Source organism: Ziziphus jujuba, chromosome 6, assembly GCF_031755915.1.
Source record: "Ziziphus jujuba cultivar Dongzao chromosome 6, ASM3175591v1".
NCBI lineage: Eukaryota > Viridiplantae > Streptophyta > Magnoliopsida > Rosales > Rhamnaceae > Ziziphus > Ziziphus jujuba.
The window spans coordinates 12,403,141-12,545,237 of NC_083384.1; the positions used below are offsets into that span (position 1 = coordinate 12,403,141).

A 142,097-nucleotide genomic window follows, 5' to 3' on the forward strand; every position below is an offset into this window, starting at 1 on the left:
TTCTTTTCTTTTTTCAAAAAAAAGGAGAGAAAATTAATTCCCTAAAGAACTATGCAAGGATATTCGGAATAAAAGCCAACAAATGAACTTTTATGCTCAAGTAATTTCATTTGAGTACCATAGTATAAAAAAGTTGCACTTTCATTTAAAATTTTAAATTCAAAATCTTAAATTTCAATTTGTTATGTTTTGATATAAAGGTGTTTGACAAATGGTGATTAATGATTTGAGAGTATAAAAGTAATTTTCTTTTTTAAAAAAAAATAAGAGGTTTAATTTGTAACAAGTTAAAATTAAAAGGTTTAAATTATAAATTGTATTTTAATATTAATTAAATATAACAGACGTTAATTATTGTAACAAAAAAATTAATTATATTAAAATATAATAAATTGAAACTCAAAAGTTTAAACTATACTTTTTTAAATTTTTAAATTTAAAGTTCTAAAATACACTTTTTCTAAATTAAATTATGCTGAAATGCATACAACTAATCTTGAATGTATATTATTTCTTCATTTCACAATGCTTATTGTTATTATTATTATTATTATTAGTTTTGATAAACTAGAGAATGGGAAGTTTAACTTCAACTTAATAAGTTATTTTTTAAGCCAAAAAAAAAAAAAACCTAAGTTATTTGTGGTGATGATCATCACCACGTAACATGCTAATTAATTAGCATTTAGATTTTCTTTTTCAATGGTCTTTTAGTATTTACAAATTACATTGCTCCCTTCTTTTCTTTTTCTTTTAAATCTAAATAATTATATATCGGCCATAAAAAAAAAAAAAGTAAGAAGTACGTCGATTATTAATTTTATTTGTCTTTATCTATCCGTACATTGTGGACTATTTACTGGCCTACTGTTCCTTTACTTGGCCCATGTGCGTTTGCAGTGGAATAAATAAATAGTGTCCTTTATATAATATAATTAAGTCGGGATCCACGATTTTCACATTAAAATATTAAAATATATTTCAACTGCATCTTTCAGTTTCAGTTTTGCACGACGCACCAGAGGTAGGTGGATATGGATCGGGTTGGTTTGGTTTTGGATTGAAATACAATCCAATCCATATATATTGATTTTTTTAATTTATAATTTAAATTAAATTATTAAAATATTAAATTCAAATCAAATTAAATTATTTATGATCGGTTTAGTTTAGATTGGTTGATCGGTTTGAAATTTACTAATTTATTAATATATAATACAAATAAAAAATTTTCTAAATATAAAATATAAATAATAAATTATAATTATCCAAACATAAAATACAATTAAAATAATACAACATAGTGTACAATGGATAATAAAAAAGAAAATGTAGCAAATGATACACATCATGTACTTATTAAGTAGCAAACATTAATGTCATCATCTCATTTCTATAAAATCAAATTAAAATTGTTAAAACAAATAATGTAAAATAATACATTCGTCAAAATTCATTCACTCAAGAATCAATGCATAATTCATTTTTTTTTTAACCTTAAAACTTTGTTAAATCATAAGTCAATCAACGTTGATAGGTTCACTAATTTTAGTTGATTCCGTAAGCTCTACAAATATCAAAATAATAAAATTAGTAATAAATTATATTTAAACATTTATATATATATATATATATATATATATTATGGTGATGGTGATGGACGGCAACAAAGGTAAATGTTTAGTTTAGGATTACAACTTACAATTTGATTTGGAGGATATGGGGATGAAAAAGAAAAAAAAAAAAATATATATATATATATTAAAAATCAATATATAAAAATGGAAAAAAAATCTAAAATTAATATATAAAAATGGAAAAAAAATACTAAAATTAATATATAAAAATAAAAAAAATAAAAAATATATAATTTTTTAGTTATATAATATATTATTTGGATTGGATTGGATTTATATTTTCAATCCATAACCAATCCAATCCATACAATTTATAATATTTTGAACCCAATCCAATGTAATTGATGTAAAAATTCAATACAAACCGTTAAAAATGGATTGAATTGGACGGGTTGAACATGTTGGATTGGATTTTGCCCATCCCTACCCAGAGGTCATAAAGAAACTCCTTTGTATTATATTAACATTGTCAATCAACAAAAATTATGAAGTTCAGTCTTCTTGACTGAGCATATGATTTTTCTAATATTTTATTTTACAGAAAATTAATTTTTATTTCTACATCAGAACAGTTGGACCTAACAAATGGACCCAAGTGTATAAATAAAAGAGAGAGTAGTAAATCATGAACAATTGATTCTTACAAAGTAGAAAAATCTTAGAATTTAGGTTTGTGAAAAAGGTCCAAAGATGGAGCATCAACAACCTCATGTAGTTGTTCATCCATTACCAGTGCAAGGCCATATTAAACCATTGCTATGCCTTGCTCAGCTACTTAGTGAAGACGGGCTTTATGTCTCTTTTGTCATTACCCATTACACTCACAAGCGCTTAGTAAACCTCTCTGCTCTCACCACTCAATTCCCAAATCTCCATTTTGAACCCTTCTCCGATGGCCTGCCCGACGACCATCCTCGCTGCCTCAATTTCGACTTCTTCGTCGACATCAAAACGAAAACCAAACCATTTTTCAAAGATCTACTACTCTCCCTTGACACCAAGTCGGAGAAGGGTCTGTCCCCTCCGGTCACTTGTGTCATAAATGATGGATATCTGTCTTATCCTCTTGATGTTGCCGAGGAGTTGAAGATTCCTTTGTTCACTTTCATTGCGCATGGTGCTTGTTTCTTGTTGACTTATTATAGTATCCCAAAGCTCATTGAAGAGGGTCATATACCTTTTTCAGGTAATTGGATTATATATACACTGGTAATTTCCGCATCAAAATTGTTTGATATATATATATATGTGTATTGTTGAAATCATTCTCAATTTGTTTTAGGTTTGGGAGAGATGGTAGCTTAAGTTGCTATCTGAGCATCGGTACCGTCTCATGTGTAAATGTTAGTGCCCACGTTTGAATTTTTACATTTAAGCCCATTAATGGATTATATATTTACTAATTTATACATCAAAATTGTTAGAAACACGTTTTAGCTTGATATACATATTGTTCTATTGACTTTTATGAAATATAGCTTTTTTAATATGGTATTAATGCATTTGTGACATTCTTCTGTTCGAATTTTTGTGCCCACATTTGAATGTTCACATGTAAATCCAATAGCATGGCCATGTGTATGGATGAGTTTAAATGTAAACGGAATGTTGAAATATGTACAAGCGTTTTTGTTTTGTTTTGTTTTTTGTTTTTTTTTTTTTTTTTTTTTTTTTTTTTTTTGTTTTGGGTCGAAATGTGTTAGCTTGACATATATATATTTTTATCCATTTCTTATTAGTGATAGCTTTTATTTCTTATTAGCTGTAGCATTTAGGTTAGATGTACAACCTAACAAAAGATATATGTGTGTGTATGTATATATATATATATGTAGCATTTAGGTTAGATGTACAACCTAACAAAAGATATATGTGTGTGTATGTATATATATATATATATATTCTATTGCTTTTGCGTAGGAAGTTCATCTATTTTTCTTAAAAATTCTGTCATCAATTTGTGAACAAAATAATTTCCTTTCTCAGATGACAACATGAATCTTGAAATTAATGGTATTGCTGGACTAGAAGGCGTTCTTCGGCGCAAAAATCTACCACCAGCTTGTATGATGAAAGAAGTAACCTCCCCTTTGTTTAGGCAGTATCTCGATGAAACCCTCGCAATGAATCGAGCTTCGGGTCTCATAATCAACACCTTCGATGACCTTGAAGTTCAATGCCTCCCTCACCTAGCCAACAACTTTAGCAAAGTTTATTCAATCGGACCTCTTCATGTATTCTTAAATTCGAAAATCGGAAATCGATCCCATTTGATAGCTTCTCATGCTTCTCTTTGGAAAGTAGAGCAGAATTGCATTGCCTGGTTAGATTCACAGTGTAACACCCCGTCCCGAATCGCACCGGAATCCGTGCACGTTGACCGAGGTTGACCGTTGACCGTTGATCGAAGGGGTCAAAGTTGACTTTTTGACTCGGTGGGAATTTCGAGATGACTAGGGCACCGTGGCGAAGTGCACGATGCCACGAGTTCGTAGACTGGTAGCACGTCGAAAACGGAGCTACGGTTTGAAAGTTATGGACGAAACAAGTTGCGGTCCAAACTGTCCAAGGGGTGCCGGAGTTGACTTTTTGTTTATGGGGAATTGAGCTTTGACTCATGCATGGTTGTGAAGTGCTCGTCGATACGAGTTCACAGACTAGTGGCACGCTCAAAACGGACATCCGGTTAAAAAGTTATGGACGTTTGAAGTTTACCGGATACCGTATTATTTTAATATTTTTTTTTGGGTTGGTGAACAGTGAAATGCCACGTGTCAGTTTCTGATTGGTCCACGTGGCATGAACAGTGTCATGCAGGGGTTTTATTTGTTAAAACACTCGGGGAAGAGAGAGAAAGAGAGAGAAGAGAGAGAAAGAGAGAGAGGAGAGAGAAAGAGCCACCGCCGGCCACCGGATTTTGTCACTGTTCCGGCCGAGTTACTGTACACGCGCCGGACAGAAAGCTTGCCCACCTCATTTCCGGCAAAACCTCCAAATTTCACGGCGAACGGCCGCCGGACGCGCCCGGATCGGACGTCCGAAGTTTGGCGGCGATTTTTCCCCTCCACCGCCGGCCACCGCGAATCGGCACTATTCCGGCCGATAAACAGTACACGCGCCTGACAGCCTTGATCCTCTCCTCAAGTCCGGCCTACCCACCAAAAATCACGACCATCGGACCACCGACGCGCCGGGATCGGAGCGTTTTCCGGCGAGGGGTCAAAAATCTTCAAACGGTGATTTCTCCGCCGTCCGACCTCCGTTTTGCTCACCGTCGGTCCCGTTGGATTGCTCTCCTCACGATCTACAAATCTGCAAAATTTCACAGCAAACGGCCACCGTCGGAAATTACTGTTCCGGCGACGGTTGCCGGTGACGTGGCGGCCCGCCGGAAATCACTGTTCCGGCGAGTACCCCCGAAAATTCCGGCCAGCTCCAGTCCGCAGTGTTCGACCTCCTGAACCCAAATCCGACTTCCGTTTCCACCAATTCGCGACGGTTTGGGAGAATTGCAAAGCCGAAACCCGAAAAGCTTCCCGATAAAATTCCGACCCCGTCGGGTACGATCATCGGAAATTAAGACCGGATCTGTGATTAGCATCACTCGAGCTTCGATTCGGTATATAATTCGTAAATTTTAGTTATCGTTTGGTGTTCGCTCCTCGGGTACCCATTTGGGGATTACCCGAATAAAATATTAATATTTGTGGTTTTGGTACTGTGGATGTTTTAGGTGCACGTGCAAGTAGCGGAGTCGATCCTGCGGAGGATCTTGATTGAGATACGTGCACAAGGTGAGTGACCCACCTTCAAATTAATTTTGGGGAATTTAATTGATGAATATATTATGTGTGAATTAAATATTTGGAATTTAATTTCTATGTGCCAAATATTTATTGGATTTATTGTAGAATTATTTATGAATTTATTGGATTTAAGAAAATGCGAATTCTACAAATTTATGCCGTGTGGAATTATTTTATGGTTTTGAGGATTTTGAAATTGGTGTGGTTTTAATGGTAAATTGGGCACGATTTGAATTTCAAATATTTCAAGGAAAATATTTGGTTATGTTGGTGATTTCAATTTTTATAAAATATGCCCATGAAATATTATGAGATTTGATTATGAGATTTTGAGAATTATTTATGCTTGGAAAAAATGTGGATATTTGAATTGATGGATTTGGGAGTTGGTGGATTTGAAAATCATGGGATTTATGGTATTAATTATAAGAAAATTGTGGAGAATTTCCCGGTTCAAGCGGATGGATTATGCCCGCTATGTTTATGAAAAATGTGAAATTTGTTTTATAATTTAAATTGTGGATTTTATGATTTTTAGATGCACCGTGCACGTACTGGTGTTCTGATTATGTGATATGGTATATGTGATATGGATATTGTGCACACGGATATGATTAGCGCGCAGGTGGGTGTGAGTAGCGCGCAGGTGATATTATGAGGGTGTCCTGTGGATGCCATCGGAGAGGGTGGCCACCCCCCATTGGCCGGGACACCAGGTTAGCAGCGGCGCAGTGGGACGCCACGCGACCGTATGCCGGTTTCTTTCTATAACCTCCTGTCTGGCGGTACCTTGGGACGCTGGGTACTGTTGGCGCCACTGGTATATAGTGGGTGCATCAAATGATTTTCAGAACTGTGTTTTAAAAATAAAATGTTTGGAAACTGAATTGGAATTAAAAATATAAGTGTTACCGCTTCTGGTATTTAATTGATGTCTTGGTTTTCGGGGAATATGGATAAAGGGTTTTGTGAAATTGTTTTAAAAGGGGAACCTTTCCAACTGAGAGAATTGTAAGGGTTTTGAGAGAAAATATTATTTCCAAATAATTATTATTTATATACCTATTACCGTGGTATGATAGTGTAGAGTAGTAGGGTCGCTCACTGAGATGATTAGCATCTCACACTCTTAAATTCCGTTCCTCTAGGTACCAGGTTGTCGGTGTTCACTCGGAGCGGACTTGATCTTCCTCGCTGTATTTGTTCGCGCAGTACCTTGTTCTTCTTTTACTGTAGTTGTAATATTTCGTTCACTTTTGCTGTATTCTGTATTTTGTAGTACTTCATAAAGCTCTGTATACTGTATGGGACACTTATGTATTTGTATTGCACTGGATTACTGTATTTTTATTTTGGAGTGCTGAAATTTGTGGAACCAGTTCGTCGTACTGTGGGAGGAATAAGGGAACAATTATAGAAGTGTGTTTTCAGTGCAGGAAATTTTGTGGTAAGTCCATCCCTTAGGGGAGGTTCTGCCGGATCTTCCACAGAAGGGTCCGGTAGGGTTTCCCTGGGATCAGGGCTTGTCTAGGGTTCCGGTGGGGAACTTTGGACGGGTCCTGACAGTTGGTATCAGAGCATAGGTTCTTGTAATCCTAAGGGACTGTGCATTGCTGTACAGCCCATCCGTAAATTCCTTCCTTTTGTAATCGTGCTTAAGTGTCCCTGTTTCTAAACTCTTGTTTGTTTCTTCAGTTTAATCGACTACGATGAGTCGGCGGGACACACGTAGAACTCGGGAACGCTCGGCTGAGAGTTCCGGGAGTCGATCAAGCCTTAGAGATCTGGTCTCTCAGCTAACTAGAGCCTTAGGAGGTTCAAGCTCTAGTAACCGATCCGTGGATCAGGCTCGACGTTTAGGAGCCGTGGAGTTCGATGGAAGCCAAGGCCCAGCTGCAGCCTTGAAGTGGCTATCCAGCATGGAGAAAATCTTGGAAGAGGGGATGCAGTGCCCCGATGAGGATATGGTGAGGATTTCTGGGTTCATGTTAGAGGGAGACGCCCGGAAGTGGTGGCAAATGGAGAAGACCCGCAGAAGGCATACGTGGGACCAGTTCAAGATTGCCTTCTCTACTGAGTTCTGTCCTCCTGCCTACCGTGAGGCGAGAAGGAGAGAGTTCGAGGGACTGCGCCAGGGAAACATGACGGTGACAGAGTACGAGAGGAGGTTCCGGGAGCTGTCAGAGTTCTGCATGCACTTGATTCCCGACGATCACGCGAAGAAGGTGAGGTTCATAGACGGGTTGAACGAGAGCATCGGCTACACCCTTTCTGGGTCAGTACACCCCACCTATCAGTCCGCCAGGGATGCAGCGCTCGAGCTAGAGAGACAGGCGGAGATACACAGACCCTCGAGGCGCAGACCGTTCGAAGGTTCGTATAGCGGGGTACCTCGACAGGGGGCATCTAAGAAGAGTCATAGTTCAGGCTCAGACAGTGGTGGGTTCAGCCCTCGAGGCAGATTTCAGAGGAGAGGCGGCTATCGTATGCCCCAACCAGCGCGCCATTCCATCAGCGGCGGCACGAGCTCATATCAGCACTCTGGGTTTAGCCCCAAGCCATTCTGCAGACGTTGCAATAGAGCACACCATGGGATTTGCCAGTTTGAGGGTGTGTGCTTTCAGTGTGGACAGGCGGGACATATTAAGAGAAATTGCCCTTATGGAGAGGCGGGAGTGTTAGGGGCGAGCCCACCATCACATCAGGCCAGTGGATCGCGGGGTCAGAGTTCCCGAGGGAGTTATGCAGTAGGAGGTTCATCGGGATCAGTCCCACAGCCTGTTGGACCGAGCAGGGGTAGAGGACGGAGGCCCCAGCAGACAGGGCAGGGTCGAGTGTTTGCGATGACCCAGCAGGAGGCCCTAGCTACACCGGACGTCGTGGCAGGTACGTTGAATATATTTGGTAATGATGCATTAGTACTTATAGACCCGGGAGCAACACATTCATTTATCTCCAAGGAATTCGTCACTCGGGTCGGTATGACCCCTACTTCTTTAGAATGTCTAGTAGAGATAGCCACTCCTGCAGGAGAATCCTTGTGGCCTAGCCAGTTAATCAAGGAATGTTTCTTCTGCATCGAAGATCAAGTGATGGAGGCGGACTTGATCCTGTTGGATCTGTCCGGACTTGATGTAATTTTGGGCATGGATTGGTTGGCAAGGAACCATGCATCTGTAGATTGTTTCAGCAAGGAAGTTACATTCAGGAGGCCAGGGTTGCCAGAAGTAGTATTCCGTGGAGGAGTTGGAAGGCCCTTACCGAGGTTGATATCTACCCTTACCGCCAAGAAGCTACTGAATAAAGGTTGCCAGGGGTATTTGGCTCATGTGATAGATACCCGAGTAAGTGGGGTCAGGTTGGAAGACATGCCCGTTGTGAGGGATTTCCCGGACGTGTTTCCTGAGGAGTTACCAGGATTGCCTCCGGAAAGGGAAGTTGACTTTCCCATTGAATTGATTCCAGGCACCGTGCCTATTTCTCTACCACCGTATCGGATGGCTCCAGCGGAGTTAAGGGAGCTAAAGGTCCAGTTGCAAGATTTGGTAGATAAGGGGTTTATTAGACCAAGTATATCGCCGTGGGGAGCCCCAGTTTTGTTTGTAAAGAAAAAGGATGGTAGTCTAAGGCTGTGTATAGACTACCGACAACTTAATAAGGTCACCATTCCTAATCGCTATCCGTTGCCAAGGATAGATGATCTATTCGACCAACTCCAAGGTGCCAAGGTGTTCTCCAAGATCGACTTGAGGTCGGGATACCATCAGTTAAGGATCCGAGAGTCGGACATTCCTAAGACTGCCTTTAGGACGAGGTACGGACATTATGAATTCCTAGTGATGTCGTTCGGACTCACCAATGCCCCAGCAGCTTTCATGGACTTGATGAATAGGGTGTTTCGTCCGTACTTGGATCATTTTGTCATTGTATTTATCGATGACATTCTGATCTATTCAAGGAGCCAAGAAGAGCACGTGAGGCATTTGAAGAGAGTGCTCCAAACTCTAAGACAGCATCAGCTATATGCTAAATTCGACAAGTGTGAATTCTGGTTGAATCAAGTGGGTTTTCTCGGACATATCGTGTCGGCAGAAGGTATCTATGTGGACCCTGATAAGGTAAAGGCAGTGTTGAGTTGGGAGCGCCCTACCACTGTGAGGGAGGTACGAAGTTTTCTTGGATTAGCGGGTTACTACCGTCGTTTTATTGAAGGGTTTTCAAGGACTGCCGGGCCGCTTCATAGATTGACCCGAAAGAATGTTGAATTTAGTTGGACGGACAGGTGTGAACAGAGTTTTCAGGAGTTGAAGCAAAAGTTGACATCCGCACCTGTTTTAACTTTACCTGATGGGAATGAAGGTTTTGAAGTTTATTGTGATGCATCCCATCAAGGGTTGGGTTGCGTGCTAATGCAGAATCAAAGGGTGGTAGCGTATGCATCTCGGAAATTGAAGCAGCACGAACAGAATTACCCTACGCACGACTTAGAATTGGCGGCGGTAGTCTTTGCTCTAAAGAAGTGGAGGCACTACTTGTATGGGGCCACGTGCCAAATCTATACCGACCACAAGAGCCTCAAGTATATTTTCACTCAGAAGGAGTTAAATATGAGGCAAAGGCGATGGATGGAGTGGAGCCCTCGTGTATAAAGGACGACTTTGCGTTCCGGATATCCCAGGACTCAAGAAGGAGATTTTGGAGGAGGCGCATAGCTCGATGTATGCGATGCATCCTGGGAGTACCAAGATGTATCGGACGCTTGTTAAGTATTATTGGTGGATTGGTATGAAGAGAGAAGTGGCAGACTTTGTATCAAAGTGTTTGATTTGTCAACAAGTGAAAGCAGAAAGACAGAAGCCTTCGGGACTACTCCAACCTTTACCGATTCCCGTGTGGAAGTGGGAAGAACTCAACATGGACTTCGTATTCAAGCTTCCTTCCACACCTAGAAGGTACGACGGCATTTGGGTAATCATTGATCGTCTCACCAAGTCGGCACACTTCCTACCGGTACGAGAACGTTTTTCGCCCGAGAAGTTAGCCCAGTTGTTCGTGCAACGCATTGTAAGTCTTCATGGAGTACCGTTAGCCATCGTCTCCGATCGAGATCCGCGCTTTACTTCACGACTATGGCGGAAGTTGGCTGATGCACTAGGAGCAAGACTTAACTACAGCACCGCTTTTCACCCACAATCTGATGGACAAGCAGAGCGCACAATCCAGACATTAGAAGACATGCTAAGGTCTTGCATTATGCAATTTAGCGGTAGCTGGGATGAACAACTGCCACTGATAGAGTTTGTCTACAACAACAGTTATCAAGCGAGTACTGGAATGTCCCCGTATGAAGCTTTATATGGGAGGCAGTGTCGGACACCTTTGTGTTGGAGTGAGGTAGGAGAAGAGAGGTTCCTTGCAACAACTAATGCGGTCGGATCTGAGTATTTAAGGATGACCTTGGACAAGGTGAAGATCGTTAGGGATCGATTGAAGGTTGCCCAAGATAGACAGAAGAGTTACGCCGATGTGCGTAGAAAGGATTTGGAATTCGAGGTAGGAGATTGGGTATTCCTAAAACTATCTCCATGGAAAGGAGTAGTACGTTTTGGACGACGAGGTAAGTTGGGTCCTCGTTATATTGGGCCTTACGAGGTTACGAAGAGGATTGGCCCGGTGGCGTATAGGTTGGTGTTACCGGAAGAGCTAGCTCGAGTACACAACGTGTTTCATGTGTCGATGCTACGGAAGTATATTGCAGACCCTTCGCACGTACTCGAGAGTCCGGATATAGAGATAAGGGAAGATCTTTCGTATGTGGAGCAGCCAGTACAGATTTTGGATCGCGAGGAACGCACGCTACGCAACAAGACTATTCCTCTAGTTAAGGTCTTATGGCGGAACCACTTGGTCGAGGAAGCAACGTGGGAACCCGAAGCACAGATGCGTGAGCAGTACCCGTATCTGTTCCAGTGACGTGCGAAAATTTCGAGGACGAAATTTTTGTAAGGGGGGAAGGCTGTAACACCCCGTCCCGAATCGCACCGGAATCCGTGCACGTTGACCGAGGTTGACCGTTGACCGTTGACCGAAGGGGTCAAAGTTGACTTTTTGACTCGGTGGGAATTTCGAGATGACTAGGGCACCGTGGCGAAGTGCACGATGCCACGAGTTCGTAGACTGGTAGCACGTCGAAAACGGAGCTACGGTTTGAAAGTTATGGACGAAACAAGTTGCGGTCCAAACTGTCCAAGGGGTGCCGGAGTTGACTTTTTGTTTATGGGGAATTGAGCTTTGACTCATGCATGGTTGTGAAGTGCTCGTCGATACGAGTTCACAGACTAGCGGCACGCTCAAAACGGACATCCGGTTAAAAAGTTATGGACGTTTGAAGTTTACCGGATACCGTATTATTTTAATATTTTTTTTTGGGTCGGTGAACAGTGAAATGCCACGTGTCAGTTTCTGATTGGTCCACGTGGCATGAACAGTGTCATGCAGGGGTTTTATTTGTTAAAACACTCGGGGAAGAGAGAGAAAGAGAGAGAAGAGAGAGAAAGAGAGAGAGGAGAGAGAAAGAGCCACCGCCGGCCACCGGATTTTGTCACTGTTCCGGCCGAGTTACTGTACACGCGCCGGACAGAAAGCTTGCCCACCTCATTTCCGGCAAAACCTCCAAATTTCACGGCGAACGGCCGCCGGACGCGCCCGGATCGGACGTCCGAAGTTTGGCGGCGATTTTTCCCCTCCACCGCCGGCCACCGCGAATCGGCACTATTCCGGCCGATAAACAGTACACGCGCCTGACAGCCTTGATCCTCTCCTCAAGTCCGGCCTACCCACCAAAAATCACGACCATCGGACCACCGACGCGCCGGGATCGGAGCGTTTTCCGGCGAGGGGTCAAAAATCTTCAAACGGTGATTTCTCCGCCGTCCGACCTCCGTTTTGCTCACCGTCGGTCCCGTTGGATTGCTCTCCTCACGATCTACAAATCTGCAAAATTTCACAGCAAACGGCCACCGTCGGAAATTACTGTTCCGGCGACGGTTGCCGGTGACGTGGCGGCCCGCCGGAAATCACTGTTCCGGCGAGTACCCCGAAAATTCCGGCCAGCTCCAGTCCGCAGTGTTCGACCTCCTGAACCCAAATCCGACTTCCGTTTCCACCAATTCGCGACGGTTTGGGAGAATTGCAAAGCCGAAACCCGAAAAGCTTCCCGATAAAATTCCGACCCCGTCGGGTACGATCATCGGAAATTAAGACCGGATCTGTGATTAGCATCACTCGAGCTTCGATTCGGTATATAATTCGTAAATTTTAGTTATCGTTTGGTGTTCGCTCCTCGGGTACCCATTTGGGGATTACCCGAATAAAATATTAATATTTGTGGTTTTGGTACTGTGGATGTTTTAGGTGCACGTGCAAGTAGCGGAGTCGATCCTGCGGAGGATCTTGATTGAGATACGTGCACAAGGTGAGTGACCCACCTTCAAATTAATTTTGGGGAATTTAATTGATGAATATATTATGTGTGAATTAAATATTTGGAATTTAATTTCTATGTGCCAAATATTTATTGGATTTATTGTAGAATTATTTATGAATTTATTGGATTTAAGAAAATGCGAATTCTACAAATTTATGCCGTGTGGAATTATTTTATGGTTTTGAGGATTTTGAAATTGGTGTGGTTTTAATGGTAAATTGGGCACGATTTGAATTTCAAATATTTCAAGGAAAATATTTGGTTATGTTGGTGATTTCAATTTTTATAAAATATGCCCATGAAATATTATGAGATTTGATTATGAGATTTTGAGAATTATTTATGCTTGGAAAAAATGTGGATATTTGAATTGATGGATTTGGGAGTTGGTGGATTTGAAAATCATGGGATTTATGGTATTAATTATAAGGAAATTGTGGAGAATTTCCCGGTTCAAGCGGATGGATTATGCCCGCTATGTTTATGAAAAATGTGAAATTTGTTTTATAATTTAAATTGTGGATTTTATGATTTTTAGATGCACCGTGCACGTACTGGTGTTCTGATTATGTGATATGGTATATGTGATATGGATATTGTGCACACGGATATGATTAGCGCGCAGGTGGGTGTGAGTAGCGCGCAGGTGATATTATGAGGGTGTCCTGTGGATGCCATCGGAGAGGGTGGCCACCCCCCATTGGCCGGGACACCAGGTTAGCAGCGGCGCAGTGGGACGCCACGCGACCGTATGCCGGTTTCTTTCTATAACCTCCTGTCTGGCGGTACCTTGGGACGCTGGGTACTGTTGGCGCCACTGGTATATAGTGGGTGCATCAAATGATTTTCAGAACTGTGTTTTAAAAATAAAATGTTTGGAAACTGAATTGGAATTAAAAATATAAGTGTTACCGCTTCTGGTATTTAATTGATGTCTTGGTTTTCGGGGAATATGGATAAAGGGTTTTGTGAAATTGTTTTAAAAGGGGAACCTTTCCAACTGAGAGAATTGTAAGGGTTTTGAGAGAAAATATTATTTCCAAATAATTATTATTTATATACCTATTACCGTGGTATGATAGTGTAGAGTAGTAGGGTCGCTCACTGAGATGATTAGCATCTCACACTCTTAAATTCCGTTCCTCTAGGTACCAGGTTGTCGGTGTTCACTCGGAGCGGACTTGATCTTCCTCGCTGTATTTGTTCGCGCAGTACCTTGTTCTTCTTTTACTGTAGTTGTAATATTTCGTTCACTTTTGCTGTATTCTGTATTTTGTAGTACTTCATAAAGCTCTGTATACTGTATGGGACACTTATGTATTTGTATTGCACTGGATTACTGTATTTTTATTTTGGAGTGCTGAAATTTGTGGAACCAGTTCGTCGTACTGTGGGAGGAATAAGGGAACAATTATAGAAGTGTGTTTTCAGTGCAGGAAATTTTGTGGTAAGTCCATCCCTTAGGGGAGGTTCTGCCGGATCTTCCACAGAAGGGTCCGGTAGGGTTTCCCTGGGATCAGGGCTTGTCTAGGGTTCCGGTGGGGAACTTTGGACGGGTCCTGACACACAGCCATTGAAATCCGTTGTTTATGTAAGTTTTGGTACTTTGGCTAAAAGGTCAATTTCTCAATTGCTTGAATTTTGGCATGGTTTGGTAAATAGTGGACACCCGTTCTTGTGGGTGATACACCCAGATGTTGTATTGGATGAGGAAAGAGAGAATGTGATGCCTGAAGAGCTTCAAAAGGGTCCTAAAGATAATGGGTGTATAGTAGATTGGGCCCCACAAGAAGAGGTGTTGGCCCACAAAGCTGTTGGTGGGTTTGTCACACATTGTGGTTGGAACTCCACTTTAGAGAGTATTATGGCTAGAATTCCATTGATCTGTTGGCCATACACAAACGACCAGAATATCAATGCTACTCTTGTTAGCAAAGTTTGGAGAATTGGGGTTGAATTGGAAGGGTGCGATAGGCAAACCATAAAGTCGGCGATAAGGGCAGTGATGAATGGTAGAAAGGAAGAATTTCAAAATTCGATTGATAAAATTGCAAAATGTGGATTGAATGGTATTGGACATGGTGGATCTTCCAATCAGAATTTGGAATTCCTGGTCGAAGATATCAAAAAGATTAAGAGTTTGGAGTAGGAATTGTTATTTTGTCGTTGAATTAATGTGGTATTTGCTTTGTATTATGTGGGTGTAGACATATCAATTAAGCCAAGCAACCGTATTTGAGCCATCATTGTTTTTTTGAAATAAAAAATTAATTTTAAAAATTTTAATTTTCAGTCAATTTTCAACTCATTTTCAAGTGATAATTAATGTTCATATACGCATGTGTGTGTGTGTGTGTGTGTGTAGAGGATAAATTAGGTCCTGAGCATTTCTAACAATTCTGTCCATTTAAATTTACGTGGCAATCAATTTTAATGTTTATACAGTATAAGTTCTAAATAAACAATGCCTTTTGAAATTTCCTTTTTAATAAGTTCTGTTTAGAATTCGGTAACATATGTTATATTTTTAGTGGTTGTTATTTTATTTTATTATATTTGTTTTTTTATTTTAAGTGGTTACTTATTTTTCGCACTCCCCGAGATCTCTCTGTTGGATTCCTCTAGATTTTTCTCGCAATTGATTTTCTTCATTCAGAAAATTGCGATTTTTCTTTTATAGATTTTTGGCACGGAGCATGACTATGAGTTTATTATATTGTTATCCTTGCACTTTGATTGCCCATGAAGAAAATGCACGGAGAAAATTTTCTTTCAGGTGCTCTTTCTCTATATATATATATTTTTCTTTGAGATTTGTTTTTTGATCTCTGAATTGAAAAGTTTGAATATCTTATTTTGTTTGTTAATTTAGATATGAATTATTGGGTCAATGATGCTAACAAAATTTGCGTTATCTATCTGAAATTTTCCGTAGTGGAATTTGAAGATAACAAAATCTGCATTATCTATGTGCAATTTCCTATATTAGAATTTGAAAACTTTTGGGATTTGATTCTCATTCACCTTTTTTTTTTTTTTTAGTAATTTTTTTATGTGATTGATTTGTAAAAGATTGACTATTTGCTGGAAGTTGTTTGGTAGAAAAGAAAATATGAACCATTTTCTTTGACAGAGGAAGAAAGTTGGCGTTTTAAAAGAAAAGGAGAGGGGAGAGAGGTTAAATTGCTGAATAACAAAATTATCAGATTCTCTACAAATAAAAGATTTGTTAGACAGTTTTTATTTTCTTTTTTATTATATTAGCTTGACAAAGCTTTTTCATAATCATTAGAATTTTTTTTTAAATTATTCTAATTGATGTGATAAATTTTTTTAGCGATAGAAAGAGTAATAAACATGCTATTAAAAATCTTCTAAATTTAAATCAAATATGTTGTATGATAATTGTTTTCCTTACTACGCGAAAATAGCGATTTAGCGACGCAAAAAAAAAAGTAAAATGAAATATACAGAGACGCATTTATACCACGTCGCTTAATGCTCTGTCGTTAAAAATATTAGATAAATAGCGACGTATGATAAAAGGTCGCTAAAAATGGAGAAACAGCGACGCTGTAAAACATATGTCGCTAAATATAGATGAAACAGCGACATTATATATAGGTCGCTAAATGTTAGGATTTTTAGCGACATTTAAAATACTATGTCTCTGTTTTGGCAAATATATGCGTCGCTAAATGTTAGACTTTTAGCGACAAGTTTAATTGTACGTCGCTGTTGAGGAAATTAATATGTCGCTATATATATTGATGTTTAACCTTTAGCGACCTTTATTTCGCGTCGCTAAATATTATAGTCGCTAAAAGTTGAATTGGCGACATTTATGTTATGCGTCGCTAAATGTGTCATGCGTCGCCCTTTTTGCTTTTTTTATATTTTTATATTTTTTAATTTGTTAGGATTTAGTTTATTTTATTTTATTATATTTATTTTTTATAATTGTGTGAAAATTGATTAGAAATTATCAATACCAAAAAATTAAAATAATAAAAATACCAAAATAACTAAAATTATCTTGACCGAAAGTAATTGGAATACAAAAAGTGCATAAAAAATATTTTCATAACAAAATAATTATCAAATAAATTAAATATTATTTCATGAACTAGTTTTTGAATTGGTAACTATTGAACTATTGTACATACGAAAGCAAAAGCAATATTAATTAAATCTCCATGAATGCATACTCGTTGAGATGAAAGTTGACATCCTCTTGTTGAATATATTACACCCTCATAGTACTGCATGAAAAAATTAATAAAATTATAAACACTTATGCAAAATAAAAAATATTAATTATTAAAAAGTAATTTAATAGATGATATAGAGAATATTACCGTTGTTTCTTAGGAAAGCAAATAAAAAAATTAATTAAATGTCATAAATATTACTTCGACCATAAGTTAATAAATTTACTTACCAATTTATTTAGAAAGTAGTTTTACTTACCATGGAGATCTCCATGAATTGCATACTCATTGCGATGGATTGTGAGCTGTCGTAGTATTGCCAAGAACATCTTCTTCAACCAATTCTTCTTCAACAAAAGTATGATATTGTGTGGAGTTAAAACAACAGACCATCTCGAATCAAAACAATGTTAAGCAATATTACAAACAAAATATCTACAAAAGCAAGATTAAGAAATTTTAACGAAACTAATTTATGGTTAATATGAAAAAAAATTAAAAAAATAAAAAACTCAACCCACTACATGCAACTGCCAACAACAAAGAAAAAAGAAACTCATCTACACGATGGAGACGAAAAAAGAAGAAACCCAACTCACAACGAGGGTGACACAGAGAAACTCGGCTTTCTGACGGCAATGTAGGCAAATGACAAATGAAATCTGAAATATCTCACTCTTCAAGTCCCTCTTAGGTTGTTTCCAAATCTAATATTTATTAGATAGAGTATTTGATGTAGTTTTGAAAATAAAAGAGATTCAAAAGCCCGCGTACAAATTTCAAAACGCGCCAAAATTTTCAGAACAATGGCAAAAAATGCGTAAATTTTCAAAACGTGCCAAGATTCAAAAGCCCGCATACAAATTTGCAAGTCTTTTAAATTGTTTTTTTTTAAATGAGGGAACAAGAGACGTAATAACCCTCTGATTACGTCGCTTGCTATTGTTGTTCTCTAATTATTTTGTTTCTTAAACATAGTTTATTTTCTGTTTAAAATTGTAAATTTTTAAATTGTAGATTTATTTTTTCAAAAAATGGAACAAAATAAAACAAAAAATAATAGGCGACGCAATTTGCTACGACTGCGTCGCCTGTTCCATTTTTTCCTTTTATTTTGTTATTTCATTTTTTTTCTTTTTTCATTAGCAAATAAATACTAAAAATAATTCTAAAAAGTATGAAGCAAATATCTGTTATTCTGTTATTTCATTATTCACATATATGTGTATATACGAAACACAAATATCTAAAGATCTAAGATAGGGTATACCAAATATAGAGTACTAATACAACAAGGACTTATTGATCAATTTATCTAAATAAGTATATTAAATGAGCTATACTTTTAGTCATGTGTTTGTGCTTCAATGATAGTTTATTTGATTTTACAAGATACATTCCTACAAATATGTAAGTCTTTAAATTGTATTTTGGCTTTTTAAAAAAATAGAAAAAAAAAGGAAAAGGCGATGCAATGTCGCCTGTTGCATTAAGTGATTATTTTTATTATCGTTCTTTAATTATTTTATTTCTCAAACACATTTTATTTTGTATCTAAACTTGCAAGTATGTAAATTGTTTTTTTTTTTACAAAAAAATTGAACAAATTAAAAAAAAAAAATTGAACAGGTGACGCAATTACTCCTAATTGTGTCGCCTGTTTCCTATAATATTTATATTTATTGTTGTTCTCTTTTTATTTTGTTTCTTAAGAAAAAATTATTTTCTATTTCAATTTGCAAGTATGTAAACTATATTTTTGTTTTAAAAGAAAAAAAAGGGGAACGAATAAAAAAAAAAATGTAATAGGCGACGCACTATTAAAACATTGCGTCGCCTATTCCCTTTTAAATAACAAAAATACTATTTCAAATAATTGAAATTCAATAAGAAAATAATTTGTACTTAAAAAACAAAAAACTAAATAAATAATTAATATATTTAATTCATATTTTTATTAACTCTTTATTAAAATTTTCAAAATAATTAAATTTTTCACAATATTTTTATTTCCTATCTATTAAATATGTATTAACTATTTATTAAATTATTAATTTTAAAATAATAAAATTATTATATAAGTTAATATTTCATTTATTTGAAAGATTAGTTTCCTATGCCTATATTTATTTGAAATTTATTTTCCATCAATTATTTTGTATGAATTTATCTATCAAATAATCTTAATTTGATAAAACCAAAAAGCAACTTTCAAATTGGAGGAAAAACAAAAACAAACGTCACTAAAGCAGGAATAGGCGACGCATTTCTGTGAGACTATTTCCAGATGCGTCGCTAAAAGTAATAATAGGAGACTGTTTTTAAAAATGCGTCGCTAAATTCACTAAACAGCGACGCATTTCTGTGAGAGTAGTTTCCAGATTCGTCGCTAAATGTAATAATAGGCGACTGTTTTTAAAAATGCGTCGCTAAATGCTTTTTTAAATATAAAAAAGTTTTTAAAATAATTTTTCATTACCTTTTGAACATAAAAAAGATTTTTAAATAATTTTTCAAACCTTTAATGACACAATTATTGAGTAAAAATTTCTTAAAAATAATTATTAATGACACAAATTATTTATTTATTTGTATTCAAGATCATTTTTTTCCCTAAATGTCAATTAATATTGAAAACACAAATAAATTTGCAAGCTAATTGAAATGTGAATTTCATAAAAAAAACCTTCATATGGGGCGACGCAGAGGACCAAACCCACGTCGCCCCATATCAATATTTTTTTTTTTTTTTTTTGTTTAGATACATGATCATGTTTTTTTTCCTAAATGTCCAATGATATTGCAAACACTAACTAAATTTGCAAGTTAATTGAAATGTGAATTTGATATAAAAAACTTCATATGGGGCGACGCAGACGACTAAATCCACGTCGCCCCATATCAAATTTTTTTTTTTTTTTTTTATGTACATGATAATTTTTTTCCCCTAAATGTCCAATGATATTGCAAACACTAAATAAATTTGGAGGTTGATTGAAATGCGAATTTCCATATAAAAATCATCATATTTTTTGCCCTTTTCCCTATCTTAGTGGGCAACTCATGTAATTAACGTGGGTCGCCGGATACATTTTTCCTTTTTTTATAAACAAAAACACAAAATGAAGAGAAACGAGTAATTTATTTGGATTTCAAATTGTAATATCAACTAAACAAATATTGAAACACACTCAAATAACTAATATCAACCAAACTACCTAATAAGTTTTTAGTCATATTGAACGACGCTGAAAAGCAACGTCGCTTAGTATTGTTTGTAGCGACACTAACTGAGTTTTTGTTTCGTACTGTCGCTAATTGTTTGTCGCTAGATCTCTGTTTTTTGGAATATAGCAACGTTATGTGAGGTATGTCGCTAATATTATTATTGAGCGACACGTTATCTCGCATTCTTTATTACGTCGCAATATGGGTGTCGCTACATCTCAATTGTGTTGTATGTAGCGACTACGAGTGAGGTTCATCGCTATTATTATTATTCAGCGACGTGTTATCGCGTATTTTTGTATTAAGTCGCCATGTTACTGTCGCTAAATCGCTATTTTCGCGTAGTGTTTAACATATTGCTATATATATATATATATAGTAATTATTTATTTGTATATGCATATTATTTATTTAGAGGGTCATCGGTCTACGACTTGGAATAAGTTTCTGCATCTTTGGTTGGAAAAAAAAACCAAGAATTTGATCTCCGTCAAATGAGATCATGGAACGGTCGGTATCGACATAATTTTGCACTACCCATGTGGCCTTCTTTTGATTGTTTCATGTGGCACCTTCTTCTCCGTAGCTTCTGATTTCAGCTGCCAAATAAAAATAAATGAATAAAGATTTGGAATTATTTATTAGGGTATTATTCTATTAATTAATTAATTTAATTTATTAATTTCAAAGTAGATGGATCACAAATTTAGGTCAGCTATACAGGTAAATAAATAAGTAAATCAGCAGAGACCTTATTCAACAATGATAATATAAAAATTACCACTCAAGTTTCTGTTTGCTCTCTAAACTAGTTTTTTAAAAGCAATTTTTCTTAGAAAACTTTGGAATAATATCAATTTACTCCATTTTTATTTATTTATTTTTCATTAAATGAAATTGACCGATTAACAATCAAATTGATTGATTTTATAAATAAAATATTTCTAATTTTTTTTCTGAAAACAAAATTGTCAGAAAAGATTGAATAAAAAAAAAATATTCTCCATATTATTTTTCAACCATTATTAAGTTTGTTTTTTTGAAAAAAATGATTTAGATATATTAAACAATCAATGGATACTAGCCAATCAACTTTGGTAAATTCTAATGAAAAATTTGAGGAGGGAGCGTATTGACATCATGCTAAATGTATATAAAGAGGGAAACTGCTTTTACAAAAGAAAATTAGGGGCAGATTGAAATTTGAACGAAAATTCAGGAGGACATTTTCCTCCATATGTGAGGTCCTAGGTTCAAGCAACGATTTAAAAAAAAAAAAAATGCCAAAGAAACTAACCAAGATTTACCATTAAAATAATAATAATAAAAAAGCACCCGAACCAAGATAATATTTCAAAGGTTTGAAGGGGAAGGCCCTAAAAAATATTTTTTTTCTTCTGCAATATAAAAAATAAAAGTATTAACAGGGACGTTAGCATGGTTTTTTGATTAAAATTCTAATAGAGTGGCAGATCTAAGCTATTTTTAAAAAGTTCATAAATAGAAATAAACAAATTAACATAAAAATTATGATAAAAATTCGACTTATTTATTGATTGAGTCTAATTAAAAAAACTTATAAGGTTATATTGTAAATAGAAATTTAAAATAAATAGTTAATTTGTTTAAAAAATATATTATAGAATTACTATTCAAGTCAAATGGATAAGTCAACTCAAATAGATAAGTTATATGGCCTAAAAAGTTTTGAATTTGAAGCTAAATATATGTAGTATCATACCTTGATGGAGTCATGCCAAACCTACTCTGCCTTATTTTGATAAAGTTTATATGTGAGTCAACAAACACACTAGAAAGCAATATTTTAAGACGTAAAAGCAGCCTTTCATCTATTTTGAAACGAAATGTAAATCTCAATAGTAAAAGTTTTTTCATTTATAAATATTATTACCATTTATAATTTGGAAGCAGAAAAATCTTCTACCATTAAAACTATTTCACATCAAACAAATATAAATTATATGGATGTAAAGGGTTTATTTATTTATTACTCTATTTTATTTCACCAATACAACAATTGTTCATACGGATGCTCAAACAAGTACATTTCAAATTCATGATAAAGACCTTAACTACCAAATATTTTTTCAACAGAAAATATAAGAAGGGTAAATTGAAACAACAGGTCGCACATTTTATTTCAGAACTCTTTAAACTTTGATTTCCTTGATGCCTTTGATGTCTTTAATAAGCTTTTCTAAGTTGAGGCTGGAAGATCCACCTTTGCTAATGCAATTCTTAGCCCATTGTGCTGCTTTATCAACTGATTCCTGAAATTCCTCCCTCCTACTTTCCATTAGCTCTTTTATAGTTGTCTTTATGGTCAACCTATCCCAATCTCCAAGCTCAAGTCCAATTTTCCAAACTTTAGTAACACATTGACAATTAATAAAATGGTCGCCCGAATAAGGCCAGCAAATCATTGGAACTCCAGCCACAATACTTTCCAAAATTGAGTTCCAGCCACTTTGGTTCAAAAATCCACCTAAAGCTTTGTGAGCCATAACCTCTTCTTGCGGGGCCCAATCTACTACATAACCTCTTTCTTTTTGACCCTTTTCAAGCTCCTTTGGAATCACTTCCTCATCTAATATAGCACCTGGTCTTATTACCCACAAAAATGGGTGACCACTATCAACCAGTCCATGCCAAAATTCCTTTAGCTGAGAAATTGAGGATTTGGTTATGCTTCCAAAACTCACATAGACAACGGATTTTAACGGCTGTGAATCCAACCATTTTATGCAATTTTGTTCCACATCCCAGAGAGAACCGAGTGATGCAATCGACTGAGCTCGAGGTCCAATTTGAGATTGCAAAAGAGCATTGATAGGTGCAACTGTGTAGAGCTTGCTACATTTGGTAGCAACATTTTGGACGCTATCAATTTCCAATTCGTCAAAGGTGTTGAGTATAAGACCTGAAGTTTTAGTAACGGCAAGAGTTTCTTCAACAAAGAAATTAATCATATTGTGGTCTATTTCTTTTAGAGCGCAAAATTCCGGTAAATCTTTACGCCTTAATAGGCCTTCGAGTCCAGGAATACCATGAATTCTATAATTCATGTTGTCATCTGAAAAAAATAATAATTTTTATTGTTACAACAAATTCTAAATTAAAGTGTAGAAAAATAAACCCATAACTTTATAGATGCGAATATAATACAATATTTATATATTTTGTATTTAAAAAATTATTAAAAAATAAAATAGTTATGTCTTACTAATAATTAGTTGAATTCAGTAAAAGTAACTTTAAAATGCTAAAAACAAAGAGCAGTCCAACAAGTATGAGCAAAAAATAATAATAATAATAATAATAATAATAATAGTATATTATTCCCAATGGCCAACTAAATTTGGGAAGTGGAACTGAAAGATATATGTACTTACAAACATACATATACAGGTAAATGCATGCATGCGTGAAAATTACCAAAAAAGGGAATCTGCCCCTCCTCAACGAGCTTGGGGATATTGAAAAATGCCCATAAGAAACGAGCACTAGTACCATAGAATGAAAATATAGGAATCCCCAGCTCATCCGCTACTTCAATGGGAAAAGACATAACTCCATCTCCAATAATACAAGTGACTGGTGGGCACAAACCATTCTCGGACTTTTTGTTGAGGGAGACAATATGCTCTTTGAAGTTTGGCTTAGTTTTGGTCTTCATCCCCTCGAAGAAATCCTGAAAAAGGGTTCGAGGGTGATCGTCGGGAAGGCCATCGGAGATGGACTCGAAATGAAGGTTTGGAAAATGGGTTGTGAGGGCTTGGAGGTTGGCTAAGCGCTTGTGGTTTTGGTGGGTGTTAACAAAGGTGACATAAAGGCCAGCTTCGCTTAGAAGCTCTCCAAGGGTTAACAAAACCTTTATGTGGCCTTGCAATATGAAGGGAAACATCACGACATGAGCTTGCTCCATTTTCACCTTAGAGCCTTCCATCTCAAACTTCAATCTTAACTTCTCTTAGTTATACAACAGCAACTCCAAATATATATATATATATATATTGTTGAAATAGTGATATCGGGGGTCTAGAAATCAAAATTGCCCAACATATAAATAAATTATTTTTTCTGGTTGATCTGCAAATCTCATCGTTTGGGTCACCATAAGAATAAATATCTTTTAAGTTTCCATATTATTTATTATTTGCTCGTGTCACACGCTAGCTAATATTTAGAATTTTTTTTTGGGTCTTGCCGTTTAGACTAATTAATTTGCCGAAAATTTAGGATACATTTTACTAATTTAATTTGTCGTTATTTTCTTGGCCCATGTGTGCCCTTGTATTGTTCACAATAATTTTAAGACACGTGAGCTTGCTCCTCCATCTTCATCTCGGTCTTAGGGCCTTTCATCTCAAATTAACTTTGTGATATATATATATATTCACTGTCATGAATGTTACCAAAAAATTATTCACTGTCATGACTATTAGAATATGTACCCAATTTATATATTCTAAAGTAAATTACATTTATTTCTTAGTATATATATATATATATATATATATATATATAATTATTTCTTAATTTATTTGGTTAATTGCTTTTAGTTACATTAAGAGCCAGTAGTAATGTAGACCATAGACAGAGAAACCATGGGGAAAGACTAGGAACAAATTGCAATGCATTTGTCTCTTGCGTGGGTCTCAGAATACAAAATTGAGTGAAGGTCAGCAGAATGTTGAAATTGTAAATATAATATATACATATACATATACATGTAGAGTAAGGTTATTGTACAAAGAATCCACATACGGATCATGAATATTGATAATATTTTTGAAAAAATTATTGTCAATACTCATATATAAAAAAAATATTGACAAAGATTTTTTCAAAAACATAATAATACTTAAATGATATTTTTCAAATATAAAAAAGAAAAAAAATACGACTTATATACTTTTGAACAATATAAAATATATATATATATATAGATGACTTGTAATTGTATATGTAAATTTATATAAATACAAAAGTGATCTCTTGCGAATTACCCTAGTTAGGAATGCTATTTTGGATGAAATTAGGCATTACATAATGAACGACAATCTTTCATAACCATTAGATTTGCATAATTTATTAGATTTGACAGTTCTAGATGTCTGTTCTCCACCAAATGGTGGACCATTTTTCCCACATTAAAATTTTTGTTATCCCAGTTATTCTAAGTAACATTATTATGTAGACAATAGTAATGGATCCTACATTGATTAATTCATTTAGCATTAGATATCAATCCTTGAAAAGTAATTATTTTTTAATACTAAAAACTTGGAATGAAACAGTGAATTTAAAAGGTAAATATTTAAATTTATATGAATAATGTGAGTTTCATTTTATTATCTATATTAACATATCTCTTACGGGGTGTTTGGGAAGTGTCAAAGTTAAGAGGAAAATTGATTCTCGGGATTTAGTTTCCTGAGAATTATTTTTTCTCTTAATCTGTTTGGTGAGTAATGGGAAAGTTGAGATTGATAAGTAATTAAATTTAATATTGTATAATAAATTAAGGATAAATATGTATTTTAAAAAAAAATTAAAACTATTTTCTCTGGGATTCTCAAAATGACACCTATATAGATGGGAACAACTTTCCCACATATTTTCCTACATTGGTGAGTAATGGGAAAGTTGAGATTGATAAGTAATTAAATTTAATATTGTATAATAAATTAAGGATAAATATGTATTTTAAAAAAAAATTAAAACTATTTTTTCTGGAATTCTCAAAATGACACCTATATAGATGGGAACAACTTTCCCACATATTTTCCTACATTGGTGGGAATCTAATTCCCTGGATCTATACTTTTCCACTTCACAGTAAGTATCTAAATAAAAGAAAGTTATCACGTTTCTAAGGGAATTAGATTCCCACTAACTTTATCTTTACCCAAACATGCCATTAAATTAATCTCGAAGATGAAGAAAAATCCCAGAAAAGCATTATATATTATATATATATATATATATTTTTTTTTTCTTGGGTAAGCTCCTAGTTTAGGTGCATATTGAAAAATAGTGTGGAACTCGAGACTCTTCACCTGTTCCCTTTTTTTGTTTTTTTTTTTTTTGGGTAATAAGATTCTTCACTTGTTAAAAATTAAGAAATGTCTTGTTGAATGTTGACCACGATGTGGATGCTAGTGAACAATAACCAGTGGGTCAACATTATTATGTTCCTTGTTATTAATCCGTTTGGTATGTAAGATAAAACCAAATTATTATTTTGGACCGGACAGGATGAAATTAGATAAAATCAATCCAGTTTTCTGTTTGGTGTTAATTGGATTTTTTTTTATAATATTTAATAAAAATAAATTTAATATGTTAACTTTTTAAATTAGGAAAAATAATTTAAATTAGATAAGTTCTTTATATAATAATTTTTTAAAAAAGTTTATCTGATTAAATTATTATATTATTAATATTATTTATCAAAATTTTATATGTGAGATCCCATATCGGTTGGAAAGGGGAATGGAACATGCCTTATAAGAGGGTATGGATACATTTCCCTTGAGAGGCCTTCCTGACAGGGAATGTAAAACCGTGAGGGGTAGGATTGGGCTCACCACCTAGCTTCCAAAGCGGACAATATCTTGGTTGGGCCTGGGAGGCCCAGGCCAGTGGAAGTGATAGGTGAAGGGATGAGACCCCTAACCACTAAGAGGCCTTTTAAAACCGTACGGGCTGGACCCAAAGCGGACAATATCTCATACAGATGGACTGGACTGTTACAGTTGGTATCAGAGCCAGACCCGGATCGGTATGCCAGCGAGGATGCTGGGCCCCCAGGGGGATGGATTTTGAGATCCCACATCGGTTGGAAAAAGAAACGAAGCATGCCTTATAAGAGGGTATGGATACCTTTCCCTTGAGAGGCCTTCCTGACAGGGAACGTAAAACCGTGAGGGGTAGGATTGGGCTCACCACCTAGCTTTCAAAACGGACAATATCTCGGTTGGGCCTGGGAGGTCCAGGCCTGATGTGATTCCGCCCGAGCCTGCTCAACCGATAACCCGCTGGGGTGCTGACTCGACACGGATGAATACTAGGCCAATCACAAGAGCTCAAATTAAGAGATTTAAGGGCAACCTGGGAGTATTTATATAGAGGGTAATCAATCTCAACAGATCTTGTTCATACTTGAAGATACAAAACCTATTCGAAGCATCCAAGTGGTGGAAGCTGATACGGACCCAGGTGATGGTTCTGATACATTTTTGGAGTCTGGGAAGCATGAAATGGTTCCAATGCTTTATGGGTTCAATACATATGCCTAAGAGGTCATGGAATCAAGTTAAAACAGCCTCAAATGCAATCAAAAAGGGCTTGTACGGACAGCATCAACAATTTGGCCGAATTTGCTATATTGCTTGCTGGCTTTACTGTATTTTACTGTATTAGCCTTTTCTTATTTTTCCAAGCATGGGCAACGTGTGAGACTTCATATTCAGCTTATTTGGCATCCTACAAAGCATCTAGAAGCTGATTTGGAGCTCAAAGAGGTCAAAGATTAATCAAAGTCAACTTGATCAAAAGGCTAGCATTTTTAGTTTCCTAATTTGTTTTTAATTTTTGTTTTAGGAAACTACCATTACTTTTTAGTTTTTATTTATTTTTTTTCTGGAAGAATAAGTTTAGGAAAGTTATTATTTTATTATTTTCATTTTAAATTAATTAATTCCTAATTCAAAATAAAGGAATTAATTAATCCAAATTAGATTAGGAAAGGAGTAAGAATTTCGGCCACCATAGGAAACTACTTTGTATGGCCGGTTTTCCCTTTGTTTTTAGGGTTTTATTTCGTGGCTTTGTAGCCTATTTAAAAGGCTTATTTTTCAATATGAATACAACTTTGATTTGATAGAGAAAATACTTGTGAGATTAATTATCTCTTTGTTCTTTGAGAACACCTAAAACACCATTAGAGAATTGGTTATTTTAGCTTGACTTATCAATAGGTTTTCAATCCCCTATTGTGGCGTCTACATTATACCAAGGTTTCTAACCACAGGTTGGTTAGGGGTTGAGGTCCATTCCATTAGAACTTGAACTTAATTAAAGATCCGGGCTAATATAATACGGATTTTGGAGCAGGTCGTCCTAGGTTCGTACCCGGTAGATCAAGTTTGTAGGCATTGTCGTTTATCCACTCCAAAACTTGAAAAAGTCCATCCATAGGCGGCATGAGCTATGACTTTCTTTGCTTAGGAAACCTTTCCTTTCGTAAGTGCAACCAAACCAATTTTCCTGGGTTAAACACTATTACAACAAAATCTAGAAATACATGCTCATTATGGTAAAAATTACACTTTTTAAAGTTAGCAAACAATATTTCCCAAATTTTCAAATTGCCACTAAGTAAAGCTCTCAACAATGCAGATAAAGTTCTATGCAATAAAGACATCTTTAAATAAGTATCTTTAAAATTCATGGTCAGCAATGATTTCTTATTCATAATTACTTTATTAACATCACCAAAGCTAAGATAAAAATTTATATTTTTCCATTCTTGTCTTCCTTTTCCTTTCCCACTCACGGCCATCTCACCTTCCTCACTCTTAGCTTTTGCACAAAATTTCTCACTCTTGGTTTTAATAAAATTTTTCCACACAACCTGAGTATTAGAAGACTTACCTTGGACCGCAAGCTCACCTTTTCCCTTTTGATTGGATGGTAGTCCACTTGGAATTTCATTTGGGATGACATCTCCAAATTCCTTCAAAAGAAAAATCATTGAACTTGGCAATTTAAGTTCTTCAAAGTTAGTTTGATCATTAAACTAATTTTCTTTATAAATCATGACCAGCAAAGGTTTCTTACACTCAATAACCTTATTAATATCCCCTAAACTCAAATAAAAGTTGCTGCTTGACCTTTCTTTTCTTTCTTTTTCTTTTTCTCTCTCGGATTGGTGCAAACCTTCGGATTTCCCTTCCTTCTCCAAGCTCTCGGGTTTGCCACTTTCTTTCCCCTCTCTTTCGGTTTTTCTTTGATCTTTCCACTCAATATGAGTCTTAGAAACCTTACCTTGATCAGCAACCTCATTCTTACCTTCTTGAAAGGATGGTGAAGCCGTTGGTGCCATACTTGCTTTTTCCTTGAGCTTTTCGGCTTCTCTCCTTTGTTGCATTTGTAATTGGTCTTTGTAAACCTCTTTAGGAGATAATGGTTCCAGCTTGACCTTCTTCCCTTTAAACCTGAAAACAATACTATTTTCTCGACCAAAATGAGTAGCATCTTTATCAAATTGCCATGGCCTACCTAATAGTATATGTCCAGCAATCATGGGTACAATATCACATAAAACTAAATCCTCATATCTACCTATACTAAATTTTACTTTGGCTTGTTTATTTACTTTCATCTCACCACTATCATTAAGCCATTGTAATCTATATGGTTCAGGATGTTTTATTGTTTTTAAGCCCAATTTATCAACTACAAGGTTACTTATTACATTAGTACAACTCCCACTATCTACAATCATACTACAAATTTTAGCTTATATTTCACAACGAGTGTGGAAGATGTTCTCTCGTTGAATTTCATCCTTATCTTTGTATGCAGCAAGTACTCTCCTAGAAAGCAAGTTTAATTCAGCATTGGATGCTTGCAAGGTTTCGGGTTCATCCTCCAAGTCCTCCTCTTGCTTGGCTTCATCCTTACTTTCTTCACTTTCCGATTTTAGCTCATCATTGCCCTTTAACACCATGATTATTCTATTTGGGCATTGGCTAGCAATGTGTCCTCCTCCCTGGCACTTGAAACACGCAACATCATGAGTCCTAGAAGGTTTAGGATCTAATTTTACCTCATTCTTTGGTGCTTGGACAGATTTGATTCTAGTCTCCTTCCTTGGCCAGTTTGAACTTTCTTCTTTGACTTTCGGCTTTGGCTTGCTTTCATAGATGGGGTTGTTCCTCCAGCCACTTGAATTGGACCTTCCACTGTTGGAAACACCTCCAAACCATGATCTTACACCCCTCCTCTTGAATTGATGCTCTAATTTAATAGCCACATGCAACATCTCCTCCAATTCCACATATTGTTGCAATTCTAGTTGATTGGCTATTTCACGATTCAAACCACCAAGAAACCTTGCCATGGTTGCTTCCCTATCTTCATTCAAGTTCAATCTCATCATAAGCATCTCCATCTCCTTGTAATAATCCTCCACGGATCCATGTCCTTGAGATAAAGATTGAAGTCTTTGATGCAGCAACCTATGATAGTGTGATGGTACGAATCGCTTCCGCATGGCTCCTTTCATTTGTCGCCATGTAGTAATCAAGTCATCACCAACTCTCCTTCGGGTGTTTTGCTCATTGGTCCACCATTGGAGTGCATAATGGCCAAACTCCATTGCTGCCAATTTCACCTTCTTAGCCTCTGAATAATTATGGCGGTCAAATATCATCTCCATCTTTTCTTCCCACTCCAAATATGCTTCGGGGTCACTTTTTCCCATGAATGGTTGGATGTTGATCTTGATATTGCTAAGATTGTCATCTGTTTCTTCCCTCCTATATCTTCTACGGCCAGATCTATCTTGGACAGCAAAAATATCGTCCATACCTTCCTCAAAGTCTCCACCGAATGGCTCCTCATCAAATTCCTCTCTCGGTCTCTCGCGACCTCCTCGTCCTCGGCCTCGTCCTCCATGGAATTCTTGCCTATTTCTTGTGTTTGGAATTCCTTGGGAAACTTCTAGCCTTCCCATCCTTTGATTCACATGCTCAACTTGAGCACTAACCCGCTGTATTGACTCCAAAACAGCTCTCATGTCCACTTGGTCTCCGCTCCCGGTAGCTCGGGCATCGCCATGGAATGCTACAGACTCCTCCTCATTGATCCTCAAGGGTGGCTCTCCTCTCCTCAATCTTGATTCTGTCATGTTAGTATAATAATGCAATAGAAATAAAATAGGACCTTACAATTTCACTCCCTTACGTGTTTCACTCAAATGAGGACTCGACACTCGTGTTTGCACACTTATTTCGGCTTTTTTTTTCCCTCTTTTAAGCACAACACTCTTGCCTTTTTTCACTCAATGAATTATCTCAAAGTTATAATTAAAACACCCACAAAACAGCAATTAGATCACTAGTATGTTTTAATTAAACTTATCAACAAACAGCAAGCAAAAGGTAGGCAATACCGAAAGAATCAAACAAATCCTAAATTTTCAGCTTTCTAGATAAGAAAACACATAAAATAATGGGAAAACATTGGAATTTTTGAAAAATGCACCAGATGGTAGTAGATTATGAGTTCAAGAATAAAATTCCAGAAAAAGAAATTCAAATACGAACAAGAATCAAATTGAACAAAAATATAGAATAGTTGTTGGTTGTTGTTCTTTGTAATTCAAGTTTTTGTATCAAATCCCTTAACTAATTTTAATCCAAATAATTTAGCACTCAAACTCAAATATCCAGCAGCAAAAATAACTCTCCAGAAACTCCAAATATGGAATAAATAATCAACAAACCAGCAGCACCAACAAATTTCCAGCAAACAAATCAAACTCCAACAAACTGAAATATTTTTCTTTTTTTTTTCTTTTTTTTTTATTCGGCGTTACCTCTTCTTTTTTTTTTTCACTCACAGAACATAAACAACTGCAGTAGCAAAAATAATTACCAAAATTGCAATTCCAACTCCAAAACAAACACCAAACCCGTGACCTCCAAATAAACACAAATGTGCAGTTTTTTTTTTTTTTTTTTTAAATGTTGCCGCAAACTCTTTTTTTTTTCTTTTTTTTTTAAATATATGAATGCAAATATTTAAGACTAAAACAGCAAAGAGAAATCAACAAAAACCAAATTAAAAGAACAATGATGAAAGACAACCAACAACCTAAGAAACAAAAAGTATGGTAAAACTAGGAAATCCTAATTCAACTAGGAATGAATTTTTTTTTTTTTTTAAATGATGCAGAACGTGTATGGGATGGATGCAACCTTAACCTAATGCTAAAATTGTAGAATAACACAAAAACAAATAAAGCAAATAAAGATAGATCAAACCTGAACAAAATTTAGCTCTGATACCAAATGATACGAACCTAGGACGACCTGCTCCTAAACCCGTATTATATTAGCCTGGATCTTAATTAAGTTCAAGTTCTAATGGATTGGACCTCAAACCCTAACCAACCTATGGTAAGAAACCTTGGTATAATGTAGACACTACAATAGGGGATGGAAAACCTATTGATAAGTCAAGCTAAAACAACCAATTCTCTAATGGTGTTTTAGGTGTTCTCAAAGAATAAAGAGATAATTAATGTAACACCCCGTCCCAAATCGCACCGGAATCCGTGCACGTTGACCGAGGTTGACTGTTGACCGTTGACCAAAGGGGTCAAAAGTTGACTTTTTGACTCGGTGGGAATTTCGAGTTGACCAGGATACCGTGGCGAAGTGCACGATGCCACGAGTTCGTAGACTGGTAGCACGTCGAAAACGGAGCTACGGTTTGAAAGTTATGGACAAAACAAGTTGCGGTCCAAACTGTCCAAGGGGTGCCGGAGTTGACTTTTTGTTTATGGGGAATTGAGCTTTGACTCATGCATGGTTGTGAAGTGCTCGTCGATACGAGTTCACAGACTAGCGGCACGCTCAAAACGGACATCCGGTTAAAAAGTTATGGACGTTTGAAGTTTACCGGATACCGTATTATTTTAATATTTTTTTTTTGGGTCGGTGAACAGTGAAACGCCACGTGTCAGTTTCTGATTGGTCCACGTGGCATGAACAGTGTCACGCAGGGTTTTAATTTTGAAAAACTCTCGGGGAAGAGAGAGAAAGAGAGAGAAGAGAGAGAAAGAGAGAGAGGAGAGAGAAAGAGAGAGAGAGAGCCACCGCCGGCCACCGGATTTTGCCACTGTTCCGGCCGAGTTACTGTACACGCGCTGGACAGAAAGCTTGCCCACCTCATTTCCGGCAAAACCTCCAAGTTTCACGGTGAACGGCCGCCGGACGCGCCCGGATCGGACGTCCGAAGTTTGGCGGCGATTTTTCCCCTCCACTGCCGGCCACCGCGAATCGGCACTGTTCCGGCCATTTTCCGGCCACACGCGCCTGACAGCCTTGATCCTCTCCTCAAGTCCGGCCTACCCACCAAAAATCACGGCCATCGGACCACCGACGCGCCGGGATCGGAGCGTTTTCCGGTGAGGGGTCGAAAATCTTCAAACGGTGATTTCTCCGCCGTCCGACCTCCGTTTTGCTCACCGTCGGTCCCGTTGGATTGCTCTCCTCACGATCTACAAATCTGCAAAATTTCACAGCAAACGGCCACCGTCGGAAAATACTGTTCCGGTGACCGTTGCCGGTGACGTGGCGGCCCGCCGGAAAATACTGTTCCGGCGAGTACCCGAAAATTCCGGCCAGCTCCAGTCTGCAGTGTTCGACCTCCTGAACCCAAATCCGACCTCCGTTTCCGCCAATTCGCGACGGTTTGGGAGAATTGCGGAGCCGAAACCCAGAAAGCTTCCCGATAAAATTCCGACCCCGTCGGGTACGATCATCGGAAAGTAAGACCGAATCCGTGATCCTCATCACGCGAGCTTCGATTCGGTATATAACTCGTAACCCTTAGATGTCGCTTGGTGTTCGCTCCCCGGGTATCCATTTGGGAATTACCCGAATAAAATATTAATATTTTTGGTTTGTGCACTGTGGTTGTTTAGGTGCACGCGCGAGTAGTGGAGTGGATCCCGAGGAGGATCTTAGTTGATTTGCGCTCTCCAGGTGAGTGACCCACCTTCAAAAATTATTTTGGGCAATTAATTATATTTAATTGGTATTTAATTTAGTATTTAAATTATGCTCATGTGGTGTGGTTTAATTATGGTTTTAATGCGGTTTAATTTAATTTATTTGTTATGCATGAGCAAGGTATGTTTCGGTATTAATTTCACGTGGTTTCAAATGTGATTTCTCGGGCATAATTAGGTTAAATATTTTATGAAAATATTTGGTTAAATTTTATAAATTATGCCCGCGGTATTTTTATGGTTGCATTTCGTATTTCGAGAAATTGTGGTTTGTTGTTATCGCTGTTTCGTACCGGGTGATTGGATAAAATATGTGGGATGGTGTTTTGTGAAATTTTGGTATACTTCCCACGGTGGTTTTTGGAAAAACGGTACGGTTGGTTGTTTATGTTTATTTTTAGACGCACTCATACAGTATTGGTGTTCTGGTGTATGGTGTATGGACACGTGGTTTAGCACGCGGTTATTACATGGTTTAGCGTGCGGCTATTACTTCACCCGTGAGTTGCCATTGGACCGTGGGCAGGCAAGGTTATTGTTGCGCACAGCCGCCCCCCTCCTTGGCCGGGTGATGGTTTTTAGCAGTCGGTACTGTCGGGACGCCGAAGTGACCACTGCAGGTTTCTCTCTTTAACCTCCCGCCAGTCGGTGCTCGGGACGCTGGGTATCGGAGGGCATCACCGGTATATGGTGTGGTGCGTCAGGTGTAATTGTCGGTGTACTTGCAAATAATGGTTTAAACCCCAAAGGTGTTCAAAATTTATTTATTATAATTTATTATATTTTTATTATATATTTGGGGTATGTATTTATTTAATTGTTGTTGTTAAATTATTTAATCCCTTGGTTTTTGGGAGGTATGCACATTGGGTTTTGCGAAAAGGTTTTAAAAAGGGAACATTTCAAACGGAGCGATTGGTGAGAGTTTTGAGGGAAATCATTATTTTCCAAAGGTTATTATTATTTATTATTAATTGTTGGTATTTGTTCCACTCCTTAATTATTATTATTTTATTATTATTATCAAAAGGTGTTCAGTAGTTCGGGTTACTCACGGAGATAATTAGCATCTCACACTCTTAAATTCCGTTCCCTTAGGTGCAAGTGGTGGTAGACGTTCTTCCGGAGCGAACCAAGTTTTCCGCTGCTGTTGTGTTTCGAGAAGTTTCTTTGTACTCTTTCATTTCAGTGTATTATTTCTTTTCAGCCTTGTTGTATTTCTGTTGTTTAGCACTTCTTAAAGCTCTGTATACTATTGGAATACTTCTGTTTTATTTATGCACTGGACTGTTGTTGCTTTGAGAAGTGCTGGAATTTGTGGAATCAGTTTGTAGTTGTGGGAGGAATAAGGGGATGTTTTTAGAAGTGTGTTTTCAGTGCAGGTAATTTGTGGTAAGTAAATCCCTTAGGGGAGGCTCTGTCGGATTTTCCTTTGGAGGGTCCGGTAGGGTTTCCCTGGGATCAGGGCTGTCTAGGGTTCCGGGGAAGGAATTCTGGACGGGTCCTGACAATTAATCTCACAAATATTTTCTTAATCAAATCAAAGTTGTATTCTTATTGAAAAATAAGCCTTTAAATAGGCTACAAAGCCATGAAATAAAACCCTAGAACATAAAGAAAACCGGCCACCACACATAAAGAGACCTAGTTGGCTGAAACTATACTTCTTTTCCTAATCTAAGTTTGATTAATTAATTCCTTTATATTAAATTAGGAATTAATTAATTTACAATGGAAAGAAAAAAATAAAAACCTTCCTAAAGTTATTTGTCCAGACAATAAATAAATAAAAGCCAAAAAGTAATGGTAGTTTCCTAAAACAAAAAGTAAAAACAAATTAGGAAACTAAAAATGCTAGCCTTTTGATCAAGTTGACTTTGATTAATCTTTGACCTCTTTGAGCTTCAAATCAGCTTCTAGATTCTTTTTAGGATGCCAAATAAGCTGAAAATGAAGTCCCACACGTTGCCCATGCTTGGAAAAATAAGAAAAGGCTAATACACTAAAATACAGTAAAGTCAGCAAGCAATACAGCAAATTCGGCCAAATTGTTGATGCTGTCCGTACAAGCCCTTTTTGATTGCATTTGAGGCTGTTTTAACTTGATTCCATGACCTCTTAGGCATATGTATTGAACCCATAAAGCATTGGATGCTTAGAATAGGCTTTGTATCTTCAAGTATGGACAAGCTCTGTTGAGATTGATTACCCCCTGTATAAATACTCCCAGGTTGTCCTTAAATCTCTTAATTTGAGCTCTTATGATTGGCCTAGTCTTCATCCGTGTCGAGTCAGTACCCCAGCGAGTTATTGGTTGAGCAGGCTCGGGCGGAATCACATCATTTGGTATCAGAGGTACAAGAACAATGATGAACAATGATGCAGCAAGAACTCTCCTAGAAAGCAAGTTTAATTCAGCATTGGATGCTTGCAAGGTTTCGGGTTCATCCTCCAAGTCCTCCTCCTCTGGCTTGGCTTCATTCTCACTTTCTTCACTTTCCGATTCTAGCTCATCATTGCCCTTTAACACCATGATTCTTCTATTCGGGCATTGGCTAGCAATGTGTCCTTGTCCCTGGCACTTAAAACACACAACATCATGAGTTCTAGAAGGTTTAGGATATAATTTTACCTCATTCTTTGGTGCTTGGACAGATTCGGTTCTAGTCTCCTTCTTTGGCCAATTTGAACTTTCTTCTTTGACTTTCGGCTTTGGCTGGATTGTCATAGATGGTATTAGAGCCAGTACCCGGATCGGTGTGCCAGCGAGGACGCTGGGCTCCAAGGGGAGGATTGTGAAGTTTCACATCGGTTGAAAAGGGAAACGAAGCATGACTTATAAGAGTGTGGATACCTTTCCCTTGTAGAGGCGTTTTGACAAAACCGTACGGGCTGGGCCCAAAACGGACAATATCGCATGCGGGTGGACTGAGCCATTACAGATCGTATCAGAGCTAAATTTTGTTCAGGTTTGATCTATCTTTATTTGCTTTATTATTTTTTTTTGTGTGTTATTCTGCAATTTTAGCATTAGGTTAAGGTTGCATCTGTCCCATACACGTTCAGCATATCTTTAAAAAAACAAAAAAAAAAAAAATTCATTCCTAGTTGAATTAGGATTTCCTAGTTTTACCATATTTTTTTGTTTCCTAGTTTGTTGGTTGTTTTTCATCATTGTTCTTGTTGATTTTGGTTTTTGTTGATTTTTCTTTGCTGTTTTAGTCCTAAATATTTGCATTCATCTATTAAAAAAAAAAAAAAAAAGAGTTTGCGGCAACATTTAAAAAAAAAAAAAAACTGCATATATGTGTTTACTTGGAGGTCACGGGTTTGGTGTTTGTTTTGGAGTTGGAATTGCAATTTTGGTAATTTTTCTTGCTACTGCAGTTGTTTATGTTCTGTGAGTGAAAAAAAAAAAAAAGAAGGTAAAGCCGAATAAAAAAAAAAATGAAGAAAAAAAAATATTTCGGTTTGTTGGAGTTTGATTTGTTTGCTGGAAATTTGTTGGAACTGCTGGTTTTTTATTATTTATTCAATATTTGAGTTGCTGGAGAATTATTTTTGCTGCTGGATATTTGGATTTTGGATGCTTAAATTATTTGGATTAAAATTAGATAAAGGAATTGATACAAAACTTGAATTACAAGAACAACAACCAACACTTTTCTATATTTTTGTTCTCTTTGATTCTTATTCGTATTTGAATTTCTTTTCCTGCAATTTTATTCTTGAACTCATAATCTACTACCATCTGGTGCAGTTTTCAAAAATTCCAACGTTTTCCCATTATTTTGTGTTTTCTTGTCTAGAAAGCCGAAAAATTAGGATTTGTTGGATTCTTTCGGCATTGCCTACTTTTTGCTTACTGTTTGTTGATAAGTTTAATTAAAACATACTAGTGATCTAATTGCTGTATTTAAGTGTGTTTAACTAGAACTTTGAGATAATTCTTGGAGTGGAAAAAGGCAAGAGAGTGCGAGCTTAAAAGAGGGTAAAAGCCGAAACAAGTGTGCAAACACGAGTGTCGAGTCCTTATTTGAGTGAAACACGTAAGGGAGTGAAATTGGTAAGGTCCTATTTTATTTTTATTGCATTATTATACTAACATGACAGAACCAAGAATGAGGAGAGGGGAGCCACCCTTGAGGACCAATGAGGAGGAGTCCGTAGCATTCCATGGCGATGCCCGAGCTACCGGGAATGGAGACCAAGTGGACATGAGAGCTGTTTTGGAGTCAATACAGCGGGTTAGTGCTCAAGTTGAGCATGTGAATCAAAGGATGGGAAGGCTAGAAGTTTCCCAAGGAATTCTGAACACAAGAAATAAGCAAGAATTCCATGGAGGATGAGGCCAAGGAAGAGGAGGTCGCGAGAGATCGAGAGAGGAATTTGATGAGGAGCCATTCGGTGGAGACTTTGAGGAAGGTATGGACGAAACTTTTGCTGTCCAAGATAGAGCTGGCCATGGAAGATATAGGAGGGAAGAAACAGATGACAATCTTAGCAATATCAAGATCAACATCCCACCATTCATGGGAAAAAGTGATCCCGAAGCATATTTGGAGTGGGAAGAAAAGATGGAGATGATATTTGACCGCTATAATTATTCGGAGGCTAAGAAGGTGAAATTGGCAGCAATGGAGTTTGGCCATTATGCACTCCAATGGTGGACCAATGAGCAAAACACTCGAAGGAGAGTTGGTGATGACTTGATTACTACATGGCGACAAATGAAAGGAGCCATGCGGAAGCGATTCGTACCATCACACTATCATAGGTTGCTGCATCAAAGATTTCAATCTTTATCTCAAGGACATGGATTCATGGAGGATTATTACAAGGAGATGGAGATGCTTATGATGAGATTGAACTTGAATGAAGATAGGGAAGCAACCATGGCAAGATTTCTTGGTGGATTGAATCGTGAAATAGCCAATCAACTAGAATTGCAACAATATGTGGAATTGGAGGAGATGTTGCATGTGGCTATTAAATTAGAGCATCAATTCAAGAGGAGGAGTGTAAGATCATGGTTTGGAGGTGTTTCCAATAGTGGAAGGTTCAATTCAAGTGGCTGGAGGAACAATCCCATCTATGAAAGCAAGCTAAAGCCGAAAGTCAAAGAAGAAAGTTCAAATTGGCCAAGGAAGGAGACTAGAACCGAATCTGTCCAAGCACCAAAGAATGAGGTAAAATTAGATCCTAAACCTTCTAGAACTCATGATGTTGTGTGTTTTAAGTGTGGAATCACATCAAGGCCAGTGGGACTGGCAGGTGAAGGGATGAGACCCCTAACCACTAAGAAGCTTTTTAAAACCGTGCGGGCTGGGCCCAAAACGGACAATATCTCATGCGGGTGGATTGGGCTGTTACAGTATATGCTAGACATCAATAAAATTTACCATATACACGTGTTATATTGCTAAGAAAAATAAATTAAATAAAAAACTAAGGAAAAAACAAATATAAAGGAAAGAAGAAAAATAAATAACTTAGAAGAAAATACAAAGATACAAATAAACAAAGAAATAAAAAATAAAACATAAAAGAAAGAAAGAAAAAGAAAAATAAAAGAAAAAAATGAAATTAAAAACTGTTGTAAAAAAAAAGAAAAAAAGAAAAAAAAAGACAATAAGCTGTTTGAAGTTTGGCTTAGTTTTCATCTTCATCCCCTTGAAGAATTAAGTCCTGAACAAGAGTTCGAGGATGATCATCGGGAAGGCCACTGGACATGGACTCAAAATGAAGGTTTGGAAAATGGGTTGTGAGGTCTTGGATGTTGACTAAGTGATTGTGGCTTTGGTAGGTGTTAACAAGGGTGACATAAAGGCCAGCTTCACTTAGAAGCTTTGTGAGGCCTAACAAAACCTTTATGTGGCTTTGTAATTTGAAGGGATCATCATTACATGACCTTGCTCCATTTTCACCTTGGAGCCTTCCATCTCAAACTTCAATTTTAACTTCTGCTAGCTCGTTATACAACAACATGCAACTCCATATATATGTATATATATGGAAAATACTTGCCTTAATAGCGACGGAGGCATATAGAGAGAGAACTAACGTCATTAGATCTCCCAATGTATCCTAGGAACTAATCTCCAAACCAAGTTTTTATATGTGATTTTTAAGATGTTTTTTTATTTTTTTAATTATTATATAATTTCTCTATTAGAAAATAATCAAATCCCCCAAATTTAGTTTATTAACGTCTTTTAATTTTTTAATTTCTCTGTTCGAAAGGAAAAATATTATTTGTCACCATCATTAGTATAATTTATATGCTAAATGACAAATTAAATGATTACCATTAAAGAGTTTACTATTAGATTTTTAGAATAAAAATAACAGAATTAACTGTTTTAATTAAAATTTATCATATAAGATGGTAATTGTCTCCTATAATGAGAAATAACAAAACTCATTTGAAAAAAGTCAACTCTTCATTTTTATTGAACACTCCACCTTCATTAGTGGATTTGTCACTGCATTTGGTATGTGGTTTATGTTTAAATCTTGTTAAGAGATCACCAATTCTAAGATTGGTATTGCCTAAGTTAGCTAAACTTATAAATTATTTCAAACTTTGAGACCAATCGCTTTCAAAAAGTCTCGGTGTTATAAGAATAACTATTATTACATTTAAATCATTCCCTAATCTATATCCGAATGATGTGAGATTATACACTAAGTAATCTGGCAGTACTTTTCACCCGCCTACACTAGTTGTCATAATCCACTCCTCTTAGGTCCAGAGTCCTCATTAGCACTCTTCTAGTCAAGTACAAACTCTGATACCATTTGTAATACCTCGCTAGTGGAGGCATGGTATGACATATTTGTTCTTTCTCCTCCATCATCATCTTTTTTTTTTTAGCCTATCATTGTTATTCATTCTTTATTATTTTTTTTTATTCTTCATTATCTAAGGAACATTATATGGAAGCCAAACCGATGGATCAACCAAACAAAACCGATCAAGATTGGTTTTGTTGAGCTTTGGTTTTACTCATTCCATACGTTTAATTTAGTATGAAGCAACACCAAATTGACTAGTTTGCTTTGATTTGTATTTTGATTAAAAAAATCACCTAATTGAGGCCCGCTCTTTTTTTTTTTTTTTTTAAGTCAATTTAGTTAAAAAGTAAAATTTTGCAACATAATTAAAGTGTTGAGTGGTAAGTGATATATTTTGAAACTTCCAAGGCTTGAATAGGGATCAATGATGTTCTCCATAAAAACAATATTAATTTGGTCAAATGAAGCTAACTTAATTTATATGCCAAAGGTGTAAAATAAGTAATGGTTCAAAATTATATATATATATATATATATATATATGTATGTATGTATATACACCCCAACCATGTTATAGTTCAAAGAGTAAACCGATGTTCCATATATATACATACCCCCACCATTTTTTATTTTTTTTTTTGTGTTTTTTTATTTTTTTTTTGTTGAATAGGGGGGGAGTTTTATAAACCAAAAAAGGAGCAAGCAACCAAGGAAAAGAAAACTTGCCAAATGATGAGGAGCTAGCACTAAGGCCTCTCTCCTAATCCATCTTAACAATGAAAGAATGACACATAGAACTAAGCAAGAAACACCAATCTTTACAAAAGGAAATAACCCATTGGTAGAGAATATGAGCAAGGGGATTGCCAAAAATTCTGGAGACCGAAGAGAAAGAAACACAACCAAAAGAAAAAGATAATAACTTAATGTTAGATGATCAAGCTTCAACAGACCAATGCAGCTTGGCAGATCCTTTAGCATTTAACTTATCGATAATAGTTTTTGCGTCACTCTCACAAATAACGAAATTCCATCCTTCATCCCTTGCCATCAACAAGGCATTATAAACAGCATAGAGCTCACTCAATCGAGAGATGTTTCGGCTTATATTCCTAGTAATGTAATTTTCATTACAGATGGACAAATTTTCTTATCCACCGATCTATTCCTTTTGTATTAATTATTGTTATTATATGATGTGTAATATGGATTTTGTTTTATTGTTTATTTCATCGTGAATCCAAGTTAATATATGTATGTTCTGATGAATTGGATTTACTTTTTGATATATAATTCTTTCTTTACTTTTCTTATTTTTATTTAATTTTTTTTTTCCAATTCCTTGCAATCAGATGAGCAGCAACATTTGATTCTCTGTGAGTGAACTCACAGCTAACATTTTAAAGAGAACTCAGATGCTCCTGCACCTTTATGATCACAAAACAGTCCTCATTAATTGGATTGGGATCTCCATTAACCAACTCCACAGCCTTTCTTGAATCACACACAACAATAGAAAGGAAGAGAACCCCCCATTTTTTTTGCACTAAAATAGTACTATAGATAATAATAAATAGATAGTGATGAAAATATCAATATCGATGGAAATGTCAAGGGTATGATTTTGTGGAAATGTAGATATTAATGGAAATATCGATAAAGTTACGAAAACTATAAATTTTTAATTTAGAATACAAATTTTGACACATAAGATAATTAATATAGTAAAATAATATAAAAAATATAATAATTAGAATACAATAATAATAAAAATAATCCATAAATATTACAAATTATTAGACGTGATAAAATATAATGTTAATTAGTATCAAAATATAGAATAATTTAACAGATAATACTTTGCAATTAACAATATTATTAAAAAGTCGTTTATAATTAAAGACAAACTTTGAAAGCCCATAAACATTGACTTTCTGCACTTTTATTCACAATTATCATCAAATAATAGATAATCTAATTATAAAACAAAACAAAATAATCTAGTTTTAAAAAATAAAAAAATCAATAACAAAAAAAAAAATAAAAAAATTCTTGTCTTCCAGATCCTTCCTCTTCTCTCTATCCCCCTTTCGGTCATCCTCTTCTCTCTATCCTTCCGATCTCTTTCCCTTCTAGACATCCTCTTCTCTCTTTCCCTTCTGGTCTTCCTCTTTTCTCTTTCCTTTCAAGTCATAAGCACACCAGATCTTCCTCTTCCAATCACAAACACACCTGATCGCAGATCAGATGATAGAGGGCCGGCCAAGATTTCCATTGACAATTTCCACAGACAATCGGTTTCTCCCTTTTATTTCCATTGTTAACCACTAAAAAATCGAAACTCTCATCGATTTCTGATGACTCAGGCGACATCTTTCAACTCCGGCGATATTTCTCTGGTACCTCTTACAGAAACTTCTCCCCACCACCCCTATTAGTGTCGCTGGTGATCGACACACGACATTGTCACCAACGTATCATCTGTCTCGGTGATTGTTGCTTCCCTGTGTATAGAAAGACAGAACCATGTACAAATTAAGACAATAGCAATAAGTTCTTTTTTTTTTTTCTTTTTTTTTGGGGATCAATAAGTTGTGGGTCTTGTAAGTTGAATTATTATCATTATTATTTTTGGTTTAGGGTTGGAAGTTCAAATTAACTGCCAGTTGAATGATGAAACTAACGAGAAAATCTTACATAACGCGGTGGTACCAACTCAGCTGGTACCTCTCCAAATTATTTTACATGTAGACAACATTTGCCACATCACATGGCCAAGTCATCTTTCTAATTTATTTATTGCTTTTTTATTCCTTGAGAAAGTAAATATTTTGGTTTTCATGGCGTACCATCAGTCTCGTCCCTTATGCACAAATCGCTTATCCCCTTTCTGCAACAAAAATGACTCTATCATAACACTATAATCCACACATGAAAAAATAGAAACTCCGAAACAATCTCTCTCATCTCATCAACTCTTTTTGCATCATACGGCTACATAAATCCATTAATTTCCAAATTATTTTAGTTTGATGAGGAACCAATGTATCCAAAAGTCTACAACTCAGTTATTTTTTAAAATGGCTCAATGAAATTATCTAAATCAACCCAAAATCATAAAAATACGATAAGTCACAATCTTTTTAAAACAAAGCAAGATTTGGATATTGGCTTAACCGAGATTTGGGTATTTTCCAAATCGATCAAAACTGATAATAATTTTCTCAATCAATTATGTTCAACTAAGATATAAACCTAGATCTAAAGTATCTTTAATTCATTTTGTATCTTTAAATGTTATGGATTGTTTTTTTTTTTTTTTAAAAAGGTTAATTTGTGAAACAGCCTAACGTTGTTAACGAAAATAACAGTGATCTCAGGAATTTTTTTTTTTTTAAAAAAATAGAAATATTATAATAGTGATTCTGCTTGATGATGTTTGTGAAAAAGTCTAGTGTTGTTGATGAACGAAGTTGGTTTATGGTTCGAGACTCTGGTAAAGGTAGCAGAAGAGAAATGGATAAATATTGGGAGGTGGCTTTAAGCTAGGGATGGGCAAAATCCAATCCAACCCATTTAAACTGACTAATCCAATCAATTTTTAGCAGTTTTGATTTGATTTTTACATAAATTGGATTGGATTGGGTTTAAAATACCATAAATTGTTTGGATTGGATTGGTTATTGGGTTGGAAATATAAACCTAGTCCAATCCAACCCAAATTATGTATTTTCTATATATTTTTATTTTTAATATGTTTGTTCAACATATCACCAATTTACAAATGAAAATTGAAACCCTAAACATGCCTTGTTGCCGTTACCACCACCATAAATTGAATTATGTATTGACTCTTGAGTATTTGAATTTTAATGAATATATTATTTTACTTTATTTATTTTAACAATTTTAATTTAATTTTGTAGAAGTGAGATGATGACTATCAATGCTTGCTACTGAATGAAGTACATAATGTATATCAATTGCTATATTTTCTTTTTTTATCTTACATTGAAGAATTTTTTTTTTTAAATATTGATAAGTGTTACTGGATATTATAGATTGCAATATTATATTTTATTCTATATTAAATTATTTAATTGTGTTTTATATTTAGATAACTACAATTTATTTTTTATATTTTATGCTTGAAAGACTTTTAATTTGTATTATATATTTATAAACCAATAAAATTCAAATTAATTAACTAATCCCAGCCAAACCAATAATTTTAATTAAATTTTCTATTAGATAAATTAAATAATATAAATTATATTGTATTTTAGTTAAAAACCAAATCAATCCAATCCAATCCATATTTATAAGTACTTTGTTCATTTTCTGAATATGGAAAAGTCATGGTCAAAGAAGAAAAAAAAAATTGAATAATATAGATTATATTATATTTTAATTAAAACCGAATCAATTCAACCTATATCCATATTCATAGTTACTTTCAACTTTTGTTCATTTTCTGAAGACGGAGAAGCCACGGTCGTGGAAGAAGAAAGGTCTTTGGGAAGGCGCAAAAACCAAAAGCGCGGTTTAACATATTTAACTTTTCAATAAATAAAAAATTAAGTCAGAAAGGTGAGCTTGTGGTGATCTGCAAATTACTTACACATGTACCGCAGTGTTACACAAGTTTTTCTCGAAACGGACAATTGCATCACATGGGCCTGCTGACTAGCTGCGGCAATTTATATCACCAGACAGCACGGCTCGAATTCTGAGACGATTTTTTGTTGCAACTTTTTTTTTGGCCCCTGTAGGATCAGTGATATAACGATATTAAACCATTAAATAAAGCTGTAATTAATATTTAATCCAAAATTTAAAATTCTAGATCGGATCTAGCTGCCACATACTCGTTTTTTATTGATTAAAGTCAGGGAAAGAATTTTTGTATATACATACATATATATATATATATAAAGAATCAAAAGCCTGTAACTAGCTTTTAGCATCACCCTGTTTCAGTCTCGTAACTAGTTCCTTCTCCCGTGACATATCAGTATAGCTCTTTGGGCTATTTGCCCCCTTTTTCACAACCCAAAAAAAAAAAAAAAAAAAAGGAAAAATCGAAAGCTTGGATGCAATAGTTTATTCCCATCATCAATAATAATAATAAAGTTCGACAATTTTATTCAATTTCAAACTCACAGTACCAAATATTATTCAAAGAAAACATAAGAAAGCTAAATTTACCACCAGAAATTGAGCATTCTACCATGCAAGAAAAACCTAAGCTGTTGCTTTGATCTTCCTGATGTCTTCAACTAGCTTGTCCAAGTTTTGGCTTGAAGATCCACCTTTGCTAATGCTATCCTCAGCCAACTTTGCAACTTTATCCATTGATATTTGGAAATCATCCTTTTTAGTTTCCATGACTGAGATTATTGCTTTTTCCACGGTTGACCTATCCCAAGCTTCCAACTCAACTCCAATTTTCCAAACCTTGTTAACACATTGGGTATTAATATAATGGTCGCCCATGTAAGGCCAACAAATCATGGGAATTTTGGCTACAATACTCTCTAAAACAGAACCCCATCCACTATGTGTCAAAAATGCACCTACAGCATGGTGGGCCAGGACCTGTTCTTGTGGAGCCCACTCAACTATGTAACCTCTTTCTGTTGGACCTGGTAAAAGGTCTTCTGGGATTCCTTCATTACCCTCTTCACCTATGATAGCCCCTGGTCTTATAACCCACAAAAATGGTTTACCACTGTTGACCAACCCATGCCAAAATTCCATTAGCTGGGAAAGTGAAGTTTGTGTTATGCTACCAAAACTCACATAGAGAACAGATTTTGGTTGCTGTGAATCCAGCCATTCCAAGCATTTCTCCTCTACGCTGTAGAGAGAACCGCGAGATGCTATCGACCGAGCTCGATCTCCGAGTTTAGAATTTATGTGAGCATGTAGAGGTCCAACTGTGTAAAGATTGTTACAAGCGCTAGAGACATGGTGGATGCATGAATCTTCCAGTTCGTCAAAAGTGTTGAGAATAAGACCTGAAGTTTTTGTCATGGCAATAGTCTCCCCGACAAAGAACTTTATAATAGGGTGGTGTGGATCTGGTAAAATGCAAAATTCCGGTAAGTCTTTGCGCCGGAAAATGCCTTCCAGTCCAGGAACTCCATTGATACTGTGATACAAGTTGCCATCTGGAAAGAGAGTCCTTCTGTCAGAATTTTCATTTTTGAAGAATAATTTTACGTATGTAAATTTACAAGGACATAACATTTTTGCCTTCATAGCTCAATGGTATAACATTTCTGTCTCCAGAGCTTAATAGCACTAACTAATGCTTTTCAAGGGTATAATTGGAATCCAAGTTCCAAAATACAGATGTGAGATAGGTATAGGCTAACCTTAATCATCAATTAATGGTTTTTTATTATTATTATTATTCATTTTTATATATATATATATATATACATATATTTATATTGAGAACGGAAATATATGAATTTGCATGGTTATCCGATAAAACAACACTTTTTACTAATTTACCAAAAAAAAAAAAAAAAAAAAACCAACACTTTTTACTAGTGGGGTAGCTGTATCGCAAAAACAACTAATGCGGTTTGACATAAACTAATAGAAATAAATTATTTAGTTATTGATTGCGTTAACGTCACTCATCAATCAATGTGGTTATTGATTGTATTAAATTAATTAGTTTTTTACATAAACTTATTTAAATTGATTGAAACTAATCAGTCTCTAACAGACATCTCCGACCTTATGTTGAGAACAAATTAATGTGAAAAATAAAAATAAAACTCTCAGACTCCAAAAAAACTCAAAACAGCAGATGTACATATACGCTCCTACTCATATCGGATCCACGTCCTGTGCAGTAATTAAGTATGTAGTAAGGATGTAACCACATCGGACCGAAGCTTCTCTCCTCGTGCTCTCGTAGTAACTTAATTACCTACTTTCACTCATCAAATTTTTTCATAGATACTAGTTTTTTTTTTTTTTTTTTTTTTTTTTTTTTTAAATTTTTTTTATTCAAAATATTCCAAAAAATGTAGTATAAGCTAGATCTGAGTCATACCTGAAAAAGGAAGTTGACCTTCTTCAATGAGCTTTGGGATATTAAGGTATCCCCACAAGAAACGAGCACTGTGAACACAGAATGAAAATATAGGAATACCCAACTCCTCTGCAACTCCAACAGCAAAAGGCAAAACTCCATCTGCAATAATACAAGTAACCGGTGGTGAAGAACCAGTCAAGGATTTTCTTCCAAGGGAAAGAAGGAGCTCTTTGAAATGTGGTGTGGTTTCTCTCTTCATCCCCTCAAAGTATTCAGTCAAAAGGGCTCGTGGATGGTCTTCAGGAAGTCCATCGGAAATGCATTCAAAGTGAATATTTGGGAAATGTGTAGTGATGGTTTCGAGGTTTGTAAATCGTTTATGGCTTTGTGTGGTGTTGACGAAAGAGACATAGAGACCAGCTTCACTAAGAAGTTGTGCAAGGCATAACAAGGGTTTGACATGACCTTGAAGTGGTAAAGGAACCATAACCACATGAGGTTGTTGCTTCTTCTCCATCTTTGCAAAAACTAATCTTCAATAGAGATCTCAACCTCAAAGCTTTTCCCCCAAATATATATATATATATATATATATTATTTTACTCCCAACTGTAAGATTTATAAAAACTTTAGCACGCACCACTTTTTATAAACCATATTTAGTATTTTACCATACATTTATTTTTGCACATGGGCATGCGACAATGCAGACAAAGACAAAACCCTTTTCCTTTTTACTGTTTAAAATTATCTTTTAAAAAATATATTTTTTGATAATATCATAGATATTATATTGTAATTTTTTACTATGTATTATTGTGGATCAAACTACCAAAATAATAACAAAGCTTATCAAAATTTAAATTTCAATTTTTGAACCTACAATATAAAAGCAGAGTGATTTTCTTTTACTAACCTAACATCAACCATCCTCGCTGGTATCTTTTTCTTTTTTGTTTACAACCAACCACCCTCGGTGGTATCTTTTTCTTTTTTGTTTTATATACTGTCAATGTTGAATTAGTAAAGATCATCGTACTTGTATAAGAAAAAAAAAAAAAAAAAGATCACCACACTATTACCGAAAAAATGAAAATTAGAGATCACCGAAAGTGATTGGTTCATATATATATATATATATATATTTAGTACGTGGTAAGTACGTGGTAGGTGCACGCATTTATATACATTTAATACTTGGTAGGTGCGTGCATTCATATATAGTTAATAATTGATAGGGCATGCATACATACATATATATACATATATATATATCTATATATATATAATACGTGGTAGGTGCATATAGGCTTTCACATTTTTTTTAATACGTTAATTGCTAAAGGTATTAAAATATCTATTAAAATTATTTATTAAAAATACATGTCAATATATTATTATTAATAGATTTATATAACCTGTAGATTCATCTTTTTCTCTTTTATTTTCATGAATGAAATAATATTCCGATTAAAGTAACTTGACTATTTAATTTATTATTGATTTCTAAATTATATATATATATATATATATTTCGTAATTTAGCTAGAGGAATCACTGGAGCGATGAGTTTCTTTCTTGGGTCTTGAAATTTGAAATAAGTTGTAATTAATTCTCTATGGTGTTTTTATTCCAGAAAAACAAAAGTTCTCTAATTTGTCTTTTTATAATAATTATTTTTATTTTTAGCTTCTTCTTTTTTTTTTTCTATGTAGTTGTGTATATAACTTGTTTATTTCAAATATTAAGGCGAACTAGTTTATAATTTGTCAGAAATTTTAAATAATTATAAACTTGAATAAATAAAAAAAACTAAAATATAAAAATTCAACGATACAAATTGAAAATATGCTTAATTTGGTGTTTATATTTTTTTTTCTCTCTTAAATTTATAATTAACTTATATGCTTAATGAATTCTAAAAGACACTTGAAATAAACATATTACAAATGATTAAGAAAAAAATAAAAATTAAAAGCAAATCTTGTTAAAAAGTACTGTGATATTGGAGAAAACATTATATGTAATGGATTATGCCATATCATCTAAATCATATATAATCATTACATGCAATGCAAATTCAACCATATATAGTTATGTAACTAAATTTTACATGTGATAAATAAAATATGTAGATTTATCACAAAATATGTAGATTCTGCATAAATATTGTTACTAATTCGACGACAAGTTGATTATTATATAACATTATTTATTCAACAGTTGCTTATAAAAGTTTTTCATGATATTAATTGGGAAACCAAAAAGAAAACAGAAGGAAAAAGTTATAGCCATGGAAAGGAAAAAAAATGCAAAAAGGAAAATAATAATAAATAAATAAATGAAGACCAAGGAAAAGATAGAGCAAGTGTTTTTTTTTTCTTTTTTTTTGTTTTTTAGGGGGTGGGGGTTTTTTAGCACAATCCGTTATTTGATTTTGATTGATTATACCATAAATAATTTAGTATTTTTAAATTTGATTCGCAAGAAAAATATATATAGATTAGATATATTAAAATTTTATTGCCCAAAAAAAAAGTTATATTGTAATTTTTTAATAAAAAAAGATATATTATAAATAATGTAAAATATTATTATACTGACAGCGTGAGCCACGAGAGGAATCGACTCCCTCGAATTTTTAATTTTTTAATTTTTTTGACACTTTGTAGACCAGAATCCCTTCTAAGTTAGCTTGTTGGGAGTGAATGTTATAATTAAAATTAATTGAATAATAAAAGGGCAGCTGAGGGGAAAGGACATAGGGGACAAGGAAATGAACAAAATTGTTACGTTTAAGGGCTGGTTATACTTATATGAGTAAAAATTCTACATTTATATTATATTGGAAAAAAATTTACAAATATTATTATATTTTAAGGTTAAATTCTCCAAACCATATTGGTTGTTATAAGTTGATCTCCTTTTTTTTCTTTTTTTTTTTTGACAATTAGTTTCCAAACTTGTTAGAATGTTGCACCCTTCATTCATATGTATAATTCCGTCAAAAATTCACTGTTAGTAGTGCACATGAGTTTCTAATCGAGGATAAATTTTGTCTTTTTCGCATGCCTTTCTCTCTTATCTAATTGATGTTTTTGCTTCATGGCTTTGAGGTTAATTTGTTTCAAAATTTTATGTCTCTTTCCTCTTTTTTGTTTTTGGTTACTTGTCTTTAGATTTTCTTGAAATTCTATGCTGTTGACTTTTCAAGGGCCTTACCCAGCTTCACTTTCATGCATCTGCCCCTGCATTCTGCCCCTCTATTAGGGACCATCTGAGGAATTAATGCTTTGTTTGGGTTTTGATGTGGTTTTACGGCTTACCCCATTGAGCTTGGTTACCGAAGCTGCGATGTGGCTCTGCATTGCAAGAGTTATGGTTTCTGATTTGTTCTTTTGCAGAAATTCCATAAAAATACTTTATATATATATATATATAGGAGGATTCTATGATCAGGACTGTTCAGATGAAATTGCGTGCTAATCAGGAGCAAAGCTTAAGAAAAGCCGACGTTTTTAGAAAAACCGATGTTTTTTTTCTTGTATAGTGTCGGCTTTTCACTTGGTTTTTTCTCCGAGTGAAAAACCGATGGTTTTTTCTTGTATAGCATCGTTTTTTCTCTGATCAGTATGTGATTCCATCCGGACAGTTTTAAGTGGAGAAGAACTTATATATATATATATATATATAGAGAGGAATAAAGGAAATTCAGAAGAAAACTAAATTAAAGTTTCATAGGCATAAATAGTTTCCTTTTTAATTTTTTTTATTTTTCATTTTTAGAAAATAAATAATTTTTGTGTTTGGGCATCGTTAATCACCTTTCAAGTTTCAATTCCCTTCCCTTCTTCACTGTGTGTTCAGTGAACTTAAATTCCCTTCTTCACTGTGTGTTCAGTGAACTTAAAAAGTGAATTTTGCTAAAAATGAAAATGAATTGTGTTTGTCAGTTTTCACTATGGTTGTTTTAATGGTGGACGTGGACAATAATGAGGTTTGGGGGGGTGGTGTGGAATCCCATTTTTCTTTTTCATGAATATTCTTGGGTCAAATAATACTTTTTGGTCTTCTAGTTTTCCCTATATTTCAGTCTAATCTTCATTTTCAAAGAGATTTTCAGCTTTCGTAATTTATTTCAACATAGTAACCTACATCTAAAGTTCTAAACTAAAAAAAAAAAAAAAATTAAAAATGAAGGGCAATGGCGAATTAAAAGGTACAAAAATTAAATAGTTGAAACCAAATTTTTAAAAATTAATTATTACATAAACGTATCGGAACTGGATCTTCTTCTCCTTCTTACTTATATTTTTTCTCCTTTAGTTGGAAAGGTGAATTGCGGCATTATTACCGTGCATGGACAAAAAGATATACTTGGCTTTGACATGGAAAAGCTAGACCTTAAAATCATTCAGTTTTAGCTGAGTAAGACTCTGGCCATGTCTAGAGCTTCATCTCACATACTCAACACCATGGATGAATCTGAAGCTTCTAATTTTCTCCATCGCATAACCAACCATTTTAGCAAAGTCTATACAGTTGGACCTCTTCATGCTATTCTTAGTTCTTGTACGGGAGGACCAACTCAGTTATTGGCTTCTACCAATTTTCCTTGGAATGCTAATTAAAACTGTGTTGATTGGTTACTTTCACAACCATTGAAATCTGTTCTTTTAACATCATCTTTTGAAGTGTGGTCAAAATCTCGAACTCTAAGCGTTCGGAAATTTTAAAAGGGGAAATTTGGCCCAACACCCATCAAAAGAAGGAGTTAACGATATTTATCCTTTTCTTTTTCAGTTTTTTTTTATTTACCCTCTACTTTCTATTTTACTCTCAATCAAACTAAAAATTACTTATTTTCCTTTTCTCCTTCCGAAAAGCCTTCAATCTCTGCACCTCTGCCCTTTTTTTTTTTCTTTTTCTTTTTTTCCCCTTCTTCTTCCAACAAAATACACACACTTCTATTGAAAAAAAAAAAAAATCCTGCTCCACCTGTGCTTTCCATTTATTTTCGATTTCTATTTTATATTTTTTTTATCTATGCATAAAAAAAAAAAAAAGGGCATGAATACCGATCGAAGAAGAGTCCCCTGTAACTCTCAATATCTCTCAATATTACAGTAGCAATAATGGAGGACATTAACATCAACACCAACCATAACTCATATTCCAAATCCCATTCCAAACCCAAACTCACGCTTTCCTCTTCTTCTTCTTCTTCTTCTGCATGGCCTCCTCCTTCTTCATCTTCATATTCATCTTGTTTCTTCTTCCTACTCTCACCCCTTCGCACGCTCTCTTCTCCGATTGCATCACTTTAATCTGTGGAATATTTGGTTTGTGCAACCCCAGACCCATGTCTGCTAGCTTCTGTTTTTGTGTTTTTTAGAGAATTTATGAATTAAGGGTATAATTGGTATATTCAAAAAGAGATGGGTAGATAAAAAAAAAATTTGAGAGTAGTGGACATATTTCATTAGAGTCCTTTAAACAGGGATATTGGGCCAAATTTTCCATTTCAAAAGGGCTCTTCAACATTGCATGGTCAACTATTTTTAGGGGAATTTGGCCTAATACTCTTGGTTTAAAGGCTTTAATGAAAACTACCCACCCGTTTCCAACTTTTTTTGTTTTGCCCTTCTATTTTCAAATATCCCCACATTACCCTTTGCAAATGTGAAAAGGAAGAATGAAGATGTAAGGTTACGCCATTTTTCCCCTAAACGGAGCACGAAGAAGAAGAGGAAGACAAAGTGAGAGAGAATGGCGAAGCATTTTGGGACAATCGGAGTTCTTCAGGAGGAGAAGCGAATGGAGGAAGCATCCAAGGCTCAACAATCAGCTCTGCCATGCCCTTCTCGGTCTTAGCCTCAGAGTCGACGAGCAGGTCTACAACAAACTCCTCCTTCCTCTTCTTCTTCTGCTTCTTCTTCTTCTCACCACTCTTCCCATTCCTCTGCTTCTCACTAAATCACTGAGACAACTAAAACAATAACCTCATTAGGTGACGATGATCATTCAGCTCTCTTAAATCTTCTTTTACTTTTTATTCCGTTCAGTTTTTGGGGTCTACTTTTATTTTTGTTTTTATTAGCTGTTCTAGAAATTTTGTTGATTATTACAATTGAAAATATTAAGTTAATGGATCTTATACATGGGACATAGTAATTATTAGTTACTGAACTTGTTTTTAGAATGCTATTATTTTTGGGTTTTATTATTTGGGGCCAAAATCATATGCATTTTAATTGTTTGTTGATATGTTTTATTGGGTTGCGTGTGTGTGGTAGAAATTATATAATGCTTTTGCTCATGCAAATGAAGAGAAAATTTTAGTAGTGAAGCTATTCCATAACCTATTCTGTTAAAGTCTTGGATGTGTCTATATGCTCAGATCTTCCTAAGATCTTATTATTGGCTATTTCCTATACATCAGTTACGAATTTCAATCTCTAGTTTCTCTAATCTAAGAAAATTTTATCATATATAAATACATGATATGTTGATATACTTTTAATTGGTATTTTAGGATGATGGATCTGTTATATGTATATTTTCTCTTTCTGGAAGTAATGCCCAAGATGGACATTTAGCTGCTGGTCGTAATGGTGTAAAGCGCCTCAGAACTATAAGTTCTCATCTGTTTCTCTTTGATGTGGTTAGTATTTTTCTTGAGAAAGTTCTTATTCTCTTTGGTTTCTTGGATTGGTTTAAATATTCTTCTATTTGCAATTTTCAATATTTTGGTTGCTATTTTTTTGAATGTAGATATTAGCGGATTGATGCATTATGGATTTTCTTGTCACATACAACTATCAAAATCAAAGAGGGAATTGATATGAAAGATTCTCACATCCCTGAAATTTGAAATCCAATAATCTGATAAAATTTAAGTGTAATATTTTTGTAACGAAATGTTTAAATTTTTGATTTTATCAAGCATTAACTCAACATGGTTGTTTTTTTCAGAGTCCATAGATTTTGTTTGATAGTATGCCTATTTTTCTAAAGCTGTAATACATGTTTTGTTTCCCTGTCTAGCTACTTTATCCTTCTGTTACTAGCCTTTTGTAAAGGAATTTTTCTGCGATACCTACTAGTATAAAAAGGTCACGTTTGTTCTTTTCAGGTCAAACAACCAAATATTTTATCGTTCCTTTATGGTATGGAGACTAAAAATTTTCGTGGTAATACGACAAAGGTTGCTATCTATATTGTCATGGAGCCTGTTGTTCCACTATTAGAAAAGATCAAGGAACTAACTTTGGAAGGTACATAAAGGTATAAACAATCTCGTCTTCCTGGTTGATATTGGTTGTTTGATTGGATTAATCTGATTGCATGATACACGTAATTCTTCTTGTGCTAAAAATGTTTAAGGTAATGGTGATAGCATATGAAGAATCTTAGAGAATTTAAAACTACTCTTTGACTTTTTCTTTTGAAAATGGGAAATCTAAAGGGGAATTTAGCCCAATACCCACAAAAATAGAGGGCTAATGATATTTACCCCTTCTTCGTCAAGGTTTTTTTATCTACCCCTTGCTTCCTATTTTGCCCCTACTAAAACAAAAAATTACTTTACCTTTCCTTTTCTCATTCTTAAAGCCAATAATTCCGGGTTCCTGCACCTCTGCTTTCCTTTCTTTCTTCTTACCTGAGAAAACCCACAAATAATCCCATTAAAAATCCTGCTCGACCTCTTTTTTCCTTTCCCCCATGAAAAATCAAATTTACACCTTTTTGATTTTTTCTATGTGAATTCTTAGCTAATATTGCTGTATCGGTGGCCTTGATATGTAATTGGTGCTTTGTAGGGTAATTTGCAAGTTGCAAATTTATATGCTGGTACCGACAGTGTAGAGCTCAAAGGCATGAAATAATTGTTGAATTGAATTATTTCTTAAGGCATTGTATCTGCAAGTTGCAAGTGTATATTCTTTTCTCAAAGAAGCCGTTCCTGGCGTTTTTAGAATCCACCGGCTACTCTCAAGAAGATGTGCTCCTTCAGAAGCCCAAAGTTGGGGTATGTATAGCTTCAAATCATTCTTAATTAGAATGCTTAAATCACCCTTGAATCAGGCTTTCTGATCTAGATTCAGATGTGGGTTAATATCAGTTACTGAGTAGTTTAATGCTTGCAGCTCCTGAAGCCTACTTTCACAATTATATGTGATAAAGATTCAAAATACTTCCTTTTATTGATTTGTGGAACCCATAGCATCAAAGATACACTAACAACAGCTAATGGTGTAGTGGTACCTTTCCTCTCTTTTATTTTGCATGATGGTGGGATAAGCAATTTGGTTCTGGTTTTTGCATATTGTGGGATGGTTGTTGCTGCTCGTTGGATTGCTAAGCTCAACACTTCATCCTTGCTTAAAGCTCTCAATGCCTATCCTGACTACAAAGTTAAGGTAAACAACATCTATTTTATCTAAGAAATGAGTTAATTTCTTATTCAATTGCATATGATCTTGTTTCTCATTATGATAGTATAGGAATGTTGTCTGAAATTTCACATGCTTGGGCTTGATTGGGTTGCCCCCTTTATAAAAGGTTACATGAGTGTAGAAAGATATATATATTGTCACTTAGCACACAATACTTGCTTTGTAATGCATTCATGTAAGGTTTTGTTTGAAAACTCATTGTTTTAAGGTTTTATGTCATATGTTCTAAGTTGTCACATAGAAAAATACATTTAGATGGCTGCATAAAAAGTTTCTATGGGCTATATGTAAATGAAACTAGTTCTGTATATTGACTTCCTTTAAATGTTCTAGGCTTCTAGGATCACTTAGTGTACAAAGGACACCAAATATTCTTGTACAAAAGAGAACAAATATCTGCTACAAATTTGTGGGGTGCATTTCAAGGCCAAGGATATGGAGAATTTAATGACATTAGATCCATTACTATTATGGTCGATTATATTGTTCCAACAGTTCTTCAACAACTTGGCATGCTGAAATACAGTTCAAAGCTTGCCAAATTGATTGTGGCTAATAATGAAATAGATTCAGGCAGTGACGAGGAAGTTAAGCTATGGACTTGCTCCATATATGCTGTGGAGAGGATGAAGGAGTTGATCAGTAAAAAATCAGGGAAGCAGGTGTTGAGCAATTTAGTACTTGTATATTTCCTTTTGGTATTTCAATGATTTTCACTCTTTTTGTTTAGATCAATCTATGTCCTTCTATTTTTTTTCTTTTCCTTTTTTTTTTCCCAGTAGTATATATAATCTTTCTATTTGTTTTCTCAGTGTTTTCCCATTATTTTTATTTATTTATTTATTTATCTAGTTGTTTAAATCATGTGACTTTTGTATTCAGGTGCTTAGTGTGGAGTTAGACCTTTGGCTTTGGTCTTTTGGCATTCAATTTCCATCTCTGCAACACCACTGAACACTTTCAACATATTACTGAGCTCACCATATCCGATGGTGTCCTTCTTAATTTATGCTTCTAACTGTAAGATTATAGGAACTAGCATAGTAAGTTTTGGGGTGAAGTCATTAGAAAGATGTGTCTATAAATTCCTCGCATCTATTGTTCTGTTTGCATGGTTGTAGCTTTTCTTAATTTTGAGAAGTACTACTAATATTAGCCTTGAGTTGATGAACCAAAAACTTATTGTTTTAAAAATTGAACATTTGATATGTTGCTATTACCTATTTTGAGATATCTGTCACTTGTATTTTTCTATTCGCTGTAAAAAAATTAGTGGCTTTGTAATGTCGCAGTAGGTGTCATAGCTTTTCATGTTATTTTTAATTTATGTTTAACAACTCTATAAGTACCTTGAACCTCTAGATTATATTTCATTGTTTGCCCTTTAAAGATGACAAAATAGAATTGCTAAAACTTTTAAAACATCTTCAGCAGGTGTCTGTTTATAGGCTTTAGATTCACTAAACATTTGATATTATACAGAATTACATGTAGTAGCAACGAAATTAATTATTTTTGTACGTGGATTGGATTAATATACATTAATTCAAATAACAAAGTAAAAAAAAAAAAGCATTGGAAGAAGTGAAAAAATGACAAATTAACTTCATTATCGACGGGCAATCGGTACTACCGATGGAAAAAGTCGGTAATCCAATTAATTATTTTACTACTTGATGGAAAATTTACCGATGGATCAACGGTAATTGTCAATTGTTAATTTTTTCAATTGAACTCACCACAATTCAATACAACCTTTGATAATGTGTATTTACACCAAGAATATGCTAAATGGAATTTTATTTCATTATAAAAATGAAGGTAAATACAATTGACAAATTTTTTGACTCCCACAAATCCCCTAATGTGTGTTTTGTACAACAACATGCAAAATATACATTTATCAATGATCCTAAACAGCAAAATCCCCATAAAATTTGGAAAAAGTTCTAAAATTGCCAAAAAAATTTGATTACCGTCAGGCCTTCTGTAATTACCGATGAAACCTTCGATAATTTTTCTAGCAAGGACAATTTGATTACCAATGGTTTACGAAGTATTGGAGTTTAACTTCGGCGGATCTGCAGTGCGGTTTACGAAGTGGGAATTCGCACTCATTAGTGGCTTAAAGTTTTGTAGGTACACCTCGATGTATGATATGCAAATTTCCAAAGGAAATGAGCTGTGCACGAGGTTGCTAGATGACAGGAGTGACTTGAAACCGCCCGAACTGGAACGACTATTCAAGGATACACTTTTTGTGGATGATTGGGATGCTATAAGAATTGCGTTACTATGTTTCTTAGTTCATGGTGTATTCGGAATGGATCCGAAGGTTCAAATAAATAAAAAATTCATTGATTTGGTTGCTGATCTCAACGTATTTAATTCCTACCCTTGGGGCATTCTGAGCTACAAGGAGACGATCAACTCATTCCACAATGCATTCCAGCAACGAGGACGAGGACGTGCAGTAAAGAATAAATCACAGTATTATGACCTAAAAGGTTTTCCATTGTTGTTTCAGGTACGGTAATATATTTAATACATGTAGCGTTAACTTAAAAATTATATTTAATAACCTATAATTTATATTTTGTAGCTGTGGGGGTTTGAAGCAATCCCTGATTTTGGTAACCAATTTGCCGACCGGTTGGAAACCCGTTGTCCGAGGATCCTTGGATGGCATACTCCAAGGCAACTGAACCATTTTGCTGTCCATAATTGGTTCACCTCAAATAGCAATGTAAGGCAAATTTTTTTTAGACTACATGGTACGACTACATTCAAGTTACATTACCATAGTCAGTTTCCAAATTTACTTTTTTTTCCTTTCTTCATTTCATGTAGTATGTTGTGCACTGGAGGTTAGATGCTACCGATGAGGAGAAGACTATGGATTACTGGCAAACAATAGCAGTTGACATACATGAAGTTTGCTACACGTCACCTCCACTTGTAGCACCAATAGTTGGCGCTAAAGATGTTGGCGCTAAAGATGTTAGTGCTAAAGATGCGTCCAAAGCTGAGGAGCATTCTAGTGGCCCTCCAGATGCTAATTTCAGGGTATGCAATTGTTACTTGCACGCAAATTTGTATTTCATATGTTGTACTAATATATGTTGACTTATGTTTTGGATATTGATATTGATTAGCTTGCTTGCTTGGAGGCAAAATTTGATGAATTAAATAAAGAGATGGTAGTGTTAAGGAAGATGCTTAGTTCTGTTATTGACCAACAAAAGCATCAGGTATCATTTAGACAACTTAGTATACTTTACTTTAGTGCTTCAGCATTATTAAATTATATATTGTAATTCAGCAATTATTTGTTGTTAGAGTTTGGGAACTGCAAAAATAACCATTGTGTTTTGCAGGCCGAGCATCATATGCACAGCCATTCACCGTCATCTTCGGTTAGACCATCATCCCCTGTGGCACCATCTTTTGGAGAGCAAGCCGAAGAATTTGATGCATCCATAGACGGTTCCAATGGTAGGAAGGAGGATGATGATTGTACTATACCGTTTGAGCCTATCGTACCTGGAGGACCCTATGTGGAGGATTCCTGGGCTTTGGTGCCATATCGGCCTTTGCATTTCGGGTGGGATATTGGTGCTTCAGCTGACAGTCCACATCATGACCAATCAGCTGAGATTGAGGTGGAAGATCGGACGCATAACGTTGGTGATACAAGCCGATTCGGTCGAGTTTACCACCAGTCACATCACGTCATCTCTCCTTACACCGACCTGTGTAAAAAGAAGGTCAAATTTAATCTTAATCCACCTATTGATACATCAAAGGAGAGGGCGTTCGATGAGTGGTATAGGGTGGCACCGAAGGAAGCAACCGTGTGTACATCTTATATGACGGTGGGAAAGAAATGTTTGACTGAGCTACTTACCTCTGAAGGATGGTTGAATTCCGATGTAAGTTATATGCTTTATGTTCATGTAAAATCATTGTGTTCCTACGTTAGGAATGATGTTTTATTTATCACCTCGCACTTGTTACTTATTTTCTTTAATGTGGTTTTGCAGCATATTGACACTATTTTGTATTTCATACGAAAAAGGCGGTTTGATAATGAGAAGATGTTCACCAACACCTGTGCCATATTAGACGTGTTATTTTGGGTAAGATGATGGGATGTTACTGCGTTGCTTAATGTTATATTGATGATATTTTATATTGTATATATTTCATTATTTGGCAGTCATCCATCAAAGGGCGTTATCCCATATGGAAGGCATCTCGTAGCACATATTCATGTGATGCGACCCTTTGTAGCTATGTGCGTGGGAAGTCACCCAAACCTAGCGTGTCGTGGCAGATATGTGATTATGTAAGTCCCTACATATATTGAAAAAAATTCTCACTAAGTTTCCCATTTTGTGGATAATGAGGTTATGTTCTAATTTGCAGGTGTACATCCCTGTCAACAATGGAGGCGCGTATTGGTTGGCAGCATGTGTAGACTTGAAGGCCCGACATATTGATTTATACGATCCAAATATGGAAAATAAATATGTCCAGAATAGAGAGTTGAAGAATGCGGAATGCCTTACGTATATGCTGCCTTACCTATTGAGGGATGGGGGATATTACGAGAAGAATCCGGACGTGCCTCCCACTTTAGATCCATTCACGATGACCATGATCAAAGATGCACCCCACCAAGATAATGGGTATGAATGTGTTGTCATTTCAAACAACTTGTATTGCTGCTGTTTTATTGTGGTTACGTGTGAATACACGTGGTTGGTTTTCATTAATGCTATTCTGCAGGGGTGATTGTGGTGTCTACACTCTGAAATTTATTGAATACATGAGTAGTGAGGAGAATCCTTCATTTGGTCCGCAAGACATTATGTTTTTTAGAAAAAAATATGCTGTTGATTTGTACTTTAATAAACTTTCAACGTAGATCGTATGTTTAATGTTATGACACTCTATACTAATGTTATCTTAATATGCTGAACCTATCTTTACTAATGACAACCGTTGAAAAAAAAAAGAAAAAAAAAACCCTCGGTTGTGGTAAAAATTAAAGCAAAGATGATTACCGATGGTGCATCGATAATTCCCGATTCACCATCGGTAATTACAGAAACGCTTTTGGTAATATGAATTAACATTTTTTTTCCTCCAAATACTCAGCTAATGGAGTGTTTCCGGCAATAACATGCAAATTATACATTCATCAATGCCCCCAAATGTTCCGAAAACGTTCTCCTATTAGCACAAATATTTAATTACCGAAGGTTTCGTCGGTAATTACCGAAATCCTATGGTAATCACATTTTACCAATTTTTTGGGCCCCACAAGTCCCATAACGTGTGTTGAATGCAAAAATATGGCAAATATGGATTCTAAAATTATACTAAGTAGAGAAAATCCCAAAATTTCATAAAAGTGTCTCAAATTTTGCTAAAAAATTGGATGACTGTATTCCCTCGGTAATTCCCGTGGAAACCGTCGGTAACCAACACATACCCTCTGGAAAAATTACTGACGGTTTCATCAGTAATTACCGAGGTTGTATAGTCCATCACATTTTCCAAGTTTGTTGGGCCCCACAAGTCCCATAACGTGTGTTGAATGCGAAAACATGCAAAATAGGGATTCTAAAATTATACTAAGGAGAGAAAATCCCAAAATTTCATAAAAGTATCTCAAATTTTGCCAAAAAATTGGATGACTGTATTCCCTCGGTAATTCTCGAGGAAACTGTCGGTAACCAACACATACCCTCTGGAAAAATTACCGACGGTTTCGTCGGTAATTACCGAGGGTGTACAGTCCATCACATTTTCCAAGTTTGTTGAGCCCCACAAGTCCAATAATGTGTGTTGAATGCAAAAACATGCAAAATAGGGATTCTAAAATTATACTAAGGAGAGAAAATCCCAAAATTTCATAAAAGTGTCTCAAATTTTACCAAAAAATTGGATGACCGTATTCCCTCGGTAATTCCCGAGGAAACTGTCGGTAACCAACACATACCCTCTGGAAAAATTACCGACGGTTTCGTCGGTAATTACCGAGGGTGTACAGTCCATCACATTTTACAAGTTTGTTGGGCCCCATAAGTCTCATAACGTGTGTTGAATGCAAAAACATGCAAAATAGGGATTCTAAAATGATACTAAGGAGAGAAAATCCCAAAATTTCATAAAAGTGTCTCAAATTTTGCCAAAAAATTGGATGACTGTATTGCCTCAGTAATTCCCGAGGAAACCGTCGGTAACCAACACATACCCTCTGGAAAAATTACCGACGGTTTCGTCGGTAATTACCGAGGGTGTACAGTCCATAACATTTTACCAATTTTTTGGGCCCCACAAGTCCCATAACATGTGTTGAATGCAAAAACATGGCAAATAGAGATTCTAAAATTATGTTAAATAGAGAAAATCCCAAAATTTCATAAAAGTGTATCAAATTTTGCAAAAAATGTGGATGACTGTTGACCCTCGGTAATTCCCGAGGAAATCGTCGGTAACCAACACATACCCTCTGGAAAAATTACCGACGGTTTCATTGGTAATTCCCGAGTATGTACAGTCCATAACATTTTACCAATTTTTTGGGCCCCACAAGTCCCATAACGTGTGTTGAATGCAAAAACATGCAAAATAGGGATTCTAAAATTATATTAAGGAGAGAAAATCCCAAAATTTTATAAAAGTGTCTCAAATTTTGCAAAAAAACTGGATGACTGTTCACCCTCGGTAATTCCCGAGGAAATTGTCGGTGACCAACAAATAGCCTCTGGAAAAATTACCGACGGTTTCGTCGGTAATTCTCGAGGGTATACAGTCCATAACATTTTACCAATTTTTTGGGCCCCATAAGTCCCATAACGTGTGTTGAATGCGAAAACATGCAAAATAGGGATTCTAAAATTATACTAAGTAGAGAAAATCCCAAAATTTCATAAAAGTGTCTCAAATTTTGCAAAAAAATTGGATGACTGTTCACCCTCGATAATTCCCAAAGAAATCGTTGGTAACCAACACATACCCTCTGGAAAAATTACCGACGGTTTCGTCGGTAATTACCGAAGGTGTACAGTCCATCACATTTTACAAGTTTTTTGGGCCCCACAAGTCCCATAACGTGTGTTAAATGCGAAAACATGCAAAATATGGATTCTAAAATTATGCTAAGGAGAGAAAATCCCAAAATTTCCTAAACGTGTCTCAAATTTTGCAAAAAAATATGATGACTGTTCACCCTCGGTAAATACAGACGAAACCGTCGATAATTTTTCCAGAGGGTATGTGGTTGGTTACCGACGGTTTCCTCGGGAATTACCGAGGGGGTACAGTCATCCAATTTTTTTGTAAAATTTGAGGCACGTTTATGAAATTTTAGGATTTTCTCTCCTTAGCATAATTTTAGAATCCCTATTTTGCATGTTTTTGCATTCAACACACGTTATGGGACTCGTGGGGCCCAAAAAACATGTAAAATGTGATGGACTGTACACCCTCGGTAATTACCGACGAAACCATCGGTACTTTTTCCAGAGGGTATGTGTTGGTTACCGACGATTTCCTCGGGAATTACCGAGGGAATACAGTCATCCAATTTTTTTGCAAAATTTGAGAACTTTTTATGCAATTTTGGGATTTTCTCTCCTTAGGATAATTTTAGAATCCATATTTTTCATTTTTTTGCATTCAACACACGTTATGGGACTTGTGGGGCCCAAAAAAATTGGTAAAATATGATTGACTGTACACCCTCGGTAATTACCGACAAAACCGTCGGTAATTTTTCCAGAGGGTATGTGTTGGTTATCGACGATTGCCTCGGGAATTACCGAGGGTGAACAGTCATCCAAATTTTTTGCAAAATTTGATACACTTTTATGAAATTTTGGGATTTTCTCTACTTAGCATAATTTTAGAATCCCTATTTGCCATGTTTTTGCATTCAACACACGTTATGGGACTTGTGGGGTCCAAAAAATTGGTAAAATGTTATGGGCTGTACACCCTCGGGAATTACCGATGAAATCGTTGGTAATTTTTCCAGAGGGTATTTGTTGGTTACCGACGATTTCCTCGGGAATTACCGAGGGTGAACAGTCATCCTATTTTTTTAGAAAATTTGAGAATTTTTTAAGCAATTTTGGGATTTTCTCTCCTTAGGATAATTTTAGAATCCATATTTTTCATTTTTTTGCATTCAACACACCTTAGGGGACTTGTGGGGCCCAAAAAATTGGTAAAATGTGATTGCCATAGGGTTTCGGTAATTACCGACGAAACCTTCGGTAATATTTGAATCAAAAACAAATTGAACGTTTTCATTTTTTAATGCCGTTTGATCACTTACTTTGCCAGAATTTATCATTAATAATGCTACATTTAGCATGTTATTGGTTGGAACACACATGATTGAAGTTGCCGAATGGAATTGTTGTGAGTCTTTTACGACGGTGTACAAATGTCAATTACCGATGATGCATTGGTCATTACCATTGGGCAGTAATATCATCCATGCAATAGTAAGAAACATACAAACAACTGAACCAAAAACTGAAGACGAAATGATATGTTATCAAAACAATATGACAGATGAATTTGACAATAAAAGAACACATAAAGCCAACGTCTATTACGCCAAAACACACGTTACGCGGTTGACCAACTAATTGCATTCCTGACTACATTTCATACACACGCATACCACATAACATGGCCTCATTGTCTGAATATAGCATCATGCGATTGATGGGCGTTCGTTTCAGTGGTGCTGTTGGTTGTTAATGCTATCAAGAGGTACGGCGGCGGAGCATGATCGGCTGTTGTGACCAACCTGTTTGCACCTCCCGCATCTATATTGATGACACTCCTCTCCTTGAGATTGAATCCTCTTCTTTCTCGGTCTTCCTGACTGTTTGCCAATTTGAGGTGGAAGTACAACCTGGTTTATGACATCATCTGGAGCATGCCACTAACTTTTATCTCCAAGTGGATATATGGTTTCCGAATATGCATCACGGAGTGAGTCAACTGAGTAATGCACCGAGCAAAGGAAATATGGAGAGATATGTCGATGCTTACATGCTGCAATTGCATGGACACAAGGAAATCCATCAATGTCAAATTCCTTGCATGAGCACGTCTTGTGGGATCCATAACATTTGTAAAATGTGATTACCACTGGGGTTTCGGTAATTACCGATGACACCTACGGTAATTTTTCCAGAGAGTATATATTAGTTACCGAAGGTTTCATCGGGAATTATCGAAGGTCTACAGTCATCGTATTTTTTTGGCCAATTTGAGAAATTTTTCAGAGATTTTGGGATTTTCTCTCCTTAAGATCATTTTATAATCCATATGTTGCATGTTTTTTCATTTAACACACGTAAGGGGACTTTTGGGGCCCAAAAATTGGTAAAATGTGATTGCCATAGGGGTTTCGGTAATTACCCACGAAACTTTGGTAATTTTTGAAGCAAAAACAAATTAAATGTTGTCATTTTTTAATGCCGTTTGATCGCTTACTTTGTTAGAATTTATCATTAATAATGCTACATTTAGCATGTTATTGGTTGGAACACATATGATTGAAGTTGTCGGATGGAATTGTGGTGATTCTTTTACGACGGTGTACAAAGAAACTTAGTTGGCCAATTTGTCAGAAGATTGCACTGGGGACCGCAAGAGGATTGGCTTATTTGCATTATGGGGCTCAACCTGGAATTATCCACAGAGACATAAAAGCTAGACATTTGCATTATGGGGCTCAACCTGGAATTATCCATAGAACTTCTCTTTTTATTCCCTCCATAGAAAGTGTCTGCGTAACCATATAACATAGAAAAAGATACGCAGTAACTTTACGACCTCACACTTGTTGGAGAATTTAAGTATAAGCTAATAAAACACTTCCAAAGATTATAAAAATAAAAAACCACCACAGGCTTCAAGACGTATCATTCTAGTACTAGCCAATACTCAGATTGAAAATCAGATAAGACATAGCATCAACATACAAAAATAGTGCTACTGATCCTCTGATTTGCAGGTCCAACCAACAAATAGTACACGGAAAAATCGACTAAGATGTGTCAACAATGATGAAATAAAATGACAATGCATAATAACCAGCATGGCAGGTGAACCATACCTATAAAAAGGTAAGCAGCACTGTTCCAAGCCCAAAGAGACTCCAACCAATTCCAGAAATCACCCACATCAATGCTGCTAAAACCTTCAAATGCACCTTTGGAAACCATAAATGTTGCTGGTGGAAATCCCATAAATCCCAAAACAAGATTACGAGATACTCTTGAAAAGTTTCTCAAACTCGGAACTCTAAGATCAAGCTTCAAGGGATGAGGCAGTAAACATATTGGGACAATAAGTAAAACCCAAATTTCTGCTGTAGCAAAGTTAATGACTAACATGAGACATAAACCAATGAAGGCAACTGAGATAGTCACTGATTTCAACATAATCAGCTGCTGGAATACCAAATTTCCATTGGGGGTTTAAGGATCTAGCCACTTGTCCTGCTGATTAGAATTATTCTCTCAAAATCTTTAGCCATTTGGAGTCAAGTACAGACCACATCTTGTCCACCTTTGCCCACAACCCTTGCCTATGTACAGCTAAATAGTTCACAATATTGATGAGGTCAAGGTTTGGCATCTACCCATTTGATGCCTCGGCATAGATGCTAAGGCTGTCCTCAGATTGTTCCTTTTTATCCACAACCTTAATGACAAAGGCTGCAGCCATAGTCCCAGCATGTCGAAATTCATCGTATATCTTCCTTTCAGCAATTGGGCTCTCTTCCACTTCATGCACATTATCGATTTCAAGACATATTTCCACATCTGCTGTGCGCAATCTGGTAAATAGTGGTGTGTGATATTCTCTTAGCCATGCAGCAACTGCTGCATATTCTCCATGCTGGGAATCAGCACCCAGCCAAATAAGATCCTTGGCCAGCCAAGTGACACGGGTGAGCAAGGAAAATACCGAGTATGCAATGCCCAAAGACAAAGCCTCGCCCTGATTAATTTTCGATGAATTGTAAGGTGTTACAAGGACAATTGCTTCCTTCCCATCACCACGTGGTGCTCTTATTATTCCAACATTGGTACTGAACAACTGATATTCTGTTCAGTTTTTCCAGAATCTGGACCAGAAAAAAAATGCAGTGGACAAAACTGAACAGCCTGAGGCCAGAACTTGTGATAGTTAACTTCGGCACCCAAGTCTGACATATACTGTGCTATCAGTCTTTACCTCTCTCTGAATCAAAAGATTTAAGAGAGAACCAAGTAAGAACACACTTGCATAGGATTTCTTCTTTCCCTAGGTTATCTACATTATTAAGTCAAGCTAAGGGAAGCAATAAAAACGCATTTGCAACAGAGAACACAAAAAATATCCCAGGAAATAGGAGAGGTCCCATAGTGCAAAGTGCATATAATTTCCTGCAACTGTTTTTCTAAATGTCTTGAGAAAGTTGAATAACAACGTATTAGAATCTCTAATGCACTAAGTTACAGCAATAACACCTTTAATATACATCAGCAACACAGAGAAAGAATTAAAAAGAAACATTAAATTTGTTTAACCAAATTTCCAAAGCATGTAAAGAGAAACACAGTTTAACTCACATCAAATCCCCTAGATACATGAGCTTGGCTACGACAAGTTGATCTAGATACTTAGAAAACCAAGCTAACTTCAATCTTATTGTTCAACAATCTTAGAGGTGGGTACCCTTATATATATATATATATATATATATATGCATGTCCAGTAATAATCATATAAAGATTTAGAAAATTTGCTAACATAGTATAGAGGATTATTCAGTGCTAGAGCTATAAAACTATTTTAAAGTAATTTTCTAAAAAAAGGAACTAGCATTGTTTCATACTGAAGATGCAAAATTGAAGCGGTTAAATTAGAATTCACAGAATTAAACCGAATAAGGAAGCACATACATTCCTGCACCTCGAGATTTGGAATTGAGAGCAATTACGTCCTTCACCCATTTATTTGCCTCCGATACATCCTGACTGGAGAGCATGGGATTCCCAGAACCTGTTCAAGTTAACATTAAAAATAATTCGAAACAATCACCACAGTTAAGCAAACTTTAACTACACTTTGATTTTTATTTTATGGTTTTTACAAGGAATTGAAATTGACCTGGCATGAGGGCATTTTCGGATATGTAAGTGTTCTTGGCAAGAACCGGAAGCAGCAAAAGAGGCAAAACTCCAGCAGTGCAGCAAACAATGCTGAAAGCACCCAAAAAGGAGAAGGAAAAATCCCACGTCTAATTAGAATATTTCCAGCACCATATTAAAAATTGGATCTCAGTCGATTAAGAAAACCAACAACATACAAATAATAAAGAAGAAAGAGTACCTGAAGAGGAGGCTCTGTGAGAGAGGAGCAGGCTCTGGGTTTTTTGGGGGAAGTGTGAGGAAGGAGAAGAGAAGAGCCGACTCTAGGAAGGAGAAGATAGGAGCCGGCTCTGGGGTTTTTTGGAGAAGGGTGAGGAAGGAGAAGAGAAGAAAAGCACTTCGAAGGAAGTGAAAGAATGACAGGCAAAAAGTAAAATTTGATATCAAGGGTACTTTAGGAATATTTAAAAAGAAGAGGGCAAAACAAAAATAAATCATGAATCGGTGGCATATATCGTTAACCTCCTTTCAAAAGGGGTAATGGACTAAATTCCCCCTATTTTTATGGGTATAAGAAAATCGATGGTGTGATTATTGATGAATTTCAATTAGGCCCAAAAGAAGAGGGTATATAGTGGACTGAACTCTACAGTGATCAAGTTTCGGCCCATAGCTGTAGGTTGGTTTTTGACCCATAGTGTCTGGAACTCTATTTTGGAGAGTACTGTGGCTAGAGTTATAGAGTTACTCTAACATGTTGGCCTTGTTTAGGGGACCAATATTTTAATGCTGAATATGTTATTAAATTGTGGAAAATTGAAATTTAATTGGATGCAAGAAATTAGTCAACGATACCAAAAAACATTAAAGACATTGATGGGAACTAAAAAGGAAGAGCTCCAAAGGTCAGTAGATAGTAGTAAAATTGGCTGAAGATAGAATTAATTAACGAAGGTGGATATTCCTACAATAATTTACAAATCTGTGTTGAAGATATAAAAAATTTAAAGAGTCTGTCGTTGAAATTAAATAATATTACACGTGGGTGGCAATTTAGCTTTCGTTTCTGTAAAAAATGTGTATTTTGTCGATTTATTGCTTTAAGTAAAGGTATCAAATTTAAAGACTAACTTCCCTAGCTATACTTTGATATATATATATCGGTAATTTTTTTCATATGAGGGAATTTTAAATTGAACAGTTGATGTTAATGGTTTTGAATTTAATAACTATAATTTTTAACATTTATGTGGTCCGCATTATATTGATTAAGTTTGAGAAAATTTTAAATTTGAATTGTCTGTATTAATGATTTTGAATCCAATAACATTTTAACATTTTTGTGATCCGCATTATATTGGTTAGGTTCGACCTGATTATGGAAAAGACGCTGTATAATTACAGAAATTCTCTTCCCGCTCAACGCCACGGCTGCTGCTCACACCACCAATTAAAAAATTGTCGGCAAAAGAAAAGTATTACCAAAAAAAAAAAAAAAAAAGGCTCCAATGGCTGGAAGGCTTCCCTTCGTGTTTTTCTGTATACAATTTTTTTGTTTTTTTTTTTTTTTTCACTCTGGTCCAGTTCTGTTCTTTAAAAAAAAAAAAAAGTTAATATAATATGTTTGGAATTTGTTTGTGGCAATGGAATTTGTTTAGAATAGGGCAAGAGGAAGATTTTTTAATATAATCTTTCTTCTGTGTTTTTATCTTTGCATTTTCTTCTCTGTCGCTCTCTCTCTGTTTTTTCCTTTTTTTTTTTTTTGTGGGTTCCTTCACATGATCTACTTGCAATTCTATTAATGCTTGTTGCAGCTTTTGACATTCTCAAAGCAGACTGTTAGAGTTAGTGACCCGAATTCTTGTTGACCCGACCCGAAAAGCTCGCGGTGCGACCCATTTGGTGAAACTAATTTTTGGAGAAAAATTTGGGGCTCTGTGGTGGAAGCGGAGGTCTCGGGCCGATAGGTATGGACCTGTTCAATTTTAGGGTTTCTTCCGTACTATATATATGTATATATATATTTTTTGTTCAGCCGTTTTTGGGGGTTTTAGGGTATTGCGAAATTTGGCTCACCTTTGTACCAATCTTTTCGATATTGGATTTGCTTCTCCCTGCCCGTGGTTTTTCCCGTCAAGGGTTTCCACGTAAATTGTGTGTTTGTTCTTCGTTTTCTTTGTTTCCGTTGCTATTTGTTTTTCTCTCAATTCCGTAACAAGTGGTATCAGAGCCGCGTCGATCTATTTGGGAATTTTTTTTTCTTCGATCATGGCAACAAAGTTCGACATTGAGAAATTTGAGCGCAACATGAGTTTCTCCATGTGGCAAGTCAAGATGAAGGCGATTTTGACACAGAACGGTTTACACAAGGCGTTGGTTGGCAAGGAGCAGATGCCGTCTTCATGGGATGCCGAAAAGAAAGCCGAGGTTGATGAGCGTGCCCTATCCACCATTCAGCTATGCTTGTCCAATGAAGTTTTGAGGGAGGTCCTTGATCAGAAGACAACAAAGGACTTATGGGACAAGTTGGAATCTTTGTACATCACAAAGAATCTCACAACGAAACTGATTGCGAAGCACCGTCTATACACCATTTCTATGGTTGAAGGTACATCTATTAAAACTCACATAGATGATTTTTCTACTATTTTGTTGGATCTGGCGAACATGGACATTAAATATGATGATGAATATCAGGCCCTAATGCTACTGCGTTCCTTACCTCCATCGTATAAAAATTTTAGGGAGACTTTGATTTACAGTAATAAAACCCTAAAATTGGAGGACGTGAAAGCTTCTTTATATTCTAAGGAGTTGTTTGATAAGGAGTTGACCAGCATTTCGGATAACAATAATTTTGGGAGTTCCGGAGGAGAGGGTTTGATTGTTAGAGGTAGAACATCATCTAGAGATCAAAATAACAATGATGGTAGTCGGCCAAGATCGAAGTCAAGGTTCAGAAACCTTATTTGTCACTACTGTAAGAAAAAGGGGCACATCAAAACTGAATGTCGTAAGCTTCAGAATAAAAATAATGAAAAGAGTAAGGAACATGCCGAAGCCAGTGTCGCACATGAGGAAATTGAAGATGGAGATGTTTATTCAGTGACTGAGGATAGTTCGGGCAAGCAGGGATGGATTTTGGATTCAGCCTGTTCGTTTCACATCTGTCTCCATAGGGATTGGTTCTCTTCTTATGTTCCGGTGGATAAAGGTGTTGTGCTGATGGGAGATGATCATCCTTGCTGTGTCATCGGCATTGGAACTGTAAGGGTGAAGATGCATGATGGAATTATCAGAACACTATCTGAGGTACGTCACGTTCCAGATATGTCTAAAAATTTAATTTCTTTATCTGCTTTGGACAAGTCTGGTTGTTCTTTTTCTGGTGGAGGTGGAGTTTTGAGGGTTCTGAAGGGTGCTTTGGTGGTGATGAAAGCTAGCCTGATTGATACATTATACAGGCTACAGGGTTCTGTGGTAATGGGGTCGGCTGCTGTTTCAGTGTCCATGTCAGATTCGGATGTTACTCGTTTGTGGCATATGAGATTGGGCCATATGAGTGAGAAAGGTTTGGCAATGTTGAGCAAATGGAGTTTGCTTGGTGATCGGAGTATCTTGAAGTTGGAGTTTTGTGAACATTGTGTGTTTGGGAAGCAGAAGAGAGTTAGCTTCAGTACTGGAATTCACAAAACCAAAGGTACTCTAGACTACATTCATTCAGATCTTTGGGGACCCGCACGTACTGCTTCTAAGGGTGGTGGCAGATATATGTTGACCTTCATTGATGATTTCTCCAGGAAGGTCTGGGTATATTTTTTGAAGCACAAGAATGACGTATTTGCTATCTTCAAGCAATGGAAAGCCTTGGTAGAGAAGCAGACGGAAAGAAGGGTGAAGCACCTTCGAACAGATAATGGATTGGAGTTCTGTGATAGTGTTTTCAATGAGTTTTGTAGAAACGAAGGGATTGTTAGACATCTCACAGTTAGAGGAACTCCGCAGCAAAATGGTGTGGCTGAGTGGATGAACAGAACTCTTATGGAGAAAGTCCGATGCATGCTGTCGAATTCTGGGTTAGCACAGGAATTTTGGGCAGAAGCAGCTGCTACAGCTTGCTACTTGGTGAATCGTTCTCCATCGGCAGCAATCGATTGCAAGACTCCTGAAGAGGTATGGTCTGGAAAACCTGCTAATTATTTAGATTTGAAGGTGTTTGGATGCCTTGCCTATGTTCATGTTAATGATGGTAAGCTTGAGCCTAGATCGAAGAAGGGCATATTTCTTGGTTACCCGCAGGGTGTAAAAGGATACAGAGTCTGACTTCCTGATCCAAAGTCATCTAAGGTTGTGATTAGCAGGGATGTTGTGTTTGATGAGATGGCAATGCTGCATCCGAAAAAGGAGCTCGTTGTTTCAGACAGTATGCCAAAGCAGGTGGAGTTTAGGGTGGATGAAGTAAGTACTTCACAGAATGGTTCAGTTTCAGGCCCATTTGAGACACCCACTCATGTGGAAGAAGAGAGAAGTGAGGAGGTGCAGGAGCATTCGATTGCCAAGGATAGACCTCGCAGGGAGATCAAGAAGCCCTCTAGTTTAGCTGACTATGTCACTTTTGCTTGTGTTGCAGCACAGGAGATCGAGAGTCCCAGTGATCCTTGCAACTATTATGAAGCCATTTCATGTGAGGATTCTGCAAAGTGGTTAATTGCTATGCAGGAAGAGGTGGATTCGCTTCATAAGAACCACACTTGGGAGTTGGCATTACCTCCAGAGGGTAAGAAGATTGTGGGATGCAAGTGGGTCTACAAAAAGAAAGAAGGCATTCCTGGTGTTGAAGATGCGAGGTACAAAGCACGTCTAGTAGTGAAGGGGTATTCACAGGTACAGGGAGTTGATTTTAATGATATATTTTCCCCTGTCATTAAACATACTTCTATTCGTGCTTTGTTAGCGCTAGTTGCTATGCATGATTTAGAGTTGGAGCAACTAGATGTGAAGACCGCTTTCTTGCATGGTGAGCTTGAGGAGACAATTTATATGCAACAACCCGAAGGTTTCGAGGTTGAAGGAAAAGAGGATCATGTGTGTTTGTTGAAAAGGTCCTTGTATGGTTTGAAGCAATCTCTTCGTCAGTGGTACAAGCGGTTTGATGGGTTTATGGTTAGCCATGGCTATTCTAGAAGCCAATATGATAGCTGTGTGTATTTTAGGAAGTTGGAAGATGGCTCATTTATCTATTTGTTGCTTTATGTTGATGATATGCTCATAGTGGCCAAGAAGAAATCCGATATCAACAGATTGAAAGCAGAATTGAGTGGTGAATTTGAGATGAAAGATTTGGGAGCGGCAAAGAAGATTCTTGGTATGGAGATTGAGAGAGATAGATCTGCAGGTAAACTTTTCTTGACTCAAAGATCTTTTGTTGAGAAAGTTCTGGAGCGTTTTGGAATGAAGAACGCTGAACCTGTAAGTACTCCATTAGCTACTCATTTTAGATTGTCTGCTGATATGTCACCACAGTCGGATAGAGATATTGAGTATATGTCACATGTTCCTTATTCTAGTGCTATTGGTAGTTTGATGTATGCTATGGTGTGTACCCGTCCTGACATTGCACATGCTGTTAGTGTTGTGAGCCGGTATATGGCTAATCCTGGCAAACAACACTGGCAAGCTGTTAAGTGGATTCTAAGGTACTTGAGAGGCACTACTAACACTTGTTTAGAGTTTTGTGGAAGTAAGGAGGGTGTAAATGGATATGTTGATGCAGATTTTGCTGGGGACCTTGATAGAAGGAGGTCCACTACTGGTTATGTATTTACTCTTGGAGATACTTCTATCAGTTGGAAGTCTGTTTTGCAAGCAACAGTTGCACTATCAACTACAGAAGCTGAATATATGGCTATAGCTGAAGCGGTGAAAGAAGCTATTTGGTTAAGGGCGTTGATAGGTGAGTTGAGCTCTGAGCAGGAGAGTACGGTCATCAATTGTGATAGTCAGAGTGCTATCTATCTCACTAAGGATCAGATGTTTCACGAGAGGACAAAACATATAGATGTTCGGTATCATTTTGTACGTGATGTTATTGCTCGTGGAGATATTGTTGTCAGCAAGGTGAGTACTCATGATAATCCTGCTGACATGATGACCAAGGCACTTCCGGTAGCCAAGTTTGAGCATTGCTTGGACTTGGTTGGTGTTTGTTGTTGAGCTTTGCCTTTAGGGGCTTTTGTGGAAGAGGATGGCAACTTTTATCGAAGATTGGAGTTTTGTATGTCTTTTCATTCCTTATATGGAATTCGTGTCAAGGTGCAGATTGTTAGAGTTAGTGACCCGAATTCTTGTTGACCCGACCCGAAAAGCTCGCGGTGCGACCCATTTGGTGAAACTAATTTTTGGAGAAAAATTTGGGGCTCTGTGGTGGAAGCGGAGGTCTCGGGCCGATAGGTATGGACCTATTCAATTTTAGGGTTTCTTCCGTACTATATATATGTATATATATATTTTTTGTTCAGCCGTTTTTGGGGGTTTTAAGGTATTGCGAAATTTGGCTCATCTTTGTACCAATCTTTTCGATATTGGATTTGCTTCTCCCTGCCCGTAGTTTTTTCCGTCAAGGATTTCTACGTAAATTGTGTGTTTGTTCTTCGTTTTCTTTGTTTCCGTTGCTATTTGTTTTTCTCCCAATTCCGTAACACAGACATTACAGCTCCTTGCCACCCTTTAGCTATCTCTCTCTCTGTCACTATTTTTTCTTTGCTTTCCCACATCTTCTCTTTCTGACTATCCGTTTCTTGTTTTTTCCTTATAAAAAACAACCCTTTGTTCTGCTTTGCTCTGTGAAAATCCTGTGTATATAAGTATGTATAGAAGGGAGAGAGCAGTAGACGAAGAAGCATTCCCACGAAGTAGAAGAACCCCATCTTTTTCTTCTTCCCTACTTGATGCTATTTACCATTCCAGTGGTGAACTCGGACTCAAATGTTCATTTTTGCCAGAGCTCTTGGATGGCATGAGGGGTTTAATTCCGAGGAACACCTTGGCATATCAAATCACAAACGCTCAGTCCAAAAAACTAATGGTTTCAGCTCTTTGTGAGACCAAAACCAGGTGTTTATAGTTCAAAGCCGATGTAAAAGCGTTGGCTTTTATAAATTTTTTTAATTTTTTTTGTTTTCTTAATTTATTTTATATTTTTACAAATATATTTAAAATAATAAAATTTAAACTTAATAAAAAAATGTAAATACTAATTGAAAATTATAAATTTAAAAAATAACAAAAAAAGTTAGGAAGGTCAAAACCAATGGTTTTTGTAAATTTTTTAATTTTTTAATTATTTTTTAAATTTTTTTATTATTTTTTTAAGTATCCTTTAAATTATAAAATTTAATTTTAATAAAAAAAATTAATTGAGAAATTGAAAATTATAAAATTAAAAGTTGACCCAAAAAAAAAAAATTGGAGACCAAAAATAGACGCTTTTACATTGGCTCTTACAATGTAGAAGCGCTCAAATTTTTTTTTTATTATTTTTTAATTTTATAATTTTTTATTATGTTTGTAAAAAAATTTGAAAAAAATACAAAGCCGACTCTTTTACAGGTTTTCTGCGTGGGCGTTTCTCACTCTTTTTTCTTTTTTTTATTTTTTTTATTTTACTCTGCTTTTTGACTCTGGATCAAGCAATCTGCATAACAAGAAATCAAAAGCGGACAGTTGGTCAGAAGATGAACTTGATTTCCTTTGGATTGGTGTTCGTAGGCATGGGAGGGGTAATTGGGATGCGATGCTTAGAGACCCCAGGTTAAAGTTTTCAAAGGACAAAACTCCAGAAGATTTGTCAGCCAGGTGGGAGGAAGAGCAACTCAAGATCATAGAGGGAACAGTTTTTCTGTACCAAAACCAAGCAGGTCGTCGAGGTCTACCAAATCCTCCTTGTTTCCAGCCATATCTGATGGAATGCTGGCCAAGGCTCCCCATGGAAGTAGACTTGTTACTCCGCCTAAGTTTCAAAGTCACATGACCGACATGAAATTGGGTTTTGGTGATCTTTCATCCTCACTGTCACCTTTTGAAACATTAGATAAATTGGGTTTAGAAAATGAGCAATTTACTCCTGTTCCAACTTGGTTTCATGAAAAATATCGGGCAAATATTTCTGGAGATTCTGGTGTCACAAACGCTCATACCGTCCAAGAGCTCTGGCAAAAACAACCATTAATAGAATTGCAAGTATATCATGTGAAGGAACCCACAAAAAAAAAGAAAAAAAGAAAAAACAGAGAGAGAGAGTGACAGAGAAGAAAATGCAAAGAAAATAACACAGAAGAAAGATTATATTTAAAAATCTTCCTCTTGCCCTCTTCCAAACAAATTCCATTGCCACAAACAAATTCCAAACATATTATATTAACAATTTTTTTTTTTTTTTAAAGAACAAAACTGGACCAGAGTGAAAAAAAAGAAAAAAAATATTGTATACAGAAAAACACGAAGGGAAGCCTCCAGCCATTGGAGCTTTTTTTTTTTTTTATAATGCATTTCTTTTGGTGGGAATCCTTTAATTGATGATGTGAGCGGGAGCCATGGCATCGGACGGAAAGAAAATTTCGACAATTTTTCTCACGTGAGAAAATTTTAAATTTGAGCCGTTTATGCTAATAATTTTGAATCTATAGTTATAATTTTTAGCATATTTTTTATCCGTATCATATTGATCAAATCCAAACTGACCATAAAAATTCTATATATACATATATATATATATATATATATAATTTTATTTTATTTTATTTTTTTTCACTTTCTTTTGCTATCTCAAACATCGTATCTTTCAAGCGTCTACTCCTATCTTTAATTTCTGAAGAGGCTTTTCTTCTTCTTTATTTATTTATTTATTTATTATTATTTTTTTATGGTGTATATGGCCTATGTTTTTGCTTTCTGGAAAACCATTTGTTAATTAATTTTATTAAATTCCGTAACAACAATATAAAAAGCAACAAAAAGGAAAAAAATTAATTAGTATAAAATGTATTAGTTATTGGGAAGCAGATCAGCCTCCGAACCTTTATAATTTAGTACAAAAGCCAAGTAATTCAAGACAAAACAAGACATAGAAAAAAACTCTAGTGTCATAGGAAAAAAAAAAAAACTTTGCAGACAAATCAATAGGTGTTGCTGACCAATTAATTAAGTGCATAAGTTGTTTATTATAAATAAGAACGAAATTATTAGGAATATAGATATATAAATATATTATTTCTATCTTTCAGGGGTGGAGCTACGGCTAATCATGAGAAGGAGCAACCTCACGCGGTTATGATTTCCGTACTATCACAAGGCCACGTTAAGCCATTGTTGTTCTTGGCTGAGCTTCTAAGCGAAGGTGGTTTTTACGTCACCTTCATCAACACCCACCATAACCACAAGCGCTTTTCCAACCTCCACGCTCTCTCTACCCACTTCCATAATCTCCATTTCGACTCCATTTCCGACGGCTATCCCGATGATCACCCTCGCTTTTCCTTCGATTTCAACTTCTCCGGTATTAATTCCTCAACCAAGCCACATTTCAAAGAGCTTCCCCTTTCTTATTTCAAAAACTCCGATCGTGATCCGTTCCGGCCTCCTGTCACCTTTCCGATCGACGTAGCCGAGGAGTTGGGGATTCCTATATTCTCTTTCCGTGCTAACATGCTCATGGTCATGATGATGATCATGAGCAAGAGCTTTCTTTAGATTCCACGCTTGGATTCGAACTCAGATGCAATGATTTGCCCGGTTTCGACAAGGACAATTTAAACAACCATGTAGTTAACTTTTTGGTTTCTGAAAGTCTGGCATTTTCTCGAGCTTCAGCTCTAATACTCGACACCGTTGATGATCTCGAAGCTTCATGTTTCCCTCACATAACCCCCTACGTTAGCAGAGTCCTAATACTGTGGGACCTCTTCATGCTCTCTTAAATTCTCGAATTGGAAATGGGTCCCAATCAATGGCATCGCATGGTTCCCTTTAGAGTGCTAACCCAAACTGTATGACGTGGCTAGATTCACAGCCGTAGAGATCGCTTCTTTATGTAAGTTTCGGGAGAGCATCGTGCAAACCTCGCGTTCTCAAACGCTAGAATTTTTGCACGGTTTGGTCAATAGTGGTCAACCATTCTTCTGGGTAGTACGGAAAGATGTTTTTTGGGATCATGAGGAAACCAAGGGTGTGATCGTTGAAGAAATAAAAATGTGAATAACAGAAGGAAGAAGGCGTATTGTGGATTGGGCACCACAGGAACAGGTCTTGGCCCATAAAGCTGTTGGTGGGTTTTTGACACGTGGTGGTTGGAACTCGCTTAGGGAGAGTATTGTGGGGTGGCTAGAGTTACCGCGATATGTTGGCCTCAATTTGGAGACCAATTTACTAATGACGAATGTATTGTGAAATTGTGGAGAATTAGAATTGGAGTTGAACTTGATGCAAGAGATAGGTCAACTATAGAAAAAAAAAAAAAAACTATAAAAACATTCATGGGAAGTCAAAGGAAGAGTTCCAAAATTCGGTGGATATAATTGCAAGATGGGTAGAGGACAGTATTTGTGAAGGTGGGTCTTCGTTTAGCAACATAGAAATGCCTGTCAAAGACATCAAAAAAATCAAAATCTAGAGCTAGCTGTTAAGAGATTGACATCTGCTTTGGATCAGCAAAGTCACATTTTTTTTTTTTTTTAGTTACCCTTGCAAGACATAATAATAATGAAAAAAAAAAAGGGGGAAAAAAAAAAAACCTAGGATGTTGATACTGTTCTTGTGTTAGTAAAATAAAGTTAATTGCTCAATTTAAACCATTAGCTTTAAAAAGTAATAATATAAGTTTTTAATTTTTTATTGTAAAGTGGTTAAATCTACAATTTAGCTAAACAATTGATACCAGTTTTTGTTCATATGATTTTTTTTTTCTCTTTCCTTGCCGATTTTATTGCTTTAAATCCATTATAGAAACAAATTTTTAGATGAAATTATCATTAATTTGTTTGACCAATTAAAAATTTGACTAATCTATAATAAATTAAAAGATTAAAAATGTAAATTGTTATTTATAAAAATTGATGACTTAAATGGTAAAATTTTAAATCAAAGATACTAAATGCAATTTACCAACAAAATACAAACAAATTGAATACCATTCGATGCGTGGAGGATTGCTAAAGGATCCACCCACACCAAGAGAATGAGGCATTGATGATGATGCCAAAAATTTACAAATAATATTAGAATTATTAAATAAGTATATCAAAACGTGTGATACTTATCATTGTATCAGTATTCAATTAATTTATTTTTATTCAATTATAAATTCACTTATTCAAAATTATAATAACATTATAATCAATAACATAATAACATATATCTTTTGTACGCATCTTAATATATTAATTTATTAATTTGATATCTTAGCAATACTCAAAATTTTCAAGAAGAAATTGATCAATTTTATTTTATTTATTTATTTTTCTAACCAAATTGATTAAATTAATGAGAAAATGGCAATCCTGGGCATTTTATTATTTATTATTTATTATTATATGAAGTAGGAAATTGACCGACACCAAAGTTTTGACTTATATCTATATAAGCTCCGGCGACTCCAGAATTCTAGCACCAATACAGTGTTCAAGCCCTGTGGCCCCGATCACCGTTGGAACTGCGTTATCGGACTGTACCATCGCCTTCATCACCTATAATCGGTTTCTCCCCTGTCGTTCGTTATCTTACTCAGTCTCTCTCAAACCGTCTTCGCAGCCTTAAGCCCTTATTAATTTTGGTTTTTAATTTAGTTTGGTTGCTCAGAAAGGCTAGGAAATGTAATGGAATCTAATGGTAAGCTTACTTATCTGACCTTTCATGTATCATTTTTCTGTCTCGCCTAAAATAAAAGCTCTATTATTATTTCTTTTGTTCCCCAAAAAAAAAAAAAATAATAATAATAATAATTAGATATAAGAATAAACTGCTATTAAATTATTTTTGAGGCGTTTAACCTCTGATACATGAAGCTTCTTTGTTATCAAGTGTTTGAAAATTGTAATACCCACCACGTGTTTGGAAAAATGCTTCAACTAGAGCCAGTTTAAATTATGATTGTATGTTTGTGCCCGATTATTGTGACGATTGTGATGCGATTTTCATACGTGGGTTAAATATTATTTTTTCAAAATTTCGTGCAAAAATTTCTTGAAGGTAGAAAAATGCTCGAAATTTCATTGAAGTGTTCCGGCTTATTAAGGAGGTGGATACAATATTAGCAGCCATTTTGCGTTATCAGATATTATGTTTTGGCATTTTCTTGTTTTAGTTAAGGTGTTTTAGTTGCTTAGATGGTTTTCGTAATTACTTAAACCTTTATAGAGCATCCTTTTATTATTGTCTTAATAAGTAGCTGGCCCCTTTTCTAATGGTTTTACTGAAATGGCACTTCGCTCTTTTCAAGTTGATTGTATCTCTATTAGTCGGTAGTTATTACTTCTGGAATTTGATATCTAATTATGTTTTCCTCTTGATTTACCAGAATAAATGAGTCATCTTTGACAATATACGTTGTATACATATCATGTCAGTGATGCATGTCGCAACTTAAGTGGATGATGTTTGTATTTCAGTTTTTTTCACACACAAAAGAATTGAAACTGCAAAGCTTCTTCCACTGAAAGAAGATTTAGTAGTAAGTTCTAAACCTCTCATAAGTCGACCGCAAGTTTCTATATTCTTCTTTTGAGCTGCCATTAATTTGAACGATAATTGTTGTAGAAATCATTGTTGTTGAATCATTTCCTTCCTTGCACTTAAAATTTTAGCGATCTTTTCTTAATTATTTCTTTTGGTGTCGTTGTTAAACATGAATACCCTGCCTTCTTGCTAAACAAAGACAACTTTTACGGAGAGATAGAACACAAAAATAATTCAAGATACGGCATATTGTTTGGTCAACAACAGACGCTGCTTTTTGGAAAATTTAATCAGTGCGTGGAAATCGTGTGAATGTTTTTCTATTATAAGAACCCTAGGTAGAACAGAGATGGAGATGAGAATGGTGGATGAGGAGCAACAACCTCACGTGGTTATTCTTCCCCACTTAACACAAGGCCATATTAAGCCCTTATTATGCTTAGCTCAGCTTCTCAGCCAATCTGGTCTTTATATAACCTTTGTTAATGCTCACCATAACCACAAGCGCTTCGCAAATCTTCAAGCTCTCTCCACCCACTTCCCAAATCTCCACTTTGACTCCATCTCCGATGGCCTACCAGACGATCACCCGCGTTCTCGCTTAGATTTTGACTATATCTCTGGGATAAGTGAGGCAACTAAACCCCATTTCAAAGAGCTACTTCTCTCCTATCGGAGGAACTACGTCGACCATTCTGTTTTCCGCCCTCCTCCTCCGGTTACCTGTATCATAGCAGATGGAGTTGTGTCTTTTCCAATTGATGTAGCAGAGGAGTTGGGGATTCCTATATTCTCATTCTGTGCTTATACTGCTCGTTACTTATTGGAGTATTTCACCATCGCAAAGATCATTCAAAAAGGTGATTATCAACTTTTTTCTCTGTTAGATATACATATTAAACTCATTTTCTTTGTATCAGCTTTAACTTTTTGGAACATGATAATTTAACTCGCTTTTTCAGATAACGACAAGAAAGATGAATTAATTAATGCCATGCCTGGAGTTGACCTGGGGCACGAGGATTTACCAGGTTTTGACATGGAAAATCTAGACCATCCTCGGGTTCAGCTTCGGGTCCGTGAAACTCTTGCCATGAAAAGAGCTTCAGGTCTGATACTCAATACCATTGATGAGTTTGAAGCTTCATGTCTACCCCACACAAAAAGCCATTTCCCCAAAGTTTATACGGTGGCACCTCTTCATGCTCTCTTAAATTCTCGACTAGGAGATCGATCCCAGGTCATGGCATCCGACGGTTCTCTTTGGAATGCTGATAAAAATTGTATGACGTGGCTAGATTCACAGCCGTTGAGATCGGTTCTCTATGTAAGCTTTGGGAGCGTGGTGAAAATCTCTCATTCCCATCTGGTTGAATTTTTACATGCACTGGTTGAAAGTGGGCACCCATTCTTGTGGGTCATACGTCCAGATGTTTTGTTGGATAAGGACATGGACAGTGTGATCCGTAAAGAGTTTCAAGTGGGACCTACAAGAAAAGGATACATTGTGGATTGGGCTCCACAGGAACAGGTCTTGGCCCACAATGCTGTAGGTGGGTTTTTGACCCACTCTGGTTGGAACTCAATTATGGAGAGCATTGTGGCTAGAGTTCCTGTGATTTGTTGGCCTCAATTCGGAGACCAATTTGTTAATAAGGAATATATTGTCAAATTGTGGAAAATTGGAGTTGAATTGGATGCACATGCACGAGATGGGTCAACTATAGAAGCAACAATAAAAACATTTATGGGATATCAAAGGGATGAGTTCAGAATGTCGGTGGATAAAATTGCAGAATTGGCTCAGGATAGTATTAGTCAAGGCGGATCTTCTTACTACAACTTAGAAATGTTGGTCAAAGATATCAAGAAAATGAAAATGTACAATTTGTAGAGTTTGATGTTGAACATGATTTTCTAGGAGCTATCTCCTAATTTACAGGGAGGTACGATGGTATACTAAGTGTTTGAGATTGCCTTATCGTCAACCATTTTGTTCTCAAAGCTAGCTTTTTCCTAGTTCTCAAAATTAGTTGTAAGATGATATAGATTCTTGTGAAATCGAAAATTTTAAATTTTATCAAACACCTAATTAGTTTTTTATTTTTTGACAAACAATTTTTGAGCTGCAAAAGCAATCCAAAATGGTCCGCGAGATTGTCTTGAGACTTGAAATTAACAACTGGTTTCCTAGGTTGATATATGGTCCACTTTGTCTCTATATGTTTTTAGTAATATCCATCTTAGATGGTTAATGCATTTTAAAATGCCAATCCTTAGAGGATTTGCTATCTTTCTAACAACTTTATTTTCCCTAGGTTTGCTAGTTTTTAGAAATCAATTTATTTATTTGAAATACTAACAAAATAATTATTATTATTATTATCATCCAGGGTAGATGAAAGACAAACAAAGTTGATCGCAATAGTATGCTTTTTACACCCATATCTTTTATCATATTGCATTTTTTTTTAAATTTTTTGTTAAAATATTTATCATATTGCATGATATATTAAATCGAATGCAATGGAAATTAACTAAATATATATATTTCATTATATTTATATCTTTAATAAAAGATAATAGAACTTTTGACTTATATGTATAGAGAGCTAGACTGATCATGAAAGCCCAGCTGTTCCTCTACCTTTCTCTTGCTATCATTCTAAAAACATTTTGCTTCCAAGGCTTCGTTTGCTTCTAGAAATCAATTTTTACAATTTGAAACCAATACATTTAATTATTCAACAAAGTAAGCATAAGAAAAAAATTTACAATTATTAAATACTGCATACGCTATCTACCTATAACAAAACAATACAAGACGGCAAATCGTTTTGGTCAACACCGGCAATGTACAAGATGATGATGCCCAACTTATTATTGTAACTCACCGGTAATATAAAATATAAAGTATATATTAATATACCAAATTAATATTACGAAAATGAAAAAAAATAATAATATACCAATCAACCTCTACTGTCTGGACGATAGTGAAAAGCATCCGTTGACAAAAACAATACTGTGAGGCTGCTTTAACATTAATTACAAGAAAATCATGAGAAAAAAACAAGGGATATTAATTTAATCAGTTGGTGGAATTATATAAGTGATCGATTTTTGTTTTCCAAAAAGAAGAAAGAGATAAGAATAATGGCGGATCAGGAGCAGCAAGTACAGCCTTCTCACGTGGTTATGCTCCCCTACATAGCGCAAGGCCATATAAAGCCCTTGTTATGCTTAGCTCAGCTTCTCAGCCAATCTGGTCTTTATATAACCTTCCTCAATACCCACCATAACCACAAACGCTTTGCAAACCTCCAAGCTCTCTCCAAAAACTTCCCTAATCTCCACTTTGACTCTATCTCCGATGGCCTGCCGGACGATCACCCTCGTCCTTCCTTTGATCTCGACTACTTCCTCGGGATCAACGTGGCTACTAAACCACATTTCAAAGACCTACTCCTCTCATATCGGAGCAACTCCTCCCATCATTCTGTTTGCCGGCCTCCTCCTCCGGTAACCTGTATCATAGCTGACGGAGTTCTGTCTTTTCCGGTTGAGGTCGCAGAGGAATTGGAGATTCCTATATTCTCATTCTGTTCTCATACTGCTCGTTACCTCTGGGAGTATTATACTATAGCGAAGCTCATTGGAAAAGGTTATTATCAACTTTTTCTTGCTTAAACTCGTCTATTTTCAAAAGTTCAAGCCATTAGAAAGTGAATTTCATACATATAATTAACATTGACATTGGAAAGTTCCTTTTTTTTTCTCTTTCAGAAAACAACGAGGAAGAAGAAATCAACCCAATGCCAGGATTCGATCTAGGATGTGAAGATTTACCGGGTTTTGACATGGAAATTCTAGACCAGTCACCTTCACTACAGGTCTTGATCGATGGCAGCCTCGCAATGCAACGAACTTCAGGTCTTATAATCAACACCATCGATGATCTGGAAGCTTCAAGCCTCCCCCATATAGTCCCTCGTTTTCGCAAAGTCTACACGGTCGCACCTCTTCATGCTCTCTTAAATTCTAGACTTGGGGATCGATCCCATGTCATCGCATCGGACGGTTCTCTTTGGAATGCTGACCAAGACTGCATGACGTGGCTAGATTCACAGCCTTTGAGATCGGTTCTCTACGTAAGCTTTGGGAGCTTGGTCAAACTCTCGCATTCCCAACTAGTTGAATTTTTACATGGACTGGTCCTAAGTGGGTACCCATTCCTGTGGGTCATACGTCAAGATGTTTTGTTTGATGATGATACGGATGGTGTGATCGAGAAAGAGTATCAAGTGGGACCAAAAGAAAAGGGATACATTGTAGATTGGGCTCCACAAGAACAGGTATTGACCCACCATGCTGTTGGTGGGTTTTTGACTCATTGTGGTTGGAACTCAATTTTGGAGAGTATTATGGCTAGAGTACCTTTGATCTGTTGGCCTAATTGGGGAGATCAGTGTATTAATAGTGCATGCGTTGTGAAATTGTGGAGAATTGGGGTTCAATTGGATGCTATAGATGGGTCTTCTATACAATCAACGATAAACACATTGATGGGAAATAGAAGAGATGAGTTTCAGAGGTCTGTGGATAGGATTGCAAAATTGGCTGAAGATGGTATCAGTGAAGGTGGAGCTTCCCACAAGAACATTGAAACTTTAGTCAATGACATTAAGAAAATAAAAATATAGATTTAGTTTATTTAATTAAACTATGCTTTGGTTTCTGGTCCCAATTTATCTTTCTTGTCAAAACAGTTATTGATAAGTTTATTTGAAACGAATATGAATAATGGTATTTGAATTGTAATCTGAATTTGTTATCTATACAGTTGATGTTTGTTGAATTACAACTAAATTTAGAGATTTTTTTGTAACGATTTTTGTTTTTGGAATATTTGTTTCCTAAAACTATCTTTTTATATTTTTAAAAAGGTTAGTAATATTTTAATATTTTATAATTTGGAGAAGTTATACTTCTGGTTTTTAAATTTAAAATGTTTCAATTGAAGACTTCAAATTTCAATTTGTTTCATTGTGATTCACTTAAAATTTTCACAAACTACAATTAACACTTTGAGGGTATTAAAAGATATATATATATATATATATATGATGGCACCATTAATCACTATTAGCCAAAAAAAATTAAAATTGGACCAAAATGTAAAATATTGAAATTTGAGAATTAAAATTGTAACAGTTTGAGATGGAAGTGTAACTTTTCCAAACTTGAATTTAATAAAGTGTAATCAACCTTTTAAAAATTAAAAACAAGAAAATCTATTTGGTAAAGTAGATAAAGTAGACAACGATCTCCAAGTTATTCTGATCGAACACATTCAGGCCTCTGTGGACCAAAGGTGTCAATTAACAAAGTAAGTGGACATGCCACAAACTTTTTGACATAAAGAAGTAGATAAAGTAGCTTTTAAAATGTTTATTGGACTATTTCTAGTTTCACCATAAAAAAGAAAACAAAGGAGATTTCTGATATATATGGAATAGAAAACGAAATAAGCTACCCTTTCCAAACTAATAAGTTAGGGCTCTTAATTTATATTAATGCTTCTCAAGGGAACTCCTCTAATTAAGTTTTCTGCTAAGTGCATGTTAATGAAATTTTTGTTGAATCATTTTTCAAAAATAACCATGAAAACATTACAATTATTGCTATTAAAGTATCTTAAATTAAATTCATAGGCATATAATGGTAAGTCCGAGTTGAAATTCTCCATTTTATCAAAATTGAAAGATCTTTTCATGTAAAAGAAAGATTCTCACTTCGATATAAGCATCATCCATGCACCATAAACTCGAGTGGCGAATCATATCCACCTTTACAATTTGTCTGTTAGGACCCGTTTTGCATGGGGCATGCATGCCTACGTGGTCAATTGGTGGCTGTGGTTGTCACGGTTGTGGTAGTGGTTATTATGTTATTACCCATGTTCTTGTTGTTTAGTTATTTGGTTGTAGTGGCGAATTAGTGGATAATATGTGGGAACCGTAGTATCCTAGCCTTTTAATATTCGAGATATGTTTTTATGATGATTACGACTGAAGTTATAATTTTCCACTTCTCTTTCTCTTTCTACTTCTTCTCTCTGTTTTGCTTTGTTCTTTGTTGCCCGAAACAGAGGACTAATTCTTTCTTAAACAAAGGCCTCTATCATTGTCCTATATATTTCAACATTTTTATCTATTGGGTGTCATCTTTCAACAAACTTCCTTCTAGTTGTTTTCTTTGTCACGAAAGATGTCAATCTCAAGTAGCATCTTTAGTATCCAAAATGATCCATAATTTAATCTTCAAGCTAATTGGGAGCCATTCAAAGACTTCAATTGGACCGGAGGAACTCTAACTGTCCCACACCTGTCCTTTTCAAACGAAACAATCTTCGCTGTCTTGAATGCTAAGATTGATTGGTAGGAGACATCGGAAACTTACATCTTCAAGACAGATCTTCCCGGATTCAAGATAGAACAAGTAAAGGTGGAAGTAGAGGATCATACGGTTCTCCATATAAGCTGTGAGAAAAGCATAAATAAGAAAGAGATAAACTATAAGTGGTATCAAGTGGAAACGAAGATTAATGACAAGATCTTGAAGCGTTTCAAATTGCCTGAGAACGTCAAGGTCGATACCATAAAGGCTTCCATGGATAATAATGGAGTGCTTACTATCACCATTCCGAAAGACAAGTTGAACAAGTAGTAATCTCCTACCGAACAAACCCATCCATAATATTATTTCCGGGTATGAATAAACTTTGATTTTCATTAATCATGGAATTGTTACTTTAGCAAATTAATATATAATTAAATACAAAAAAGCAGTTACTATATATGTTGTAAAGTAATTATTTGGATTATGGAAATGATATATAATTACTTAATTTAAGTAAGCAAAATTCCATATTTTCATAAGTGTATAAAATGTGTTAATAACTCAATTTCCATTCACCCCTCACAAGTTTGAAATTTTAAGAATATTGGTATGAATTGTGGTTTAATATGGTATCAAGAGCACTCACTGTAAGTTTTCAAAATTAAATGCTCTTCCACTTGCTGGACCTGACCTGTTAAAGGGTATGCATTGCCTTCTAACCCGCACGTGAACAAAGGTGTCAAAGTAACATTATTCCTATCTACCTCTCACAAATTCGTTATTTTTATCTTAAAATCTCATGTGCTTTTTAAGAGTATCACTACATGTCCCCCAACGGTGAAAATTTTAGTGTTTGTTATTTATTTAAAATAAATTTTTGGAGTTAATTTAAATATTAGTTTAAATTAGAATAAAATATATACAATATTCCTTAACTAAAAAAATGACTAATATTTTTATGTACGGGGGACCAAAAATATTGATCTTTTAAGTACAAGGGTTGGTCCAATTGATAAAAATAGGCGTCCCATTTCCTTGTCGACAAGTATGTGATTTTTGTGGAAAGCAATCTAGAAGGTTTTTTTAAAGAACATCTAAATGAACAAGGTCATATATGGAGGTGTGCCCTTATCATGGCCACGGGGTGGACTAATCAATAGTAATATATATATATATTCATGATCTAATGGAGTATCTAATTTACTTTTATCGTCAATTATCGAAAAGTACGATTGGGAAAGTATATATAGTAATATTAATTATTTTTTTATTTTTTAATAATTAAAACCTAGTAATAAAATGTAAACTCAACAAATGTCAATTAAATTTTATGGTGTTTAAATAACATTGCTATTTCTTTAGAAAAAAAAAAAAGAAAATTTTATGCATTTTCTTTTTTACCATAATTTAGTTTTGTATCACATCAACATTTGGTATTATAAAATGGATTAGATCACCAATTAGATTAAAACTATAAATATATATTGATCATTTAAAATAAAAAATTGTAATATATTAAAATTAAAAGAATATATATATAATTAGTCTTTCGTCACGATTTAGATTTTTTTATCATAACCTTACTTATTAATTATTGAATCTCTTCAACAATTGAAATTTAAAAATATATTTACAATTTTATACAAATCTATTTTAATTTTAATAACTCTAATGAAATATTAAAATCTCAAAAGAACGAATAAGTTTTGTAAAATTTATATAAATTTCAAATGCATATTTGAATTTCAAACTTAAAAAAATTCAAACCAAGAATAATCCTAATGAAAAATCTATAAACAGACTATATATAAATATATTATATTATCAAAACTTTAAAAACAAAAAGCTTAATATTCTTATTTAGAACGAAAGAAAGAAAAAAGAAAAAAAAATGGTTTGAAATTGCAATATTATATAAAAATGTACACACGTGGCCATTAGTTGTTTGGCGGTGAGCGTGAGTATGAAGGTGCTTTAGATTTGATAGCTGGGTTTCGTCCAGGAATAGCTTGGAAAAGAGTCATCGCACATTTGTGAACTGCCTGAAATCTGTTTCCTACGCGCATTTCCATCTTTCATTTCTTTACGGCTCTTTCACTCGTAACTGATAACTATAGATTCAAAGTCTTAGTGCTTAAACAGTCTTTATTTGGTTAAAAACAGGAAAGACTTTTTCTTTTTATTTTTTCTCCTTTTTTTAAACAAAATGGGTTTAGTTTGATGGGAGTTAATTTATAAACAACTCAATCAAGTATATTTTGATGATATTATACTAAGGTCTCTAACAATATATATATATATATTTTGATGATAGTAACGTTTAATTAATCTATATTTCAATGCCATATTATTAAATCTACCTTTTATATGATTAAATATCTCACCCTTTTTTTTTTTTTTTTTAACTCTAGAATTATTAAAACTAGGCACGAAATAAGTTGTTGTTTTTTTGTTTTTCTTTTGTTTTTTGTTTTTTCTCTTTTTTTTCTTTTTTCGGGTGCTGAGAGATATAAAAGAAACTGTTTGTTATGGATATGCAAATTAGATATTGAAAGTCCAAAAAAATCCATAGTTCATATCAGCTGAGATTCATCCTTGATACGTTCTTTTATTTGAAATTAGAAGAGAGAAAAATGTTTCCATACGAAAAAGAAAAAAAGCCCTTTATTTATTTTTAACACAAAATTAAAGATATTAATTCTCAGAAAAAAAAAAGGGAAGGGTTAAATTAATATAGATGCTAAAGAGTCCTATTAAAACACCAGCAATTCCTAATTATTTTCAAAAACCAGACGGAAAGTCATTGACACTCCCTACAAAGAGCCTGAAACAGAATAATCTCTCTTTCTTTTAAACTATCTGTTTCCTTCTTTGGTGGTTTGGCTTTACCTATATATAACAATTAATTACAAAAACCCCACCTTTCACTACTACTATTCTCCCAAATAAAAAGCATAAGAAAAGAAAAAAAGATAAAAACCATGGCAACAACATCAACGACGTCGTCGCATCACGACTTGGGAGGTTGGTCGGAAACACCGTTCAACCACACTGGAAACATGCATTTCCGAAGGAGGAAAATATTTATGCACATGACCTTCTTCTGGGGCCACAACACTGAGGTTCTCTTCCAAGGTTGGCCCGGTACCAGGTCTTCCATGTACGCCTTGTCGTTAGTGTTCGTCTTTTTTCTAGCTTTTGTCGTCGAGTGTCTCTCTAACTGCCACCTCATCAAACCAGGGACCAGTAACGCCGTCGCTGGAACGTTGCGTACGGCAATGTATACCCTGCGTTCCGGACTGTCTTATTTGGTCATGCTCGCCGTCATGTCGTTTAACGGCGGCGTATTTCTCGCCGCGGTTGGTGGCCACGCTGTTGGGTTTATTGTTTTTGGGACTCGTGCCTCGATGAAATCATCGGGTGGTGGGTCCGGTTCGGATAAACGGACGGATCTTCCTCCCATGGAGTGCTAGATGCGGTTGCTTGGTTGATTTGATTTCTGTTTCGCAATTCCAAAATGCTTGGGATTTTGAAAAGATTTATTTGGCATTTTAAGCTGCTTCTTCGTTTTATTTTTATTTTTGTTAGTATCTGTTTGAATAAAATGGAATTTGAGAAATAAGCATTTGTTTCACTGGATTTGGAAATTGCGAAAAAGTAGAGATTATTATTATTTTTCTTTTTTCTTTTTTCTTTTTTTTCTTTTTTTTTTCCGCTAATCAATATTATCTCTAGTAATTTAAAATGTCTATAAAAAAAAAATATTCAAAATGTTTTAATGTCCACACTATGTACTCGTAGAGGCCCAAACTATTCCACAATATGCATGAGGCCTAAACTGGAAAAAAAAAAAAAAAAATCTAATATACTAACATTAGGTAATAAACCCACTAATAATATTACCATATAACTTTACCAAAACTAATAATAATAATAATATCACTATATAACTAATAAAAGACTAATTATAAGGACTTAATCAATAATAGCATCGGCCTTTTAAGGACGGCAAAATAACCCGCATAACCTGATCCTTGCAAAGATCCGTCCTTAACGAAGTGGGCATTCCCCAATTAAATGGGGAGTGTGGTAGGGATCAAAATCTAATGCAGTAATTCTTTCCAACTTTCACATTCCATGAAAGTAAAAGAAAGTTGAATTATATAAAATATACATTTACAAAACTCTAGTAATCCTTTTATTATTAATAATATTGTTATTATTTTGGTAATTAACACTCTAGCAACCAAGTGGGACAACAAACTCTATATATGCATATGAATTTAAAACCCAATTTACTCTTGTATTTTAAAAGGACAAATATCCATATCCCATAGATTATTTCACAAAAACAAATAAAATAAAGAAAAATAACAATAAGCAAAGCAAAAGACGACTAATTATGTCGTCCTCGAATAAAAAAAAGACAGCTAAGTTTGACAAAAAAGAGGAAGATATAAGGGAAGGGTCTAAAGCTTGGCATAAAATAAGAATGCCCATCTATACTTCAAAACCTTGACATTAACTCCCAACGTCCTTGATTCCATCTCATCTCTATTTATTTTTAACAATCGCAAACAAAAATTCCTAAATGCATGCCCAAATCCGAAGCATTAAAAATCCAAGTCCCACCGAAGTCAATAACTAGCCGATGGTATTGGACATGAACCATGTCCATGACATGGATATGCATATGGATATGGATATGCACAACAGCTTCTACTGGGGCAAAGATGCCATAATCCTTTTCTCCGGATGGCCCAACCGGAGCCTTGGCATGTATATATTAGCCATCTTTGTCGTGTTTTTTATGGCATTCGCCGCCGAGCTTTTGTCGGCCGGTGAGAGCATCATCAAACCACATAGGAATCCAATGGAGGCAGGATTGAGTCTCGCCATTGTCCACACTATTCGTATGGGTTTGGCTTACTTGGTGATGCTTGCTCTCATGTCCTTCAATTTTGGAATTTTTATAGCAGCTTTGGTTGGTCATGCTATTGGATTCTTCATCTTCAAAGCCAGTGCTATTGCCCGAGCAGCCGACCGTAAGGAACTAGAATTTTTATCAACTTGATTTACAATTTTTCTTTGTTAGTTTCTTTGTGGTATAATACATATACAAGGATAACAATATTTTATTAAGTAATGTTGGATGGTTATTGCTTGACATCGAGTTTTTTATTGGTAAGAAACTGCAAATGATATGTAAAGGAAGAGTTTCTTACCGATTAAAAAATCAATATCGTGCAATATAAACTATCTGTTGATGCTCAAAAGAATAAAATTTTATATAAGGAACTATAATTACAATGGACCTTCATGTCCATTGTAAGGTCATGGACCTCTGTGTATGTTAATTCAGCCTAGGGCTAACCTTGATCATCTCAATTTTACTCATGCTGAAATTAATGATCCAGTAGTAGTATTAGACTAGTTCTCAGTATTTCATAAAGCAATTAATTGATTATATCAAAATCAAATATACATTATAATTAACCACTTGCAGATTCTGAACAAACAAAAATAAATTATATCTTTTATTTTCCATATGAATTATATAAATATTAGGATATGAGACATTGTTTAAAAATAAATGATTATAAATTATGAGTCGACTTATTCTATTCTTTGATATCATTTTATTACTTTTGATTAATATATCAGTAACAATTATATTATTATACGTCTCATGATAACAATTGTAAAGCAACGAACATTTTATTTTTTATATAGGAACAGGGATATCAAAGTATGAGCCTTTGTTATAGAAAATAGTGGTTTGCTGTATAGGTGCACTAATTAACAATTAAGTGATATTTAACATGCAAGAAAAGTGCTGATTAACACTTAAATTAGTAAGTATATGGATGTAAATTAATAGTTATTTCATGAATTTTTCTTTGGATAAGTTTGCAAGACATGATATCGTACTCTAATTCCATTCATGAAAGGCTCCATCCGTGGGATTAAGATCTCTGCGGTTATACACATTGGCTTCAATAATGGATATACTACACTCACATCTGAAAAGAAAACATATATATTAGCTTCTTCAAATTATAATAAAATCGATTAAAAAAAATTAATAAAAATAGACAAAATTATAATACAAAATAAATAAATTGTTATACCTACAACGCCACTAACGTGGAGGTGCGTTTGGTTCTTGTCACACATTATAAAGTAAAAAGTTTGCGTGCATATATACAAACACATTTTGTTCACTAGCGCTCTCACATTCAGGGTTTGATGTGACATAGCAATATCCCCATTAACTTTTTTTGGTAAATAATATCCCCATTAACTTGGGAACTACCTTTGAACATATGGTTTCATCCAAAGAATCATTTGTCAATACGCATGGAATACCTTTCTATCATCGAAAAATAAAAGGAAAAATCAAAATGCGCATGCTATAGATATCTTGTTTAACCCCAACCGAAAAATTAAAAAAATAAAATCCTAATTTATATTATATGTAGTTGAAACTGGCATAAATTTAATAAATAAAGTATGATACGTATGCATTCATCATGCATTTTGTCGAAGGGTGAATCGGAATTTTCTGCTCAATGTGCCCAGACGATACACCTTAGAGTATTCTATTATTATTATTATATTGAAATTGGAGCCATTGCAATTCAACTGAGGATCATTGCTCCAAAAGTAGTGGTTATTATGGCTATCTTTTCAAAGACAAATTAACTTTTTATTTTAAAAACTATATTAATATGCATATTTTAATTATGGGTTAATTATATTTTAATACCTAATAAAGTTTGCACATTGGATTTTCAAATTTAAAATATTTCATACTAAATTGTTATTTGTTTCATATTAATTTAATCTTCAAATTGATTCCCAAACTAATAGAAAGTTTAAAAATTAAGAAAAATTAATTAGTTTTTTGACAAACAATGTGGGAAATTTTTTTTTGATTCATTAGTTAATGAAAAACTTTTTTTTTTTTCAATCTGTAAACTTTTTATTAATCAATTTGGAAATTAGTTTGAAATAAATTGGATTAAAACAAAACAAAGTATAAATTGAAAATCCAATATGAAATGTAGTAATTTTGAAAATCCAATATATAATTTCATAAAATATAAATGCAATTAACTTTTTAATTGCTGACTCTCTGAAATGAAGAATACGAGAAAACGAATAGTTTGTAGGTGATGCTTTAGTATTAGCTAAAGGAATGGCACTATATTGTTTTTTTTTTTTTTAAATAATTTTCTGCTAAGATGACAACGTAAGGCTAAATTAAACATGCATATAAACAATAGCATGAAAGGACTGTTCTATTGATTTCTTCCACAAAACAACTCGTTCAAATATCGATGCTACTGATGGGCGTCAATAATCAAACACGCTTCCCATATAACAAGCTTCTTCATATCAATTCCATTCTCTAAATAAACAAATTAATAAATAAAAATGAAAATGAAAAGCAATTTCCTCTGTATATTCCACTTTCCAGGGCACACAGCCTCTTCCTTCCCATGGTACTTTATTACTATTAACTTTTTTGTTTTTTAAAAAGTAAGAAATTTAGTAAATATATTATATACCCAAAAAAAAAAAAAAATTGAAGAAACAGACCGGAACCATGAAAGTGATTAAAAATAAATAAATACTCCAACCTATCAAAAACTTGTTTTACTCTTCACCCCTCGTCATTACCTCAAGACGTGTTGGTTTCCAGCTCCTCTCTTTCATATTATATACAAAACAACAAAAACAATAATAAAAAGCTATGTCCACTAAGTTCATTCATCCCCAATCCTCCATTTAGCTAGCTGATCAATCTCCAATCTCTCTATCACTCTCTCTCTCTCTCTTTCTCTAATGGATGTTCCTCCAGAGGGACATCAACAAGGCGACATGCCGATGAACACCCCCATCTCTCCATCAGTGCCCAAGGGCGACCTGAGTAACACAGACAACATGAACATGATGACCACGAGCTTCTACTGGGGCAAAGACGTCATCGTTTTGTTCTCCGGCTGGCCAGGCGAGCACGTCGGCATGTACATCTTGGCTCTGCTCTTCGTGTTTCTGATTGCGATCGCCGCCGAGATTTTCTCGGTATCGCCGACCGTCAAAGCCGGAACGAGTCCGGTGGTTGTCGGAACCATCCAGACCGGCGTTTATGTGTTCCGAATCGGTTTTCTTTACTTGGTCATGCTCTCTGTCATGTCCTTCAACGCCGGTATCTTCTTGGCCGCTGTGGCTGGCCACTCTGTCGGATTCTTCCTTGTCAAGTTTCGTGCTTGTGCACTAGCCAACAGGACCAACAACGTTCCCAAAGTTTGAAATTTCATTGTCTATGTGTTTTGTTTTCAGTGTGCTTAATTTATCTCACAATCAAAAAATAATAATAATTTATCTCACATCACCGTGCGTTGTGATGTCTAGCTATTATGGTGTGTGAAAGAGTGCTCTTTGTCTTTGTTTGTAGTTCTCACTTGTGGGATCATCTTGGTTCGTATTTCTGTTGAATGTAATATACTGTAGAGAAAAAGAAAATTGCACTATTGTCTTATGTGACTTCCAAGTTTTTATTTTATTATTTTTCTACTTGACCCAGTTGGGGCGATTAAATCGAGTACCTTTTTTTTTATTTTTTATTTTTAATAATTTGCTAATTTATTTGGAAAATAACAAAAATCTTTCTCCGAAGTCGACTTTAGTCATAAATAATACGTCTACTTCGTCAGCGCGTAAAAAACTTTTTTCCGTTTACTTGCAACCAAACAAAAAATAATAAAAATGACAGATGCTCCACTCGGCTGGATTATTTCGATGTTCAATACCATCAGAGCTCAAAAACTAGAACTTAACAGTCATAATAATAAATAGAAAAAAAAAAAATTATCAAATAGAAATGAAAAGACTAAAATAAGAACATTCTTTATTCCATCTCTTTGAACTTTCTATTTCTTTCTTTCACAATTTCAGGAGTCCTATTTTGGGTAATCCTATAATTATGAAATGAACCAAAAGTTTACTCTGCATAATATGAATTACATACCTGCCATTAGTATTTATTTTTTAAAAACTCAACAATGATCACATTCACTTTTTCCTCTAATCAGAGTGACCACGTCCATTTGGTTATAGCATGCAGAATTCCCTCTTAACAAGTATTGCCCGGACTCCAAAATTAGACGCTACCTCACAAAATGGTACATCTTCGTAACCCGAGAGCTGAAAATATTCTACTACCAGTAGGCCAGAAGAGGGAGAACCAACCCCTTTGACGTGCACCATCCACAGCTTCTTGAGATTCATCTGAACTGCTGCCATCTGAATCCTCCTTCTCCGCATTCTTCTTCTCTTCACCTACATTCTGATCTTCTTTTTCTTCAGTTCGAGCTTCTGCAATTTCCCCTGGCTTCTTGTCAAAAAGTCCCTTAAATTGTTTCCGTTGTTTTGTCTCAATCTCCTGCTTATGAAATAGGACGTATAAAATAATGATTTAAGACATAAATCACTTTACTTCATTAGAAAAATTGATGCCACTTTACACCCACCTGCTTCTTCTGCTTTAGTTTAAGAAGAGCAGCTGTTGCATCAGGTTCTGACGACTTGTCAAGTTTTATCATCTAACAAGATCCATAAGCAGCTTCAGAAACAGTGATGACAATCCCAATTCTCACATTTATAAATAACTGAACTAGAAGAAATACCATTTTGAAATCACTATTTGCTTCCTCGAAATCTCCAGATGCCATATAGGCCATACCACGTCGGTACAGAGCCTTGACATGTCCAGGATTAGCATCTATAACCTATTTGGTTCAACCAGAAACAATAATCAACACCCGAAGTCAAGGAATTAACCATGGGCTATGGCCTGCGATGTCTATTAAATTTACCTCTTAAACATGCACCACACTACAAGAGCCCCACATACTACAAGCACAATGTAGTGTCTTTATTAAGAAGGGAATACTTTCCTACCTATTAATTCAGATAATATTGTAGTTCAATTCATTGCTTGTCAACTAACTGTTTAACTATGGGGCTTCAACGTGAAAAAAGTAAAATAATAATATAAAATAATCAATAGCAGTGAAAATAACAATGATAACTACAGGTGTACATAAAGAAAAAGAAAAAAAAAAAATATATATATATATATATATAATATCCTTTTCAGAGCCCCCAGGAACCTGAGGCATTACTTTATATTCCACTTTCAAGAACAAGTCAATAAATTGAAGACAAGGGATTGCTAGAAGAGAACGAGGTGGTCCATCTGAGATATATCCTTGCCGTACCTATTGAAGAGATTTGCTTATGAAACAGACAACTATAAAAATTTGAAGTCACAAGAATTACCTTATTGCATGTTTCAATGGATTTTTTGCACTCCCCCATCTTCAGGTAGCATGCAGCCACATTCAGATACAACAAATTCTTCAAACAATAAAAAATAAAGATAATTTCAATCCTAAATAGATTGCAACAAGTTGGAGAAAGCTAAAGATATCGAATTATAAGAGTCAAACAATCAAAGAACAGCCACCCCTCCTTCAGTAGTCTAAAAGAAAGTTTGAAAAGATAACATAAACAAGACTTACACGAGTATTTGCGAATACTTTCCCTTCCTCATCATCTTGTGGATTAACATGATTAAATTCCCGAAGTACCTGTTTGCAAATACCACACAACACAGGTGACAAATTGAAAGCACAATGGAGCATTTGCAAGAAAGTTATTAGAAAACAATTAAACAAAAAATCGACACACAAAAAAGTTTCTGATTTCTCAGATGAATAAAATTATAAACACAGAATTGGAGCATAGTATCAATTCATAGGATTTTTCTTTCAAGGAAAAGGAAAAGTTATGACTAACTGTTTTAACTTTAAACAGCATCTAAATGCCAGTGCATGCAGCAAATGAAAAGCATTGGTTATATTAAGCATAACCGCTGTTACAATTGAAATTCTAAGAGCCAACTCAATTTTATATCATCACATGGCCAACTAAGTAATGAAATTGGCCCTGAAACAGCAGTTGCTTATATTATCATTTTGCACTGATCTAAATGTGTATGGCATAAGTGGAAGTTTTTCATCCAATAGAAAAAACATTGATAAAACAACACAATTGAAGTCTAATCTCAAAACAAACGATATAAATTGAGCCACAAGGAAAAATAGAATACCTTATCATACTTTGCCTTTGCAAGTTCATATTTTCCCTCTTTGAAAAGCCTGTTCCCCTAGAAATGAAAATGGTATCATATTTTTAACTTCTAAAGTTCCAAAGCTCAACCACCCTCACCACAGAGGTAAAATAACAATAAAAACTACACAAGTGAACATGTTAGACATGTTCATATGTACATGTGCACATACAAGATTAATACTATAAGATACCATGTCTAAGGATCCACTAGCTGCTATATGGCCAAATGTGGCAAAAAATAGTAGGTATGTTAATGCATACCGTGTTTCTAATCTGCTCTGCATCATCCATTATACTTTGAAAGTTCATTCCAGTCCAATCCTGTAATACGGACTAACATATAAGAACTACATCCAACATCTAAAAACCTTCTCAATATTTTGGTTGGTGAAAAGGAATGAAGGATCCACATCGGCAAGATGAATATCGATTTTTATTCTAATTACCAGATAAAGTCCAAACACTTTAGGCTATATCATTTGAAAATTTGCTCATGATAAGCCTACCTCCTTACAACAATTTGAAGGTAAAATAAGCTTTTACTTTCAAAGACATTTTGAAGGTAAAACACTAAAATGTTCCAACATAAAATACCAGCCATGGGAGCAGTTTCAGTAGGTGTTCAAAATTAGCAAAACCAGTATTTCAAAAGGCAAGATGATAGCTTGAAATTTTTTAGTTATTTATTTTGTCTAAAGGATGAGATAGATTTCTCATAGCCAAATAAAATCTTTAATGAGAATTCAACAATTAAAGATAATATTATATAAAATACACCTGTAAACCAAAACAATCTATTGAAAAAATAAGCAGATTTTTAAGAAGACATTAGATAATTAAAAAACCTTCAGATGGACAAGTTTCTTTTCTTTGTTGGGGATACATACAAAACTCTTTGCAAAGTTACATTAATGCTCCAGCAAGTTACCTTTGGCATCTCAAAACCAAGAAGCTCAATTTCCCACATAATATGGGCACCTTCAGGAACATTAGATGGCCTAACAATATTGGAAGAATACCAGTAACCATTTCAGTATGAAACAACATGAGACAAACAGAAAATTCAAAATATAAAATGGGACAATAACAACAATATATACATTCTTTTATTACTGTGGATATATATTTTAAGGAAAACTAGATTTGAGAAAGCAACCTAGGAAACTTGTCATATGCATAATCAGGAGGGCATGTGACAAGTGCTATCTCCCCAGGAAGCATTAAACGAACACACATTTCAAACCCCTCGGGCACCTGTCAGCCAAAATAATGGTCTCACAGAAAGAATCGAATAATCAGAACTTAAATCAGAAACAACATTTCAACATAATTTGCATGAACTTAAGTCTGCAAACTAGCCATTTTACACAGTGCTATTTCATGTTGGTCTAATCTCTAATTCATTAAAGAGTACAAAAACTGAATATAAAAAAAAAAATAAAGCTAAAAAATCTAAACTATTTCTTGAATTCTTCTGGAGATTGTAAAAAACTCACAAGGCCTTCTCCAGAACTGAACTCCAGTGGCTGACCCTTGTTATCAGTTCTTGTATCATAGAAGACCCTCTTTTCTTCATTTAGAAGCATGCCTTTGTAATGCACACGGAGTAGACTGTCATGGAGAGGGCAATCCATAGGAAAATCACCTAATTATTCACCATATTATGAAGATATTATATTTGATACATAAGTGTAACAAACATAACAATAATATGGACCAGAGAAGTACAACCAGGAAAACAAGGGAAGGTAAATTGAAAGAAAAAGAAACTCCAAATCCAGACCTTTTCCATCATGAATACGGCGTTTTATAAGTCTCCCATCACCAAGCATGTCCCTCACCTGGCAATGAGTAACCAGAAAGTTTAGTTGAAGATGTATAATCAAAGAGTTAAATTATGAACTTTGACTACCACACAAATCTATGAATAAAAGAAAAATAGAAGGCAAAAAGACAAGATGTTAACTACAAGTATAAAGTGGGAAAAAATAAAAAAGGTATTGATAGCCAAGGGACCTAGACAGTTGCTGAACAGAGTACATAGCATTCAAAAGAAAAAACATTACAAGATGCATTTTCCTCATATCTTCAATTTTTCATCTTCTGGTCATTTATCGTTTGCAATGACAATATTGGAAGAAATGCTGCAGTTAAAACAATTTTAAACTATCCTTAGAATTATTGGAATTCTGGGAAAAATTATTATGAATGTGAATCAGCATAATGATCCACTATAAAGTAGTTATCATCTTATCGATGCATGAGCACCTACCCTGGTAGCATCGAGTTGTCCAACTGAATGGTAACAAGTTGCAACCAAGTGTATGCTGGCACTATTTAATGTTTATAGATGAATTAGGAAATGGTGCACAAATATATGGTATCAATTACTGAAATCATCACTAGGATCAAACGGAAAGGGACACTTAATCAACACACTATGAGCCATAAAAGAATTATTTTAGAAAGGTCATACCTGACATATTCCACATAATTTGTAGACTAATTAAAATGCAACACTAACAAGACAACCATTTAATATACCTACTGAACAAATTGGAGAACATCAACAGAGAAACAAGTTGAAATGTTGGCAAATTAAATTGTCCAAAAGCTCAAGAATACCATATGTTTGGCAGACAAAGTTCTTGCATATGCATGGATAAATAAGCAACCATGATTTGCAAAAGAAAAAGGTCTGCACACCTGAATAAAATGGACAAGCTCCACATCAAAGTGAATTTCGTCAACATCTTCTACCCCAGGCATAAAAGGCGACTTAGTCAAGTACTGACTGGTAACAAATATCACCGCTTTTTCCCCCCGTGTCATGGTTCCAATTCCCATCTCAAGACCTTTAGGTACCTATCGAAAGAATGTAAGTGATGAACACAGCATAATTTGTTGCCAGAGTTTCTTAAATTAAGAATATTATCCAGTATTTCTAGTGATAAAACGAAATGTATATAGTGAGCGCAATACATTCTTACGGAAATTCAAATATCAAAGTAAATGAAGAAACGATGCAACAAATAAATTGAAGAATTAAAAATAGATAAAAAAAAAGAAAAAAAAAAAAAGGAAACTATTACAGACCTCTGACTTTCCAAAGGTAAAGAAAAAAGGTTCTCCTTGAGTATGAGAAATAATCACTTTCCCATCACATGTCTTTGCAGAAATCCTGAAATTAGTGATATTACTTTCTTAGAAACTATAAGCACATCCCACAGTTTGCAGTTCAACATAACCACAAAATAATTATTGAGGGACTTAGGGGAAGGGGATGCAAGAATGGATTCCTACCAGGCTTTTACTTCATAAGGTTCCCTTGGTGATTCCCAACCCTGTCCTTCAGTAATTACCTGTTATTTTACATGGACAACCAATTACATAGAATGATAAAGATGTTATCAATTATAAACAATGTGAAATGAATATTTTTCACCACCTTTACAATATTCTTCACTTCATAAAAATCTTTCTAGTTTTGCAAAGTTTCAATGAGGTTTTGCACAACAGTTTCTTTTCCAATATCAAGTTTGTCCCTATGATATGTAAGATGATCTTCCATTAGACATACAATATAGCACAATAATTTCGTCAACCCATGTTTCACACCTACTTGTTCCCTATGATAATTTTACAGGCTGCCCAGATCCGGCAAAACCACAATATTCAGTATGCAGAAACTAGAAATCGTAGGAGATTAATCACAATAACATTCTATTCTAAAAGAACTTCTCATTCAGAATTTGACCTTTCAAAAAATATTAAATGAACTTCACCAAAATGATAAAGAGTTCCAGTAAGTCATAATGATTTATTACCTTCTTTACAACTCCCAAATCTTCACTAATGACCTGAAAAACAATACAACGAGCAAGATTATCAACAGTAGAAGAGAGAGAGAGAGAGAGGCCGGGGGGAGGAAGGGGAAAAAGAGTAGATGAGGAAAGGTCAGATGGAGTTAATGAATTGTTATTAATGCAATCCATTAGTTCAAGACAAAATATCAAAAATCTTTAAGTAAACCTCCGTGAAGAGTTATAATATTTAGGACAATTAAATGTCTAAAACCTACTGCATAAAAAACAAAGTTATATGAGAACAAATTCCACAGGGAAAAAAAAAAAAAAAAAAATCATTGCTGCTCATAATAAATCCAGAGTCACCATATTCTATGGCCTAAAAAGTATGAATTTCTGTTTTGACATTCTTGCCTTGGCTTTGAAGAAATCTATCATCTCAATCTCAAAATGAAGTTCATCTTCTTTCGGAAAGTCACTACGAACTGAAACTGGACAATCATCCTCACCATAGTGCAACTGAGACTTCATCTTATACTGAAACAAGAAAAGAACAACCTATTAGAGAGCATAAATGTAACTAGATTTCAATTCATAGGAGATGTGTGGCCAGTCCTATTCCTTTTTCCTTTTCTTTTTCCCAATCTTTTTTCACTTGAAGAGATATTCGCAAATTCAAGAAAACAAAAAGTAATATTCGCAACCAAAAAAAAAAAAAAAAAAAAAAGGGAAAGTCAACTTGATAAAAAGCATGCATATTGACAGCCCGTTGCTCCCTTTTCTATTAATATATACCCTCTACTGTCTGAGAAGCATATAAGTGAAGAGACAGAAAGGACAACTCTCTCTAACAAGGAAGATTTACCATTGCTACTTCACCCTTCAACATTGTTGGAAGTCCATCCAGCAATCCCAATATCATCTTGCTTTTTCCCAAAACTTGTCTTATTGGAGTGCCCTTGCCTGTAAAGTAGAGGTATATTCAATCAGATAGTAGAATAAAAAGGATTTGTGAAAGCTGAAATGATCAAATTATCCTCAATACAGATTGAGAAGCCAAGGACAGTCAAGAATGTTGTTGCTAGAGCCCAAGTTAATTCTTCCATAAGTTTGAATTGCAGTAAAATAAGAAACAGAAAACAATGAAAAGTATGAGGAACTTCACATCTCAAGTCATTGGTTAAAGAAGCCAAAACTTAGTCTAAAAACATCATCAATCGAAAAAAAGTACTCGGAGATCAGACCAATGAAAGTAAATCCATCATAAACTTCATCACTTTCGAATACAATAGATTCTCTTTAGTTTGAGGACGCAATCTCCTCAATCTGGCAAAAATTTCCTAATCTTAAAAAGGTGGCAATCTTTAAAATGTTTTTTAGTGGTAAACAATCAACTGACCTCCATATTCTGATCTTGTAGATTCAACAACAACTCCATCCAATGTCCGAATAGTACAATGGTATATGACCTGCAAAATTAAAACCGTTACACATTCACTGTTATCACTTCCATAAATTCCACTCAATTTACCATAAACATTTAAAAATTTCGCAATTAAAGCACCCGAGAAAAGCATAACCTGATCACCATCTGATGGTGTTGAGTCACCTCCACCAGGTCTCATCAAAGCTTTCATCAAACTTCCAGGAGTAATTTTCTTTCTCCTTCTCATTCAAAGATTCAATTTCAAGTAGCATTGGTTTCATTATATTAATCAGGAAAAATAGAAATAAATAAATTAAAAATTAGCAATGAAAGACTACCTCTTATCATCCTCAGAGGGTCCTTTTTTCTTCTGTGGTGCAAATTCCTGTTTTGCATCTTCTTCTACAGCCATCTCCGATCAACGTCACTCGGTAATCCCCAAATTAATGTACAATTATCTGAAACCTAGACAATGATTAACACATTGACACTGAATTGAGTAATCGAACTAAAAATTAAAAAAAAAAAAAAATACTCAATCGCCCAATTACAAAGCGCTTGAGCTGAATTGGCAAAAATAGCTCACAAAAAAATTAGAAAAATTGATAAAAAAAGATTACATTTCCATGAATTCTTAATCTTCATTTCAATGAAGCTCAGGGAATAATAAAAATTTAAAATAATAATAATAATAATAAAAATAAAAACTCCACTCGACTGAGCATAATTGAGCCCACTGGTTTAGCTTGAATGCAATCAAAAACTTTCAGACACTAAATTGTAACTTTTCTCCACAATTTCCCAGCAACCAAACGCACCGACAAACACAAAGTAACAGAATTTAACTGAAAGACGGAAGCGGTCGGTTTAAGCGAAATCAAACCTGAAATTCGGAGAGTTGAGAAGGAAGGAAGACGGACTGACCGAGAAAATGCCTCACAGTTAAAAACTCAGGGCAGAACTTGGAAGTCATACAAGCTCATTTACGACTTAATTAGTAATTACACACATTTTTTATAGTTTATTTATTTATTTTTATTTAAGAGATAAAAGTGACCGTTGATTTATTTACTGATAGATGACAAATTAGGTTACCCACTTTTCAACCATTCCAATGGCTAAATTTGTTTACATGAAACTGTGCTCAAAACTCTAAAAAGTTGTTTCAAGTTTCAAATTGAATCTTGGAACTGTATTAATTAGATCTATGCTGTAATTTGACTTTACCTGAGAAGTTGAGGATCGAGAAGTAGATGAAGATGGGGTACAGTTAATTAGTCATATCCTAAATAATAATTGAAAGCACATTTTAAATGTATAATAATAATAATAATAATAATAATTCCTAGCAAAGGTTAGAAAATGGGATGAAAATTAAGGAACATATAAGGCATTTTTTTAAACATCCGCTAAAAATTTATATTGTTTGAATACATAATAAAACAAAAAACACAAGGCAAAAATTTCTCACAAAATCGTATAGAGACCCCCATGTTTTCACAATCTTGGAAGTCCAAAAAGTGTTGGTTCGATTAGAGACCGCCCATTAGACCATGTTGGACCCAGGTAGCACCGACCCGTTATCCTTCCACTGCCAGGAGAGGGAGGTGGTCGCTGCTCTGTGAAGCCAGCCTCACGCGGTGCCCTCCACACTATGAACCATGGAGAATGGGCCTTCGCCCTAACCACAAGGCTCTGGCTCTTGGCTTGGAACGGGCGGGCCAGAAGTTAGCAACGCGGGATCCGATCAAATGGGCTGTAACAATGTCACAACACCTTAATGCCCCGACTCCGGTTATAGGCGCTCGTTACTAGGCCCGGCAGCTGGACGCGCTTCAAGTCTAATTTATGAAGAATTAAATTCTTTAGAGACTTTTCAATGTGGGACATTGGAGCTCCATTTTTCTACTAGTCTAAAACATGAGGTCTGTTTTCAGTGCTTGGAAAACACGAATTGCAGAGGCTGGTGGAGATTTTCGTCTGCTATTATTGGAAAGAAATTGAACTTTTAAGTAAACCTGGGTCTATTTTGGTAGAAATTAGGAATGCAAACCAGCTTTCTTTTCCAAACTTTGATGAACCACACCAACCAAACCTTGACCAGGAAATGTACTGTAAATTTGTCAAAAGCTTTCCTGCTTGTTTCGAGCTTGAGAACTGTGAGCAAAATTTTTTCAGTTGGAACTCATTACAAGCTTCATCAAAATAGTTGATTTTGTATACACATACTAATTTATTGGTGTTTGGCTCAAACAACTGGAAACAAAAGCAACTGTGATTTCAGATGTAATTGGGCAGGATCAGATTTTTGATGTAAAAGAAGAAGATTTAGAGAGAGATTTTTCAAAGGAATTATACTTTATTTAAATTTTTCATTTGGCCAGATGTTTAAAACTACGTCTGGATGTTAAAGAATGTTGTAAAACAAACTAAAAATAGATTGAATTTCATTAATGATTACAACGCTTTTGTTTTAAAAAAAAATAAAAAAATATATATATATGTATATATATACATATATATATTATTTTAATAAGAGAATTCTCAAATTATGATCAACTTGATTCATGTATGTAAATATATTTATCTGTTTAATGCTCATTATTTATGGTGTATCTAGGGAAATGATGAAAAATAAAATTTACCATTCATTCAAACTCTTTCTTTCTCATTCATTTCAAAAAAACACAATGGAAAATAAAGTTGGCAAGTTAGATCATTGGAAAGTGCAACTAAACAAATTGAAAATGGGATCGAGTAATACCATACCCCACTTGCCAAAATCAATACCATCCAGTGGCCCTTCAGGAAGATCCACAATTGAGTTATTACCTATAAAATAATCTTCAATATATGCTTTCTTTGTAATTCTAAGAATTATTGAATATTATGAACTAACATATATGGTATTATACGATTAGATTTTAATTTATTATAGAGCTTCCTAGGTGGCTTTTGTCATTTAAAATGTTGTGTTAAAACAATAACCAATTGTGTTTGAACTATAACGACACTAAATCGTATATAGGCGCAATAAGCGTGCCTAGACAATTCATTAACACATGTAATAAATCTCCAACTGGTACTTGTTTGTGCCAAAAAAACAGCTTAATTAACAATAATTACCACTGATAGCTTACAAATTCTAGATTTACAGTTTCATGATAAAATTCTTTATCTATTTAAAGAAAAACTCATTTTATATTTATTTTTTTTTGTTTATTTACTCATTTTATTAATTTGATATTTCTCGTTCTTTTTTTTTTTTTTTTTTTTTCCTTCTAGGTGCTGGTAAGTCCACATTAGAAGCCAACTAGAATGCAAACAGTGTCCCACTGGTTGATAGACAAAGACTCATAAATATATATTATGAATGAATTTTATTGCTTAATTAATTTGTTACAACATGCATAATTAAATTTTACAGAAAAAAGATGAAATAATTATTTGCTTAAGAAACCATATGTTTTAATTAGTTTTAAAAGATTGTTAGTGTAACACATATTTGTACATGTTATTGTATTTTTCATTTTAGATTATAACAATGTTTTCCTTTTTTTTTTTTTTTTTTTTTTTACTATTTGTTGTTATTATTGATGAGCATGCTAGGATGACAAATACATATTGAATTATGTATAGATTTTTAACCATTTTATAACAGTCAATAAAACTAACACATATAAATTCCATTGATATTTCATCTTCATTGGTGATAAATGGTATTTTTTTTAATCTTCTTTTTGCTTGATATAACACTTTTTTTAGACAGTTATTAGTTTGTGAAATTGTTTTGTTTGTTGCCGAATGTATCATTTAAACTTGTAATAAGAATTCTTCTTTCAATTGTTACCGGCTAGTACAAGCATGTATTGCTACGTTATTTTAAGACTTAAAGAGAGTTTTCATTCCAAGAGTCGATCGTCCATTATTTACAAGTAGGTGATCAAATGATAAAAAACATATGTATATGCAGTTTATAAATAGTTTCAGAAAAATATACAGTTTATAGATATGTTTTTTTTATTTAAAAAAAAAAAAAAAACCTACTTTTGTAGGATGCTATTGAGTTGTCATCTAGAAAAATAAATTGAATTGCAATTAATCCCAAAGTCTAGGATTATCTATTTGGTCATCTAAAACAAAGAAAATGGTCATATCCAATTAAATTAGTTTAAACTATACTTGGGAAAGAGAGAGAAACTATATATCAAAATTTTTTTTTTTGGGGACATCCCATAATTTTCCATTGTTTGAGTGGTAAAAAATAAAAATAAAAAAATAAATAATAATACATAAACATAACAACATAACGAAACATGTATTATTAAAATGTTTACTTTTCATAGAAAACGCATGAGATTCTTTTGTTTTCTGTAACAAAATTAAAACTTCGTACACAACTTTAGACTATAACAAATAAGACTAATTTAAGTATCCAAGAAAAAAGAGTCGGTGGCCGAGTAATCCCCAAAGAGACAGACCCAAGATAGCTACAAAAATTGCCAACTTAAAAAAAAAATAAAAAAAAATGATAAATTGGATTTTTGAAGTAGAAAACTACAAAGGAAAGTGCTAGGCAGCTTCGTGCTTTTAATTTTTAGACCAATTATATTACTTATTTCGTTCCACGTCATCTGCTTAAAATAAAGTTTCATATTTCTTAAGTTTTGATGACATTTCGTATACGTGAGTAGTAGCCATGATTATCATGTTAACACATAAATAACCATTATTATGCCAACAAATTCCTATCAAGAAAGTTTCAAATTTGAAGAGTATTAATATGACTAATAGCATTTTTAGCAAATAATAATTATTCCTGACACCAATTTATAGAATTTCATTGGAATGTACGGTTATGCTTACCTATCTATTCATTAATTAAAGAGGAAAAAAAAAAAAAAATCGGCTGCATTAATCTTTCAATTCACTAAGATAACATTCCAAATTAGCAATTGAGAGTCGCAAGCTTGCATATACCACGTGCTACTCACCATAGCATCCAATTCAATTGAGTAGCGTGTGATACCACAACATAATTGCGTGTAAAACAAAACCAGGAACGTTTTCTTCATTTTTTTTTTTTTTAAATTTTATTTTGCTTTTCCTTTTCTTTTTTCCAAAATTTTTTCACTTGAAGAGATATTCGCAAATTCAAGAAAACAAAAAGTAATATCCGCAACCAAAAAAAAAAAAAAAAAAAATAGAAAGTCAACTTGATTAAAAGCATGCATCAATACAAACAGCCCGTTGCTCCCTTTTCTATTAATATATACCCTCTACTGTCTGAGAAGCATATAAGTGAAGAGACAGAAAGGACAACTCTCTCTAACAAGGAAGATTTACCATCGCTACTTCACCCTTCAACATTGTTGGAAGTCCATCCAGCAATCCCAATATCATCTTGCTTTTTCCCAAAACTTGTCTTATTGGAGTGCCCTTGCCTGTAAAGTAGAGGTATATTCAATCAGATAGTAGAATAAAAAGGATTTGTGAAAGCTGAAATGATCAAATTATCCTCAATACAGATTGAAAAGCCAAGGACAGTCAAGAATGTTGTTGCTAGAGCCCAAGTTAATTCTTCCATAAGTTTGAATTGCAGTAAAATAAGAAACAGAAAACAATGAAAAGTATGAGGAACTTCACATCTCAAGTCATTGGTTAAAGAAGCCAAAACTTAGTCTAAAAACATCATCAATCGAAAAAAAGTACTCGGAGATCAGACCAATGAAAATAAATCCATCATAAACTTCATCACTTTCGAATATAATAGATTCTCTTTAATTTGAGGACGCAATCTCCTCAATCTGGCAAAAATTTCCTAATCTTAAAAAGGTGGCAATCTTTAAAATGTTTTTTAGTGGTAAACAATCAACTGACCTCCATATTCTGATCTTGTAGATTCAACAACAACTCCATCCAATGTCCGAATAGTACAATGGTATATGACCTGCAAAATAGAAACCGTTACACATTCACTGTTATCACTTCCATAAATTCCACTCAATTTACCATAAACATTTAAAAATTTCGCAATTAAAGCACCCGAGTAAAGCATAACCTGATCACCATCTGATGGTGTTGAGTCACTTCCACCAGGTCTCATCAAAGCTTTCATCAAACTTCCAGGAGTAATTTTCTTTCTCCTTCTCATTCAAAGATTCAATTTCAAGTAGCATTGGTTTCATTATCTTAATCAGGAAAAATAGAAATAAATAAATTAAAAATTAGCAAGGAAAGACTACCTCTTATCATCCTCAGAGGGTCCTTTTTTCTTCTGTGGTGCAAATTCCTGTTTTGCATCTTCTTCTACAGCCATCTCCGATCAACGTCACTCGGTAATCCCTAAATTAATGTACAATTATCTGAAACCTAGACAATGATTAACACATTGACACTGAATTGAGTAATCGAACCAAAAATTTCAAAAAAAAAGAAATAATAATAATAATAATACTCAATCGCCGAATTACAAAGCGCTAGAGCTGAATTGGCAAAAATAGCTCACAAAAAAATTAGAAAAATTGATAAAAAAGATTACATTTCCATGAATTCTTAAGAATTCTTAATCTTCATTTCAATGAAGCTCAAGGAATAATAAAAATTTAAAATAATAATAATAATAATAACTCCACTCGACTGAGCATAATCGAGCCCACTGGTTTAGCTTGAATGCAACCAAAAACTTTCAGACACTAAATTGTAACTTTTCTCCACAATTTCCCAGCAACCAAACGCACTGACAAACACAAAGTAACAGAATTTAACTGAAAGACGGAAGCGGTCGGTTTAAGAGAAATCAAACCTGAAATTCGGAGAGCTGAGAAGGAAGGAAGACGGACTGACCGAGAAAATGCCTCACAGTTAAAAACTCAGGGCAGAACTTGGAAGTCATACAAGCTCATTTACGACTTAATTAGTAATTACACACATTTTTTATAGTTTATTTATTTATTTTTATTTAAGAGATAAAAGTGACCGTTGATTTATTTACTGATAGATGACAAATTAGGTTACCCACTTTTCAACCATTCCAATGGCTAAATTTGTTTACATGAAACTGTGCTCAAAACTCTAAAAAGTTGTTTCAAGTTTCAAATTGAATCTTGAACTGTATTTGGTAACTTTCCCATAATATAATATTAATTAGATCTATGCTGTAATTTGACTTTACCTGAGAAGTTGAAGATCGAGAAGTAGATGAAGATGGGGTACAGTTAATTAGTCATATCTTAAATAATAATTGAAAGCACATTTTAAATGTATAATAATAATAATAATAATAATAACAAAGCTCAGAAAATGGGATGAAAATTAAAGAACACATTTAAGGCATTTTTTTAAACATCCGCTAAAAATTTATATTGTTTGAATACATTATAAAACAAAAAACAGAAGGCAAAAATTTCTCACAAAATAGTGTAGGCCCAGCTCATGTTTTCACAAGCTTGAAAGTCCAAAAAGTGTTGGTTCGATTAGAGACCGCCCATTCTACCAAGTTGGGGCCCAGGTAGCACTGACCCGTTATCCTTCCACTGCCAGAAGAGGGAGGTGATCGCTGCTCTGTGAAGCCAGCCTCACGCGGTGCCCTCCGCGGTACGAACCTTGTCATTTGGGCGAAGAACCATATAATATGGCCTTCGCCCAAACCACAAGGCTCTTCTGCTCTTGGCTTGGAACAGATGGGCCAGAAGTGAGCCTCCCTAGACCCAAACAAGTGGGCCGCGACAATGTCTCAACACCTTAATACCCCAACTCTGGTTACAGGCCCTCGTTACTGAGCCCGGCGATTCGGTGCGTTTCAAGTCTAACTTATGAAGAATTAAATTCTTTAGAGAATTTTCAATGTGGGACATTGGAGCTCCATTTTTCTACTAGTCTAAACATGAGGTCTGTTTTCAGTGCTTGGAAAACACGAATTGCAGAGGCTGGTGGAGATTTTCGTCTGCTATTATTGGAAAGAAATTGAACTTTTAAGTAAACCTGGGTCTATTTTGGTAGAAATTAGGAATGCAAACCAGCTTTGTTTTCCAAACTTTGATGAACCACACCAACCAAACTTTGACCAGGAAATGTACTGTAAATTTGTCAAAAACTTTCCTGCTTGTTTCGAGCTTGAGAACTGTGAGCAAAATTTTTTCAGTTGGAACTCATTAGAAGCTTCATCAAAATAGTTGATTTTGTATACACATACTAATATATTGGTGTTTGGCTCAAACAACTGGAAACAAAAGCAACTGTGATTTCAGATGTAATTGGGCAGGATCAGATTTTTGATGTAAAAGAAGAAGATTTAGAGAGAGATTTTTCAAAGGAATTATCCAGACATACTTTTAAACATCTGTCCAAATGAGAGACAGACCCAATATAGCTAGAAAAATTGCCAACTTAAAAAAAAAAAAAAAATAAATAATGATAGATTAGATTTTTGAAGTAGAAAACGACAAAGGAAAGTGCTAGGCAGCTTCGTGCTTTTAATTTTTAGACCAATTATATTCCTTATTTCGCACGTCATCTGCTTAAAATAAAGTTTCATATTTCTTAAGTTTTGATGACATTTCATATACGTGAGTACTAGCCATGATTATCACGTTAACACATAAATAACCACTATTATGCCAACAAATTCCTATCAAGAAAGTTTCAAATTTGAAGAGTATTAATATGACTGATAGCAATTTTAACAAATAATAATTATTCCTGACACCAATTCATAGAATTTCATTGGAATCTACGGTTATGCTTACTTATCTATTCATTAATTAAAGAGAAAAAAAAAAAAAAAAAAACGGCTGCATTAATCTTTCAATTCACTAAGCTAACTTACCAAATTAGCAATTGAGAGTCGCTGGCTTGCAGATACCACGTGCTACTCACCATAGCATCCAATTCAATTGAGTAGCGTGTGATTCCACAACATAATTGCGTGTACAACAAATCCAAGAACGCTTTTTTTTTTTTAAATTTTATTTTGCTTTTCATTATTTAAAAATGCCGTCGATGGTCTGTATGCAATCACATGGAGGTCGGTCCCACCATCTGATGGACCAACAATGCTTGGTGGATGATCATGATGAAAAGTAGAAGCCAGGCAAAAATGTATTGTATTTGCTAATATTCTTCTGGTCTCAATCCGCCATTCTGCTTTAACCTTTGACACAAAGCATCAAGTATCCTGGTTTCTTCTACGTTTTATTGGCTTTTTCTAACACGTCGCAGACCTCGTTTTGCTTTATTCTTATAAGCAAGCAAAAACAGAAGAAGAAGAAGCTACACAGAGAGAGGGAAAAAGAAATAAAAAATAAAAAAATGGTGAAGGATAGGAAAATAGGAGTGGCTCTGGATTTCTCAAACAGCAGCAAGAATGCTCTTAAATGGGCAATTGATAATTTGGCTGATAAGGGTGATACCCTTTACATTATTCACATCAACTCCAACTCCACTGGCCAGTCTCGCAACCAACTTTGGGCTAAATCTGGTTCTCGTAAGTATTTTTTTTCTAGCTTAGGAATTTTGATATTGGTAAAGTATGTGACTTAGGCTCTTGATCTAATTTTATCTAAGGTTTTTTTTTTTTTTTTTTTTTTTTTTTTTTTTTTTTTTAATATTGTAGCTCTTATTCCATTGACGGAGTTCAGAGAGCCCGAGACTATGAAGCAGTATGATGTCCAAACTGATATTGAAGTTCTTGACATTCTTGACACTGGCTCAAGGCAGAAAGAGGTTTTTTCTTTTTTCCTTTTTTGCTTTTTTTTTTTAAAAAATTTTTTTTAGATATTTTCAGAATTTTAATTTATGGGTTTTAATGAATTTTTGCCATATTTTTATATTTGGATTAATTTAATGAGTAGGTGAACGTTGTCACAAAGCTGTACTGGGGAGATGCTAGAGAGAAGCTTGTGGAAGCCACTGAAGATCTGAAGCTGGACTCTCTGGTGATGGGGAGCAGAGGGCTTGGAACCATCAAAAGGTATGCAACTTTGGTATCATTTTAATGGGTTTTCGTCTATTATTTCCTTTTTTTTATCCGATATCATTTTGATTTTTCAGTCTCTGATAATTTGTTTGCTAAATATGTGTTTGGTTTAAACAGGATCTTACTGGGGAGTGTGAGCAACTATGTGATCACCCATGCTTCATGCCCTGTTACCATTGTTAAGGATTCTAGCTTCCAACAGCACCATTAATTAAAAACTCCATTTGGATTTTTCTGAACCTGTTTTATGTTTAAGTATGAGCACTTGTCCTGTTCCTTCATCTCTGTTTTTTTTCAGCTTTCGAGAATGAACATGTAGTATTCTCCTTTGGAGGGATAATATGGTATTTGATGTGCAAATTTGGATCATTATTATATAAATTAAATATTTCTTTTTGTTGTTCTGCATAAATCAAACGTATTATTCTCAGGTCTCTTATGCTTGTAATCTGTAAATTGTAATTTTGCGGATGATGTGTTGTCAGTGAGGCTAGTTGTCTATTGTGTGCATATGGGTAAAGTTATCTTGTTCAGTTCAGACTTTGATCTATTATTAAGGAAATACATATAGCAAATAAATTTGGAATATATATATATATACAATCCGTCTATAATGCGGATGTTTCTCGTGCGAACTACAGTATTGGTGACGATTTTTTAAGAAATCATCGTTAATATTATAAAAAATCGTCACTAATACTGCAGTTCTCATGCGGACTGTTCTTACCATAGAATTTCCGCGTGTGTGTGTGTGTGTATGTGTATACACAGTCCGTCTATAGTGCGGACGTTTCTCGTGCGGACTACAGTATTGGTGACGGTTTTTTATAGTATTGGTGACGATTTTTTAAGAAATCGTCGTTAATATTATAAAAAACCGTCACTAATAGTGCGGTCTTCATGCGGACCGTCCTTAGGTCGTGCCTCTGATACTGTTATTTTGAAGAAATTAGAGTGCTCAAAGCAAGTCTACATTCTGAATACATTAGCATGGGATAACATTATAGAATTTTGGTCCTATTCTGTTGGCGGGCGGGTGTGTGTGTGTGTGTGTGTAAAATATAAATGGATTGGAAATTTAGAATGATAATACGAGTGTGTGTGTGTGTGTAAAATATAAATGGATTGGAAATTTAGAATGATAATACGATTAAATTAAATGAATTATAATATTTTTTCTTTTTTATTTAAAGAAATGGATTATAATCAAGTGACAATGACAAAATGATGGATAACACAGTGATGACTATGGCACGCTATTTTCATGAATACTAGTCAATATACTACAAAGACTACGGTTCGAAGACACATGAGGTTCTTTTTCTTTATCCCAAAAAAAAAAAGAAAAAAAAAAAGAGAGGTTGTTTCTTTAAAATAAAAATTTTAAATTGCAAATCATGTAATTAAGGTTCTATATAACTTTTTCTTTTTAAGAGGATAAAAGTATGCTGCTAACGCTTCAAGACAGCCTAGAACCTTCTCAAAACATGGGGGTGCCACCTTGAATTTATGATTACTTTTTACATATATTTATAAAAGAAAATATATTTATTTTTTATTTAATGTTTAAAGTTAATCTTTCATTTTTGTATAATAAGGAAATGTTTATTTTATTTTCAGTCATTCATTTTTTTTAGGTTTTTTCCCCTATCCAGTTAACATTAATATTAAAGTCTATTACTTTCAATTTTTTTTTTTAATTAAGAAATCCTCAAGCTCAACTGTTCTTTAAAAAACATTACTCCATTTTTTTCGATTAAACTTTTTAAATTTATTATATAATTTTTTTTCTAAATAAGAATTAATAAATTGATGATAAGTAATCATTCACACTATCAAAGATTAACTCTTTTGATAAATTATTAACATATAAGATTGGAAGATTTTAAATCCAAAATAACAATAAGAAAAAAATATATAGAAATTATTGTAAATGATAAAAAAGATACTATTATTTCTTATTGAAAAAACAAAATAAAAAATCATTCGCCTTTGAAAACTTTTATTGATTTTGACTTATGCTATTTCATATTTATAACTTCTTTTACATTGACCTTTAAAAAAATTCCAATAATGTTGTCTACCGGTCAAATGAAGTTGAGTCATTTTATAAGTGATCATGGATTCATTGTAAACGATAAAATAAAAAATAAAAAATAAAAAAAATATCTATTATTATAAGTATAGCAAATTATATATTTGCTTAGGGTAATTATTTTCACATTACAAAACTTACTAAAAACACTATAATTTTAATAACCTTTTAATATTCTAATAATGCCTATTGATAAAATATCATAAATAGCCTTACGCTAAACTGCGGAGGATAAATTCTCTTCTTTTGATTTCATATTGCATATTATTGATAAAAAAAAAATTAAATAAATAAATTAAGTTGCATATCAATTACTTTTTCCAGTCTGCAGTCCTTTTCTTAATCTTTCAGTCAAATTTGAAAATCCTTAGAATTTCAAACTGGGTATTTGAATTTCAACAAAAAGCTCATCTTGTTGGTCTATCATAATTATCTCTCTTATTCTTTATTTAAACTTTTAGAATGGATATTTGAATATCAAGCTTTAGGTTCATAGAAAAATAATAAAGAGAATTGATATTTGAACACCTCGCCTAGCCAACGAATGGAGATAACGATTGACAAATGACGAAGAGGAGGGACAATTCTGCAAAATAGTCGACGATTTTGAGTTCAAAGATATAAGAAAATGAAAGAGAAGTGGAGAAATAAGGAAAAGAGAGGGATTTTTTTTTTTTTTTAATAACAAATATTAGAACAACTATTTTTACGTTTGATTTGATGAATGGAAGAGTCAAGCGTTTTTTATTTGTTTTGGTTTCTTCAAACCCTAAACCCAAAGGAAATAACACCTCAATGATTCGATTATTTTTATTTTTTTTGGGGAAAAAAATCAAGTTTGCTTTGAAATTTTGGGAACTTTACTTGCAGTGTTTTTGGGTTTTTTCTTTAAATCATTAAGGATAAAAGAGATATAGTTTAGAAAAATTTCTTTCACAATTCTAAAAAAATTCTATCTAGTATACAATATCGTGATTTGTATACTATTATTTAAATATATAAAAAAAAATATATTAACTTTATACAATATTTTTAATATTTAAAATTCCTACAATTTTAGAGTTTTAATTAAATAAAAAAAATATATATATATATATATATTTCATAAAGCGCTTACAAATCAAACACTATTTTACAAAATTTTTTGACGAAACTGATAATAATGACAATTTTATATTTTTTTTTTGGGTAGAAAACTTTTGGACAATGAAAAGATATATTCGTTAAAATGTTCGATTTCAAAATTGTAAACGTTTTTAAAAATGTTCGATCATATACTTTTGAATGCATTTAAAATATTCAGTTACATACTTCTTAACATATTTAAGATATTTGTCTCTAAAACAATTCTGTTGCATACTTCTAAATACATTTGAGATGTTTAATCGTATATTTCTAAACATATATGAGATATTCATATATAAAAATGTTTGATTGTATATTTATAAATATATTTAAGATGGTCAATAACATATTTTTGAATATATTTGAAACGTTCAATCATATACTTACGAATACAAATATGTAAATATCTTTAATAGTAATTTTAAATGAAAATAAAAATAAAAATTTATAATAGAAATGTATAAAGTCCATTTGATAGTGTAACTAGTCTCTATAGTTTATTACATAGAAAAATAAATTTAAATATAAATCTGAATATAATATTATGTGTTAAATAATTTTTATACTGTTAATAGAACTATCCATTAATTTAAGATTAAAAAAATCCATATATATATATATATATTAATTTACACTTCATGTTATTTTTGTGTTAAATTGAGAATAGAAACCATAGCAGACTCTTCTTAATAATGTAAATCGGAAAAAAAAAAAAAAACTCTTCTCAAAAATGTGAAATTTTCTTCTATATAATGTATATATATATATATATATATATATGAAGTTAATTCTTAAAAAGTAAATAAATAAATTTATCCAACTGTGCCAAAAGTCAACTATCTCAGCCGAAAACTCTGATATTTAAGATGGTGATAGATGCCAAAAATCATATCTTTAATTTCTTTTTTTGTATTAAAAAAAATCATATCTCTACCCGTGCTCTTTTCTCTTTTGTGCAAAAAGTCAAGCAAATTCCATCTTAGTGAGGATTAATAAGAGTGGAAGACAACTGTAAGAAGTGCACTTTTTCTTTCCAATTTTAACGCAATCAAGTCCGGAATAACCGTTCGCTCAAATCTATAAGCTTTTTGTGTTTATCCCTTAAATAATTTAAAAACTTTAACCAAAGAAAAATGGATTAAATCAAATAAATCAACAACCCTGTCTAGTCATCCTCCAGTTGAAAAAATAATCATTCCTCCTTTAAATAATCAAGTCATAACTTCACCATTTAAAACCTCCACAAATGAAAACAAAGATTTAATTAATGAAACTAGAAAAGTCATTGAACAAAATAATTACACAAATCAAAGTCTTATTCCAATAGGTAAACAATTAGATAAAATAGAAACTAAGACATCAAATCCCTCTTTTACTAAAATTCACAAACCAAGACCTCACAAGTTTAAACCTAATATTCACCTACAAAAAGACCTAGATTATTGGACCAAAAAACAAAAACAACCTTTCAATCCAAACCACGGATCAACCAGTCATCCCAGTTCTTCTTCTTTCCTTCCAATCAAAAATTCCACTTTACCATGGAATCCTGCCCGTATCTTTTTCTATCCTAATCAATGGTTACACTAAGCTGGCTTACCCAGTGAAATCATTTCCCATATTTGGAAAATCAAAAGAAAACAATTCTATGAAGAGTTTAATTTTCTTCAAAAAATGTTACTCTCCTTTGTAGAATCACCCAATACTTGTCCCCGTGGCATGTATGTATACACTGAAGCTGCTCTACACCCTTCCAATATAAAATGTACTACATGTGACCCTGCTACACTACCACTTAATCATGTAGGTTGCCCCCATCAAATCAGTTATGCTATTCACCGAGTTGGCCTATATGCCCCAACCTTTCACAATTTCATATACAAAGGTAAAACAATCATTTGGGCCACCCTATTCGATTGGGGATTAGTTGGTACCATTATATTTACCCATACAGATCAAGCCCAAAACTGTACTGAACTAATCAAAATGGCCATCACCTGTCTCTTTTTACCCCATCATTATACTCCCATGAAATAAGGATATATTGCTGTTCATATCACATCCACACCTCCAGAATGGATTCATGGATGGGAACCAGCAAGACACTTAATCACTTTTGAAAAATCAAAATATGCTACTCACCACCTCAGACAAAATGAATCAGCCCGCTGATGCTCTAGTCCAAGCACAAGACAGTTACGCCATTAGAGAGCTGTTGTTTATGGTGACAATTTTAATCTCCAAGAAATTAATCAAAAATATTTTTTAGCAAAAGAAAATCAATATACAAAATTATATATTCATAATGGATTCAGGTTTGTATGGAACGATGTATTTGCATCTTTTCACTACAAAACAATGTATCCAGACCTTGCTGCTATTTATCATAAATGGTTCAAAAAACAAAGAATAATCAATACAGATAACAATCAAGAATCAGATGAAGACATAGAAATTGATCCAGATGAAGACGATACCTACCAGTTTGGCGACGAAGAAGATCACAACATCAACAACATGTTGGAAGCTTAAAGTCATAATCAACATCAGGAATCTCTGACAATGCAGAGTTACTTTCAAGATTCCAAATCAAACAGATCACAAGACTTACTGTTCAATCACTATTCATAAACAGTAAAAGGCACCGAAAGCAGATCACTATTCAATCAACTGTTCACCGACAGATCACTGTTCAATCACTGTTCAATTAACTATTCACCGACAGAATCATTTCAATCAACAGGAACACCACATGCAATCAAGTCATCATTTGCCTATTTAAAGGAGCCTCACCACCACATACAAGGGGAGCGAAAGCGAAAATTAGGAGTCTAAGAGAGTTTCTGGCAGAGTTTCTCCTCTTCTTCTTCTTCTTCTTGTCTCCATAATCAATTGTAATCAAATATTTGAGTGTTAGTTTGAGTGTTTTGTAATCAACTGGTTCTTCATAATCAAGTAAGCATTTGATTTAGTTTAAGTGTTTTGTAATCAACTGGTTCTTCATAATCAAGTAAGCATTTGCATTTAATTATTTTGAATTATTTATTTTAACCATTTATTTAATATATATTGCTTGGCTGGTTATACCGCCTTCAATATTTTATTTATATTTATACATTTCATTTTATAATTGTTCTTGGCTGGCTTTGCCGCCTCATCTATTTACTTCCATTTCCTTCCGCTCATACAATCTTATTCTACTCTGTTATTTACTTTCTTTTGTGCTTTCATCTATACTACTCTGTCTTAGAGACACTAGTTTTAAAAACTTTAATGAAAGTGTCTTTGGAGTTATAGAAACCAGTTTATGTAATGGTCCTGTTCATTTTGACTGTTATCCAAATTTTCCAGTCAGTTTGACAGATCCATGCATATTAAAGGTCTTAACTCTTAATTTAAAAACTTCGGGTTATAACTTCGACGAAGGTCGTCAACCCTTAGCCTTAATTTACAGAATTCATTATAAAGTCTCAGGAACTAATATGAATTTTAAAGCTAAACAACATAATGCTAAAGGTCATACCATGTTAATCCAGAGTCAATACCAAGATTTAAATATTAAAATCCCTAGATTAATCAAATGGTCTGATGTTAATTTACCCTCTGACTGGATATTAACTGATGTCCGTAGTCCAACCCCTATTCAAAATGTTCTAATCAACACTGAGTTCATCTCACAATCTGACGATGGATCAGTTAGAATCACCTTTGATAGAAACCCTAGATCTAATCAATTAGGAGAAACCTCCTCTAGAAGATCCCTTAATAAACCAATCATAGAGTCAATCTCTTCTGATAGTATGTCTCGAAGAGATCAAGAAATAGAAAAAGATTTACAAAAAATTAAAATTCAGGAATTAGAACAACAATTACACAAATTAAGATTAGATAATGAACTTAAAAATCTTAGATTAAAATCAATCCACCACACTGGACAGGTTAGTCAACCTCGTTACAGTGATGAAGAAAACCAATCAATACAATCACCCACAGCCTCAGATTTCATAGATCACCAATTAAACACATTAGATACACCCTTTAAACCAAATTGGAAACAATTAAATCAAGACGTTAAGTCAGATAAAAATCAACATAAATTATTAAAATACCAACAAACACACACTAACGAACAAAAAGATCAAATATTGAAAACTTGGAAACAAACAATGATAAAACTTAAATTCGATATATTATTTTTTGATTTTCTCGAAAAATATTATTATCCCTTAAATAATTTAAAAACTTTAACCAAAGAAAAATGGATTAAATCAGATAAATCAACAACCCTGTCTAGTCACCCTCCAGTTGAAAAAATAATCATTCCTCATTTGAATAATCAAGTCATAGCTTCACCATTCAAAACTTCTATAAATGAAAACAAAGATTTAATTAATGAAACTAGAAAAGCCATTGAACAAAATAATTACACAAATCAAAGTCTTATTACAATAGGTAAACAATTAGATAAAATAGAAACCAAAATTGATAATTTATCTAAAGAAGAAATTAAACCCCAACCACTTATAAAATTTCCAGATATTACAAAAGTTCCAACCCTTCCTAATAAACCTAATCAAATTAGTCAACTCTTAAAAGAATTACAATTAAAAACTTCCAGTTCCAAAAATGAAGCCTCCTCTTCCAATCTAGCTACCATCAACAATAAAACTTCATCTGATATAGAATCAAATCAATCTTCATTAGATAATCATATTAATAGACTTAAAAACCAAAAACCACGATTTAATACTTTTAAACAATGGAATAATAAACCATTACCTCCTGAATTTCAAGAATCAACTCCTAAAAATCAATTCTCTGTTAGTTCTGATAAATTATACGAATGGAATATAGATGGATTAAAAGAACAAGAACTATTAAACAAATTACATCACATGTCCATGGTTGCTAATAGTTATTTTACTAAACAAAATCTTCCCCAACCTGAAATTGTTGAATTACTAGTCACAAGTTTTACCGGTACGTTACACTACTGGTGGGAAAAACATTGAACAGATCACTCTAAATCAGAAATCATTCATGCAGTTAAATTAGATGAAGAAGGATTCCCCATATTTGATGAATCAATAGGTCAAGGTGTCCCAGATGGTGTCAATACCTTGTTAGCCACAATAATCAGACATTTTATAGGAACCCCTACAGCTGTCACCAAAAGAATCCATAGTCAGTTAACCAATTTACATTGTCCAACTCTTAGTGATTTCGAATGGTATGTTCAAGCATTTACCACTGGAATCATGATGAGAGATGATAATAATCAATCCTTTTGGAAAGAAAAATTTATTAATGGTCTACCCCAATTATTTGCTAGAAAAATCAGAAATGTCCTAAGTAATGATAGTGGCCACATAGACTACGATTCATTAACCTATGGAGATATAGTTTCAATAATAAAAAAAGAAGGATTAAAAATATGCACTGATATGAAAATAGCTAATCAACTAAATAATGATAAAAAGAAAACTAAATACGAATTAGGAAACTTTTGTCAACAATATGGTCCATCTACTATAGCACCCTCTAGGCAAAACAAAATTAAAAACAAATCATATAGGAACAGTTTTAGAAACAATAAATATTCAAATCATAAACCTTACCACACAACCCATAAGTACACTAAACCCAATCCTGATAAATTTTATAAATCAAATAAACACAAAAAAGATTCAAAAGATAAAACAAAAATTAAATGTTTTAAATGTAATAAATTTGGTCATTTTGCTAATCAATGCAAAGTTAAGCAAACAATCAAACAATTAAAGATACCAGAAGATCAAAAACAAAACTTAATCAATGTCTTAGGAATACACAACACAGATAGTGAACATAGTGAAAACAATATTTACACTGAATCAAGTTCTGACGAATCAAGTATTCACACTGAATCCACTAGTGACACAGATAACCCTAAGATTACTTTAGGATGTTTAGATGCTTGTTGTCTAGATACCTGTTTTAATCAATCACTTAGTGTCTTAACTAATTCTACAGAAGATGAAGATATAATATGAGAATTACTTAGTAAATTAGAAAACCCAGATGAACGAATAGAATACATGAAAAAATATAAAAAGATAATAATTGATAATCACAAAGAAACAAATCAATTTAACAAAGGTACTCAAAAAATCTGTTTAACAAAAGCCTTACAAACATTTAATAAATAAAAAAATAAACCCATAACTATTCAAGATTTACAATCAGAAATTAAAACAATTAAGTCTGAAATTAAAGAATTAAAAATGGAAAATCATTTAATCAAACATCGATTACAATTTATTCAAGATAACCCCTAAAATCTTAGTCCTAATCAAATAGAAGAACAGGAAGAAGGATCTTCCCATGATAATTGTCTAGCTTCAATTCAAAAAATCAAACTTAGAAAATGGCACATAAAAATCACCATAATCATTAAAGATTTTCAATTAACAACAATTGCACTTTTAGATTCAGGTGCAGATTTAAATTGTATTCACGAAAGTATTATCCCTAATCAATATTATACCAAAACAAAAGAAAGATTAAATTCAACCAATGGCAGTAAAATGGATTTACAATATGAAATTAATCAAGTACAAATTTGTCATAGTAATATTTGTTATACAACCTCTTTTGTCCTTATTAAAAATATGACAGATCAGGTCATCCTAGGAATCCCTTTCCTTTCCCTGTTATACCCATTTATCATAAACAATGATGGAATAATCAGTCACCCTTTAGGTGAAAAAATCAAATTTGATTTCTTGCTTCAATCCAATAATGTCCAGATCTTTCAAGATCAATCCATTTCAAAACAGATTAATCGAATTCAAATCAATCATCCTCCTTTTCTCTATTCTTCTTATCTTATCTTGTCTCAATCCTTCATTCATATATTTCACATAATTAAAAATTTATTTTGCACTATATATATATATATATATATTTTTCCAATATTTGCATATTTTCAAAATATCTTTTCTCTAATCATTTTCATTACAGCATGTCTCGCCCAAGCGGCTACATGATAATCAACAACAATTCTGTTCCTATTTGAAGTGGAGAAATTACTGAAAAGAATTTTCCAACCCAATTTGAATTAGATATTCCCCAAAGAACCTTAATCAACTCTATTTGGAATACAACCGAATTTGAATCAATAGAACAAAAATCAGATTTTATTCATGCCTTAGATAATCTTTATTTTTATTTACAATCAATCCGCCAAAAGCCCGATAGTAAATATTTTTCTCATTATGTTTTATTCAGCGGCTCAAACCCTGGCCTTTATAAAACCTGGTCCCAAATAGCCTATGAAATAGCCGGACAAATCAATACCCAATATCGAGGTTATTACAGCCTCAGAGAAGCCCTTGAAATCACCCATAGAGAATTAGGTTCCAAAACCTTTATTCACCCTTGGGTCAGAATGGATCCAGAGTTTTCCAAAACTCTCCGTTCCGTCCAAAAAATCATTCCTAATCAAGCCTCTAGTTTTCAATCAGCTCACAAAATGCAGCATAACCATTCTCGTCCACTCACTGTTTTTGTTAATCCACAAAATCAAAATCCTAATGTTATCCCATACCAAGGCCCTCTTGATCTCCTTAATAACCCTTATTTAGATCATCCTTTAGAAACCCGAGTCCATCAACTTCAACATGAAAAACAATGTCTTGAACACCAAATTCAAACCTTACTTCACAACAATGCCATTCATCAACTCTGAGGCTGTAATAACCTCGATATTGGGTATTGATTAGACCGGCTATTTCATAGGCTATTTGGGACCAGGTTTTATAAAGGCCAGGGTTTGGGCCGCTGAATAAAACATAATGGGAGAAATATTTACTATCGGGCTTTCGGCGGATTGATTGTAAATAAAAACAAAGGTTATCAAAGGCATGAATAAAATCTGATTTTTGTTCTATTGATTCAAATTGGGCTGTATTCCAAATAGAGTTGATTAAGGTTCTTTGGGGAATATCTAATTCAAATTGGGTTGGAAAATTCTTTTCAGTAATTTCTCCACTCCAAATAGGAACAAAATTGTTGTTGATTATCATGTAGCCGCGTGGGCGAGACATGCTGTAATGAAAATGATTAGAGAAAAGATAGTTTGAAAATATATTGGAAAAATATATAAAAAAGTTTATATATATAGTGTAAAATAAGTTTCTAATTATTTGAAATATATGAATGAAGGATTGAGATAAGATAAGATAAGAAGAATAAAGAAAAGGAGGATGATTGATTTGAATTCGATTAATCTGTTTTGAAATGGATTGATCTTGAAAGATCTGGACATTATTTGATTGAAGCAAGAAATCAAATTTGAGTTTTTCACCTAAAGGGTGACTGATTATGCCATCATTGTTTGTGATAAATGGGTATAACAGGGAAAGGAAAGGGATTCCTAAGATGACTGATCTGTCATATTTTTAATAAGGACAAAAGAAGTTGTATAACAAATATGACTATGACAAATTTGTGCTTGATTAATTTCATATTGTAAATCCATTTTACTACCATTGGCTGAATTTAACGTTTCTTTTGTTTTGGTATAATATTTATTAGGGATAAGACTTTCTTGAATACAATTTAAATCTGCACCTGAATCTAAAAGTGCAATTGTTGTTAATTGAAAATCTTTAATAATTATAGTGATTTTGATGTGCCATTTTCTAAGTTTGATTTTTTGAATTGGAGCTAGGCAATTATCATGGGAATGGGAAGATCCTTCTGCTTGTTCTTCTATTTGATTAGAACTAAGATTTTGAGGGTTATCTTGAATAAACTGTAATCGATGTTTGATTAAATGATTTTCCATTTTTAATTCTTTAATTTCAGACTTAATTGTTTTAATTTCTGTTTGTAGATCTTGAACAGTTATGGGTTTAGTTTTTGATTTATTAAATGTTTGCAAAGCTTCTGTTAAACAGATTTTTTGAGTACTTTTATTATGTTGATTTGTTTCTTTGTGATTATCAGTTATTATCTTTTTATATTTTTTTCATATATTCTATTCTTTCATCTAGGTTTTCTAATTTACTAAGTAATTCTAAAATTATATCTTCATCTTCTGTAAAATTAGTTAAGACACTAAGTGATTGATTACAACAGGTATCTAGACAACAGGCATCTAAACATCCTAAAGTAATTTTAGGAGTATCTGTGTCACTAGTGGATTCAGTGTGAATACTTGATTCGTCAGAACTTGATTCAGTGTAGATATTGTTTTCACTATGTTCACTATCGGTGTTGTGTATACCTAAGACATTGATTAAATTTTGTTTTTGATCTTCTGGTAACTCTAATTGTTTGATTGTTTGTTTGACTTTGCATTGATTAGCAAAATGACCAAATTTGTTACATTTAAAACATTTGATTTTAGTTTTATCTTTAGAATCTTGTTTATGTTTATTTGATTTATAAAATTTATCAGGATTGGGTTTATTATACTTATGGGTTTTGTAATAAGTTTTATGATTTGAATATTTATTGTTTCTAAAAGTGTTCTTATATGATTTGTTTTTAATTTTGTTTTGCCTAGAGGGTGCTATAGTAGATAGACCATATTGTTGACAAAAATTTCCTAATTCGTATTTAGTTTTCTTTTTATCATTATTTAGTTGATTAGCTATTTTCATATCAGTGCACATTTTTAATCCTTCTTTTTTGATTATTGAAACTATATCTCCATAGGTTAATGAATCGTAGTCTATGTGACCACTATCATTACTTAGGACATTTCTGATTTTTCTAGCAAATAATTGGGGTAGACCATTAATAAATTTTTCTTTCCAAAAGGGTTGATTACTATCATCTCTCATCATGATTCCAGTGGTAAATGTTTGTACATACCATTCGAAATCACTAAGAGTCGGACAGTGTAAATTGGTTAACTGACTATGGATTCTTTCGTTAACAGCTGTAGGGGTTCCTATAAAATGTCTAATTATTGTGGCTAACAAGGTATTGACACCATCTGGGACACCTTGACCTATTGATTCATCAAATATGGGGAATCCTTCTTCATCTAGTTTAACTGCGTGAATGATTTCTGATTTAGATTGATCTGTTAAATGTTTGTCCCACCAGTAGTGTAAAGTACCGGTAAAACCTGTGACTAGTAATTCAACAATTTCAGGTTGGGGAAGATTTTGATTAGTAAAATAACTATTAGCAACCATGGACATGTGATGTAATTTGTTTAATAGTTCTTGTTCTTTTAATCCATCTATATTCCATTCGTATAATTTATCAGAACTAACAGAGAATTGATTTTTAGAAGTTGATTCTTGAAATTCAGGAGGTAATGGTTTATTATTCCATTGTTTAAAAGTATTAAATCGTGGTTTTTGGTTTTTAAGTCTATTAATATGATTATCTAATGAAGATTGATTTGATTCTGTATCAGATGAAGTTTTATTGTTGATGGTAGCTAGATTGGAAGAGGAGGCTTCATTTTTGGAACTGGAAGTTTTTAATTGTAATTCTTTTAAGAGTTGACTAATTTGATTAGGTTTATTAGAAAGGGTTGGAACTTTTATAATATCTGGAAATTTTATAAGTGGTTGGGGTTTAATTTCTTCTTTAGATGAATTATCAATTTTGGTTTCTATTTTATATAATTGTTTACCTATTGTAATAAGACTTTGATTTGTGTAATTATTTTGTTCAATGACTTTTCTAGTTTCATTAATTAAATCTTTGTTTTCATTTGTAGAAGTTTTGAATGGTGAAGCTATGACTTGATTATTCAAATGAGGAATGATTATTTTTTCAACTGGAGGGTGACTAGACAGGGTTGTTGATTTATCTGATTTAATCCATTTTCTTTTGGTTAAAGTTTTTAAATTATTTAAGGGATAATAATATTTTTCGAGAAAATCAAAAAATAATATATCGAATTTAAGTTCTATCATTGTTTGTTTCCAAGTTTTCAATATTTGATCTTTTTGTTCTTTAGTGTGTGTTTGTTGGTATTTTAATAATTTATGTTGATTTTTATCTGACTTATATATATATATATATATATATGTATAGAATAAAAATAAAAACTCGTACAGGAAAATAGAAATTTTACAAAATATCATTGACTTCTATACTTAATTTTTATTTGAATAAAAATAATAACATGGAAAACATTATGGTACAAACAAGAAACCTGTTACTGATATCGATTCAGACTTATTTGTAAATCCCAATCAAATCCCTCTACATTATATAATGAAAATAAATATTTCTCTAATTTTTTAATACTACCTTTGTATATGATTGTGATTTGAGACCATTTTATTTGGAAGCAGTGATGCTTTCAAAATAACCCCAAAAATATGCAATTAGTTTATCTCTTGGAGGCAAATTTTCCTTGACAACATCATGGTTCACAAAATCATGACTCCATTGGAAATAGCTTGGGAAATTCTTCTTCATTCAACGCCTCCAATCCCACAGCTTCTTGAATGATTAGCAGCCAATAGTCTAAGAAATCACCAACAAGATCCACAAACCCGATAGTTTCTCCTCCAAAGAACTTCTTTTCTGTTAGCTCATTTTCCAATGCTTTGAGTTGCTCTTTTCCCTTGTCCACAAACTTCTCTCGGTCCTCACAACCCCAGCAGGCTTTCCATAGCATAGGCAAGCAAAGAACAAAAAAAAAGGAAAAAAAAAAAAAAAGAAAAATGGGAAATTTATAGTTAATATCATTGATCAATCTTTATTTTTTCATAAAATTTATGAGACAGTAAAAATAAAACTAAATTGAATTGGGCGGATTGTATTGTTACCTTGTCATCGATGAACCTGGCCCAAAAACGTGCCTGGGCTCTTTCATAAGGATTCTTTGGCAATATAGGAAAATTGTTCCAGGTCTCGTCAATATATTCAACGAATAACTTGTTACTCAGCTAATGGTTTTCCATTGTGTAGGAGTACGGGGATTTTCTTGTGAACTGGACTGTATCAGAGAAGCAAAGCACTCTTGTTGTGCAGATCTTCTTCAGTGATTTCTTAATCTATACCTTTCAGTTTCAGTGCAAACTCTACCTTTTTGCTAAAAGGGCTTCCCCAATTGCCAAACACCTTCATTTTTTCGGCCTTTGTTAAGAAAATTGTACGTGCTTTTGTTTTTTTACCTGGGCTTTGTGGTCTCTATACATTCAGCTTTTCTTAACGAGCAAGCCTTGTACGTATCTGTTTATCTTACCAAATACATAGTAGGCTAACATAGATGAACCATGTGCGGCTAGTTTTATACTCTGACTTTTCCAGAAACATAGAATTTTATAACAAGATGGAAAATTACAAGTAATATTCTTATCTTGGATGATTTTATTGCACTTCTTTTACTGCCAGAGAATTATAACTTTTAAAAAGGATATTTGCATTTTAATAGGTTTCAAAATGTTGCAATTAAGACCTTCACTTTTAGTCCTCACTATACGGATTGTTTTAAAACAAATGTTGCCAAACACCTTCACTTTTTCAGCCATTGTTTAGAAAATTGGATGCGCCTTTTTTCCTGGGATTTGTGGTCTCTATTATATTCAGCTTTTCTTAGCCAACAAACCTAATAATTATCTCTTTTTTTTTTTTTTCTTTTTTTTTCTTACCAACTACTGAGTAGACTAATATATATGAACCATGTGGGCGTCTACTCTGACTTATCCTCTATCTAGAAACATATAATTTTATAATAAGAAGAAAATTACAAGTAAAATTCTTACCGTGGATGCTTTTATTGCACTTCTTTTACTGCTAGAGAATTGGTAAAGTATTGGATCCGCTCTATAATTTCAGAAGTTTGATTCTGTTACTTGAGAGATTGAAAGCTCGTGAGAGAGGAAATGAAGCTGGACTCTTTTTAGCAATTATGATGAGCATAGAGGGCTTGGGACAATCGAGAAGTATGCATTTTTTATATCATTTTAATGGGTTTCTTCACATTTCAAATTTTAAAACAAAAGAAAAAAAAAAAAAAAGGAAAAGAAAAAGAAAAGGCTTTTGATATTTCAGACAATGATCATTTTTGTTTACTGGAGATGCTTTGGGCTTTGGATGGTTGTGATTGTGCACAGTTGGATCTGCCCTGTCACCGTTGTTAAAGTATCAAGCTTCCAACAACATCATTAATTACAAACTCCATTTGGTTTTTCCAAATCTGCTTTCTTGATAATCATGAACATTGCCCTGCTCCTTGATCTTTCTTTTTGCTCAACTTAGGAGAATGAAAGTATACTTCTTTGAGGATGTCTGGATATGTCCATCTTTGATAATGAAGAATTACCTGTTGATCAGTGTGACACTACTACCATGATAGTCAATTAACGATTACATATTAATGCCCATTTGTTTAACTGTCCAGAATTTATAACATGAATTTAATCCTTTAATAAAGGAATAAGAAACTCATGGGTTTTCCATCTAGGAAAAAAGAAATAGAAATTGCAAGCTATATAAATATTAACCATTTTTATCTTTAGAGAAAGGACAATATATATTTTCTAACATGGATAAAACAGAAACTATCAACTGAAATTGGAAAATGGAAATTTCAGTAATTATTAGTGACTAGTTTGATTTTTGCTAATTGAAATGACAACGGGGAAAACATTACACCAACATCAGACCCCACTGATGTCCAATTCAGACTTATTTTTCTTTTCCATCATCACCATGAAACATGATCATGATTTTATAGAATTTACAACCCCTGGAACATTTTTATTTGGAAGTGGAAACGCTTTCAAAACGACCCCTGAAGAAAGCAAGTAGTTTATCACTAGGAGGCAGTTTTTCCTTGACAACATCATGGTTCTCAAATTCATGAATCCATTGGTATAGCCTGGGATATTTCTCTTCGGTCAGCAGCTCCACTCCCGAAGCTTCTTGAATACGTGGCAGCCAATAGGCTATGAAGTTGCCAACAATATCCACCAAACCAACAGTCTCTCCCCCAAAGAACTTTTTATCTTTTAGCTCATTTTCCAGGGTCTTTAGATGCTCTTTTGCTTCTTCCTTAGCCTTCTCATGATCCTCACACCCCAATAAGGTCTCACCATGATGTCTCGAACTCACGACCTCCCAATTATAAGAATGCTTCCAAAAGGCTTTCCATAGTGCAGACATGCACTAAAATCCAAAAAATTAGTATAAAAATTAGTTGTTTATAAAACATAAAAACTGTAAAATCACACTCTATAAAATATTTCAAACTCATAAGTATTATGATTCACTATTTTTGAAACTAAGTTGCTCCTAAAGGGATTACAAAATATAATCATTTGCCACAAAATTTTGTTAAAATTTTGTGATATTATTAAAATTGTTACATTTAGTCGTGAATAAATGTTAATTAATATGGACGAATGAGGTTGATCTGATGGTATGGTTTTCACATCTACACATTATGAAATTGTAGGTTTGAGAATCACGTCCCTCTCTCGATCTTAGAATATTAGCAATCCAACAATATTATGGTTATTCCCACGACCAGTCAAACCGGAAAATCACTATATTTCACTAATAAAATTTCAAAATTTAAAACCTCCTAATCAATATCAAATCATAAGAATAGTGATATGATTTAAACAAATGAACTAAAATAAACAGATTAAATACATGAGAAAATATTTTTTCTTTTTTACCTTCTCATCAATGAACCTGGCCCAAAAACGTGCCTGAGCTCTATCATAAGGGTCTTTAGGCAAGATTGGTGAGTTTTTCCAGGTTTCGTCGATGTATTCAAGAATGACTTGAGACTCTGCTATTGCTTTTCCATTGTGTACGAAAGCAGGGACTTTTTTATGAACAGGGTTGTATTTGAGAAGCAAAGAGCTTTTGTTTGAAAGGTCTTCTTCAACATATTCATAATCTACACCTTTAAGTTTCAGAGCAATCTCTACTCTGCGACTAAAAGGACTTCCCCAAACGCCAAACACCTTCACTTCCTCGGCCATTTTCACACTTTGGCTATTATTAATCTTTGGTATTGTATTTTGCCCTGTTTTTCCTTTGATATATTATATAGAGCTTTAATTTCTTAGCCATCAAGTCTCTGCATATGTCATCATATACGTAACATGGGCAATCTGTTCCTATGTAGACTCGGTGAGTACGATTCTTCCACCGATTGCTTGACCACATTTATTTTTCTTTTTTTCTTTTTATTTTTTAAATTTTCTTGTTTGACAAACATTGCCACATGCATCGGGATTAATGGTTGAATTTGTCTTACAAAGTTGTAATTATGAACAATTTCATATGTAAGTTTAGATCCATATATTATATTATTATAATCATAATCTTATAGCCTGTTCTGGATTGGATTAGAATAAATTATTTTAAATCTAATCCAATCAATTTTAAAATTAAGTGCAATTTGCTTGAACTAAATTTAGATTAAATTTAAAATAGTCTTGTATAAGTTAATTTAGTATAATATAACAACTTTTGAAGTTATGCTTTGCATATATGAATGTCTGGATTAGGATTAGCAACATGGTAGTGCAGAACTGGGCTAAGACCGGGGCAGCCTCTCCGATTCTCTGCCCCCCAGTATTCCTCATCTCCATCCGTCCTTAAGTCTTTGTTTAAGTGAGGTGGCTTCCTCCTAGATTGAGATGGCGATCAATTTCCCATTTAATTTTTAAATAAGTTTAATTTAAAAGAAAATTATTTTTTTACAAATAATATTTCGAAACTTGGTAATTGTAGTTTCCTTTTTCAAACAAAAGAAAAAAAAAATTATAATAAATCAGTTTTCTTTTATTATAAAATATTGTATTTTACTATAATATAAAATATTATAATAAAATATTTTTTTATTACCAACTACAAAGTAGGCTAATATTCTACAATAAAGCAGGAGTATGTACTCCATCTTCTAGTACATATATGGGTCCCATAGAGCTATTTCCAAATGTGTATTAGAAGAGGGAGTACAAATTTTTGGAGTACTAGAATTTCACTGTATGTATGGAACATGTGTGTCTAGTTTTATACTCTTGACTTTATCTCTTTCAGAAACATAGAATTTTATAACAAGAAGGAAAATTACTAGTAATATCTAGTAATATTCTCACCTTGGATAGTAATATTCTTACATTGGATGCTTTTATTGCACTTCTTTTCTTTTAATGCCAGAGAACTGTTAACTTTTAAAAAGGGTTAACTATATTTTAATACCCTCTAGGTTTAAAATATTGCAATTCATGTTCCGGATTTTAAAATCCATCACTTTGATCCTTTTTGTTTTTGTCTTGGTGCACATTGAGTCTTCTATAAACGTAGTAGTTATAGTTTTTATCCTCTAATACAATTGAAGTATGAGCTTTGACCTTTACAAACCAAATTGGATATTTTGTACTTTGTTGAGCATTCTAAACATAATTTTTTTGTTAGTTAATATTGAAGAATTTGGTGACTATTGGATCAATGTACATCAAAGCAATAAGAAAGGGCTCAATATGGTGTTTCTTTAAAAGAACATCATGAAACTAAAAGCTACAAAAGTGCAATAAGCCCTTTTAGGATATAAAGTGTTGGATCTGCTTTATAATTTCAGAAGTTTGATTTAATTACTTTTGAGATTGATTGTTTGAGTGAGAAAATGAAGCTGGACTCTTTAGTAATATTGGGTAGTAGAGATGATTTGGGACGATGAAAAATTATACAATTTCATGAAACATTTTAATAGGTCTTCTTCAAATTTCTTTTTTTTTTTAAAAAAAAAAACTTTGATCTTTCAGACTACGATCATTTGTTTATTGGATATATGTTTGATTTAGAAATTTCTAACCATATAAATATTATTTATCTATTTATTTTCCGCTTTAAAGAGGATATATATTCATTCCAACATGAATAAAAGTATTAACTGGAATTGAAAACTGGAAATTTCAGCAATTATTATCAACTATAGTATGATTTTTACCCATTGAAATTGACATTACAACGTGGAAAGCATTACACAAACATCGAACCCCTATTGATGCTCCAATTCAGACTTATTTTTCTTTTCCATCACCACCATGCATGAAACATGATCATGGTTTTATAGACCTTTAACTTAACAACATTTTTATTTGGAAGTGGAAACGCCTTCAAGACGACTCTTGATATAAGCAAGTAGTTTATCACTAGGAGGCAGTTTCACCTTGACATCACCATGGTTCTCAAATTCATGACTCCATTGATACAGCTTGGGATATTTCTCTTCTGTCAGCAGCACCAATCCTGAAGCTTCTTGAATACGTGGCACCCAATAGGCTATGAAGTTGCCAACAATATCCACCAATCCAACGGTCTCTCCCCCAAAGAACTTTTTATCTTTTAGTTCATTTTCCAGCGTCTCTAGATGCTCTTTTGCTTCTTCCTTAACCTTCTCATGGTCCTCACACCCCCAGAAGACCTTCCATAGTGTAGGCATTAACTAAAATCCAAAAAAAATTAGTATGAAAATCGGTTCATAAAACATAGAGGTTGTAAAAAATTCATCACAGTTATTATATAATGAATTAATGGTTGTGCAACGGCTTTTCCTAAAATGATTAAGAAATATGATCATTTGTCACGAAAATTTTGTTAAAATTTTATATATTATTAATGCTGTTAATTAATATAGATGAGTAAGGTTGATATAGTGGCATGCCTTTCACATCCATACATAATAAAATTGTAGGTTCAAGGGTCACGCATCTCTTTTTTATGTTCGAATGTTTGCAATCCTACAATAGTATAGTTGCTCCCTCAGTCAAACGGCAAAATCATTACATTTCTCTGATAAAAGTTCAAAATTTAAAACCACCTATTTTCAATATCAAATAATAAGAATACCAATATAATTAAAATAAATGAACGAAAATAAACAACTAAAATACATTTGATAGGAGAAAATATATATTTTTACCTTCTCATCGATGAATCTAGCCCAAAACCGTGCCTGAGCTCTATCATAAGGATCTTTAGGCAAGATTAATGGAGAGTTATTCCAGGTCTCATCGATGTATTCAAGAATGACTTGAGACTCTGCTATTGCTTTTCCATTGTGTACGAAAGCAGGGACTTTTTTATGAACAGGGTTGTATTTGAGAAGCAAAGAACTTTTGTTTGAAAGGTCTTCTTCGAAGTATTCATAATCTACACCTTTGAGTTTCAAAGCAATCTCTACTCTGCCACTAAAAGGGCTTAACCAAGCGCCAAACACCTTCGCTTCCTCAGCCATTTTAACACTATGGGTATTATTAATCTTGTTCTTGTATCTTACTCTGTTTTTTCTTTGACATTATATAAAGCTTTAATTATTTAACCATCAAGTCTCTGCATTTGTCATCATATACGTAAGATGGGCTATCTGTTCCTTTCTAGACTCGGTGGGTACGAGCCTTCCACTTGCTGCTGCTGTTTTTTAAATTTTTATTTATTTTATTTTATTTTTTAATCATTTATAATAATATCTCTTTAAATTTTGCACCCACAATCTTTTTCATCTTTCTTTCAAGTGTAGCTGTGAGTAATTTACAACCGCGTCCATTTTACTTAATTGCCACTGGCTTGTTTGACCTCATTTATTTTTCAGTTATTTTTTTTTTCTTTCTTGTTTGACAAGTATTGCCACAGGCATCGGAATTAATCATTGAATTTGACTTACAAAGTTGTAAGTATGAACAATTTCTTATGTAAATATAGATCCATATATTAGAATCATAATGTTATAGCCCGTTTAGGATTGGATTGGATCAAAGTAAATTATTTTAAATCTAATCCAATCAATTTTAAATTAAATACAATTTAATTAGATTAAATTTAAAATATTCTTATCCAATCTAATTTAGTGTAATGTAACAACTTTTTAAGTTATAGTTTTCATATAAAAGTGGAACCGGGGCAACCTCTCCCATACTTTGCCCCAAGGATTCCTCATCTCCATCCTAGCTTAATTCTCCGTTTAAATTTCCTTTTTCAAACAAATAATAATAATAATAATAATAATAAATTATAATAAATTAGTTTCCTTTTATCAAAAATAGAGGGTTTCAATGTATATATATATATTTTTTCTTTAAGTAAAAATTTAAATTGCAACCACCTCAAACTAAAGGACCCCCTAAAGTGCAATAAACCTTTTAAAAATGAAGTATTGGATGTGCTCTATAATTCTAGAAATTTGATTTAATTACTTATGAGATTGAATATTTGTGAGTGAAAAAATGAAGCTGGGCTCCTTTTAGTAATGTGGAGCGAAGAGTGTTTGGGACAATGAAAAATTATGTGATTTTTCAATGAAAATTTTACGTGCGGTCTCTATCATATCCAGCAAGCCCTTGTAATTGTCTTTTTTTATAGCCGACTACAGAGTAGGCTAATATATATGAAGCATGTGTGTCTAGTTTTATATTCTTGACTTCGTCTCTTTCCAGAAACATAGAATTTTATAACAAGAAGGAAAATTACTAGTAACATTCTTACCTTGGATGCTTTTATTGCACTTCTTTTCAGAATTGGTAATTTTCAAAAGGGATTAACTGTATTTTAATACCCTTTAGTTTCAAACATTGCAATTCATGTTCTGAATTTCAAATCCATCACATTGAGTCCTTTATAAACTTAATAGTTATAGTTTTTAACCCCTAATACAATTATGAAGTATGAGCTCCAACATCTACAAATTGAATTGGATATTCTATACTTTGTTGTGTTATGTGGAGCATTCTAAACATAATTGTTGTTGGTATTGAAGAATTTGGTGATAATGAGATCAATATACATTAAAGCAAAAACAGAGGCTCAATATGGTGTTTTCTTAAAGGTAAAGTCCTAAATTAGAACATCGTGAAACTAAAAGCACTAAAATGCAGTAAGCCGGTTAGGAATATGGTATAGGATCTGCTCTACAATTTCAGAAGTTTGATTTAATTACTTATGAGATTGACTGTTTGAGTGAAAAATGAAGCTGGACTTTGTAATGGGGAGCAGAGATGGCTTGAGACAATGAAAAAAAAGTATGCAATTTTGATATCATTATGGGCCTTCTTCAAATTTCTTATTTAAAAAATAATAATAATACTAATAACTTTTGATCTTTCAGACTAAGATCATTTGTTGGTTGGATATGAGTTTGGTTTAGAAGTTTTTAACCATATAAAATATAATTATTATTATTATTATTATTATTATCATTATTTGTATATAAAATATAATAATAATAATAATTGTTATCATTATTTCTCCTTAGAAAAGATATTTTCTTGGAGGATAAAACTATTAACTGGAATTGAAAACTGAAAATTTCAGCCATTATTATCAACTATAGTATGATTTTTACTTATTGAAATTTCTACATGGAAAACATTACACACACATCAAACCCTATTGACACAAAATTCGACTTATTTTTCTTATCCATAGCCATCATCATCATGAAACATGATCATGGTATTATAGAACTTCAACTTCAGAACATTTTTATTTGGAAGTGGAAACTCTTTCAAAATAATCCTTGAAGAAAGCAATTAGTTGATCACTAGAAGGCAGTTTTTCCTTGACAACACCATGGTTCTCGAATTCATGACCCCATTGGTATAGCTTGGGATATTTCTCTTCAGTCAACAGCTCCGCCGCGGTAGCTTTTTGAATAAGTGGCAGCCAATAGGCTATGAAGTTGGCAACAATATCCACGAAACCAACAGTCTCTCCCCCAAAGAACTTTTTATCCTTTAGTTCATTTTCCAGTGTTTTTAGATGCTCTCTTGCTTCGTCCTTAACCTTCTCATGGTCCTCACACGGCCAGCTGGCTTTCCATAGTGCAGGAAGGCACTAAAATCCAAAACAGAAATAAATAAAATATTAGTATGAAAATTAGTTCATAAAACATTAAAAATGTCAAATCCCACTCTATAAAATGATTCAAACTCATAATCATTATCTAATGAATTAGAGGTTTTACAAAATGAACATTTGTCACAAAAATTTTGTAAAAAAATTGTTATATCGTTGTAACATTTAGTTGTGATTAAATGTTGATTAATGTTGATTACAATAGAATGCACAGATTGAGGTTGACCTGGTGAGCCACAATGCCCTTCACATCCACATTTTCCAAAATCGTGGGTTGAAGAGTCACGCCCATACTCTTTATATTAAAATATTTATAATCCTACAACACTATGGTTGTTCCCACCAGATGGTCAAACGGCAAAATCATTGCCTTTTCTCTAATAAAAGTATAACATTTTAAATCCCATTTTCAATATCAAATAATAAAAATACCAACATAATTAAAATAAATGAACTAAAATAAACTACTGAAATAATATGAAAAAATATATTCTTTTACCTTCTCATCGATGAAACTAGCCCAAAAACGTGCCTGAGCTCTACCATAAGGGTCCTTAGGCAAAATTGGAGAGTTTTTCCAGGTCTCATCAATGTATTCAAGAATGACTTGGGACTCTGCTATTGCTTTTCCATTGTGTACAAAAACAGGGACTTTTTTATGAACAGGGTTGTATTTGAGAAGCAAAGAGCTTTTGTTTGAAAGGTCTTCTTCAAAATATTCATAATCTACACCTTTAAGTTTCAGAGCAATCTCTACTCTGCGACTAAAAGGGCTTGCCCAAAAGCCAAACACCTTCACTTCCTCAGCCATTTTCACACTTTGGCTATTATTAATCTTTGGTATTGTATTTTGCTGTTTTTCCTTTGATATATTATATAGAGGTTTAATTTCTTAGCCATTAAGTCTCTGCATATGTCATCATATACGTAAGATAGGCCATCTGTTCCTATGTAGACTCGGTGAGTACGATTCTTCCACCGATTGTTTGACCACATTTATTTTTATTTTTTTATTTATTTTTTTTTAATTTTCTTCTTTGACAAACATTGCTACATGCATCGGGATTAACGGTTGAATTTGTCTTACAAAGTTGTAATTATGAACAATTTCATATGTAAATTTAGATCCACATATTATATTATTATAATCATAATCTTATAGCCTGGATTGGATTAGAGTAAATTATTTTAAATCTAATCCAATCAATTTTAAAATTAAGTGCAATTTGATCGAATTAAATTTAGATTAAATTCAAAATAGTCTTGTATAGGTTAATTTAGTATAATATAACAACTTTTGAAGTTATGCTTTGCATATATGAATGTCTGGATTAGGATTAGCAACATGGTAGTGCAGAACTGGGCTAAGACCGGGGCTCCGATTCTCTGCCCCCCAGTATTCCTCATCTCCATCCTTCCTTAATTCTTTGATTAAGTGAGGTGGCTTCCTCCTAGATTGAGATAGGGATCAATTTCCCATTTAATTTTTAAAAAAGTTTAATTTAAAAGAAAACTATTTTTTTTACAAATAATATTTCGAAACTTGGTAATTGTAGTTTCCTTTTTCAAACAAAAGAAAAAAAAATATAATAAATTAGTTTTCTTTTATTATAAAATATTATATTTTGCTATAATATAAAATATTATAATAAAATATTTCTTTTATTACCAACTACAAAGTAGGCTAATATTCTACAATAAAGCAGGAATATGTACTCCATCTTCTAGTACATATATGGGTCCCATAGAGCTATTTCCAAATGTGTATTAGAAGAGGGAGCACAAAGTTTCGGAGCACTAGAATTTCACTGCATATATGGAACATGTGTGTCTAGTTTTATACTCTTGACTTTATCTCTTTCAGAAACATAGAATTTTATAACAAGAAGAAAAATTACTAGTAATATCTTGTAATATTCTTACCTTGGATGCTTTTATTGCACTTCTTTTCTTTTAATGTCAGAGAACTGTTAACTTTTAAAAAGGGTTAACTATATTTTAATACCCTCTAGGTTTAAAATATTGCAATTCATGTTCCGGATCTTAAAATCCATCACTTTGATCCTTTTTGTTTTTGTCTTGGTGCACATTGAGTCTTCTATAAACTTAGTCGTTATAGTTTTTATCCTCTAATACAATTATGAAATATGAGCTTTGACCTTTACAAACCAAATTGGATATTTTGTACTTTGTTGAGCATTCTAAACATAATTTTTTTGTTAGTTAATATTGAAGAGTTTGGTGATTATTGGATCAATGTACATCAAAGCACTAAGAAAGGGCTCAATATGGTGGTTTTTTAAAAGAACATCATGAAACTAAAAGCTACAAAAGTGCAATAAGCCCTTTTAGGATATAAAGTGTTGGATCTGCTTTATAATTTCAGAAGTTTGATTTAATTACTTTTGAGATTGATTGTTCGAGTGAAAAAATGAAGCTGGACTCTTTAGTAATATTGGGTAGCAGAGATGATTTGGGACAATGAAAAAATTATGCAATTTCATGATATCATTTTAATAGATCTTCTTCAAATTTCTTTTTTTAAAAAAAAGGCTTTGATCTTTATTATTTGTTTACTGGATATGTGTTTGATTTAGAAATTTCTAACCATATAAATATTATTTATCTTTTTATTTTCCGTTTTTAAAGAGGATATATATTCATTCCAACATGGATAAAAGTATTAACTGGAATTGAAAACTGGAAATTTCAGCAATTATTATCAACTATAGTACGATTTTTACCCATTGAAATTGAAATTACAACGTGGAAAGCATTACACAGACATCGAACTCCCATTGATGCTCCAATTCAGACTTATTTTTCTTTTCCATCACCACCATGCACGAAACATGATCATGGTTTTATAGAACTTTAACTTAACAACATTTTTATTTGGAAGTGGAAACGCCTTCAAGACGACTCTTGATATAAGCAAGTAGTTTATCATTAGGAGGCAGTTTCACCTTGACATCACCATGGTTCTCAAATTCATGACTCCATTGATACAGCTTGGGATATTTCTCTTCTGTCAGCAGCACCAATCCTGAAGCTTCTTGAATACGTGGCACCCAATAGGCTATGAAGTTGCCTACAATATCCACCAATCCAACGGTCTCTCCCCCAAAGAACTTTTTATCTTTTAGTTCATTTTCCAGCGTCTCTAGATGCTCTTTTGCTTCTTCCTTAACCTTATCATGGTCCTCACACCCCCAGAAGACCTTCCATAGTGTAGGCATTAACTAAAATCCAAAAAACAATAGTATGAAAATCGGTTCATAAAACATAGAGGTTGTAAAAAATTCATCACAATTATTATATAATGAATTAGTGGTTGTGCAACAGCTGTTCCTAAAATGATTAAGAAATATGATCATTTGTCACGAAAATTTTGTTAAAATTTTATATATTATTAATGTTGTTAATTAATATAGATGAGTAAGGTTGATATAGTGGCATGCCTTTCACATCCATACATAATAAAATTGTAGGTTCAAGGGTCACGCATCTCTTTTTTATGTTCGAATGTTTGCAATCCTACAATAGTATAGTTGCTCCCTCAGTCAAACGGCAAAATCATTACATTTCTCTGATAAAAGTTCAAAATTTAAAACCACCTATTTTCAGTATCAAATAATAAGAATACCAATATAATTAAAATAAATGAACGAAAATAAACAACTAAAATACATTTAATAGGAGAAAATATATATTTTTACCTTCTCATCGATGAACCTAGCCCAAAAACGTGCCTGAGCTCTTTCATAAGGGTCTTTAGGCAAGATGGGAGAGTTTTT

At 34.0% G+C, this 142,097-nt stretch overlaps 16 protein-coding genes, 1 long non-coding RNA gene, 2 other non-coding genes and 1 pseudogene across 32 annotated transcripts in view; 12 read left to right on the plus strand and 8 right to left on the minus strand.

Moving 5' to 3' along the window:
* Window positions 1-5,366: 5,366 nt before the first annotated feature.
* Window positions 5,367-10,059, plus strand: LOC132804125 (uncharacterized; the record flags this gene model as incomplete). The annotated part of the gene is made up of 2 exons (XM_060818073.1): window positions 5,367-5,431; window positions 7,139-10,059. A coding segment is annotated over exon 2 (2,907 nt), but the record flags the coding sequence as incomplete, so codon positions are not given.
* Window positions 10,060-15,620: 5,561 nt separating this feature from the next.
* Window positions 15,621-15,711, plus strand: LOC132804366 (small nucleolar RNA snoR26). The gene has a single exon (XR_009639488.1). It is a non-coding gene; the product is annotated as a small nucleolar RNA snoR26 (small nucleolar RNA).
* Window positions 15,712-15,810: 99 nt separating this feature from the next.
* Window positions 15,811-15,913, plus strand: LOC112493497 (small nucleolar RNA snoR27). Its single transcript, XR_003057979.1, has one exon. It is a non-coding gene; the product is annotated as a small nucleolar RNA snoR27 (small nucleolar RNA).
* A 6,445-nt stretch (window positions 15,914-22,358) lies between these two features.
* Window positions 22,359-24,378, minus strand: LOC107430691 (7-deoxyloganetic acid glucosyltransferase). The gene is made up of 2 exons (XM_025079475.3): window positions 23,825-24,378; window positions 22,359-23,462 (listed from the first exon to the last, which is right to left on the minus strand). The coding sequence occupies exons 1-2, from the start codon at window positions 24,333-24,335 to the stop codon at window positions 22,540-22,542; spliced, it is 1,434 nt and encodes a 477-aa protein (XP_024935243.3). The 5' UTR covers window positions 24,336-24,378; the 3' UTR covers window positions 22,359-22,539.
* A 21,741-nt stretch (window positions 24,379-46,119) lies between these two features.
* LOC107430822 (7-deoxyloganetic acid glucosyltransferase-like) lies at window positions 46,120-48,637 on the minus strand. The gene is made up of 2 exons (XM_016041688.4): window positions 48,076-48,637; window positions 46,120-47,173 (listed from the first exon to the last, which is right to left on the minus strand). The coding sequence occupies exons 1-2, from the start codon at window positions 48,572-48,574 to the stop codon at window positions 46,245-46,247; spliced, it is 1,428 nt and encodes a 475-aa protein (XP_015897174.2). The 5' UTR covers window positions 48,575-48,637; the 3' UTR covers window positions 46,120-46,244.
* Window positions 48,638-53,690: 5,053 nt separating this feature from the next.
* On the plus strand, window positions 53,691-55,338 carry LOC125419160 (uncharacterized). Its single transcript, XR_007238172.2, has 3 exons — window positions 53,691-54,067; window positions 54,593-54,721; window positions 55,193-55,338. It is a non-coding gene; the product is annotated as an uncharacterized LOC125419160 (long non-coding RNA).
* Window positions 55,339-55,531: 193 nt separating this feature from the next.
* LOC125418845 (uncharacterized) lies at window positions 55,532-57,877 on the plus strand. 5 transcript variants are annotated; one of them, XR_007237862.2, is made up of 3 exons: window positions 55,554-56,480; window positions 56,850-57,178; window positions 57,399-57,877. XR_007237862.2 is itself a non-coding variant. In XM_048463502.2 (2 exons), the coding sequence occupies exons 1-2, from the start codon at window positions 56,987-56,989 to the stop codon at window positions 57,468-57,470; spliced, it is 300 nt and encodes a 99-aa protein (XP_048319459.2). In that variant the 5' UTR covers window positions 56,493-56,986; the 3' UTR covers window positions 57,471-57,877. The 5 variants fall into 5 exon arrangements, 2 of the variants coding, with proteins under 2 accessions (XP_048319459.2, XP_060674062.1); XR_007237865.2 differs by lacking the exon at window positions 56,850-57,178 and having other exon boundaries at window positions 55,532-56,480; XR_009639280.1 differs by lacking the exon at window positions 55,554-56,480 and having other exon boundaries at window positions 56,491-57,178; window positions 57,399-57,804.
* A 2,458-nt stretch (window positions 57,878-60,335) lies between these two features.
* Window positions 60,336-60,951, plus strand: LOC132804101 (uncharacterized). Its single transcript, XM_060818045.1, has 3 exons — window positions 60,336-60,448; window positions 60,560-60,655; window positions 60,736-60,951. Exons 1-3 carry the CDS (start codon window positions 60,386-60,388, stop codon window positions 60,883-60,885), a joined length of 309 nt encoding a protein of 102 aa, XP_060674028.1. The 5' UTR covers window positions 60,336-60,385; the 3' UTR covers window positions 60,886-60,951.
* Window positions 60,952-66,481: 5,530 nt separating this feature from the next.
* LOC107431034 (GPI transamidase component GAA1-like) lies at window positions 66,482-69,211 on the minus strand (annotated as a pseudogene).
* Window positions 69,212-80,215: 11,004 nt separating this feature from the next.
* LOC107430675 (7-deoxyloganetic acid glucosyltransferase) lies at window positions 80,216-83,428 on the plus strand. Of its 3 annotated transcripts, none has more exons than XM_016041539.3 (4): window positions 80,216-80,578; window positions 81,267-81,419; window positions 81,624-82,284; window positions 82,387-83,428. In XM_016041539.3, the coding sequence occupies exons 3-4, from the start codon at window positions 81,774-81,776 to the stop codon at window positions 83,316-83,318; spliced, it is 1,443 nt and encodes a 480-aa protein (XP_015897025.2). In that variant the 5' UTR covers window positions 80,216-80,578; window positions 81,267-81,419; window positions 81,624-81,773; the 3' UTR covers window positions 83,319-83,428. The 3 variants fall into 3 exon arrangements, with proteins under 3 accessions (XP_015897025.2, XP_015897026.2, XP_015897027.2); XM_016041540.3 differs by having other exon boundaries at window positions 81,358-81,419; XM_016041541.3 differs by lacking the exon at window positions 81,267-81,419.
* An 895-nt stretch (window positions 83,429-84,323) lies between these two features.
* On the plus strand, window positions 84,324-86,243 carry LOC107430674 (7-deoxyloganetic acid glucosyltransferase). Its single transcript, XM_048464421.2, has 2 exons — window positions 84,324-85,088; window positions 85,211-86,243. The coding sequence occupies exons 1-2, from the start codon at window positions 84,581-84,583 to the stop codon at window positions 86,125-86,127; spliced, it is 1,425 nt and encodes a 474-aa protein (XP_048320378.1). The 5' UTR covers window positions 84,324-84,580; the 3' UTR covers window positions 86,128-86,243.
* Window positions 86,244-90,474: 4,231 nt separating this feature from the next.
* Window positions 90,475-91,508, plus strand: LOC107430673 (copper transporter 6). Its single transcript, XM_048464310.2, has one exon. The coding sequence runs from the start codon at window positions 90,808-90,810 to the stop codon at window positions 91,297-91,299; it is 492 nt and encodes a 163-aa protein (XP_048320267.2). The 5' UTR covers window positions 90,475-90,807; the 3' UTR covers window positions 91,300-91,508.
* A 969-nt stretch (window positions 91,509-92,477) lies between these two features.
* LOC107409552 (copper transporter 1) lies at window positions 92,478-92,900 on the plus strand. The gene has a single exon (XM_016016983.4). It carries the CDS (start codon window positions 92,478-92,480, stop codon window positions 92,898-92,900), a length of 423 nt encoding a protein of 140 aa, XP_015872469.2.
* A 2,595-nt stretch (window positions 92,901-95,495) lies between these two features.
* On the plus strand, window positions 95,496-96,374 carry LOC107430683 (copper transporter 6). Its single transcript, XM_016041546.4, has one exon. The coding sequence runs from the start codon at window positions 95,678-95,680 to the stop codon at window positions 96,143-96,145; it is 468 nt and encodes a 155-aa protein (XP_015897032.3). The 5' UTR covers window positions 95,496-95,677; the 3' UTR covers window positions 96,146-96,374.
* Window positions 96,375-96,717: 343 nt separating this feature from the next.
* Window positions 96,718-112,626, minus strand: LOC107430670 (peptidyl-prolyl cis-trans isomerase PASTICCINO1). Of its 8 annotated transcripts, none has more exons than XM_060818543.1 (21): window positions 111,677-112,626; window positions 110,509-110,628; window positions 110,325-110,409; window positions 110,144-110,213; window positions 109,610-109,707; window positions 103,252-103,374; window positions 102,859-102,891; window positions 102,335-102,393; window positions 102,128-102,212; window positions 101,738-101,896; window positions 100,815-100,872; window positions 100,528-100,676; window positions 100,188-100,285; window positions 99,960-100,029; window positions 99,293-99,352; window positions 99,009-99,065; window positions 98,419-98,487; window positions 98,177-98,254; window positions 97,522-97,623; window positions 97,366-97,437; window positions 96,718-97,277 (listed from the first exon to the last, which is right to left on the minus strand). In XM_060818543.1, the coding sequence occupies exons 2-21, from the start codon at window positions 110,580-110,582 to the stop codon at window positions 97,008-97,010; spliced, it is 1,869 nt and encodes a 622-aa protein (XP_060674526.1). In that variant the 5' UTR covers window positions 110,583-110,628; window positions 111,677-112,626; the 3' UTR covers window positions 96,718-97,007. The 8 variants fall into 8 exon arrangements, with proteins under 8 accessions (XP_060674526.1, XP_060674525.1, XP_060674524.1 ...); XM_060818542.1 differs by having other exon boundaries at window positions 110,509-110,635; XM_060818541.1 differs by having other exon boundaries at window positions 110,509-110,608; window positions 111,069-112,626.
* A 659-nt stretch (window positions 112,627-113,285) lies between these two features.
* Window positions 113,286-114,635, plus strand: LOC107430676 (universal stress protein PHOS32). The gene is made up of 4 exons (XM_016041542.4): window positions 113,286-113,747; window positions 113,877-113,986; window positions 114,115-114,233; window positions 114,357-114,635. The coding sequence occupies exons 1-4, from the start codon at window positions 113,573-113,575 to the stop codon at window positions 114,448-114,450; spliced, it is 498 nt and encodes a 165-aa protein (XP_015897028.2). The 5' UTR covers window positions 113,286-113,572; the 3' UTR covers window positions 114,451-114,635.
* A 16,342-nt stretch (window positions 114,636-130,977) lies between these two features.
* LOC107430681 (probable glutathione S-transferase) lies at window positions 130,978-132,471 on the minus strand. Its single transcript, XM_016041545.4, has 2 exons — window positions 132,111-132,471; window positions 130,978-131,595 (listed from the first exon to the last, which is right to left on the minus strand). Exons 1-2 carry the CDS (start codon window positions 132,420-132,422, stop codon window positions 131,188-131,190), a joined length of 720 nt encoding a protein of 239 aa, XP_015897031.1. The 5' UTR covers window positions 132,423-132,471; the 3' UTR covers window positions 130,978-131,187.
* Window positions 132,472-134,361: 1,890 nt separating this feature from the next.
* Window positions 134,362-135,730, minus strand: LOC107430684 (probable glutathione S-transferase). Its single transcript, XM_016041547.4, has 2 exons — window positions 135,374-135,730; window positions 134,362-134,896 (listed from the first exon to the last, which is right to left on the minus strand). The coding sequence occupies exons 1-2, from the start codon at window positions 135,686-135,688 to the stop codon at window positions 134,546-134,548; spliced, it is 666 nt and encodes a 221-aa protein (XP_015897033.2). The 5' UTR covers window positions 135,689-135,730; the 3' UTR covers window positions 134,362-134,545.
* Window positions 135,731-137,760: 2,030 nt separating this feature from the next.
* Window positions 137,761-139,141, minus strand: LOC107430677 (probable glutathione S-transferase). Its single transcript, XM_016041543.4, has 2 exons — window positions 138,800-139,141; window positions 137,761-138,279 (listed from the first exon to the last, which is right to left on the minus strand). The coding sequence occupies exons 1-2, from the start codon at window positions 139,109-139,111 to the stop codon at window positions 137,929-137,931; spliced, it is 663 nt and encodes a 220-aa protein (XP_015897029.3). The 5' UTR covers window positions 139,112-139,141; the 3' UTR covers window positions 137,761-137,928.
* A 1,856-nt stretch (window positions 139,142-140,997) lies between these two features.
* LOC107430668 (probable glutathione S-transferase) overlaps window positions 140,998-142,097 on the minus strand; it is a 1,392-nt gene continuing 292 nt past the window's right edge. The window contains exons 1-2 of the mRNA XM_016041534.4: window positions 142,020-142,097; window positions 140,998-141,542 (exon numbers count right to left, since the gene is read on the minus strand). The exon at window positions 142,020-142,097 is cut by the window's right edge and continues 292 nt beyond it. Of these exons, the coding sequence (XP_015897020.2) occupies window positions 141,192-141,542; window positions 142,020-142,097 (429 nt within the window). The 3' untranslated portion in view covers window positions 140,998-141,191. The remainder of the gene's footprint in view (window positions 141,543-142,019) is intronic.

What these genes read in the sequence shown, in the direction of transcription:
- LOC107430670 (XM_060818543.1), bottom strand. Translation starts at nt 110,582, where the DNA reads ATGGCTGTAGAAGAAGATGCAAAACAGGAATTTGCACCACAGAAGAAA. An exon ending in CCGTATTCATGATGGAAAAG is followed by an intron (nt 100,677 to 100,814) that starts GTCTGGATTTGG and finishes GTGAATAATTAG; the next exon opens with GTGATTTTCCTATGGATTGC. An exon ending in AAGTATTCGCAAATACTCGT is followed by an intron (nt 98,255 to 98,418) that starts GTAAGTCTTGTT and finishes TATTGTTTGAAG; the next exon opens with AATTTGTTGTATCTGAATGT.
- LOC107430674 (XM_048464421.2), top strand. Translation starts at nt 84,581, where the DNA reads ATGGCGGATCAGGAGCAGCAAGTACAGCCTTCTCACGTGGTTATGCTC. An exon ending in AGCGAAGCTCATTGGAAAAG is followed by an intron (nt 85,089 to 85,210) that starts GTTATTATCAAC and finishes TTTCTCTTTCAG; the next exon opens with AAAACAACGAGGAAGAAGAA.
- LOC107430673 (XM_048464310.2), top strand. Translation starts at nt 90,808, where the DNA reads ATGGCAACAACATCAACGACGTCGTCGCATCACGACTTGGGAGGTTGG.
- LOC107430822 (XM_016041688.4), bottom strand. Translation starts at nt 48,574, where the DNA reads ATGGAGAAGAAGCAACAACCTCATGTGGTTATGGTTCCTTTACCACTT. An exon ending in AGGTCAACTTCCTTTTTCAG is followed by an intron (nt 47,174 to 48,075) that starts GTATGACTCAGA and finishes CTCTCTTTCCAG; the next exon opens with ATGGCAACTTGTATCACAGT.
- LOC107430676 (XM_016041542.4), top strand. Translation starts at nt 113,573, where the DNA reads ATGGTGAAGGATAGGAAAATAGGAGTGGCTCTGGATTTCTCAAACAGC. An exon ending in TTGGGCTAAATCTGGTTCTC is followed by an intron (nt 113,748 to 113,876) that starts GTAAGTATTTTT and finishes TTAATATTGTAG; the next exon opens with CTCTTATTCCATTGACGGAG. An exon ending in CTGGCTCAAGGCAGAAAGAG is followed by an intron (nt 113,987 to 114,114) that starts GTTTTTTCTTTT and finishes TTTAATGAGTAG; the next exon opens with GTGAACGTTGTCACAAAGCT.
- LOC107430683 (XM_016041546.4), top strand. Translation starts at nt 95,678, where the DNA reads ATGGATGTTCCTCCAGAGGGACATCAACAAGGCGACATGCCGATGAAC.
- LOC132804101 (XM_060818045.1), top strand. Translation starts at nt 60,386, where the DNA reads ATGACGGTGGGAAAGAAATGTTTGACTGAGCTACTTACCTCTGAAGGA. An exon ending in AAGGATGGTTGAATTCCGAT is followed by an intron (nt 60,449 to 60,559) that starts GTAAGTTATATG and finishes GTGGTTTTGCAG; the next exon opens with CATATTGACACTATTTTGTA. An exon ending in TATTAGACGTGTTATTTTGG is followed by an intron (nt 60,656 to 60,735) that starts GTAAGATGATGG and finishes ATTATTTGGCAG; the next exon opens with TCATCCATCAAAGGGCGTTA.
- LOC107430681 (XM_016041545.4), bottom strand. Translation starts at nt 132,422, where the DNA reads ATGGCCGAGGAAGTGAAGGTGTTTGGCGTTTGGGGAAGTCCTTTTAGT. An exon ending in CCAGGTTCATTGATGAGAAG is followed by an intron (nt 131,596 to 132,110) that starts GTAAAAAAGAAA and finishes TTTGGATTTTAG; the next exon opens with TGCATGTCTGCACTATGGAA.
- LOC107430677 (XM_016041543.4), bottom strand. Translation starts at nt 139,111, where the DNA reads ATGGCTGAGGAAGTGAAGGTGTTTGGCTTTTGGGCAAGCCCTTTTAGT. An exon ending in CTAGTTTCATCGATGAGAAG is followed by an intron (nt 138,280 to 138,799) that starts GTAAAAGAATAT and finishes TTTGGATTTTAG; the next exon opens with TGCCTTCCTGCACTATGGAA.
- LOC107430691 (XM_025079475.3), bottom strand. Translation starts at nt 24,335, where the DNA reads ATGGAAGGCTCTAAGGTGAAAATGGAGCAAGCTCATGTCGTGATGTTT. An exon ending in GGGGCAGATTCCCTTTTTTG is followed by an intron (nt 23,463 to 23,824) that starts GTAATTTTCACG and finishes TATTTTTTTCAG; the next exon opens with ATGACAACATGAATTATAGA.
- LOC107409552 (XM_016016983.4), top strand. Translation starts at nt 92,478, where the DNA reads ATGGTATTGGACATGAACCATGTCCATGACATGGATATGCATATGGAT.
- LOC107430675 (XM_016041539.3), top strand. Translation starts at nt 81,774, where the DNA reads ATGGAGATGAGAATGGTGGATGAGGAGCAACAACCTCACGTGGTTATT. An exon ending in CGCAAAGATCATTCAAAAAG is followed by an intron (nt 82,285 to 82,386) that starts GTGATTATCAAC and finishes TCGCTTTTTCAG; the next exon opens with ATAACGACAAGAAAGATGAA.
- LOC107430684 (XM_016041547.4), bottom strand. Translation starts at nt 135,688, where the DNA reads ATGGCTGAGGAAGCGAAGGTGTTTGGCGCTTGGTTAAGCCCTTTTAGT. An exon ending in CTAGATTCATCGATGAGAAG is followed by an intron (nt 134,897 to 135,373) that starts GTAAAAATATAT and finishes TTTGGATTTTAG; the next exon opens with TTAATGCCTACACTATGGAA.
- LOC125418845 (XM_048463502.2), top strand. Translation starts at nt 56,987, where the DNA reads ATGGTCGATTATATTGTTCCAACAGTTCTTCAACAACTTGGCATGCTG. An exon ending in TACTTGTATATTTCCTTTTG is followed by an intron (nt 57,215 to 57,398) that starts GTATTTCAATGA and finishes TTTTGTATTCAG; the next exon opens with GTGCTTAGTGTGGAGTTAGA.